The sequence below is a fragment of the Anolis carolinensis genome, chromosome 3 (genome assembly GCF_035594765.1).
Source record: "Anolis carolinensis isolate JA03-04 chromosome 3, rAnoCar3.1.pri, whole genome shotgun sequence".
NCBI lineage: Eukaryota > Metazoa > Chordata > Lepidosauria > Squamata > Dactyloidae > Anolis > Anolis carolinensis.
The window spans coordinates 260213344-260353250 of NC_085843.1; the positions used below are offsets into that span (position 1 = coordinate 260213344).

The 139907-nt window shown below is 38.5% G+C and overlaps 2 protein-coding genes across 6 annotated transcripts in view; one reads left to right on the forward strand and one right to left on the reverse strand.

The window, feature by feature from the left end:
* Positions 1–35448: 35448 nt before the first annotated feature.
* mme (membrane metalloendopeptidase) lies at positions 35449–121126 on the forward strand. 5 transcript variants are annotated; one of them, XM_008106135.3, is made up of 23 exons: positions 35449–35590; positions 56541–56710; positions 62533–62568; positions 75232–75393; positions 76390–76470; positions 77785–77880; positions 77972–78090; positions 81339–81404; positions 84198–84332; positions 85973–86074; positions 90724–90860; positions 90956–91049; positions 96310–96438; positions 102649–102747; positions 103840–103920; positions 106665–106768; positions 107748–107806; positions 110453–110572; positions 112085–112218; positions 113710–113775; positions 116279–116374; positions 116778–116854; positions 119170–121126. In XM_008106135.3, the coding sequence occupies exons 2-23, from the start codon at positions 56551–56553 to the stop codon at positions 119267–119269; spliced, it is 2253 nt and encodes a 750-aa protein (XP_008104342.1). In that variant the 5' UTR covers positions 35449–35590; positions 56541–56550; the 3' UTR covers positions 119270–121126. The 5 variants fall into 5 exon arrangements, with proteins under 5 accessions (XP_008104342.1, XP_008104341.1, XP_008104343.1 ...); XM_008106134.3 differs by lacking the exon at positions 35449–35590 and adding an exon at positions 35758–36057; XM_008106136.3 differs by lacking the exon at positions 35449–35590 and adding an exon at positions 36233–36369.
* Positions 121127–132412: 11286 nt separating this feature from the next.
* strit1 (small transmembrane regulator of ion transport 1) overlaps positions 132413–139907 on the reverse strand; it is a 10038-nt gene continuing 2543 nt past the window's right edge. Inside the window, exons 2-3 of the mRNA XM_008106133.3 lie at positions 136219–136319; positions 132413–134461 (exon numbers count right to left, since the gene is read on the reverse strand). Of these exons, the coding sequence (XP_008104340.2) occupies positions 136225–136319 (95 nt within the window). The 3' untranslated portion in view covers positions 132413–134461; positions 136219–136224. The remainder of the gene's footprint in view (positions 134462–136218; positions 136320–139907) is intronic.

The window sequence follows — 139907 nt, forward strand, 5'->3', positions numbered from 1 at the left end:
ACTGGGGACTCACTCTCGGTTAGAAGACAGCCCACAAGACAGCCGATTTGTCCACATCATAGATTTGATTCAATGTGAGCGATTCTGACAGCTCTTATCCCATATGTTGTTGTACTTTTGAAAGGAAATATCCTGATTCCTGAGTCCAGAAGATAATCTCAGACCTTCTCCCCCCCCCCCCCCTTCACCTTTTTTTGGACTGTTTATGACATTTAAATATGAAATCGTGATGGGCACAGACAGGAAGTCCCCCTGCATTGTGAGATGGGCTTAATCCCGTTTCATTCCCTCAATAATTTAGAACTGTTTTAAAATGGGGCAGTGGGGGGGAATAAGATCCTAAGTGTAAGCATCATATTGGGCACTCCTCTATTTCAATAACTGGTTGGACATGAATGTCAGAAAAAACCACTGAAAGCAAGGAGGTATTAAACAATCTCACCTATTCCATAAAGATCAAGGCAACTGATTATCAGGGCAAAACATGAATGGGTTTCCTGCATTCCTTCAATTCTCTGTCCAGAAGGTCAGACCTGCACATCTCTCAATTTTCTAAGACTCCAGATGTAGTTCTCATGATGCCCCGATAAGTGGATATGACTGCGACTCTTTATAAAAGTAGTGAAAACATTGTATTCCTTTATTATAGCTGGATTTGGTACATGTTCACACACAGAATGCTATTTTGGAATTTCTATCATTACACTTTTGGAATGGATCTGAGATTATGTAAGTGTACAGGAAAAATATAACTTGTAACTATAACTAGCAAACTTCCAAGATGAACTTGAGGAGTTTTTGTTTCTCCTTCTCTGATGGCCCTCTTCAAAAGGATAAGAAGAATTACCTTTTCACAGTGAGCAAAATAGCTCTTGTAAGTTCATTCAGGAAATCTTGTTTTCTATTTGTGTGTGAGAATGTCTCTGACTTTTCAGGGGTCCTACAAGGAAGTGGCAAATATTTTATTTGCTCTTGGATTCAGTGTCACTTTAAGAATGTTCCATTTATTTTCAATGCATTTCCCAATAACTGAAGTTTCCCAAACAACGTGAAATGTTATGATCTCTCAAGCCATTTAGCCACAACATTTAAGGATGTTGCTCTCTCAATTACGTCCCAGGAGCCATAAGTTTTTCTTGGGCCTGATGACTGCTGAGCAAATTGGCAAAGGCATAGGGGTTAAACCTACAGCCAAAAATGTTTCTGCACAGAGCAAAAATGTGGTCTTTTCTTCTGAACTGTATGACCATGTTGAACATAGGACAACAGTGAGTCCTTCCCTCTCTCTCAAAAATCTTCAAACTGGGTTGCTGTGAGTCTTTCAGGCTGTATGTCTATGTTCCAGAAGCTTTCACTCCTGATGTTTCACCCACATCTGTGGCAGGTATCCTATCCTGGTCCTTAGTTTTTCCAGTTTCCTTGTATCTTGGAACACTTTCTCCCTGTAGAGATGTTCAATGTATTGTCAAAGGCTTTCATGGTCAGAATCACTGGGTAGCTGTGAGTCCTTTGGGCAATATGGCCATGTTCCAGAAGCTTTCTCTCCTGATGTTTCACTCACATCTGTGGCAGGCATCTTCAGTGAATCCAAGTTATGGTAACCCTGTTATTGGGTTTTGTTGACAAAACTCATTCAGATAAGGTGAGTGTGATTTGCCAGAATCCATGCAGTGGATTTCCATGGCTGAGCAGGTATCTGAACCCTGGTTTCCCAAATTCCTTGCCAATATTCAAAGTACTATACCACACTAGCCCTCTATAACACCAAAAATTCAGAACCAAGGGGAGCACATAGGAGAGAAAGCCACAGTCTACATTCACTTGTCCATTTGGAGAAAGATGGAATGTGGAAGGCCAACATCATGACTCATGAGCTTTCTTTGCATACACCTTGAGGTGGGGGTGACATCTCTGTGGTCCCACACTGAATCTTTGTGGGTAAGCAACAACACAGAGTCTGGGAAAACTCCCATGTGTCAAATATAAGTTCTAGTTATAATGGTGGCAACAACTGCCACTATTGAGTTTTGCTTTCCATAAAGTAAAGGTAAAGTTTTTCCCTTGATATTAAATCTAGTTGTGTCCGATTCTGGGGTTAGTGCTAATCTCCATTTCTAAGCCTAAGAGCTGGCATTGTCCATAGATGCCTCCTAGTTCATGTGGTCGGCATGACTTCATGGAGTGCTGTTACCTTCTCACCAGAGCGGTATCTATTAATCTACTCACATTTGCATGTTTTTGAGCTGCTAGGTTGGCAGAAGCTGGGGCTAACTGCAGGAGTTCACCCTGCTCCCCAGATTTCAGGTTTTTGCCTAGAAATTTCAAGTAATGGTATGTTGCTGACCTGACAACTCTACTTACACATAATATATCTTCAACATGCCATTCAGAGGTATTTGACTTCCAGTCTCTCTCCCTCTCCTTTTTTTAAGCATTCCCTATCAAAGAGATAAGACAAGGTGAGTCTGACAATTCTGATAACATTAGATGAAGAATAGAAATGGAAATGTCAGGAATCAGTTCTATTTATCGAACAACTGATTGCCACTGTCAGAAATAAATAGCATCAGTCATTTATTAGCATCTGTCATACGATCTTCGCTGCAACTTTTCCAGCAGAAAAGGAAGCTTATTTGGGACACATTGCAAAATAACACCATGAAAAATCCTTTGGGAATTGCTAGCCACTGACATTTCCCCTATAACTTCATATTTCCGGATCACTGCAATTACAGGCATCATTTATTGACTTATTCACTCAAATATTTATTATCTACTATAAACTATGGGTTCATCCACAAGGCAGCTGTCAAATATTTAAAATTAAAATACAAAAATATTAAAAATCAAGGCAAATATGTAAGAGCTGCCAATACATTCATCTTACATTCATCACAAGGTAAGTATTACCTTTTTAATCAGGAGAAACAGCAGTATCCGAAAAGATCCCTTGCCCTGCCCAAGAGATCCCTTGCCCTGCCCAAAGCCCCTTATATTAAAGGAGACTGGCACCAGTTTAAAACCACTTCTTTCCATGGGATCCTATGGTTCAGCCCCAAACCCCATAGGGTACAGGAGACAGTGCTCCAAGTTAAAACCATTGCTTTCCATGGGATCCTATTGTTCTGCATCAAACCCCTTAGGATGCAAGAGGCAGTGCTCTAGGTTAAAACCATTTCTTTCCATGTGATCCTATTTTTGCACCAAACTCCATAGGGTACAAGAGGCAGTACTCCAGGTTGAAACCATTTATTTCCATGGGATCATATTGTTGTTCATCAAGCCCCATAGGGTATAAGAGACTGCTGATGGTTTAACAATGAGACAGAATGGGAAAGTTTTGATGGTTCCCATTCCATCTGTTTTTCAGTTGTAAAGATGAAAGTGAAGTGTGATAAGAGGTAGAAGCTCTGAACACGATTGCTGGCCCATGTTCAGAGTTCCCTCCTTTCAGAACATTTCTGCCTCTGTTCAAACCTGCAATATGTGATAAGCTTCATGACTCTCCATGCTTGAAAAGAGGCTGAGGTGTCCTATGAGTAATTTTATTTAATCATTACATTACTGTTTAAAATGGTGTTTTATTCTGTCTAAATTTTCTCGATGATGTTTGTTTTGTTCTGTATGTATTTTATACTGTTTTATTGTGATTATCTGAGCTTGGCCCCATGTTAGCCACCCTGAGTCCCTGCGGGGAGATGGAGACGGGGTATAAAATAAAGTTGTTGTTGTTATTATTATTATTATTATTAAAAGGGGAAAAATTCTCAATGTGATGAAGTCTGGAGTTCCCTCCTTTCAGGACACTTCTGCCTCTTTTCAACCACAGAGGTCTATGCATGACGGCTGGAAGTAGTTTAACACATGTCATGAGCTCAGTGTCTCACCATGCTTGAAAAGAGGTTGAAGTGTCCTATGACTGGGTCATTTCTAAATGCGATAAGGTGGTAATTGACTACCCATGTTGTTAAAAGAGAGCGGGGCTTGGAAAATGATTGACTAGAGACCATACTTGTACAATTACTGGGAAAGTAACACTGGCTACCCAACTTTTTTTTTTTTTTTTTTTTTTGCTTTATATAGCAGCCATCTGGATTCTGACCAAAAAAGTAATTTTCTCAAGCTCTGCTTAGAGCATCATTCAGCATGCATTCCAGGTTTGTCTTCATCATTCAGATGTTGCAATTATCTGTTTTTGTCAATGGATAAAAATTTTAAACCTGGGAGGAAGTAGGAATGCAATTTTGTTGCTTTGGGAATGCCAGGCTAGGGTATTAACTTTTGGGAATACATTACCTGGATTCCTACTAGTATTTTGTTCATGCATACATTCTTCCATGAAAGAACATTGTATTTTTCATCCAATGAGGAATATTCACATTGAATCTATGGTTTTGATAATGTAGAAGTTCTTATGGTACCCTTGTGCATGCACATGAGGTGCATTTGGTTGTGTGTTTGGCTGTGTATTCAGTTGCATGACATTGCTATTCAATACAAGGACTAAGTAATATGATCAGAATGCTGTTCTTTATGCAGAGTTTTTTGCTATCTAACTTTGATGTAGGAACATGGCCCCTGAATTCAATAGGACTTGCATCTGAGAAGTCATGCGAAGGATTATCCTGTGAAAAGCCCTGGAGATCACTGTGTTGTTTTCCCAAATGTATTTCATAATTAAATGTGATTTGTAATCGTTACCTTTCCATATAACTTATGTTCTTGTTTTTGTATGTAATTGGGATCTGTAAAGGAATTCAATAAAATTACAATTATCTCTTGTGGACTTTTGGCCTCACTGTTTCATTTGTTTTCTACATAAATACATCAATTAAATATGAGACTTCATGGATTAAATAAAGTAGGCTGTGGTCAACCAAATCATGCCGCAGTGGATGTGTGAGCCTTTAAGGTGTTCATAAGACTTGTTTTTACTATAATCAAAGAAAACATAATTATCATTATCCTGTGGTTGCAATTATGCTCTTGAAGTCATATTCATTTTGCCCCATTGATGTAATGAGTGACTGCACTGTCCATAATTTGCCATTTTAAGAGGTTGCCAGTTGTAAAGTCAAACTCCATGTAGACTGCAATGCTATATTTCTTCATGATCATTTAATGGCAGATATTTATTTATTTATTTATTTATTTATTTATTTACAGTATTTATATTCCTCCCTTCTCACCCCGAAGGGGACTCAGGGCGGATCACATTACACATATAAGGCAAACATTCAATGCCTTAACATAGAACAAAGACAAGACAAACATGGGGCTCCGAGCTGGCCTCGAACTCATGACCTCCTGGTCAGAGTGATTCATTGCAGCTGGCTCAAGCTGGTTGCTCAACAGCCTGTGCCACAGCCCGGCCCTGTAGCTTACGTGTTTTAAAAAATCCTGTGTGGACACTAAGATATAGTGAAGACATTTAAGCAGGCAACCTAATGATGAGATTCTTGTGACTACGAAGTTATTTATAAGAATACTAATCTGGTTAGATTTCTATGTAGGCATATGCAGCCCTTGTGGTGGAAGCAGACTTGGCCTGTTTTCTCCCTGGCAATTCCTTTAGCTCCTGAAAATTAATATCAACTGTAAGAGTATCCTGATGAACAGCATGGGGAGGAAAAATATCTATTCAGGCTGGGAGGGGGCATTTATATCTATATGATAGTCTATAAAGTATTTTTTTCCATATAAACTGTATAAATCAATATTTGATCAAAAAATTCCTTAACTTTTTATGTTACCGACTGGGACTAAAACAGAATTACAGGAAGCTTTTGGACCCAGTCTATTAGCTATTTGGGGTGCAGCCCCAAACAAACATGCCAGATTTTGATTTATTTATTTATTTTGCTTTATAATGTACATTTATACATTCATACTTGCAGGAGCACCTCAGCAAGCGAGAGTCCAAAAGTCGCAGACTTAAACTCTGAACTTCAATCTATGGCTGATACCCGATGAGAAACTCCCTCCTGGGCACACAGGTGTTGAACAGTCTGTGCTTCTGACACTAGAAGATACAGAGCCAATCTTAGGAAATGGGGCTACAAAGTGAAGTTCATGACATGTGAGTGTAAAGAGCAAACCACAGACCACTTACTACAATGCAACCTGAGCCCTGACACGTGCACAATGCAGGACCTTCTCACAGTGGCACCAGAGGCTCTCCAAGTGGCCAGCTTCCGCTCAAAGGAAATCTAGTATAATGCCAAGTTTTTAACTTTGTGTTTTTAAATACATTATAACTGTATCCTCAATTTGCTTCTGACATGATAAATAAATAAATAATTTTCCATTATGTGCTACATGTAGAATCATAGAATCATAGAATAGTAGAGTTGGAAGAGACCACATGGGCCATCCAGTCCAACCCCCTGCTAAGAAGCAGGAAATCGCATTCAAAGCACCCCCGACAGATGGCCATCCAGCCTCTGCTTAAAAGCCTCCAAAGAAGGAGCCTCCACCACGGCCCCGGGGAGAGAGTTCCACTGTCGAACAGCTCTCACAGTGAGGAAGTTCTTCCTGATGTTCAGGTGGAATCTCCTTTCCTGTAGTTTGAAGCCATTGTTCCGTGTCCTAGTCTGCAGGGCAGCAGAAAACAAGCTTGCTCCCTCCTCCCTATGACTTCCCTTCACGTATTTGTACATGGCTATCATGTCTCCTCTCAGCCTTCTCTTCTGCAGGCTAAACATGCCCAGCTCTTTAAGCCTCTCCTCATAGGGCTTGTTCTCCAGACCCTTAATCATTTTAGTCGCCCTCCTCTGGACGCTTTCCAGCTTGTCAACATCTCCCTTCAACTGTGGTGCCCAAAATTGGACACAGTATTCCAGGTGTGGTCTGACCAAGGCAGAATAGAGGGGGAGCATAACTTCCCTGGATCTAGACGCTATTCCCCTATTGATGCAGGCCAGAATCCCATTGGCTTTTTTAGCAGCCGCATCACATTGTTGGGTCATGTTTAACTTGTTGTCCACGAGGACTCCAAGGTCTTTTTCTCACACACTGCTGTCAAGCCAGTCGTCCCCCATTCTGTATCTTTGCATTCCATTTTTTCTGCCGAAGTGAAGTATCTTGCATTTGTCCCTGTTGAACTTCATTTTGTTAGTTTCAAAATGTTTTCAACTTCTTGTTTTTAGAAGCTGCCTTGGGTCCTCCTCTGGAAGAAAGATGGCATATAAATTAAATACATACAGTCAGTCAATCAATAATACTAAGTGTGATATTTAGTTTTAAGTTGTTATTTTGGTGGAGGCTTGAGACCAAAGTGGCAAACTTCATCTTTTGTTCCCAGAAAATTGAATTTACAAGGTTTTTAGCCTTGAAAATCATATAATACATTTTAATACATCTGCCAAAGAGTGCTGGTGCCTCAGCAAACTACAATTCCCAGCATTCCAAAACATTGAATCAGTGCAGTTAAAGTGGTGTCAAATTACATTAATTCTATAGTGCAGCCATTCCCACTGCCACCACCAAACCACTGATTTTTCCAGAAATTTTGAAATCATTGTGGAAAAAATGCTCTGTGATCTTACAGAACTTATATTATTTCAGAAATATAAAGCTCATGATATGTGTGTGTGTGTGTTTTATAACATTAGCCTGTCTGATATGCAAGTATTAGAATATATTTATCCAAATTATAATTCCAAATTAAGGTCCAGCAGATGTAATTTGTATAAAAATCAATAATAATAATAATAATAATAATAATAATAATAATAATAATAATAATAATAATTTTTTCTCCCTGTGGCTCAAGGTAGGTTACAACACAATTAAAAAACATGAACATTTCAAGTATTCAAGAAATATACATATTGCTATAAAAGATACATATTAAAACCATCTTTCTATAAAATACATATTAAAATACATAAACTAGACATCAAACAAAGGACATGAGTTTAAGATACACAGTTAAAAACTGTCTGGATAGACCTTCCGGAAGAGATTGCCTTTAGCTGATTTACAAGATGGAGGTACAAGGTATTTTAAATTACCTATTAAAAAAAACCTAAAATGTGTGAGGGGAAGAGGGGTTTGCCTGCTTTTCAAACTGGTAAAACCATAGGTACCTTGTCATAAACATATAATTCTTCCGTCTCAAAAACTATTCTCTCCCCCCCCCCCCCTCATTTCCCTGGAAAAAAGTCCTTCAGAAAAGAAAGAAAAATATAACTTCCCCAAGACATTTTTCCAGTTTACAGTTCCACCAGGGCTTCACACTTCTCATTTTGAAGCCAAAATAAATACCATTATCAGAATGCACATGTAACACATTAAGAACAGACTAAACCTTCTTTAGGGAGCCCCGGTAGTGCAGTGGATTAAACCACTGAGCTGCTGAACTTGCTGACCGAAAGACTGGCAGTTTGAATCTGGGGAGTGGGGTGAGCTCTCACTGTTAGCCCCAGCTTCTGACAACCTAGCAGTTCGAAAACATGCAAATGTGAATAGATCAATATATTGATCTTCTGGCGGGAAGGTAACAGTGCTCCAAGCAGTCATGCCGGCCACATGACCTTGGAGACATCTACAGACAACATCGGCTCTTCGACTTCGAAATGGAGATGGGCACCAACTCCCAGAGTCAGACACGACTAGACTTAATGTCAGGAGAAAAACCTTACCTTTACCTTTAAACCTTCTTCCATTTGTACTCAAACCTCCAGTCAACAGTGAGATAATACTGAAGCAATACATAGAGAGACAGAAGAACCTTCCCTCCCTAGCAACAGAACAAGCCAGTAACTAGAGGTGGACAACCACAGTAGCCATAGTCCTGTAGTTTACAGCACTCTAATGCCCAGAAAACTTGCCCATATTTTCACAATGGTAAGCCAGTTCATCTGTATTTGTAAAAACCATGGGCAGATTTTCACTGAGGATTTATTCCAGGGCTGATCTGGAGAGACAAATGGTAGAATGGTTCCAGAATGACTTAGACCATCATCATCATCCTGGATTCGTAGAACTGGCAAGGAGTTCTGATCACCTAGAGCAGTGGTTCCCAGCCTTTGTACCTCAGGGTGTTTTGGACTTCAGCTCCCACAATTCCGAACAGCTGGTAAGCTGGCTGGGATTTCTGGGAGTTGAAGTCCAAAGCAACTGAAGGCCCAAAGGTTGTGAATCACTGACCTAGAGGCACTGGTTGGGTGCTGCTGGACAAACACTCTTACCACCACTCCTTTCTTGTTGTAGCAGTGGCCAGGTGGTGTAACATAGTTTGTGTTGGTTGGTTGTCACCAGGACTGATGTTGGCCAGAGCTCCAGAGTAATGTGGGAGGGAGAGTGGAGAGAGGAGGAATCGTTAGCTCCTCTTTCCCATCTTCTCTAATTGCCTTGACATTCTGACCAGAATAATTTCAGGCGATAAGCAACTGAAATCACCCATGCCGTGACTGCTGACTGCTAGATTAGGAGAATGGAACTGGGGGGTGGGAGAGAGAGTGAATATGGGATGGCCACGTAAACAGTTGCAGCTGGTTCCATATTGGAATCACCTGCTGAAATTCCAATTTCCATGACTGCACTATTAACAAATGTCTTTTATATACTGGTATATTGTATGTGGTTAAACTTTAAGACAAGTGCACTTGTCTGGGCCACATTTCAGACCAAGAGGATTCTACAGATCCTTATTTTATTCTTTTGGTCCAGACTGAATATTCCTTATGTCTAGGCTATAGAGCAGTTTTGGCCATGGGAAATAAGTGTATGTTAACTGTACTTCTATTCTGCTACTGATGTCAAATGCACTGATTCTGATGTCAAATACACCCCTATTCTGTTATTGCCTTGCCTTAACTTTTTCTATGAAATGCAGCCTTTCAGATTGTCAACAACTCTACCAGCTTCCTTTGTGCTGAAATACTTAGAAGTCTACAGTCATTAAACCAAGGGCCTTCGTCCCAAAATAAACAATGTTCTGTTGACACTGTGAAGTTATTTGGGGACACAACTCATCCCAGCACATCCTTAGTCATATAGAAGTAGTTACATTTAAAATATTAATTGGCTACAGATGGGCACAAGCATCCTCAAGTACAAGGAAAGGCATACCACACTCAGTTCAAAGGGAAACCTGATCATTGCAGTTCCAGTACAATTGTGTACCCAGTGTGCATCTTCTTCCAGACCAACTGCCTGGACACAAATCTCCTTTATTTAACAAGAATATTTTCACTAAGCCAGCTAATGATAAGAAAGGCAATATCTGCTAAGCCAAATAAACAGTATCATCTGATCCCTCAGTCTCCCCCGTTTTCCCAGTCTTTGTAAACAGATTAAGCAACCATTGGAGGAACGCCTAAAACCTGAGCTCAAGATTGGTGGAGGGACAGGGGAATAGAAGAATGATATCACAGAACATAGGCTAAAACTAATTTTGGATCAATTCCATTGTCTGGGTAAGCAGGGAATGTCACATTTGTCTTAAAGACCATCATAAGAAGGAGAGTAGGTACTGTCTTAGGTAGTAACCAGGTTGATGACCCACAGTTACTACCTAGACAGTAGACTTTGCAGCAACCACACAGGTCACCTAGACAGTAGTAATTATATATGTGGAAAGGCATGTTTCATTTATTATTACATTATAGTCAGCCAGTGTGACATAGTGGTTTGAGTGTTAGCACCTTGGTGGTCAGACATAAAAACCCACTGAGTGATCTTCACAAGTCTTACTCTCTCAACCTCAGTGAACACAATGGCAAACTTTCTCTGAATGAATCTTGCCACAATTAGTTTCCTTTGTGGTCACTCTCAGTTGGAAATGCCTTCAAAGGCACACAACAACAATTACATTATAGTACTGTTTGCACCTATACATAAACACATGCACCAATAAATGTTATGTAATCCTCTTTTGTATTCTTTCTTCTTTTTGGAGCTGGTGCATTACCCCTTTTTTGTGTTAGTATGTCAATGATCTCTAGTATTGGTTTATAAGACTATATTGATATATAGCTCTTGGTTTGAAATTCAGAAGTCTCATCCTACTGCTACTGTTTCACCTTAATTTCAGCTCTGACAATTTAGTCTTTTACTTATTTATTTATTTATTTACTTACTTACTTCTGTAGTTAACAGTTAACGGAACAGATGTATTCCTGAGTATCTTTAAGTAAGAAGATTTGGTATCAGAAGCAAAAATAGCATAGAGATAGGTTCCTGCACCACAAAAAAGAAAAACCATGCCAACATGTTTCAGCAAACTTTTTATTCCAAACTAAACAATATGCACATGGAAATGAAACAACTAGGTCAGGTAAGTCTTGCATAAGTAATTGAAAACATTTTGAACCTTCCAGAGACTGCCTAAAGACTTCTTCCAAAATGCATCCAGGGATGAAGTTTTCTTTCACTTTTCTTATGATTTTCATATTGTTAGCCAAACTGTTTTTCTTTTGAAAAGTATAAATTGTTTATGCTAGCAGCTGGGGTAGCTCGTAGGTCAAACATATCCTCTGTCCTCTTTTCTGTCAGTTTTGCTATTCATGCATTCTCAATAAGTGGCTCCAGAAGAAGTTGCTGGTTATTGCTGCTGGTGTTGTTTATGTGTGCCTCAAGTAGTTTCCAATCTATGGTAACCCTAAAGTGAACCTATAACTGGCGGAGTTTTTTTGATGAGATTTGTTCAGGAGAGCTTTACCGCTGCTTTCCTCTGAGGCTGAGAACATGTGACATGTCCATATTCAACTAGTGCAGTGGTTCCCAACCTTTAGGCCTCCAGGTGTTTTGGATTTCAACTCCCAGAAACCCCAGCCAGCTTACCAAACATTAGGAACAGTGGGAGCTGAAATCCAATACACCTGGAGGACCAAAGGTTGGGAACTACTGCACTAGTGGGTTTCATGGTTGAGTGGGGATTTAAACCCTAATTTCCTGAATCGTAGTCCAATGCTCAAGCCACTTCAATCTGCTGGCTTCTACTTATAGCTTACATTGCTTATTTTATCCAGGCACATAAGGCTATAGTAGGATCAGCCAGTGTAGAATTAAATTCTTTTCCAGCTCAAGCTTTGTTTATTGTATTGTTTACCAAAAACATGCCATTGAAGACATTGCTTTCAGCAGTGAGTGTCTGGGTTTCTACAGCTTTCCTTTACAATTTTCCAGTGCTGATGCTGTTTAAAAAACCTACTAGCTAGATAGAAGACAAAGAGGAAAAGGAGGCTGAGAAAATGTAAAAAGCTTTTGTAAAAAATAACTTCCCTGTCAAAAGCCTTTTTAACTGAGGATGCTTCTACACAGGCCCGTAAAATGTGGAAAAAACCAGGATAAAAAAGGGAGGGTGGCTAAATGACACTTAAGGAAAATGTGTGCTGATTTTGATTAACAGCTGAAAAATACGTGTTTAAAACGTGCACTTAAAACCCAATATTATATATGATCCAACACATCTTGGAAATTCAATTAAAAATAAATAAAGTAAACTTCTGCCCATTCTCCCCCGTCCATCCTGTGGATTTGTAAAATCTGCTACAAGCAAAGGTGTCAGGGCAGCTGGGGAATATTAACTGGGAATGACAGGTCTATGTCAGGTCCTGCAGTTTTTTGCCCACTTACTTGTCCCGCATTGCCCTGAGGGTGTAATTGCCTGTAATAGTAAAATAGGTTTTATCCAATGAGTGAGCTCTGTGTTTTGTATAACAGGGTCCTTCAGTTCGCAACAAAACTTGGAAAATGGAACGAAATTGCAGGAGAAAATTCTGCTGGCCATTTCTAACCCAATTTGGGTAGTTCCACATATATAGTTTTTATATAATCTTTATTAGAAGACCTTCTAACTTACACAATATAATCAAATCAATGTTCAAAATATGTATAGAGGAACATAGCTGTCATGATTTCATGAGAAATTCTATTTTGAAGATTTCATTTTCATAGGACACTATATTCTTTACATTCACTTGGCAGGATTTTAATACATATTATGGCTAAAAGAAATGAACCTTCTTTTACTACTACTACAAAGTAGGGCCAAACTTCACACAAGATATAATGTGATGGAGTCAAATGTAACTTCCCTATAACGTTTTATAAGAAATGAAAAAAGGTTGTAGAAGGCCACAGTATTATTAAGGGTAAAATTGTGGTAAACATCTAGGATTTTTTTCAGCTTAAACCTTCTTCACACAGTTGGTTATGTGTGTGTCTACCACCTCAACACAAAAGGTGGATTTTGGTGGCATATGCCAGCTCTGCCTACATCACCCATGGACCTGCCAGCTCCCATCAAACAATGCCAGAATGGCTCCATGGGTGATGTAGGGTGGAGCCAGTGTTGTTGTTGTTTGTTTGTTCAGTCACTTCCGACTCTTCGTGACCTCATGGACCAGCCCAGCCATGCCGCCAAAATCCACCTTTTGTGATGAGGCTTTCTGTGTTTCCATTAGAAGCAACTGGGGCAAGCTGTGTGGTCCAGGCTTCCCCCCATTGGATCACCCATAATTGGAGCTGGGCAATGCGGGGTGTGGGGTACCGGGTTCCTCAAGCTTCCCAACAACATAAGGCAATTCCAGTGGCCGTGTGGCAAGGTCGGTATGTGCCTTCAAGTTGTCTGTTGGCTTATAGTGATCACTTGAATTTCACAAGATTTTCTTAGCTAACAAATACTCAGAGATGGTTTTGCAACTTCCCTCCTCTCAAATATAGTTCACAATACTTGACATTCATTGCCAAACTTCCATCCAAACTTTAAAAATCAGGCAGGAGTTATTACCTTTAGACTACTTTGGATTTGTTATATGGAGAAAGAATATTGCTTCTATAGAGAGTAAAGCAGCCAAATTGGGATTTGAGGGATTTGGGCAAAACAGTGGTTTAGGTTTAAACCCCTTTACTCTTCTCCTTGTTCTCCTCTTGGTATGTGAGCCTCCTGTGAATACTTTTTTAGAAAAGCATACAGGAAATTTGACACACAGGTTTAACATGCTGCATTGTTTCTCTTGTATGTAATTTCATTGTGTATGAAAAGCTTAGAGATAGGCTGAGCAACTATTGAAGTTAACCTGATCTTCCAGGATATGTTTCACATTCCAAATCCTTTAAGACATACCTCATCTGGGGACCACACATTAAACACTCTGATAGTCTTTTGTGAGCAATATGCATAACACCTTGTGGATAGAATCACTCCTGTGTATTCAATTTAGTAGCTATAGTAGTTAATACAGGTCCAGCATATGTAATTTTGGCATCTGCTTGTCCAGTTACAATGGGTATGTGTCCATTTTTTCAGCCTGAAGCTTTGGATAGAATCCTTGTATTGATGGAACCCATGTTGAAACAGATGGTACAGATGGGGAAAATTGATCCCGACATACCATACAATTACTCATGTCTTATCTAGATTAATTTCTATCTGGATTCAGGTTTAATTATAAGGCAGAAATTTCCTGGGCCACAGTGGTGGTGAAGAGTGTATTTGCCCAGATTATATATTCACTTAAGAGGAAATACTATGTTTATGAATGCTTATAAACTATATGAATCAAAAAAGTTAGAGTGGTGTACACCAGTAATAAAACTGCTGAAAACTGCTAGACATTTGGTTGAGCATTCTGTTGTTGTGCATGCCAATATGCAGTCATCTACACAATTAAATGCATTCAGCACAAGGTTCATATAACGCAATCTGCATGATGCCACATGTGAAGGTTTAAGATACATAATTCTGATGTGGGATCTCTTTTCATTAATATCCATAATATGCCAATATCCAAAGCAGTAAGATCCCCATGCGGGTAGGTTCCTGGCCCATCGTGCTTACTTGAAACTATGGATATGATAGAACAACATTAAATAGCATGACTACCAGTCTGGCATACCATAGAATTGTGTTGGAGGAACTAGAGATTCTTATATAGGTATCCCTTCTAGGAATTTGCTAGGTCCTCCAACACATATCTATGGGACCTTCCACAGAAACCATACCATAGAATCACCTAGAGAACCTAAAAAATTCCTAGAGATAGCATTTACCCCAGACACAGGTAAAGTGAAACCACGAATATGGATTAGTGGTTAGAGGAGTCTTGCTGTATACAAACTGACAGACAGTATTTATGTAATCAATGAAATACAATTAGAATTTAACTAAACTGGGAGTTTTTTTCATAAATAAATATGATTTCAGCATCTATTATTATATTTATTATGTTTATTTATACCCCACTTTTTCTCTCCACAAGGAGACTCAAAGCGGTTAAACTAAACATTTTTAATTATGTCAAATTCCTGAGAGAAGGACATTTCACATAGTAGTAGGTGCCCAAATTTCTACAATGGCCACTTCCAAACAATTGCAGAGTAGATCTTGGTCCATATAGTACTATGAAGAGGGCACCTCCAGATAACCTTAAGGAATGAATGAGTCTATAATGAGCCTATAATGTCAAAGATGGTATCTCAGAGACAGCTATGGCTATTGTTCCAAATGCGTCCATCCTGCTAATCTCTGATCTGACCACAACAATGCCTCCTTTGCTTGCATCTCATTTGATTTCCAATGACGCACTGACCACTGTAGCCAGAAGTGACTTGGCATAATTACAGAAATCACAGCATTCCCTTGTTAAGGCAGCTTCAATGGTGTTGGCTTCCACCTGCAGAATCTTGTTGGGCTTGGGGCTGGTCTATTTAAAGACTGTTATCCCTTATGAATTTGCTCAGGTTTTAAGATCAGGGGAAATGTTTTCCACCACCATCAAAGGCATGTCTTTTGGAAATTCAAGAGAGGGCTTTCTTTGTAATTATTCCCAGGTTATGGAATCCCTTGCCAAAGTCGACTCTCTGTTGTCTTTCCATTTCATTCACTGATGCTTTTACCCTTTAAGCTGGATCATTATCAAAGAAGTGTTGCTGTTTCTTTCACTGGTTTGTTTTTGTTGTGTTTTAGCCTATATTTATGTTTTGCAATATTTATTTTGAATGGAATTCTATAATTGCTAGCCCATTGACTGTTTTTTTCTGGCAAAATTGCAGAATGTAAATCAAAACAGTTATGGATATAACTGAAAAAATTAATCATTGCAGAAAATAATATTTCACATGTACCAGTTTTTGTATAGTATTTGAACCATGATAGTCATGAATACACGACACGTGACAGCTTTCTCTTTATAAAATTTTGAATCTGAGGAACTACTCAAGAATCACTATAGTTATATTTCACTGCTGCTTATGTATATACAGGCATTATTGTATGTGAGAGCTGTTTATAGCTTGATTTTCCACTATGTTTTGCTTTTATCCTTTTATGACTAATCTAGGATCACAATAAAGATGGTTGCTCAATGTTTTTATATCTTTATCTTTGGGATTTTTTAATAAAAAATTAATCGGCCAAAATCTTTAGATCTATTAGTTTTAAAGACATCTCTAGACTTGGTTAGTATAGTCAAAGAAATTCTGAAAATATTTGTATTTTCTCAAAATATAATTTCCGGACAGAGTATTAAAAATGTTATGTCACTGGATTTGATACTAGCCAAATCTTTTTCTTAAACATTATTTCCCCTAGCTCCCAAATTCATATCTTTTAGACAATTTCTGATAAAAAACTGAGGGAAAGTTACATTTTAACAACTATTATGTATGCAAAGGTTTGAATCTTTAAACTCTTTCCATTACTTCACAATGGTCAAATTCATTTAAAGGCTTACATTCAATTGTTACATCCAACTAGAGTGGCCCAAGGAATCAATGCCATTTGTATAAGTATTGACTTGCCATTCATCAATTGATTCAATGGGTCTACTCCAGTTAGAACTATCAATTTGATTTTAGGCTATAATATTTTGATTGATAATGGCTTGAATCCCAAAATGGAAATCAATAAGCTTAAACTAATATATACTCAAATGACCCAACATGACTAGTGTAAGAATCATAAGTACCGATTTTAAAAAGCACATCTATCAAATTATCAAATGATAAAAACGTATAGATTTCAAATTGGATGAAAAGAGATCAAGGTCATCTACCCCCAATGCATCATACCAATCACTAGCAAAAACAGTCTAAGTATGCTTTTTTATCATGTCATAAGCGACTTGTAAACGTACTGCAAGTGAGAGAATTGGCCATCTACAGAGACGTTTCCCAGGGGATGCCCAGTGGCTTCTCTCATGTCCCCGCAAGCTAGAGCTGACAGAACAGGGGCTCACTCCATAGGAGATTCCACCTGAGCATTAGGAAGAGCTTCCTCACTGCCCCGGAGTGTGGTGGAGGCTCGTTCTTTGGAGGCTTTCAAGCAGAGGCTGGATGGCCATCTGCCAGGGGTGCTTTGAATGATATTTTCCTGCTTCTTGCAGGGGGTTGGACTGAATGGCCTGTGAGGTCTCTTCCAACTCTACGATTCTATGAACTGACAAGCTTCAGGTCAGCAGTTCAGCCAGCACAAGGGTTTAACCCATTGCGCCACCGCAAGTATGCGGAAACAGATAAACAAGGCCACTGAAATTTCAATTAAAAGATCTTTAAACCAGATATATATTGAAAAAGAAACAAATATAAACAATTTCTAAACTGGGGAGCGAGTGGCTTTATTATTCTGTTGCAACAAAAACAAGCAAAAAGTCTTAAAGGCTGACAAAATTCATTTGGCACTGCCTTTTCTGAACCACAGAGTGTTGTCTCAATTGCTGTTCATTATATACAAGCCTGAATGGATAATGTAGGTGAATGGAATAGGGATTATATGATTGAATCAGTGTGGTCAGAGGGAAAAAGATATAATGCAAAAACAAGAAATTAATATCCAACATGAACCCTTAAGAAACAACAGAATGAAAGATGTGTGGATATTTTACAACCAACTATTTTTGCAGGAGCGTGAATGAACCCCTAAGAGATTTCACTCCTCTTTCCTTCTAACTTGTGTTCAGAGAAACACAATGCAGTACCTTCACGGTTGCCAGAGAGACACAGCCAAGGCAGGTCAATCATGTTTTGTTATCTAATCCTACCTTCCCATCACTTCTGTTTAGGTCAAGTCTTTGATGAATGTGAAAAACTTTGATCTTTTCTCTATAAACAAGAGCTACCCACAGTGGTGGCTGAAGGTCACACTGTTAGTGGGACGATGAATCTTTTCTGGGTTTTAGTCCAATGGTTAAAGGAACTGTTCACGGTGCTGAACCTATAGGTCCTTTAAACATTTGGACTACAAAGCTGGAAGTAGACCTGTCAGCTGCCACTGCTACCCATATATCTTCACTATTTCAGCATTTATCACAGCACAGTTGTTCCACTTTTACTTTATGGCACTTTTGCACTGATCTGTCCCCTTGGAGGATGATCATTAGTTGTTCAGCAGGAATATCTATAAATCTTTCATGGGTACTGATGGACTTCTTCCATAATATACTCCCTGGGTTCCTCTTGATTGTTATCCATACTTAATTGTTTTAATCTCTGGCAGTGAAACTGGCCAGTTTGATTTCTTAGTCACTTTCTCTTTCCTAAAAACAAACCCGTGAGCAATTCAAAGTCTGGCTTTGACCTAGAAATCTGTCTATAGCATAGGTCTGGGTTTTCTGACAGACTACATTTTCCATGTGAGTTTGCTGAGTACCTGATATCAGAAGAGCTTCTTCTTTCATTCCTACTACCTTCCCCTTTTTGTATATTTTAATTAATGTTGTAATTGTTCAAATTTGTAAGCTTTCTTGAGTCCTGGTTATGGGGGTAAAGGGCATGAAAGCCGGTGTGGTGCAGTTGTTTGAACATTGGACTCTGGCGAACAGGGGCTGAATTCCTGCTTGGCCACAAAACCCACTGTGTGACCCTGGGCAAACTGCACTCAGCCACAGAGGAAGGCAATGGCAAACCTCTTCTAAACAAGTCTTGCCAATCCCATAATAGAGCAAGATGCCTTAGGGCATCATAGATTGGAAATGACTTGAAGACAAACAGCAGCAGCAACAGCCACAGGTGGTGGTAATTGCCTTTACCCAGCAGGCCCCAAAAAAGCAAAGGCAGTTGGTGAATATCTCTTCCAGGGCTCAAGGATGCCACAGGATTCAAGAACAGGTTAAGAACCAAAATATAGACAATTCAGTATTGTTTGGGACAAAAAAAGAAGGATCAAAACTAGAGTTTAGGGTGAGGAACTTGGAAATCAAACTTAGGTGTGGTTCTTTGTCTGTAAATCAAACTAGATTAGCATTAACAGGAAGTGCAGAAATTACTAGAAATTGTGTTTTCAGACATAAAATAATTTAGAGCCAGATTAGAGATGGCATTAGTCATGTATTTAGTTCTTGTGCAGTTAACAATTAACCATTCCAGCCTGAGACCATTCATACTTGAGGAAAATGGTCTTGACTATTCCTTTACTCATGTGAGTCTTCTTCGACCAGCAACAGTTTTACTGGGCAATGGTGACTATAGACTGCTATATTAGGAAGCACAGCGATTTCACTCCACATTTTAGCCCAAACTTTAACAGTACTACCCATTCAAGATGTTGAATCTATTTTCAGGACATTTGAAATTTCCATTATGCTTGATCTAAAACTCAGAGCATCCCAATGATATGGAATCCCAATGATATGGAATCCACCATTTGGTTTGCTTCCTAGTAACTATAAAAAAATTATCAAAATTTGACACTAAGACAGACCTGGAAAAACATCTCCATGTAAAATGTGTTGTCTACCACTGAGTTATGCTTGACCACTCTTACCATGCCCAACCATCTCCTCTGCAACCAAAGATCACTGAAGTGGTTGATTATATTTAGTCCTTGGTTCTAAAGTTGGGACATTGCAATTTTTAATCAAATAGAAAAATAACCCTGCATGGCTGATATTATGGTTTTCATAGAATCTACCATAAAAAGCATCTGTACATATGAACATTCCTAAGAATTCCTTTTAACAGTACTATGCCCAGTTATGGTACTATGATTCTATTTTAACTGTCATAGAACTGTTCTACAGAATTCTGAGATCTGTAGTTTTGGGAGGGCTCTTTAGAATTCTCAGTAAGTGAGGTCTAGGTTCTGATCAAATGTAAGCATTCTATATGAAGGATCCATGGCAGTTTAATGGTAAACGTAATACTTTAATAGTGTAGTATGAAAGTGCCTCAGATGTCTACATTCAAGGCATGGATTGTTGGATGAGAGGGCAACAAGCAGTGTTGAATGAGTGGTGGCCCTCCAGTGAACCCTTAGATGTATATAGAAAAGATGTTCTAAATAGCCACTATTCTGGATGGATCCTAGCATGCGAGTCCAGTGTTAAGAGCAGTGGAAAGTAATAGTAAGCCAGTTTTTAGTCCCCACTTAGCCATGAAACTCACTCAGATCCCTTCTCCACTGCCACATAAATTCCAAATTATCTGCTTTGAACTGTATTATATGGCAGTGTAGACTCATATAACCCAGTTCAAAGCAGATAATGTGGATTGTCTGCCTTGATAATCTGGATTATAAGGCAGTGTAGAAGGGGCCTAAGTGACCTAGAAATAATCAGTATCTCTCTCATCCCACCTCACAAGATAAAAGTTCAAAGAAGAGCCCTATGTGATTTCTTTGAATTCATTGGCAAAAAGATGAGATGATATGTAATAAATAAATCATATTCCAATAAAAATATGAAGGAAATTGAAGTCACCATGCTCTTGTCACCAATATATTTGAGTGCCATCCTTTGGGGGTCACCATGACATAGTGTATCATTATTTTTGGACCAGAAGAATAGCATAAATGCAAGTTGATCTTCTGTCACTGTCAACTCATAATTGAGATTGCTGCATTCAAATGAGATGCAAGATGCCAGCATAACTTTCAACTGCTTGCCCAGCCAGCTTCTGTATGTGGTTTTCTTTCTTTGCTTCAAAAACCACAAAATGTATAGGGCTGGCTCAGAAAAAGAAACACAAATGAAAGTATAGTATCCCTTAGTTAACAAAGCCTATGAGAGTAAAAATACTTTTTATAAAGGCTTTTTTTGCCACCCACTCCCCTTTTCTTCCTTATCTTCTGTCTTGCTGGAAGGTTTTCTAGTCGCTTTGGCGCTGGAGGATTGTGAGAGGAGGCAGGAGAAACGTTCAGTATCAGATTGCAACAACATTTCTTCAGTAAACAACACAGTAACAAGGCTTGAGTTGCATTTTGCTCTAGCCAGTTCTACAGTACTTGCCTATCACCTATAGCAAGCAAGATAAATAGCTGCTGCTTCCAGAATGCCTTCCAGAAAGAAGGCAAGCTAGAGAAAAAGGGGAGAGCAAATAAGCCTGCATCGCCAGATACACCAGTCATGTCAAAAATCATATGTCTAGAGTTTAGGCACCAAAATGTGAACCATAAGAAAAGAACAAGCTTTTGAAAGAAAACATATCCCTGGATGCATTTCGTGGGCAGGTGGAGAGCTTTCCATTGACCTTTTGTTTACTTATGCTAAATTTTTCTGATCTGAAAATATTGAGCTGCTCTTTTTTGTGGTGTAAGAACCCATCACGATTTCTTCCATGTTGTACAGTGGGCCCTTGTTATCCACTGGGATTTGATTTCAGAATCTCCATATATACTAAAATCTGTGAATGATCAAGTCCCATTATATATAATGGAGTGTAAAAATGGTGTCCCTGAAATAAAATGGCAAAATCAATGTTTGCTAATTTTGGTGGTGATGGACAGGGGAGGGGGTAATTTCAAATTGCGGATGGCAGAATCTGTGAATATGAAGGGCAAACTGTATCTGCCTCATGTACCAAATTTTTGTTAATATTGTTGTAGTTATTACATTTCATTAGAACTTGCATTTTCTCCAATAATATCCAGAAACATATGTACTTCATTAACGGAGGTATTTGCAGACTACAACAGAATTGATTGACTGCTTCAAATGGTAGATTAGGAAGTCACACTTGATTGTGTGGTTGTGTACATGAGTAAAACAGGGAGTGCAATACACAATTGATAGGCCATATCTGTCTTTGCCTGTGTTCTGATTTCTATGAAGAAAATATACTTGTTTAAAACAGAAAATTATACTCCAGTAAGCACAATTCACCACTGAAACAAGGTTAATTTCCTCCTTGTTTTAATCTGTCTGATTTTAATGAAAATACATTTCTCAAAATTGAAACCAGAAATGAATTTCTGTCACATTAATGAAGGGAACGTTGCTGCCTACAGAGGGGTTACCCGGGGCAAACAATGGTCCCTGCAAAAGGTACCCACCCCTGGAGCAAAATATTTCTGGTAAACAGAAAAGTAGCGCAGCAGCAGGAAGCAGGCTGACTTTTTCAATAATCAGCTTTTTTCCCCTACTTACGGTGCATTTTTGTGATCAAAGATGACATCTCCCACTGATGGCCTGGTGTTATCCTTTCCATCACCAAATCTTTCTAGTGCGTATGTTGCATATAGACAGCAGGCCTGAACAGAAACAGATCCGATGCAGCAAAAAAAGTCCTAAGTCTCAGTTAAGTTTTAAAACTGTAGAAGCAGTTTTCTTTTGTAGAAGAACATTTCCCTCAAGTCAGACATTAGAGGGCCTTTCACACAACAGTCAACTCTCCTCATCTTCTGTGGTTAGGTACAGGACTCCAACAAAAGTGGGAAAACCACAAATTAAACAAAAACATTTAATTTTAATTACCAAGAGAACACCTCTCTTGGTAATTCTAGGGGGGACATCTATGCTGTCGAATGGCTCAATGCTATAGAATCATAGGAATTACAGTTTTAACAACATATTTAGCCTTCTCTGCCAAAGAGTGCTAGTTCCTCATCAGACTACAACTCCCATGATTCCATAGCGTTAAGCCATGGCAGTTCATGTGGTGTCAAACTGCATTAATTCTATAGAGCAGTGGTTCTCAACCTGTGGGTCCCCAGATTTTTTGGCCTACAGCTCCCAGAAATCCCAGCCAGTTTACCAGCTGTTAGGATTTCTGGGAGCTGAAGGCCAAAACATCTGGTGACCCATAGGGTGAGAATCACTGCTATAGAGTAAATGCACCTTAGGTCCTCTAATGCAACTCTCTGGTCAGCATCTACTGGAGGTTGTACTAGAAGACCTAGGTATTTCTAGAGAGTCCATATTAATCAAATCCATGAAAAATGAAATCTGTAAAAGTTAAACCCACAAATGTTTCCACAACTATGTTACAGAACTATCATTCTACTTTTTTATTTATTTATTTATTTATTTTTCAAACTTATATGCCACCACTCCCCTAGGGCTCGGGGCGGCTCACAAGAACCGGCTAAAACAACAATTTAAAAACATCTTAAAAACATCTTTAAAACATCTTTAACAAAACATCTTAAAAACATCCTAAAAGCACCTTTTAAAACATCAATAACAGAACTCAAAAGCCTGCCAGAATAGATGTGTCTTACATGCCCTGCGGAAGGCCGACAAGTCCCGCAAGGCACGAACTTCAGGTGGCAAGGTGTTCCAGAGAGATGGCGCCACTACTGAAAAGGCTCTGCGTCTAGTTGCCATTAGACGCAAGGTCTTAAAACTGGGGACCTCCAACAGGTCTTGGTCCTCAGAACAGAGGGATCTCTGGGGTTTGTAGGGAGCTAGGCGATCCCTCAGGTACATCGGCCCTAGATCATGCAAGGCCTTAAAGGTAAGTACCATCACTTTGAAAGTGATCCGGTGCTCAATTGGTAACCAGTGCAGCTGCCGTAAGATTGGTGTTATGTGGCATCTCATTGGGACACCCGCAAGGAGCCGGGCCGCTGCATTTTGCACCAATTTGAGCTTCCGGATCACCGAGACAGGTAGGCCAGTGTAAAGGGCATTACAGTAGTCCAGTCTCGAGATGACCGTAGCCTGGATCACTTTAACTGAAATCCTATGAAATTTTTAGGTTGTAGTTTGGCAAGGCACTAGAGGTCTCATGCTGAGGATAAGGAATACTCCTCACTAAACTGCAAATCCCAAGATTCCCTAGAATCACTGAAAGTGGGACATAGCACTTTAATCATGTAATTTGAAAGGATGCTAGAGATCTTCAACCAGAAACCTACACCTGTCCCTCAAGCTATATACTCTGTTGGCAGAATTGCCATCCAAGAAATGAAATAGATATGAAGATTTGTCAGTGGCAAAGGGCTTGGTAGTAGGCTGTTTTAGACACAAAGCTGAGTCCTCACATTTTTGTAAGGTAAAGGGGGAGAAATCATACCTCGTCTACCCCCAAGAAGGGGGGAAATGCAAAATTCCTCTCCTGCACTTTTATGCTGTTATTTTCAGACAAATTTCTTCCCCCTGGATCTAGGCTACATTTTAAATGCAAGTCTTTATTAATGGGAGACTTTCAGAATTTATCAAAATGGCTTTTTTCCATTAAAGTTTCTGTAACTTAGTATAATTTAGAGAACTAAGCATGATAATGGGATACAGCTCAGAGTTTGGTTTTAAAGTAGAATTAAATAGGACATTAGGATGTGCCTGTTAAAAAGATGGGTTGCTGTAATAACTAAAGTGCTGAATGTAAGAATCATGTGGAAAAAGTCAAAACTGCAATGACTTGATTGATCTGGGTACAAGAAGAAGAAGAAGAAGAGGAAGAAGAAGGGGAGGAGAAGGAGGGGGGAATCATTCCAGTTATAAGACTTCATTTATAATTTTATTAGTGAAAAATGAAATATCCATGCTCATTTTTTGTCGTTAGTTTTTCTTTCTCCTGTTCAGTATATGAAAACATTTTGTCACTTCTTACTCTGCAGGAAACTCCATTATTTCAGCTTAATCATTCTCCATCTGTCTTTGTTTTACGGAAGTCCATTCAGCATCATTTGCTGATCTCATCATGACAAGTAGGATGTCTCAAGACGTTCTGCTGCCTGAAGGACTACAGCAATTGAACACTCACCCCAATATCAGGTGCAGAATACTTATAGCCAACAATGTTATTATTATGGAATATGAGGCAGAAAATTCCACAACTGCATCTTACTCTCTCTGGCAGGAAAAAAATACAATAACAAATTAAATAACCATCCATTTGCTGCCCTTTCCTTTCATCTCCAAAGCCATTTTCTCAGATGGTAACTCCATTCTGCCTAACAGTAAAGCTGGTCATCAAAATTTCCTAACCTCCAGATTGCATTTCTAAGGAAGCAAATACAGTTAGCCCTCTCCATTCACTGGGTCTAGGACCATGAAAGCTGAAAAATTAAATAAAAATATTTTTATCTGAGATAATATCTTTTTAGGAATCTCTAGTCCCTCCAATGCAACTCTGTGTTCAACTTCCATCTGAGCTGACCATGGAAACTCACCAGAAGACAAAATGCCTAAAGAAAGATACGATCTATAAATCTCTTGGTCTCCCAGTGCAACTTCTGGTGGAAGTGGACCATAGAGTGGTGCTGGAGACCTAGAGATTCCTGGGATAACATGTTAATTAAATCTGCAAATAATCAAATTCACAAAGTCGAATTTGCAAACGTGCTATCTGAGACTTTTGTCCAATTGCATCACTGCTAGTTCATGTTTTTCTCTTTTGTAATAACACTAAATTTTAGTAAGTTATGAGGTGCAGAGGCTGATTGTGGGACTACTGTATATGTAATGCCATATAGGGGGACATAGAATAATACACATTTATTAGAATCAGCATGCCCTGTAATTCTGTGTGCAGTTATCAGGAAGGAAACCCCATGGAACTCAGTAGTGCTATCATTTCACTGCATGTGTTTGGCTTGTTAAAAAACGCACCAAGCTTTAACAATGGAACTACAGCCCACTAAAATGCACCATTTAGCTTTTAATTAGAAATGAACAAAAAACACTTTGCAAAATGTTCCTATTTAAATAATTAGTGTGCAATTGTTCTGTCAAAGGAAAGACAGCTCCTATTGCCACTTGATTCTTTTACTTTCTCTGATCTCCTTCAGGTTAATGTGCCACCAAAAATGGTAAAACTTGAAATTCTTGTTATCACTTCATTTACTTTCTAAAGAAAACAAATTTTCTGGAGTTTTGGCTCTGCCTTTCACTAACCTACTTAGCTATTTCCCATGCACTGTCCTGCATGTTTTGTTAGAGCAAGAGATGCTATTCTGACACACCCATGACTTCAGACCTTGCATTTGTGTACTTATTTTATTTTGTTCAATCATACTTACAGTCCCAATTGAGGCTTTGAGTCCCATTCTAGAGAGAAAGTGATAAGCACTAGGAGCTTTCAGCATCAGAGGTTTCAACTCAAAACATCCACATACTTTCAAAATGATAAATATTGGTTCTCCTAGAGGTGAGAGTTCAAAACTAATTGACTGAATTTCTAGAGATGTGTGGTCACATCAGTAACCATATATTCAACCATATATTGAACCACACAACCAATCAAGTATCAAATAATGTAAGTGTCGACTTCGTATGCATGAGGAGTGTGTGTACCTAAATAGCACCGTTTGTGCCATTAGGCTTTGTGATGGAGAACAGACCTGCAGAGAAAGGTTCCTCCAGTATTTGGAAAAATTTAGACCAAGATGCTAAAAGTTGGTCCCCTCTTTGATTAACTCCCATCCCTTTTCTGGTCTATAGTATCTTTATTCTTAATCAGCTGAAAAAAGGGGGTAAGGACATCATTATCATATTTTATTTGTTACACAATCAAAACACATCACCATAAAATACATACCATAAAATACATAAATTAAAACATATCATCACAAAATACATTTATTGAAATACATATAGTGCAAGGATTACAATTCAATACATATACATATACAGGCAGTCCCTGAGTTACAACATCTCACTTACAAATGACTAATAATTAAGAACAGGGATGAAGCAACAGGAAGAAATCTACCCCTAGGAAGGGAAATTCATTCCTGGAAGAGTTATCAGTGGGAGAAGGTGTCTCTATTGACACTTTTATCACAGATCCTTGTTTTCACAACAAGCCATTTTTTCAAAATCCAATTATCACAGGGACAGAAAATTAGGTGAAATCTTCTGCACAGACAGCAAAACAAACACCGCAAGGGTGTTCGCCTTCCCTATACTATCTAAAGCTAATAAATATAGATTTTGGCTGGAGTTACATTTCAAAAATGTATCTGTTCTGACTTGCATCCAAATTTGACTTAAGAACAAACCTACAGAATCTATCTTGTTCATAACTTGGGAACTGCCTGTATTGATATGCAAATAGAATGTAAATTTAAAATCCCCCATTCAAAATTGACTGTGGTTAGGCTTGCCAGAAGGGATATGTCTTCAGTCCTGTCCTGACTGCTGACAGATCATTTAGCTGTTGAATCTCTTCCAACAGGTCATTCCACTGTCTAGAGGCAGCTGATGAAAAAGTCCTCTGGGTGACAGTTGCCAGTTGAGTTCTGGCTGGTTGGAGTAAGCATCCCGCAGATGACCTAAGTGTATGGGGTGGATGATACATGAGAACGCAATCCTGTAGGTAACTTGGATGCAAACCTGGTAGCGCTTTAAAGGTTATAACCAGCACTTTGTCCAGAAACTAAGTGGCAACCAGTGAAGTGACTGTAGTATAGGTGTAATATGCTCACTCCTAGATGTTTCCGTAGCCAATCCAGCTGCCATGATTCGAACTAATTGGAGTTTCTGAACATAACGTATTCATCTGCTGATTTATAGCTATAGATGCAAATTGAAAAACATTATCAGTAATTTGAGTTTCAGTACCAGTAGACCTGTCTGTGTGGTTAGTCATCAGGTGTTGCCAGTTGATGGACATCTTTTTCATTGTTCTTTTACTTTAAACTGAGGGGTTGGACAAGACCTTCAAACAGAGAATGCCTTCAGAGGTCTATCTTTCATACACCTCTGGTCATGATACTATATCTTCACTTACTCAATCCCTCTGGGTCCTATCTATATAGACTTGAAAGAGAGAGGGGGAGATGAACAGCCATTTATCCTTGGTCCTATTACTGACTAAGAGCTTTCTCATAAAGGTGAACAAACATCACAAGGAAGCAGAGGGGAACAGTAGAAGGAGAAGAGTTTGTAACTTCAGTGTAGGCTGTGTAGTTTGTATGGGCAAAATTCCGGTTTGACTCATCATGGACAGAAACTTGACAGGCCTATGCTTGTTTGGATGCTAGTAATCAAAATAAAGATTTTAGTCAAGAAATCCGAAGAAGAATAAGACTTGGAAAGACAGCAATAAATGAAGTAGTGTAAAATATATCCTTAAATATCAAGTCATTCATGCCATAGTATTTCCAATTTCTATATATGGTTTTGAAAGCCGGACAGTGAATAAAGTTGACAGGAAGATAAACACATTTGAAATGTATGATGAAGATTCTGCAGATATCATGGACCACTAAAAATACAAATGAATGGATTCTAGAACAAATCAAGCCTGAATTCTCACTAGAAGTGAAGAAGACTACATTGAGACTATTGTATTTTGGACATATAATGATATGATATAAATTACTGGATAATCCTGCTATGCAAAGTAGAAAGAAGTGGGAAAAGAGGGAAAACATGTGGCTTGGTTCAATTGAGGAAGTCATGGCTCCAAGTTTGCAAGACTTGAGGTGTCTTGTAGGTAATTGGTCTCTTGCAGATCTATCATTTATAGGATTGCCATAAATTGAGGTTTACTTGATGGCCAAAAAGAACAACAGCAAGATTACTACACTCTTCAATATCTTATCTTACCCTGGATGATGACTCTCAGAGCCTACAGCTGCCAAGGTCTAAAGACTAGTCAAGTAGAAATTAGATTGTTCATCTCTTTAACTTATTATTGTTTAACACAGCTGTGTGATAAGCTGGGAACATGATGCCCAGGGGTAGAATATTTAAGTTTTTCCCATGCAGTGCTTTCCCACCAGTTATTATTTATCACAATGGGGACAGCTTGGAGACACATGATAGAAAAAAAAATGATGTGTTTGAGTGTATGCATATGCGCATTCAATGGCATCACGAGGGTTAGTATAAACCAATGTGGTAACAAGTGGTTTCACCCCATGGACCTCCTGCCATACCAGGGCATACCACAATATAACAGCTAAAATCCCAGAAAATTTGACAAAAACCTGCAACCATTAAAAAAACACAGCAGCAATGAAAACAGTATGTGCTTAGTACATGCAGTCTAAACCACGTAATTGGAAGCGTCACTGTAATTGGGTAATAATGAGAGCTCTGTCTGGTGCAAATACGCATTCAAAGGTTCAAAAGTAAATTAGTGCTTTATAGAAGTATTAATACAGTACATGTGAGCTGGGCTTATGAAAATTGTTTTTGTGATCATATTTAACTTCAAGAATTTTTTTCTAAGCAATAATATATTTCTGCTGAAACTGCAGAAAAATTTAATATATATTATATAATATATTTTTGTGTCACCCACTCTGCTGGTGTCCCCTGATGTAGTTTGCACTGCCTATGATGCCACTGTGTGTGTATCATGTGTTGACTTATGGCAACTTCATGAATTTCATAAGCCAGAGTATCTAAGTGAGGGTAGTAGAGGAGTATCAAAACATACATACATATATATATACATATATATATATATATATATATATATATATATATATATATATATATACATACATATATATACATATATATATATATATAGATAGATAGATAGATAGATAAAAAAAAACATAAAATCCCACCAGAGAAGCTACTGCACAGATTAGTTTTTAATGCTTTTAAGATCAAGTCAGTGGGTGATGTGGTTTTTAGCTTGAATATGTTTTTATGGATTTTAACTGTCAATTTTTAATACCATTGATGTTTAATTCTGTTTTAATATTTGTATATTTGTAGATCTTAAATTGTATTGAAATGCTTTTAATGTAAGCAACTTTGAGTCTCCTTGTGGAGAGAAAAAAAGTGGGGTATAAATAAATAAATAATTTCCATGTCTCAGAATGTATTTTCTCAAGGAAAATGGTCTTACCTAAATGTCATTGGTAAAAGTTGCTCCAGAAGAAGAGAGAAAAAAATGTTGCATGGTGTAGCTAACACAATCTATTTAAGCCAACTCGGTTCAATGGGAATTATGCCCTAATGCATCCTAGGAAGTAAGCATCAATGAACTCAATGGAACGTAAGGCTTGAATAAATGCATTTGCAACTGGGCTTTTGCACACACAACTTAAGCAGCTCAGCCTAGAATTGCCAGCATTTTAACTGAAGCACAATAGCTCTGCCTCAGAAGCCTGATAAACAGCAATTAGCAAGTGGGGAAATCTAGAGTTTGGAGATGTGTCATGTTCTCAGCTATAGATCAAGACTATATAACCATGTGAGCCTGAGCAAGTTTTAAGACCTTCGGCAGAGGGCTTTCTCTAGCCTCCACCACTTCCACAGGTATGTTCGCTAAGGACACAGGGGAAAGCCTTGTTGGTGGCTGTTCCTAGATGGTGGAATTCTTTCCCATGGGAAATTAGGTTGATTCACTCCCTTCTCTCTTAACCAGCAGGTAAAAAAAAAATCTTTATTTACACAGGAATTTGGTGACTGGCTATGCAGTAAGGTGTTTTAATGAGTGCTTTGTACTATATCTGAGTCTCCTTTGGGAGCGAAGGCGGGTTAAAAATAAAGTTTATTTATTTATATTTTAGAGTTATTTTCATTTTTTTAAAAATATTTTACATTGTTATAAAATATTAATGTTTTAATATTGTTTTTATTGTGTATCTTCAAGTTGTTTCTGATCTATTACAACCTTAAGGTGACCCTATCACAGGTTTGTTATTGCCATCCTCTGGGGCTGGGACAATGTGACTTACCCAAAGTCACCCAGTGGTTTTTTTCCAGAATCATGGCCCAATGCTGAAACTATATACCATGCTGGCTCCTATTAATATTATAGCTTATTTGTGTTTAATGTTTGCACCATTATGGGTTTTAAAGATGATTTTAATTCCTGATGTGAGCCATCTTGGATCTCTTGTCAAGACCAAGACAAATATCTTAATAATATGTGTGGAAGGGGGGGGGGTGTCAGAAAAAGTCGAAAAGTTGATAATTCTAAATCAGGCCATATTTGGGCTATGTTTGAGTTAGAATTTCAGACTAGGTTCTGGATAGCTCATATACTCACTACGTTATCAACATTTTAGGATAAAGTTCCAGATTCAGTTGAACACTTTTCCAAGATTGATCTATAATCTTAGTCCAAGAGAAACACCCTAATAATATGGCTTTTAATGTGGCTTATTCTGTAGGCAGGGACCAAAAGGTAGAACCTTGAGACTGAAAAGGTGTGAGTAGAGAAACTTGGAAACACATAGGAATGGATTCAAAGTAGAGGAAAAGACTTTTCACCTAAACTTTAGGAAGAACCTCTTGATAGAAATAACTGTTAGATACCATAGTGGGATTGGCTGCCTTGGAGTGTAGTGGAGTCTCCTTCTCTGGAAATTTTTAAAAACAGAGGCTGGACAGCATCTGTCCTGTGTACTTTGAAATGTGCATGGCAGAATGTGAATGGATTGGATAGTCCTTGCTGTCTCTTCCAATTCTATCATTCTAGGAACAGAGGCATGAAGGGAAATATGGTAGCGAGAGATTAATCTGATGATTTCTCTGAGGATGGTGGGTGTACCAAAGCAGTCACAAAAAGAGCATGCTTAACTTATTTAGCCTTGAGAAGGAACATGCACAAATAGGGAAAGAACAGTGTACACTTTCCCATAGACTTGGTTTCAATGAAGGGTCTCCTCCAAGTTTCAGCTCATCACAGGTGCCTCTTTTATGACCTACAACTCCCTTGATTTCCATATCTTGGTCATGTGAAGTGTTCCACTTATATTGACAATAGGTAAAAGTGATGTCATTCACGTACTTGCATGATGTTTTCCATATAACCTCTGAAGAGTATCTGAGGCAGCAGTTTTGGAGTTGGAGTCTTTGCAGCTAGGTTTTGTGGCTTGATTTCACATTAAGGGCTGTTCTGTTAATCTCTGACTACAGCAAAAGTTCACCTTTTCCCTCCTTTTGGTCAATTAGCTCTTTCTCTCTCCATGTCATATGTCCATCCCTTAAGTACGCACAAACATCCTCACACAACCCCACAGACGTAATGTTTAGCCTTAGGCTTCTGCTAATTCAGGGCGTTTACCTCCTGTTAAGACATTCTCCCAGGCAATTTTGTCGTACATAAAGCATTTATCATGGCAACCAGCATCACATACCCCAAGGATTACAAATTACAAATATTCTAGTGTGTTATATTTGATGCATTGTTTATCTTATGTGTTTGTCTTATTTATTTAATCACAATGCTAAAAAAAGGAACAAATTTTAGAAATGCAACAAATGCTTAAGATTGTATGAGGACAGCAACTTCTTTGACCAATAGCTGAGTCCATGAAGCTTAGTGGGTGACTTTAAGTGAGTTTCTTTATTTATTTACTTCATTTGTATGCTGCTTTTCTCCCCCAACGGGGACTCAAAGTAGTTTCCAACATAACTATGGCCAGGCTTGTAGCCGGGGGGAGGGGGGCTTGAGGGGCTTCAGCCCCCCCCCCCCCCTGAAATTCTCAGGATGGTCTGCGAGAAGGCCTTACATTTATTATTTAAATTGTTATGTTTATTCATATCAGATCACCATGCTCAATATATCCCATATGCATGGGGGTATTGGGATAACGATACAAACGGTTTGCTAGGGTAGATCCTCCCACACTCAGACTCAGCTCCCCCCCCCCCCCCCCCCCACGCAAACCAAAATCCTGGCTACAGGCCTGACTATGGCAAAATTAAATGCCTTACATACAAAGACCTAACACAATAATAGTAACATAAAATAATCAATTAAATCATAAAACAACATCATTTAACATTAAAATGTAGAATTAAAAATATATCAATATAACATTTAAATCACATAATCCAGCAATCTTGGTCCAGGCCATTCCAAATGTCCTATCCATTGCACATAATCCTTGATCATTCATTGTATTGCTTACTGCCCAAAAGCTTGGTCCCATAACCAGATTTTTACTTTTTTCTAAAAGCCAGGAGGGAAGGGGCTGATCTAATTTCATTGGGGAGTTCCATGGCTGAGGAGCCACCACTGAGAAGGCCCCATCTCTCGTCCCCATCAGTCATGCTTGCGAAGGGGGCGGGACTGAGAGCAGGGCCTCTCCAGACAATTGTAAAGTTTTGCATGTCTTCTATCTTAATCTAACCTATCTCCCAGGGTTGTTCTGGAGTGGAGAGAGAGATATTCTTAACTTTCAACTCCTTGGTGGATAGGTGAAATATAAACAAAATAAACAATAAAATAGTGGAAACGTTGGGAGCTCCATTTTCAAGATCTTTTATTTCTAAGTGACTGATTACATTTACAGAGAGCTGCATGTGATTATGGGGAAAGGAAGATATTAAGAGGGGAGCAAAAAGCAAATGAATTGTAAGAGCTGTTGACTAACTTAATTGGATCTGTCTTCTTGTAATCAATGAGACTTCAGTCAATCACAATTCGCTTTTCACATTGAGTGCAAATAACCTACTCAGTCCAATGGATCCAACTCATAGATGGCAGGTTCCAAATTCACAGAAATACACACATATTGCAGGTCTCACAACAAACTCTGGGTGCATCTACAATGTAAAATTAATGCAGTCTGACACCTCTTTAACTGCAATGGTTCAATGTTATGGAATCATGAGAGTGGTAATGTTACGAAGACTTTAGCCTTTACTGAGGAAGAATGCTGGTGTTTCACCAAACTTCAAACGCCAGGATTCTGTGGCATTTAGCCTTAGCAGTTAAACTGGTGTCGAACTGCATTAGTTCTACAGTGTACACCAATGTACACTCCCACAATTCCAAGCCTGAGTCCCCTTCCTTTTTCCCCTCAGCTTAATTGGCTGAAGGGAAAAAGGAAAGTGTCTGAGGCCAGGAATTGTGGGAGTTGAAGTCCAGAACACCTGGAGGGCCAAAGTTTGCCCATGCCTGGTGTAGATGCACCTCAAGTCACCTGAAATGTGCCACCTATGGTTCTTCTTGGATTCCTCAAATAACTTCGAAATCACTAGGAATTGAAAAAAAAGTGTCTCTATAGATTCAACTTCTCTATGGACCTCATGTCTACACGGCTGGGCTTCTGTGGAAGATGCCTTTTTCACCTGAAGGTAACCAAATCAGAGTTGTGCAGATAGAAGGTACATGACTCCAGAGGTTATGTCCACAGGTTCATTGGAACATTCAAGCCTCTCTCAATGGATTGTCACCTTGTCGTGGTGAGGGGGCTTGTGTGGTCCAATGAACCTGCGGACGTAACCGTTGGAGTCATGTACTCCCAGAAGGGACTGCAGGGGAGGTTCCAGACCAAGCACAATCCGAAGACCTGAAGACCTCAACGGTGGATCAAGCGGAAGACAACATGGCACATGTTGCAATGACTGTGAAGGCGGAAGAAGGCTGTAACGGATTGAGAAGCCACAGTTGTCAGATTAACCATGCCACTGGTTGGAGACCTCACTCTGTGAAGGCTGTGTGTTGATTGGCTGTGCACCAACCTACACACATTAAACAAACTCATACACAGGCGCAAGGCCATAGCTAGAAAAAAATGGGGGGGGGGGGGAGTTTGAAACTTTTTAAAAGGGAATCATGAAGAGTAGTTCCATGGAGCCTCTGGTGGGCTAGGGGATAAAAGCCTTGTGACTTGAAGGTTGGGTTGCTGACCTGAAGACTGCCTGGTTCTAATCCCACCCGGGGAGAGCACTAATGAGCTCCCTCTATCAGCTCCAGCTCCATGTGGGGACAGGAGAGAAGCCTCCCACAAGGATGGTAAAAACATCAAAACATCTGGGCATCCCCTGGGCAACGTCCTTGCAGACGGCAAATTCTCTCACTCCAGAAGCAACTCCGGTTGCTCCTGACACGAAAAAAAAAACTAATTTAGAAATCAGGCTCCAGCGATAAACTTCAGTGGACACTCAAGACAGATACACTTCAGTGGAGACTCATGGGGATTTGATTAATCAGTTAAAATTCATGAGTAAATCAGTTTTTTTTAAAATCTGAAAAATTTCGGTGGTGGCGTTGAACCCCCTAACCCCCTCCCCCTTGGCTACAGCACAGGCATCTTCCAAGAAAAATAATTTGGACAATGAAGGATCACCCAAGTAAGTATGTAAGTAAGATAGAAGGTAAATCGCGATCCAACCAGAGACAGATCAGCAACAATTTTTGAACCTTCCAACTGTTTTTCAAAAATGAAGAAAGCTGTGGAGGGGATTGTGAGGCGAGGGGTGCAGAAGCAGGGCTGTGAGTGGGGTCTAGTTCTGGGACTGCGTTGGGATTGAAACGTACCCACGCGAGCCCAAAACGAGGCCATCTCCCATCCCGAGCCGGATCTGTGAAGAAGGCTCTTATGAAGGAAGGGGTCCCACGTCCACAGAGGGAAGGGTGGGAATAACGGGGAGGGCAAAGGGGTTTCCCAGAGAGTATATTTGGGTATTTTTGAGGAGTGGGAAGCAGACGGAGAAAGGGATGAGGAGGAGGAGGCGTTTCTCTCTTTTGTCCACCTTGAATCCACCCAAGACCCGAGAGAAAGAGGAGCGGGGGCTCCGAAGTCCAGGAGAGTGGCGGAAGAGGAGCCCCGGTATGTATGTCTGTATGTGTGTGTGTATCTCTGGGAGTGAATGTACTTGCGGAGGGAGGAGAGACCGGGATTGCGTCCAAGCCGTTCGGCGTCTCTGCTGGCAAGGAAACCCCGCTTCTCCCCTCCTTCTCGGGGGCTGAGGCTCGGGGTGGGGGGGGGGGGGGAGAGACAGACCGACCGACCGACCGACCTCCGTTGGGTTGGCGATGCCTCTCCTCCGGGCAAGGAAGGCAGCCTGAGCCCCGGGGGAGGAAGAGAGAGAAAGACACACAGAGAGAGCGCGCCGCCTCCCCTTCGCCTTGCCTTGCCTTGCTCTGCCCCCCATATCTCCCCCCCCCCCTCCCGGTGACTTCTCTCGCCTCCCACCTCCGCCCCTTTTTCGCCTTTTCTCTCCCCCCTCCAAAAAAAAAATTGGCCGGGGATGCGTCTGTTCTTATCTGGCTCGAACTTCTCCCAGGAGCAGCGGGGTAAGTCGAGAGAGGGGCTGGCTGGGGATCGGGTTGGTTTGCTTGTTTGTTTTGGGGTGGGCACAGAAACTGGACCCAGGTTAAGGATGGAAGGAGGGGGGGGGGGTTAAAAAGCAAAGGAAAAACCGAGGGGGTTTATTCAAGGGAGCGAAGGCCGGAGTCCAAAGCGAAGGAGAGGGGAAACTTTACCTGGAGGGGAAGGAGGAAGGGAGAGAAGTTGGGCAGCTCTTGGGAAGGAGCATTGGAACCATTTGGTCCCCGAAGCATCACTTGGCTGCTTGGAAGGGAGGAGAGGCGTACTTCTGAGCATAGGTAGAGTGCATCCCTTGCTCTGTCTCTCACACACACTCATTGCAATTTGCTTTCGACTATGCCGGGTTTTTTGGGGGGAAGGAAGAGGCATGAAAGAGGGGAAAGGCAATGAACTTTGGAGCAGGGTTTCTGCCCACTCTTTCTCTCCCTGGCTACTCAGTTGTGTGTGTGAAAGAGGCAACAAAATACACTCCTTGGGCTTTGGGCAGTGAAGTCCTAACTGTAGATAATATCCAGGAAGAGCACATCTTCTGTTTTAAACTTCCTTCCTTGTGTTTAGTTCACAAAGTGAACTGAAACTAAACCCAACACAAAGAAAAGCTAGACGTTATTAGTTCACTTGGTATATTTCCATTCTTCTTCATGATGGTATTAAGAAATCAATAGCAACAGGCATGTGAATGTTACCCCTTGTGTTTCAGATCACCTCAATATGAAACAGAGATGCACTACAGTGATGATTGCTTGCTTTATATGCTCGTCTTCTCTTATTATTTTCTTCTGTGGGCATTAAGATTTGGCTGACCAGTGCCTATTGTCTCCTGGCTGCAAGTCAGGGAAGAGTTCTGGGAGAGTAGAACTGCTGTTAGAGAGGAGATACAAATTAAGAAGCACTCTCCTTCCAATGCAGTCACTTGTCAGAGTAAAACACTTCCCTTTCCTCTTTAAGTTGGTCCTTGTGTTCAAACACAGTTTGGTGAGAGTCTTATAAAAGGTATGAATGACCCCCTCATAGCACCTAAAGGCACCCTAGCCAGCCAGATAGCTAATCCATTTATGTAAAGAAGAATTCAATCATGCACTTGTGTATCACCCTGCAAAATGAAAGACTGAGGGATTTTTGAAGTCAAGTGGAGGCAAACATGGAGTCAGATGCACTGTTTGTCCAACTTAGCTTTTGAAATTATGTATCATATAAGCCATTCTTTCTCAAACAACTGGGACTTTTTCCCAGTTGTTCGAAAATAGTTTTGACGATATTTCTACCTACAGTAAATGTTCTCCCCTTATTATGAGTGTTTTTTTAAAAAAATGGATATGTATCAAAAGAGCACATTAATATACATAATTCCTGGGTATTTCATAGTTGCAGAGATATAGCAAGTTCAGATTGGGTCCATCTTTTTAAAACACCTTTTTGTGTTTTAAAATTGTTACACAAATTCAGTTCAACTTTCCTTTTCTCCCTCCCCCTCTTTTTACCATGTGCTGCTCAGCATCATATTTTTCTACTCTTCCAGAAGTAAATGTTGGCATTTTGTGTGCCCTTACTTGTTGCAAATGCTTATTACATTTCAGTCACAGAGGAAACTGTTCTTGTTGATTAATTTAAAGAAGCATTTAAACCGTCACAGTTTCAACCTTTGGCTTCAGGCAGACATGTAATGAGTTCAGTCACAGTTGTTTACAAAAGGAACATTGGAATAGATTTCTTGGGGTTCTTGCTGTCTCCGATAGCGTGTTTTCAGAATGATTTCTCAATTTCTTTGCCCCAGAAGTGCTTCTTGCCAGAAGCTGGACTGTCCTTCTGTCTCATTCACAGACATGTCCAGATGATGTCTTTATAAGCCTTCCGTGTTCTTTGCTCTGTTTAGCCCATTTCTTTTCTTGCTGGAGAATATTTGAGGGATGAATGGAATAGCTATAGAATGCCTTTGACCTGAAAATACTAAGTGCTCTTCCTAGTTGTGAAGTGCCTTCAAGTTGATTTCAACTTGCTTAGGCAACCTTCTCATAGCATTTTCTTGCCAGGATTTATTCAGGGGAAGTTTCTTATTGCCTTCCTGTAAGAATGAGAATGTGTGGCTTGTCCAGGATCACCCACTGGGTTTCCATGGCTGAGTGGAATATCATCCCTGGTTCCCAGAGTCGTAACCCAACATTCAAACCACTACATTACACTGGATTAATTATTTCTAGCTGTTTAAATCTGTCAAGCAGGGCACAGCTCTGTGTTCAAAATACCAACGCGTTAAGAAATCATGAAGATCTATGTTTGACAGGATATCTCGCTACAATCACCACTTGTTCTAATTGTCACACAATATTGATACTTTCCTCAATAGAGGACATATGTGCATTTATGGAGAAGTGCATGAATCTGTGTGTGTGTGTGCGTGTGTAAGAATTCTGCTTTCTGTTGAAGCAGTAAGGACTGGCCCCTAGTAACCCAACATCTTTGGACCTGGTCTAGCCAGTTAGGAAACAAGATCTGAAATTCAAGGGTGGAGGGAACTTCAGTGAGCACATTATCTCTATTCATCAGTCACAAATTCAAACCTGTTCTTGTAGTGCACTCCAGAAAAGAGGAGGTATGTGAAGTGACTTTTGCTTCTTTGAAAGATTTTTTTTTCTAAAAAGAGTCGCTTTGTACTCCAGAAGATTGCTGATCTCTTTGAATACATCATGATTTTCTTATTAATGAATAACACAGGCCAAGAGATTAAACAAAAATAGCCTTCACTGTGTTAAAAGAGAAAGCAATCTATTTACAGAACGAATATAGTAGTTGCCTTTGCAGAGGTGTCACACTTCGCAGGTCTCATCACAGAGCTTGTTACTTTCAGTCAGCGTTTGCACCTTAAACACAAGGCATGCTCTCATGCATTTAAATTGGAAGGTGAGAAGTAGCCTATGGTTACCATAGCTTCCTGTTTGTCGAATCAATTAAGGGCCATAAACAGCAATCCAAATTTGTTATAGTGTCGACTCACGTCACAGCTATATTCCACTTCTCTTTTTGAAGCTCTTTCTGCCTATTGTTTCTTTAAATTCATAACTTCTGCTTTGGGGAAAGATAAGTCAATTTTATGTCAATTTCACCTGGGAGGCACTGTTTTCTTGCCAAAGCCTTATTTCCGAAACTGACACAGCCAACCCGTCATGCTGCCACTATGGAATGCTTCTTATGTCTGCCAATGTAGGTCAAGGAACAGTGAGAAATATTCCTCCTTGAAAGTTGGAAAATGTATATCCTAGACACATCTTGAACAGGCTCACCAGAGCTGGTCAATGAAGTTGGATTTTCCTATAAATAGATGCCATCATTCAAGTTACAAAGTTGTAAACATTCCTATTGTTTTTTATGGTTGGTTCCACTGCCCCGTGTCTTGTCATTGCTACACAAATGTGTCATCTGCCCAGGTTTAACATATGCTAAAATATGCATAGATTTTATGCGTATTTTACAGTTCAGTAATTTCTTGTATTTGAGTAATGACATGGTGTGAAAGTTTGTGCAATGTACCATGAGTCTGGAGACAAGGGTTCAAATTTCCACTTGGTCATGGAAACCCATTTCGACACCTTGGACAAGTTGCATTCTCAGCTGCAGATGAAGTCAAAGGCCTTGAACAAATTTTACCAAGAAAAAACCATGATAGGTCCACTTTAGGTTTTTTGTGTGATAGCACACAAAAGCAGCAGCAATGGAGGCATGCTCCAATCAAAAGTGATACTGGTTCCTGCTTTCATCCACATACCATTCTGGATGGGACTTTATTGAGACTGAGGCATATTTCAATAAATGTATTAAGATAAAGTAAAGGTTTCCCCTTGACATTAAGTCTAGTCGTGTCCGACTCTGAGGGGTGGTGCTCATCTCCATTTCTAAACCAAAGAGCTGGTGGTGTTCATAGACGCCTCCTAGGTTTTATGGCCAGCATGACTGCATGTAGCACTGTTACCTTCCCACCAAAGCAGTACCTATTGATTTACGCACATTTGCATGTTTTCGAACTGCTAGATTGGCAGAAGCTGAGACTAACAGTGGAAGCTCACCTTGCTCCCTGATTCAAACCGCCAACCTTTTGGTCAGCAAGTTCATCAGCTCAGTGGTTTAATCCGCTGCACCATCAGGGGCTCCTAATAAATGTATTTTAAAAGCTGAAGGTTTCCCCTAATGTTAAGTCCAGTCATGTCTGACTCTGGGGGTTGGTGCTCATCTCCATTTCTAAGCCGAAGAGCCAGCGTTGTCCGTAGACACCTCCAAGGTCATGTGGCTGGCATGACTGCATGGAGCACCGTGACCTTCCTGCCGGAGCGGTACCTATTGATCTACTCACATTGGCTGCTAACAGCAGCCGCTCCTGCCGCTCCTGGGGTTTGATCCTGGGACCTTTCAGTCTGAAAGTTCAGCAGCTCAGTGCTTTAACACAGTTCGCCACCGGGGCTCCTAATAAATGTATTAGACACTACTTATTGAACAGAAAGTTTGGTACAGGGGCAGAAATAACATGAAAAGAGTAAGGATAGATTCCTGGGTCAAAAGAAAGTGCAGTTCAGCATATTTTGGCTGACATTTTGTTCAAAATTAAGCACAAGTGCAATAGAACAACCAGATCATGTAAACTTTGCAGAAGGAAATGAAATATTCTGAACCTTCTATAGATCACTGGAAAACTCCTTCCACAAAGAACAGAGCTATTTCCCCCCTCTTACTAGCCTTCTTTTTAATTCTGATTTCTATTTTGAGTTCTATGCTTAACATGTTGAGGGTAACTGACACAAGCAGGCTCCTCTGCTCTTCTTTTTCATACATGATCATTAAGGGATTATGGAGGCAACTAACGTTTGCCTTGCCTATTGTAGGAAGGTAAATATGCTTCCAGTAAAATGGGCTGATTAGAAACTCACTTGTTTCTAGCTCAAACTTGCTTTATTGAAGTGTGTCCTGCCAACACATTTCTGCAACCCAACACTGAATATCATTCCTGCTCCAGACTCCTTTCATCAAATTCCTAATGCTGGCGCTTCTTTTAAAAAAACAGTCCAGTTGGACAAGGGAGGAAAAAGAGTGCTGGGCAACCATAAAAACCCTATGCAAAAAGAAGTTTCACTGCCAAATGATTTGATAACTGAGATATACCTGAACTTTTAAAAGACTACAGCTCCTTGACATTTTAATCCATAAATTAACTTTTCCAGGCACTAGTTTTAGGGCACTATAAGAAATAATATACTATTGATAAGAGTTTATTCTTTGTTTATTAGCCCATATTATAATTCGAGGGAACAAAGATATGCAAAGTTTTCTGTATGCATCTAGGTATCTAACTGAATAAGAAACCAGAGCTGGATCTACACTGCCCTATACCCCAGGATCTGATCCCAGATTATCTGCTTATCCCAGTGTAGACTCATACTCATATAATCCAGTTCAAAGCATAATCTAGGATCAGGTCCTGGGATATAGGGCAGTGTAGATTCAGCCTAACAGCAGTAGTCACATCTACTAATACTTGATTATTTCATCCTTACATGCAAAGACGAAGCATTATTAACGTTCTATGCCCTTTCAGGAGAAAATAAATATTTGTCACAATATTCTTCTCCTTTTAGAGCTTCCCAACATTTGTGTAGAAATGCATAATATTTTTTTCTGCACATCAAATTCCTCCAAAACACTTTGGAACATTCAAATACTGGAAGAAAACTGTGAAAGCCTCATGACTTTGTTATCTTTCCCAGTGGGTTTCCAAGCTGTCATGAAACCTATTTTCTGACTGGGAAATAAATAGTTGGGAATATTCTTTCCTCCTTTTGTCATCCATTCTCAAGGATATGAATTTCCAATAGCATGAGCCCACATAAGTCTACTCATAAATCCATTTATTAAGTCAGTGGGATACCTTCTCCTCCTTCTCTTCCCCAATCTGGGGTTCAAGGTGGTTTCAACCAATAAAACAAACATAGCTATTAATTCACATAATGAATACTGGTTTAATGATAGTTTACTGATAGTTGTTATTCAGAAATAGAGTTATGGGGGAAGGAAAATGTGAGAATTGTCCCCTAGTATCCATTTTACTTTCTGCCAACTTAGCAGTTTGAAAACATGCAAATGTGAGTAGATCATTAGATACCACTCCGGCGGGAAGGTAATGGCGCTCCATGTAGTCATGCCGGCCACATGACCTTGGAGGTGTCTACAGACAATGCCGACTCTTCGGCTTAGAAATGGAGATAAGCACCAACCCCCAGCGTCGGACACAATAGACTTCATGTCAGGGGAAAACCTTTACCTATCTATTTTACCATCCTCAAATGCAGAATTTTTCTTCAGTTCCCAAATTTCTTGTATTGCAAACAAGGCACTGAAAATTGTTCACACCTAGAACTTTTATGTTTGTTATGTTCACATTCCCTTGGTATCTTTTCCTGCCCCTTTTCTTTGGATGCCTGAAATATCTTTCCAAATGCCCCAAAACTTTTAAGTAGCTGCAGTGCTAGAAATTTGAGAACTGAAGGGGGGGAGGCAGAATTCTTATTTGTGAGTCAATGTCCCCATTTTTGTATGCCCCCTTCAGATGAGCTACACTCATCTGAAACATTTTAAAGAAGATTGTGCAATAGGTATAGTCCAACCTTCAGAAATTTTAACTTTCAATGAGAGAAATGAAAACAAAAAAAACCACAAATGTCTTAATTACCGTTTCTGCCACCATGGCTCATAACCAGTCGAAGTCCTTGTAATTTTCCTGTTTTGTCTGTGCTTCAGGGGGCAAGTGGGGGTGGAACACAGAAACCCTTGGTGAAGTAGAATGGCACTACAATACCTGAGCTCATATCTACTTTAATTATTCTCAAGCCTTTGTGATGCACACAATTAAGACATAAAGGGATCCTGACTGGGTGGCCTGTAAAGCGGTTTTCTGGTTTAATAAAAAAGCTACAGGTAAGAACAGTTCAGTGGGGTGCCTTTAAATAATAGAAACACTCTGGCTGCAGTATAAAAACTAACTCTCTTGTGGGAGGGGAAGTTGTGCTGACTTCACAAAGCATATTTGCATGTCAAAGCTGGTCACTCTTGGTGTGCTAATAAATTGCCTTGTAGGCAGCACTGATGTAGTCACCAAATTAAAGAAACAGTCATTTTCTAATTTGAACTTCATGCATCTACAAAGTTTGAGAAGTGTTTAGTCTCAAAGAGCTAACTTTCTGCTTAGCAGCATGAGTGTGGTTATTTTTGAATGCTTGCATCACAATTATTATTACCTCTCTGTCCCATGGGGTTTACTCCCTGCGAAGCATTATATGGCATTGCTATCCTTTCAGGAATCAGATTGTACTGCAAATATTAGTTTAGATCTGTTAATGCTAGTTTACATCTCTACAAGCCAATAATGTGTACTCCACATCTGTATGCATTTAACTGGTCAATAAATCAACTAAATGTTCTCCAATTTGTCAATGTGATAAAATGTAGCAGTATGTGTGTGCTGTGCTTCCCTCATTGTATTTTCAGTGCTTTAAATCTTTTTAAATTAGTGGTGTTTTAAAGGGATAGTTTGATTAATTGTGTTTTTTTTAAAAAAATAATTGTTGTGTTTTAACTATAGTGTGTTTTAATATATTCTGTTAGCTGTGTTAGGTCTAATTTTGGGAGAAAAGTGGGGTCGTAATTGAATAAATAAATGTTTGGGGAAAGTTCTTTGCTGTGTAGAAACTGAAGAACACTGTTATTTTACCTCTGTATTTTAATGGAAAACAGGGAAAATAACCAAAAAGGGGGAATTTGATCATTTCTTCTAGCAAAACCTGCTATCTTTTGATCATTAAACTGTCATAATTAGTTTCCTCACTGAGGTATCCCAATTGCAAATTTAGCTGAGGTTGACTATTAGCAAGATGCAACAATATTAAGGATTTATGTAGTTCTTTCTAGGATATTCAGCACATTCTTTCAGTAATTCCTACAGCAAACCTATAGAGCAGGTTATGGATATTCCTACATTGGATGTTAGAATGGTAAGAGCTGTCCTGGATTATATGTTTGGCCTTTACATTGTCACCAGAGTTTGATTATTTAGAATTCCTTTTAGTGCTATCTGTCATGGATCTTGCTTTCTGTCACTAGGGGAGAAAAGGTGTGTTTGTTTCTTCCCAATTTTCCTAACATAGCATTTTAGCTGTTGAGGACCTGGAAATCTTAATAAACAGATTTGTTATGGTTATGGTGTGCAGATGCAGCATGGTGAAGTGGTTTGAGCACTGAACTATGTGTGCATCTACAGTGTAGAACTAAAGCCATGGCTCAATTATATGAAATCCTGGGAGTTGTAGTTGAATGAGGCATCATCACTCTTTGACAGAGAAGGCTAAAGACCCTGTTAAATGACAACTCCCAGGAAGCCCTTGGCAGCTAAAGTCGTGCCAAACTGTATTAATTCTACCATGTAGATGGACTTACGACTCTGGAGTCCAAATTCAACTCCTCACTAAGCTATTGAAACCCACTATGTGATCTTGGACAAGTCACATGCTCTCAGCCCCAGAAAACCATGTAATAAATCCCTCTTAGGGCCATCATAAGTCATAAATGACTTGGAGACACACAAGAACAACAAACAGATGCAGAAGGAAGGTATAATTGTAAGCATGGTTGGTAAGTTGCTTGTATAGAGCTTATTCCGAGTGGTTTGATTCTTCTAGGCCAAATCTTTGCCATTCACTGCTGACTTGTGGTTGTCTTCAGAGACATTTCTCATAATGCCACTTTTTGCAGTTGTTAAACAGGAAGGGTGTCCTCTTTGGTGATTCACACTTTTGAATCTCCTAAAACTAGTATGTGCTAGTTTTGATGTAGCTTCAACATCTGTTGAAAACTTTCTCATTTGCCTTTGTAGTTACTTAGTAGTTACTTGTGACATTTGCTATCTCCTGAAGTTTCATGGTCTTTCTCCATGTTTGTTATTTGGAATGAGTCAGATTCCAAGGATAAGTATTGCCACAGTGCTCTTCACTTCAGATTTGGTTTTATCCCAGAGATCCATTCCTGGCTCTGGAGGGCTCTATTTATACATACATACATACATACATACATACATACATACATACATCAGTTTAGAAAGACTGGCAGACTTCGGATGTATCGATAGAAAATTCCCACACAGACACCTTTCCTTTCACCTCCTTCACTGTCCAGACCCTTTTCCTTGCCTTCTTCACCACCCAGATCCTTTCCCCCTCCTTTTCTTTCCTCCCAAAGCCTTAGTTTCCTCCCACCACTCAAGCGATGTTTTGATTGTGCATTTCCTGCATGGCAGAAGGAAGTTGAACTGGATGGCACCTGGGGTTTCCGGTGTTGTTGTTACAAAGGCTGGGTGGCCATCTGTTGGGGGTGCTTTGATCGTGCTTTTCCAACCCATCTGTCAAATTTTAAAAACCAGTATGGCCCGTGTCAAAAAGTTTGGCCATTCCTGGGCTGGAAGTAGCTGTGCAGTGGTGAGAGTAGAGAATGTTGCTACTTCTTTTGAGTTCTTATAGAATAGACTAAACTCTTATAGAATAGACTAAACTCTTGCCCTTCATCACTCTACTCAGAGAAGGGGATGATTACTTTTTAAGAAGAGTTGAGACTCAGTATTCACATTGACTCGTGGATAAATTGACCCAAGTTTTGACTAAAATATCTAGATTTATAAATGAATAGATCCTGTTGGTATCAACTTTCTATCAGCACACAAACAGAACCACACTCTATTGACTTGCAAATCCAAATGTAAGATTCCATGCTTAGGCTCCATGAGAAGTATCTAATCTCACATTAGAATGACTCTGTAGACAAAATAATGTCTTTGATTTGGAATGGCACAGGAACAACAAGCCATTAGACAAAACATGAGGCTTTTAGTTAACATTGGAAACGCGCAAACAAATCATGGAGCCAGTTTGAATGAGCTTTCCAACCGTAAACTTTTCACACAGTGTGAAAGTAGCTATCCTATGTGAGGAGAATTAGGGAGTTGGCCAGTTGTTATACATATTTATTACTTACTTACTTTTGCCAAAGTACTACATTGCATAGCTGAACATCACAGTTCCACAAGCCAGACTATACTATCTATGTATTCTTAGCATTCACTGTACTCGCCATTTAGCTGCTACAATATCCCTTTATAGCTGTTCTACTAGAGACCTATTATGGATCCACATGGTCTTTCACAATGAGGACATAGATTTCCAGGTAGGCAATTAGAGAAGCTTCTGTCCCCATAGCAAGCTGTAGAGCAGTGGTTCTCAACCTGTGACTCCCCAGATGATTTTGGCCTTCAACTCCCAGAAGTCCCAACAGCTGGTAAACTGGCTGAGATTCCTGGGAGTTGTAGGCCCACAGGTTGAGAACCACTGCTGTAGAGTATCATCCACTAAGATCCAGAGATCTCATCAGATGACATGATAATTTTGCATCTATCTTCAAGGCCGTAGCCAGACACTTTCATTTCCTCCATGCTCCACCAGTATAGGGGGTGGATGCATAGTGACTATATGGTGGTGGCGGAGGGTGGGGGTGGGGGCTCTGGCCATTATGAAGGAACAAATATCTTCAACAGCCATAGATAGGTACATATGAACTTAACCTGCATATGCCATTAATAGAATATCAACCATTATATCCCTCCTTCTCTTTCAGGAGCTTGGCAAAACTTTCCTTCTCCTCACTTTTATCTACACTAATACCCTTGGAGGTAGGTCAGGCTAAGATAAAGTGACTGAAGTTTTGCTTATGAATCCTTAACCATATCCTTCCCTTCACACATTCCTGTTTTTCCCCAAGCATTAATTTCAGAATAGTCTGATTCACTTTGTCTCTTCATGTGCATGAAAAATAGTCCTTAAGATGAAATAAGAAACCAACCAAAAACGAGATTTAAAAAGAAAGAAATCACCCACAAAGCTTGGTATGTATATGCATCAGATATTTTCTATCACTTAATAGCATGGAGGTGGAAATATGATATTATAGAATATGAAGCCAAAATATGAGACTTTATTAGGGAGGGCAGAGGCCAAAAAGGAGGCTAGAAGGTTTCATACACTGTCAGAAAGCTTATTAAACTTACAGCACAGTTAAACAAATCCCCAGGCCTTAACTACAATCATGGACCATTAAAGCTAAGCCATGCATGTACAAATCATGAAGTGAAAATAAACTAAGATGTAGCGCTGGGCTTGTACATAAAATGAAGGTGTTTTCAGAAATGCTAAATGAGGCTGATCTTGGGGTCAGCAGAACTGATTGGCCAGCTTCCAAGTTGAAGGGAGCACCAAGTGGGATTTTGATCCATCATTTCCCTCATCTCCTTTTTGGAAATGTATCTTCATTTGAAAGACACAAATTTGCATTTCTATGCACATTCCAAACATACAGCATCACAGAAGTCCCTTGGATGAGGTGGTCATCCAAGGCTATTGATTTATAAGTTTGAATGTTCTGCTCTGGAAGGCACCCCTCCCCATGTACCCTGTTTCTCCCAAAATAAGACAGGGTCTTATATTAATTTTTGCTCTGAAAGATGCTTTAGAGCAGTGGTCCTCAATCTGGGGTCCCCAGATGTTTTTGGCTGACAACTCCCAGAAATCCCAGCCAGTTACCAGCTGTTGGGATTTTTGGGAGTTGAAGGCCAAAAACATCTGGGGACCTCAGGTTGAGAACCACTACTTTAGAGCTTGTTTTCAGAGGCGGTCTTACTTTTTAAAGATGACTTTTAAAATTAACATATTTAGGGCTTATTTTTAAAATATTATATCTCAAGCATCCTCAGAAATGCTGAAAAATCATGACAGGTCGTATTTTTGGGGTAGCTCTTATTTTGGGGAAAATAGGATATCAGTGATTTTAAAAGAAATTTGCTTTGTCTCCATGTGGTGAGAGAGGAGGTAAGAAGGGGGAGTTGCAGAGGGATGTCATGTATGGAATGAGGCTATATACCCAGAAGCCACTGGGTCCTGTCTGACCTTGGAAGCTGAGCAGGGTCAGCCCTGGTTAGTGATTGCACAGAAAGTGTGAGACCACTAATAAATAAATGCTGTAAGCTGTCTTCCGGTGGAAGGAACTGGCAAAACCACCTCTATTCCATGCCTAAGAACACCCTAAGGACTTGTGTGTCAACTTCAAGGCCCATATTCACACACATTGCACATAGAAGTACTACTGACCCTCTAAAGCAATTGCTTCCTACACTATGGATCCTGACCCCAAATGCGGTCCCCTTAGCTTAATGTTGGGGTCACAAAACATTTGACAATAGTAAAATGTTTCTGAACACCATTTAGACATTTGCACAAATCTGTTAGCAATAGTGTGCAGTGTTTCATTTATAGTGGACTCTGCAGAAATTGCTTCAGCTTTATTTCATAAAAAGGAAAATCGACATGTTTAGCAAACCTTGCAAATGCTGATTTATTATCAGCAAATGTTTGATCTTTGTGCCTATTTTATATACTTATATACTCAGGATCATGTAAAAATTATTGGATGGAAAGGGATCATGAAAATATTTTTTGAGCTGAAAGTGGTTGTGAGTGGGAAAAGTTTAAGAAGCTCCTGCTCTGAACAATGAACATTTCAGGAAGCCTCTAGCTTCATCTGTATAGAAAGTTACTGACCTTTGCCACCTAGTGACTAAAGATGTTATGATAGACAACAGATAAATTTTACTTAATACAAATGAATTAGTCCATTTTAAAAAACAAAATCATTTGAAACTGTGGATTCACAATACTTCCCTTAGTGCTGCCAAGTTCTAGGTGTCTAGATTTTATAGTTAGAGCTATGGCTACACATTTTCTTTATGAGTATAATTTACAAGCTGGTCCAATCATTAGTCTTGCCAGTTTGTGCGTCCATAAAAGTTCAAGAGAACCAGAGTTGACACACAGGATCCCCTTCCACTAGAAAAATGGCTTTTAAGAAGTCAACCCACTGGATTTGAATCAAAAGAATCAAAGTACAAGAAATGGGATTAAGACTAGACATTAGAAAGAACCTCCTGATTATACACACTCTTTGATCATAAGGGACACAGTTAAACGATGGTTATGTTAAGAGATTTTAAGTTGAGGGGGGATGCAATAACAATGGATTTCAAGGGCTGGTGTGCATAATTTTCAGTCACCCTTCCAACTGCATAATTCTATGGATTACATGGCTGAAAACAGATCTCCGGGGTTTCAGATAGGAGCCTTCATCAATCCTAACTAGAGAGGGTTCAGGCTGAACCTATAGTGTGTGCCTGCCTACTACTGAACCATAGCCTTTCTCTTCTGCTCAAAAAAGCCATAAAGTTTCATAGTTTCAGCCAGCATGGTGCAGACAAATTGAAGTTACCCAAGTCTCTGTCTAATTTACATATGAGTGTTTTGTAGCAATTTGTTAGTTATGTACACCAAGTGATTGATGATAGAAAAACCAGGTTTTTCCACTGTGGTTTCCCATTCCAAATCATCTGCCTTTCGTCCAACTTTGTAGCAAGAAAATAGAACTCTGAGATTTTCTTACATTTTTACAAGTCATTCCTCCGCTGCCAATAAAAAAAATCAGAAGAAGGTAGTGACTAAACATAGGGAGTGTCCTTAATAAACATCTGAACTTGTAGATGTTACTTTTTTGTATCACAACATTTTTTATTTCCCAGCAAGCATAGTCAGCCACCATGGTCCATAATCATCTGCTAAAGTCTTCTGGTTTGTGTGAGCTGTAATCTGAAATAACATTTCCAGGCTCTGGGAAAATAAGATAAATCAGCTTGTGCATTCTGGTACTACTGTCATTTTTTTTAAAGTTTCTAAGTGTTATGCAAATGTTTATTTATGAATATATTATATATTATTTATGAATATTTGCAGGCTACTGCTCTCGGAGGACCTTAACAATAAAACAAGAGAATAACATAGGCATTTACATAATACATATTTTACAGAAGAAGAAAAAATGTGTTCTTTGCATCATATTTTAGGATTTGGTTGTATTATTGAAATGGAAGCTAATACTAGGGTGAACTTAGAGATCTCTTTTTGATTGATAGCAATGGTACTAATTGCCACCCCCCTTTTAAAAAAAGAATAATTTGTTTCCTCTAAGCCTCCTTCAAGTCTTATCTAGGAGGGGATGGGATGGAAATGAAGATGCACGTTACCAGCAACATATTATTGTTCAGAGCTAACCCTGTAGCATTTTGGATGGTTTTGTTTTGAATGGGCAGTGAAACCTGCTCCTAAAAAGAGACAAAAATGATGAGAACTGCTTTATTGATATGATATGCTGCTACTGTTTGCCTCTTTAGGATTCCTCTTGTGATCAGTTCCAGTGTAACAGGGGACTATTATAATGCCGTGGGGATATTTGGGAACTAGCTAGGAAAAGCTAGGGGTAGACATGTGGAGTTAAGCTAGTCATGGGCAAATGCCAGCCCTCCAGGTGTTTTGGACTGTTAGAAATTGTGGGAGTTGAAGTCTGAAAAACACCTGGAGGGCCAACGTTTGTCCATGCCTGAGTTAAGCTTCTGAAAAACTTATAAGAGGGTTAGGAATATTGGTACTGATTTTTTGTCAAATAAATAAAGAAGACATTGTGTAAAATAAATTTCCTCAGACAGGAAACAATCAGGGCCAGCTAACACCTACCAACAAAGGATTCCCCCAAGCAGGACGCAGCCAGGCTTTGAAGCTAAAAAACCATTCAATGCTAATCAAGGTGGCCAATTGCAACATTCACACTTGCCTCAAACAGACAAGAGTTCTTTCCCCCACTCTGGACATCCCACAGATATATACACCCCACTTGCCCAGTTTCCAACAGACCTCACAACCTCTGAGGATGCCTGCCATAGATGTGGGTGAAACGTCAGGAGTGAATGCTTCTGGAACATGGCCATACAGCCCGGAAAACTCACAGCAACCCATCTCCACATATAGTTATGCGCTAATTATGCTACACCACCTCTAGGTTGAATGTCAATGTTATATAAGTGAACAAAACTACTAAATATATGACCAAATGCACATCTGAATGCAATGTACATGTACATCCATACACACCTTATGCACAATGGCACAACATGTGCAATTCCTTTCCCACAACTTTGAACTAGTGAATATGGTACATATGTTCCATGCTGGGCAAAAAATGTAGAACGGTTTCTGTAGAATAGTGCTACTCAAAATGGTGGTCCATGGACCAATGCCGATTTGTGAACGGTCAGCTGTTAGTCCACAGCAAGCTTCTAGGAAGCAATGACCAAACAGTAATAATATGGCACAAATGGTATCAGTTTCTGACATGCCATGCCAGTAATTTATCTTGAGAAGAACTGCCGTAGGAAAACTATACATGCATAAGACCCCAAGAAGATTCTGACCAATATATATTTTCCTTGAAATTGATTTTATTTAGAGCCAAGTGAAGACTGAAAACCGAAAATCAAGACAGGCAGTCCACCTAAATTAGCAAAACTGATCATGTTGCTACTTCCCATTCAACAAAAGGGGGCTTATGAATGACAAAGGATAGAGTTAGAAATAGTATCCAGTTCACTAATGAAAGCTATAACCACAATCATATTGAAATATTCTTTCTAACATTGCTTCGAGTTGTGATCATCTCTGCAAACTATCCTGTGGTCTTCGTTCGCAACAGGGAGACTAAAAAATTGGTGGAGATATTTAGCTTACTTTTTATTGGAAGCGGCATATCTTCAACAAATGTAATTGAAGCAACAACCACACATAATAAGATGCACATTGAAAAGAACATGCACTCTCCTCTATGCTGCTGTTTTACTTGTGGATAGACATACTGCTGCCCAATCCCTTATGTTAAAACCTTAGATTTATTCCCCTGCCCCCCTGTTCTCCATAGGCACTTCTCCAAGGAGCAGGGTGGAGGTGATTGTGTGGTACTGGAAGGATATTGTCAAAATGAGTCAGGGAAATTCCATCTCTAGTCATTTGAATTATGCTTGGATATTTTAAACTTCCTTCTTTGTCAGAGTGTTGCAGTGTTTTTTTGTTGGCACTCTCCTACATTTTTTCCAGTACTACAGTATTTGATTCTGATACAGTATCCACAAGTCTACAGAGACCTAGCTATGGTGGCACATATAAAAGTGCTCAAATGTTAGCAGTTTATCTTCTGTCCCTTTCCTAGTGATCCTCAAGGTGAAGTTCATTTTTTCATTCTTGCTTTCAACTGTGTGAATTTTTATCAACTCCGAGATCCCATTAGTGATAGGTAAATAAAATGAATTGTGATGGGAAATGAGAAGAGAATCTCCAAAATCAGATAAATCCACCTTTTAGGAGTGGACACATTCATTCCTCGGTAGGAAGATCCTGGAGTTAACTCACTGACTAGGTCAATGGAAGCAAGAGTATTGTACTTCTCATTACACAAGTACATAACTTGTCTCTAGTTTCCCAATGACCGGAGAACTAAGTCCTCAGAATATGCATATCACTATGTGCAAATCATATATTTTCCTCTATCATTCCCAGACATGCGGAAGTCAGTTTCACCTTTGCATGTCTAGAATAGTGGGTGCCTAAGTCCCATGCATGGGGATCCAATTTTGTCAAGATTCCTGCTCATGATAATCATATCATGTTCCAACGAATGTGAGTAGGAATAACTCACATCGGGGCAGGACTGTAGTTATATGCCACCCATTTATCTGTCCCCAGTTTTAACTATACTATGTCCGGGATCCCTTTCACATTACAGAATTGTAGTACCAAAATCCCATCATGGTTCTTTCCTATTGAATCCTACAATTTCCAGTTTAGGGAGAGACTTTTGGGTTTCTTAGCCAGAGATTTCTAGTATCTCATCAGACTACAAATGCCAGGCTTTCATAGGATTTAGCCACAACACTTACCATAAAATTGAATCATACTGCTATAAGGGACTAAATACTTTAAAAGGCACCAGATCCCATCTGATCCTGAAAGATAAGCATGGACAGTTCTGGTTACAGCTTTAATAGGACACCATCAATGAACACAGAGTGCCGTAGGCTGTATTTCAGATGAAGGAACTGGCAAAACCACTTCTGAGTCTTCATTGCATTAAAAAAAACCTATGAAATTCATGGGATTGCGACTTCAAGGCACACATACATGCAGCTATAGATTTCTAGTGTTAAACTGTGAAATGAAATGGAGACAAGCTCCATGTGATAATAGATATCCAATTCTTTATTCCTTTCAAATGCCTTAGCATGTGAAGCTTGTCACCTTTTTGTTTCCTGCTTATATGTGTGCTTTTCAGTATTATGATGATGCGAAAGTGTCCCAGGAGAATGCATAAGCAGACTTTACTGTTAAGAAAATCTGGAAATCCAAATGTCCAAATGTATAGAAATATCTAGAACCTGAGCAAAATTAACTACACAGACTCACTACACTAGCACTACATGTTTATATGTTTACATAACTGAAAACATATAAAGATTTTCCAAGGGCCTTCCTGTGTATACTCTTGTAACTGGAGTCTATGGGTGCATTTGTGCTGTAGAATTAATGCAGTTTGACACCACTACTATGTCTCAATGCGGCATTGAATTATTACCAATTTGGAAGCCGCTCTGAGTCCCCTTTGGGGTTGAGATAGAGCAGGGTAAAAATACAGTACATAAATAAAATGCTATGGAATCTTGGGAGCTGTAGTTTGGTGAGGCCCTGGTACTCTTTGATGGGAAGGATGAAGACTTCATAAAACTACAAGTCCCATGATTCCATAGCATTGAGCTTTGACAGTTAAAGTGGTTCTAGGCTAGGAACCAAGCAGTGTAGAACCTTATAAAAATAAAGCACCATAGAATTGAAAGGTTTGGGATGTAATTTAAGCTAAACCCCCCATTCAATGGGAGTTCCTTAGTGCAGGACACAACTAAAGCATTTGGACAAGTGGTTGTCCAGCCTTTGTTCAAATGACTCCAGTGAAGGAGAGCCCAGTAGCCCCTTGTGGAATTTGGCTAATGCAGTTTGATGCCTATTTAACTAACATGGCTCAATGTTATTGAATCGCAGGAGTTGTAATTTGCCATTCTTTGCCATAAAATGCTTGTGCATCACCAAACAATTACATCCTATAATTCTATAGCATTGGGCCATGGCATTTAAAGTAGTGTCAAATTGCATTAATTCTACAGTGTAAATCAGGCATGGGCAAACTTGGGTCCTCCAGGTGTTTTGGACTTCAACTCCCACCATTCCTAACAGCCTACCGGCTGTTAGGAATAGTGAGAGTTGAAGTCCACAACAACTGGAGGGCCCAAGTTTGCCCACGCCTGGTGTAGATGCAACCACAGTTGAAGAACAACTCTTACCACTAGGAATGTCTTCTCATGTTTAACTGAAAACAACTTCCCTGCAGTTTTTCCCAAGTCTAATGTTGCCCTCTGGAGCAGCAGAGAAAAAGTATTCAAAAGTCATGTGTTTCCTCTGAATCTTTTATTCTTCAGGCAAAACCTATCCATGTCTTTCACTGGTTATGAGGCTATTCCTCACTGTCTTGTTCATCTTCCTTTAAATATGCTCAGTTTCTTATAATGTCAAGCTTGGAAGTGGGCAAAGTGTCTCACCCAGAGCTGGCCCTAGGTATTTTTCAAGTGTAGGCAAACAGAATTTTGGTGCCCCCCCCAAAAAAAACCCAATCACTGAAAAATAAAAGCGTTTGATAAGCAAAAATGTTGGATAATAAGGAGGGATTAAGGAAAAGCCTATTAAACATCAAATTACATTAAGATTTTACAAATTAAGCACCAAAACATCATGTTTTACAAGAAATCAACAGAATTTTGATTCTGTTGAATTTTGATTCTCGACTGCGCCCCCATATGTTTTGCACCCGAAGCGACCGCTTAATTCACCTCATTGTTGGACCGGCGCTGGTCTCACCATGCTTTCCCACAGTATTACCACATGTATAGAATCAGCCCTCATAAACAGAGATTCGTTGCTGCCAAAAAAAAAAAAAAGGCCTGTCTTACCCTTTCATCTTGCTCTGTTCCTTAGTTTGGCTGAGAATTACGTGATTTTATTTCTCTATTCCATTTATACTTTGCCTTTCTTCCATTGAACTCAAGGCAATGTAGACAGATCTATCCATTTTTTTAACCTTATAACAGCACTATGAGGTAGGTAGGTCATGGTGAAAGTGATTAACTGGCCTGATGCCATCCAATGAGCATCTTTACTCAGGAGATACTAGATCCTAAACACCAGTACAATACCCTAACCAACCACTGTATCACATGTACCAAAGCAAAACAAAAACATGCAATCTCAGGTCTTGCCAGAAGTGACAGGATTTATCTATATTTCGTCTTTCCCATCAAAACATTCACTCACTAACTCCTACCTCTCTTTCATTTATTGAGAAAGCCCTAAACAGTAAAAGATCACATCCTCCCAGCCACCTCACTTTTTTACACATATTCAAATTACTTTTTGTGTGTTTCTGTAAATGATTTTTCCCTATAAGTCCCAGAATACAAGCAGTGCTTGGAAAATACATACTAACCTTCATATTATTGTAGAATGAGGAGAAAATTGCTAATATTTTTTGTTCTTCTATGTGAGAATGAAATAAAAGAAGTTCTAGATCTTGAATTCTCTGAATTATAGCACCAGAGCTGTCTGTCTACCAGAGAATACTACATTCCACAATATACTACAAATCCCAAGCTTCCATAGGAGAGGGGCATGGGATTTAAAGGGATAACAAATCTCTTGTAAATACAGTTGAACCTTTTATGCTGAGTCAGATCTGTGGGCTATGTAAATTCACAATGTATTTCTTTAGCAGATCCTGGCAGTGCTTTGATTTGTAAATCTGGGGTCAAATTAAAACAAAACAAACCCAAAAAGCTCAGAGGGACACATAGAAGACTCGAGGTTGTACTGAAACCATAAATACAAGACTTTAGTCGCTAATAGTTAGACTGATTCAGAAAATGCCACAGAGGCCAAATTTTAATAAATCAACAACTCCAAAACCAAGTGCATTTGACTATTGGCAAATGATCAAAGACTGAAAGGTTAAGTTAATTTTTATTCAAACAGTAACAGCTGAATTTCACTCACTTGTGAACTCTGGTACCACAGGAGTGCAATTAAAATAGATATGCTAGCAATAAAACCAACATTATTACTATGTTTTCCTTCCTTTTTAGCAGCTTTGTGCCCAGAACAACATTTTCCAGTGGATTGTAAGTGGCAAAATGCTATGTGAATTTACTGTTGTGACTAAGTTTTGTGCTGTAACCGCTAATATTTCCTCTTCTTCAATTGGAAACAGTGCCTCAGCTAGGTAGGAGGAATGTGAGAATTTCCAGTCTTGCAGACTTATTTTTTTTAACTGTGCTTTATTTCCTTTTTTTTCTTTCCAGACTCTAGGTTATGGGCAAGTCAGAAAGTCAGATGGATATAACTGAAATGAACTCTCCAAAACAAAAGAAAAAACAGCGATGGAGCGCTCTGGAAATAGGGCTAACTGTTGTAGTGATTCTCCTTGCAATTGTGGCTATCACAATGATCGTTCTGTATGCTACCTATGACGGTAAGTAGATGCTCATTAAACTATAAATTCCATGGGAAAAATTCATTCAGTAACTCAAAGAGAGAGTTGGAAATGCTAGCACAAAATATCATTGCACTAAAAGGGGACTGGTCACTATACTTTCGTAAAATATTTTGGAGCCTTCTAACTTGTTAGCCACAACTATTGTGGAAATTTTAGCTAATAAACTAGAAAGCGATCCACATTTCCTTTGGAAGGACATGCTTTTAATTAACTTGTCTTTCAAGTTATAATGACAGTATGTGTTGGACCTTCTGACTGTCAGATGTTTGAAACTGACTTCCTTAAGATATGCTATTACAAAGCCACTCGTAACAAGGATGTTAAAAGCAACAAATTATTTATACTTCCCTGTAGTTTGTATTATCTTTTGGGAGCAGATTATTGGAGGTTTGAACAAAATTTTTTGCAATATTTTAATTTATTTCAATAAGTTCATGGTACATATAGATGAAAATAATGACTAGTTTCAAAGACCTATTGAATCAGTGGGATTTATGTAAGTGTTGACTCACCAAGTTCCTATTCACTCATTGAGTTGTGTCTACTAAGAATTAACAGTTAAAATTCGGCCTCAACCAACAACTCCCCACATAATCTGAAGAATGGGTTGGTGATCCTGTAGCTATCCAGATGTTGCTGGACCACATTTCCCAGCAGTCTTCAGTATTGGCTAGATAAGACTTGCTGCCCAACAGCATCCTGGATGTCCATAAAATTAATGCAGGAAGGTTTCCAAAATGTATATTCTGGATTTTCCTTTCTTCTTGCCCATCCTCTACACTCATTGACTGGACTCATTCTCTCCAAATATGTTCTAGTATTTTGCACATACACATAACTAGTACTTCCGTTTGAATTGAGAAGGGAAACACTGATATTTTCCAAACATTTCACCAACTCTTTGGGGCCATTTTTTGTAATTTCCACTAACAATACCTCCAGGCAACTTTTGTTCTTGGTGTTGTATGCTTTCAAGTTTTTTCAACGTATAATGACCCTAGAATTGTTATAAATCATAAGATGTTCTTGCCAAGATATATTTAGAGGGCTTTACCATTGCCTTCTTCTGAGGCTGGGTCAGTATCTAGCCAGTAGCCGGGGGTGTTACAAGTTCAATCTCCTTCCCCCCAAATCACCTGTTTCCTTGCCTGCCCCACACACTTGTTTGCTCCCTACTCACCCACCCCCAGCTCATTTCACACACACCAGTATGTTTCAACAGTTAAACAGGGGCTGAAAAAACCAGGTCTCCAGAACTGTACAGTCAGCTGTACAAATTTGACCGTAGAATCATGCTGGGGGACCAATAAATTCCTAGATATGTGTTTTCAAATTACTATACCACACCAGATCTCCTCAGAAGAGATTACTACTGACTTTTTAATAATATTTCACAAATTCTGGCCTCAGTGACATTTTTATACACATGCAGTAGTCTCTCACTTATCCAACATAAACGGGCCGGCAGAATGTTGGATAAGTGAATATATTGGATAATAAGGAGGCATTAAGGAAAAGCCTATTAAACATCAAATCAGGTTATGATTTTACAAATTAAGCACCAAAACATCTGGTTATACAACAAATTTGGCAGAAGAAGTAGTTCAATATGCAGTAATGTTATGTTGTAATTACTGTATTTACGAATTTAGCACTAAAATATCACGATGTACTGAAAACATTGACTACAAAAATGCATTGGATAATCCAGAACGTTGGATAAGCGAGTGTTGGATAAGTGAGACTCTACTGTACTTAGGAACAGTTTATTTTGCATTTTCCAACCAGATTTTTACATACAACCATAAGAAAGACAGAAATCTTATATTCTCACATGATTAAGAAATTCATCACACTGAGGTTCTGAAGCCGGGCAACAGCAGGAGGGATTTGCCGTGCTGTTGCCCTGGGCTCTGCACCACCTGCTATGCCACTTTCCCCATCATCTAATTCTATCTAATGAAAACATGGGAAACCAGTCTACTTGTCTGAACGTATCTCCACCTATGAGCTAGCAAGATCACTGAGATCATCTGGAGAGGCCCTGCTCTCGGTCCCACCTGCCTCAGAGGCGCGGTAGGTGGGAGCAAGGGACAGGGCCTTCTTGGTGGTGGCTCCCCGTCTGTGGAACACCTTCCCAAGAGAGATGCATCAAATTCCAACCCTGTTGGGCTTCAGAAAAGCCCTAAAAACATGGCTGTGTGCCCAGGCTTTTAATCAATAAATGGTGAAGATGACACGGACTGAACTATGGACAAAGCATGAGGAAGAACGGATCTGATTTTATGTTTGAAATATATATTTTTAATTCATAATGTATTTTAATAGTTTTAACTGTTTTATGTTGGTTTGTATAGGCATCTAATTGTTGCCACTGTTGTAAGCCTTTGGGTGAGAAGGGTGGGATATAAATGTGAGAAATGAAATAAATAAACCTCCCGTGTTCTCTGGGGAGCATCATAGCATGCTGCCAGGATACTTCGTTTACAGAGCCCCACCGGAAATAACCTTACATTGTATGATGGGCTCCATCGGGCTCCATCAGGGAAGTGTCCTGGAGGCATCATAGGATGCTTCCCAAAGTCAATGTGATGAGGTGGTAAGATGAAATTGTTGAATTGGTAATTATCCAAAATGTTTGGAATTAATTTCATTAGATTTTGGAATATTCGTGTGTGTGTGTGTGTGTGTGTGTGTGTGTGTATATATATATATATATATATATATATATATATATATATATATATATATATATATATAAAAATGGGTCCCATTTCTAAATACAAAATTAATTTGTTAATAATAATAATAATTTTATTCTTATATCCTGCCCCATCTCCCCAAAGAGACTCAGGGCAGCTTACATGGTGACCAAGCCCAGTAAAACAAAATTAAAATATAACACCATAAAATACTTTGCATGACAATAATTAAAAGTGTATAAAACATCATAAAAAGATCAACCATCAACAACAACAACTAATAGCCGAGCACAGTGGGCATGTTCAGAACTGAGCAGGCGGAGCAAGGGTTTGTGCAATATACTGCAAGGACAGGACTGGTAGTAAAGTGCAAGAACCAGATATTAGGTTAGGGCTAGAAGGGCCAAGACAATTGTTGAACCAATTATTCAAAGGCACATTGGAACAACCAAGTTTTCTCTGGGGAGGGAGTTCCAGAGCCGGAACTTACACACATAACCTTACACGCATAGCCTCAAGTTATTTTATACAATATTTTACATATTTTTTGGGCATGAAAAACATTTGTGTGCACCGAGCTATCAAAAATGTGTTACAATCTCACCCACCAATTTGGACAGTTTTGAGTTTGGAATATTTCAGATGTAGAAATTCAAATAAAAAATTTTCAACATGTACTAATTTTTTTAAAAAAATTGGTTGAAATAGGTCTAATGTTATCTTGTTACAAGACAGGTTAGAAGTTTCCCTTTTTGTGAAAGCTAGTTAAATGTACTTGCCCATTCAATAGGACACACAGAAGATAGTTTCTCAACTTCTCTATTTCTCAGATAAATTCTTCCTACTCTAGATCTCTTTTCTCACTAGAGGTAACATTTTTGCTCTCAATGATGCAAATTAACAGGTTAAAATATTCAAATGTACTAGAGTAATGAAACTGATACAGTTTTACCTAGTAATTTCCTCTTTACCATTATAGAAACATTTCCCTATTTTGCAGTTTCTGTTCAATTCTCAGCTTTAAAGACATACGGCAATCTTATAATAGCACAATAATTCTTTCAGGTTTTAATGTTTTTTTCTTGAGTCCTCACAAACATAAGTTTGATTTCTTCCTCTTCAAACAAAATAGTTTACCAATTCCCACACCTTCGCCATTTCTTGGGAGTATGAATCACTCTAACATAGTTACACAGTGGTGAGGAGAAATGTTCTGCTCTATATCATTAGAACATCATTCCAAAAAGAGATATTCACCTAAGACATTTTCAATTTCCCTTTCTTTGTAAATTTGTTGTATTAGTTCAGCATAGTCTCCAGCATTATTTCTTGCCATCCCAAAATCCCCACCCACAAATTCCCAGCACTTGACAAATCACATTTTCTCTGCTTATCCTAAACATCCTTGACCCACTTCAGTAGAGAAGTTTTTGGATTAATCCTCCCTTTATGAATAAACAAATCTGAAAAATGAAGAAATAGTTCTAAAGATATGTGCGCACGGATTCCCAAAGGATATAATTTTGAGTGTGGCTCCTTACCTTGGGGGGGGGGGGGGTACATGATGATACATATCTGGGGTGATTTCTGATGCTAGGCACCACCCTCTCCAGTCACAAGTCTATGAAAACCAAGAGCCTTTTCAAAATACAGAATTATAGCACTATGATTCCACTCAACTGTCATAGTTCTGTCCTATGGAATCTTGGAATTGTTGAGTGAGAGGCATTTAGAATTCTTAGCCAGAGAGCTCTAGTACCTCACCAATCTACAATTCCCAGGATTAAATAGCATGCAGTTATGACAGTTAAAGTGGAAATCATGGTGCTATTAGGGCCCTGAGTAAAATATCCAATCACATCTCTCAATGGAAAGTGACAGATTTCTTTTATTTCTATGGAATCCATTCCCCTATCAACCCAATCCACTTTCTCATCCAAACTTGTATCTACAAGTTTTTCTGTGGGATCATGAATTCATGACTGTTGGCTAAGATGGTTAGGGATTATGAGGGATGAAGTTCCAAATACCCAGAGTATAGTGTTACACTCTGCTAGTGTAACACTAGTATGATTTATTACTGTATATATTCATGTATAAATATAGAAATTGTAGTAGAAAAATTGTTCCCCAAAACCTGGGTTGACTTATCCATGGGTCATATCAAAATCTATAATTTTGGCCCCCAAACCTGCCCCTGATATGAGGTCGACTAATACATGAGTATTTTTAACAATCTTATGTAACAGAAGCAGTATTTCCATGTGCTTTTTTGCCAGGATGAACTATTTTTGCTGGAAAACACTAGGGAACAGGTCTATCCCTAGCATGTCATTACTGACTACGCAGGTGTGCCAGGAAAATTCTCTTAGACCCCTTCTACATTGTCATATGAAACCCAGATTATCTGTTTTGAACTGGATTATATGGCAGTGTAGATCCAACCTTAGACCACTACTTAGCTGGTTATTTTAACCTTCCTACACCTTTAAATCTTACATAATCAGAACTATTGGGACTTTGTCTGCCCTATTGGTAGCAAGATCCTGCTCTGTGCTCACTTTCCCTCTTGTTTGTATAACATATGTCCCCAAACTGAACCAAATAATTTTCCCAGTTTCTTTTTTATCTCCATACCACAAAGATTTATTTTCCATCTTCTCAGCCTGCTTCTGGCATGTTCCAATTCTAGGGGAATGTGCTAGAGATATAAAGATTATTAGCTAATTCCTCCCTCGAGGAAGGTATGTCTCACTAACCACCATGACTTTTTTTCAGGCCTATGCCAGAATGCAATGAGAAATACTTTGTTCATCTACTTTCTTACATTGTGTGCAAAAACTCATCGTGAAGAACTACCCAATTTGAATAATTTATTGCGATTAACAGATCAAACAAATTCTTTTCATGTATTGCTCCCCAAAATGATTACTAGACAGACAAAGCTTCCCGACCTTTGTAAGGTGTATGTTGATGGTGGTCTTCACTGAAATTACCTGTGCTATCAGAAAGACTTAAAATTTCAAGATGCACAGGATGCTGATCTATTTGGAAAATGCTTGACAATATAAATATGTAATATAATCTTTTTTTCAGACGGTATCTGTAAAACATCTGATTGCATAAAATCAGGTAAGATGTTATACTATTTTTATTTACTGTAATACATTTATATGGATTTTTTGTGTGTAATGTTCCTCAAAGATCCATGCATACCAACAAGGGGACTTTGACTTTGTGTTCTTGTATAGTCAATTATTTTATTTCATTTGGCAAATTAGATGCAGGAAAGAGAATGCAGACAATGAAATCTGAGCTTCTGATGGGTTGCTTTCTTATAACTCAGATATTTCTCACTAGTCAGTGTTTCTAATTTTAAAAATGAATGGTAGAATCTCAACTTGGCAGAATACATGTGTTTGGTTGGCATATAGTGTTAATATTATGTTCCTGCAAAAACAAAAGCCTTGTCATGAAATATTAATATGTTTCCCACAAACAATCTGTCTCAATCCATGAAATATAGCTGCAAAACATCTAATGCAACAGGAAGTGGTGTTGGTGATTCATAACGTGCCTTTTTAGTTACTGGCATTAAGAATCTGAATCCCTTTTGCTGCAATATACCCTGACTAGACAGAATGACATGTTATGCAATACATAAATAAGACTTTGAATCTCCATGCTCATTGTTCTCCCATCTTGAAATGGCAGTGGCAGTGAGTCAGCAATTACTTACAGGAAGATTCTCACCTAAGAAAGGATTGTTTGGCCTATAGTCCCAGGGATGGTCGGCCTCTTAACACAATGCCATGCTTAGGAGAACCTTTCTCCTTGTCCTTCCATGATCAGAGGAACATTTGATGGAGATGCAAGAGTAGGCATTTTTCGTGGCCACACCCAGACTTTCCCTGCCAAGCTCTCTCTCTCTCAACAAAGATATTTTTAAAATATGGCAGTTGATTTTTTAAACTTAGTGTGCCAAGGACTAGGCACCATATTTGTATCCATTAGGTACGTTTTTTCTTTCTTTCCTGGAAACTTATGAAGGATTACTAGAACTAAGCAGAGCTTGTGGAAATCACTTTTCTGGACTTGAGTCTTCCAGGATTCCCAAGCAGGTAGCATTTAGTACATGCTCTGATCCTAAAGTAGCACGACAGAGATGAAAAAGGGACTCGTTCAACCAAAGTTTTGTGAAAAGTACTGAAGCTTTTGAAGATTTGTCAAGGAGGGAGGTTTCAGCAAAAGTTGGCAAATACATTTTCCTATTGTCCATCACTCTGGATGGGTGTCAGAAGTGCCAAAATATTTCTCCCCTTTACCAAAGCAACCAAGGCAGTAAACACTGTGATACGGTGATAAGAAAGGAAAAGTGTGGACACTGCTTCATTGTAGCAAAGGATATCTGAGCATGGGCATTTTGTTTTTAAAAATAATTTGTTTCAGTTCCACATTAAAAGTGTAGGGTCCTTTGCCATGTACAGTAGAGTCTCACTTATCCAAGCCTCGCTTATCCAAGCTTCTGGATTATCAAAGCCATTTTTGTAGTCAGTTTTTTCAATATATCATGATATTTTGGTGCTAAATTCGTAAATACAGTTATTACAACATAACATTACTGCGTATTAAACTACCTTTTCTGTTACATTTGTTGAATAACATGATGTTTTGGTGCTTAATTTGTAAAATCATAACCTAATTTGATGTTTAATAGGCTTTTCCTTAATCCCTCCTTATTATCCAAAATATTCACTTATCCAAGCTTCTGTTGGCCCGTTTAGCTTGGATAAGTGAGACTCTATTGTACTTGGTTTTTTTGTCAACAGGGACACGGTCCCTCTTCACCCGCTTTCAAGATGAAGGAAATGCAAGTGGATTTGTTTGTCTCAATTTCATCTAAAATCTGCTATTGTGTCATGTCCATTACATTGGTCCCTAATGGGTTGGGACTGAGTAGAACATGAAAAAGAAATGGAGACAAAGCAACAGTGATGGTTACAAACAGATGTGAAAGAATTCAGACAAGCAAAAAGATAGATGGTTTTCTGAGAATTCCCCACCTCGTTAAAATGGAAAACATTCTCCCAGAAAAAGATGTCATTTTGTTTGTTGTTTTTAAAGATGTATTAACTGATTTTTTACCCAAAAATATCACTCAAGGCAGGCTATAAAACTTAAATCACAAGCACCAAAATACTATGATAAAAACAGCATTAAAACTGTGGTAAAATTAGACCAGTTTTGAATCTGACTAGTCATTTGTCCTACCATCAGTTCAGCTGTTCAGAGGTTTCCCCCATCACTCTTATAACGGGTATTTAAAAATTGCATAAACATCTTAAATTTTTTATGGAATTTGAAAAGCTTTCTTTCATCTGTACAATGAAATATTTTTCTCCTGTGGTTTATTTCTTTCATTTGTTGACAAAGAGGAGAAAAAGCACACCAGGACAATGCACAAAACCTTTTGAGATAGCTAAAAGTGAATTATACAATGTTGTCAAAATTCATGGCATGGTATCAACTGCATGCAGCAGGAGGATTGGCAAAAGAGATTTTCTGCATCCTGATGTGTACACGGCTCCCTTTCTCTCTGCTTTCGTATTGAACAAAAGTTTTCTATCCATAATTGGTCTGCTGGAGCAGAAAGAGGTGATGGTGAAAGTGAATTCTAATACAGCTGAACATAGACGGCACCAAGGATAAATCTTGGGGGTCACAGGTTAAATGCTTAGCTGATTTCAATGAATCATTGAGAAGTCACTGTCTCCCATAGTGATTTAAAAAGAATATATTTATTATATTCTTATCAAGACTGTTAATTATCTGGTAAAGTGGGCTACTATTCAGTGTAATTGATCATGGCTGCAACTATTTTAGAAGTGTAATGCTATAACACTTTTGTTCAGAAGTAAGGGTGCATCCAAGCCGTCTAAAACTCGTGCCTTCCTGCATTTTTACATTGGGTGACCAAACTACGTAAAAACACATTAATTCAGGACAAAGCAGGAAAACCCTGCTTTGTCCCAAATTAATTAGATACCCTATGAGACCCGGGCCTTCCTGAATGGTCTAATGGGGTATAGGGCCTATCTGGACTGCCCCTGGACTCCATCAGTATATGTGGTAGGAGAATGTTCACATTGGTAAGAATTACATCAGACCCCATTGTGATCATTCTATTATGGAATCTTACCTTTGAGACATCTTGCTCTTTGGCAAGGGTATGCTGCTCCTAAGACCAAGTGCTAGATCTGCCCTCCTCAAGTTCTGGTTAAAGTTCTTCTTTGTTATGGTTTAATCTCTAACTGGAGTACTGACACAATGATCAGATGGAAGTAGGTGTGACTATGTTGAACAAACCATGAAGTTTATTTAAAACATTTTGATATGTTTATTTATATTATTTTAATAACTATAAAGCAAGTAGTCTTAATGTGTTACATAATTTTTCCTTGCATAATCACATTCTTCAGCACTCAGACCCCTGAGCTCTCTAGGCCTGTTCAGACATTTGATTATAGATGAGTAAGGCTACATAAAATATATGTAAGCCCCTCATCCCCAATATCCTTGAATACCTGCAAGTAAATTAGACTTTTTTGCTTTGGTCATGAACCCGCCAAAAGGCTTTTGTAACTGTTGAGTACAAAGCAACTCTGAGAACTGACATAAGGTAATACTTCTGATCATGAGAGGTTTATAACGGCACTCAAATGAACATGGCAATAGAGTCATCTTCAGAATTTCCTGCTCAGTATACCCTATTTCCCCTAAAATAAGACATCCCCAGAAAATAAGACCTAGTAGAGGTTTTGCTGAATTGCTAAATATAAGGCCTCCCCCAAAAGTAAGACCTAGCAAAGTTTTTGTTTGGAAGCATGCCCTTCGAACAGAACACCAGAGCATGCAGGATCGGTAAATGTATGTACCATAGAGTGTTGTACATGGAAATAATGGTAGTAACAAGAAATTCTTGATAGGATTCACAGTTTATCTGGTTATGCTGGTTTGTGGTGACAACTACTGTACATTATATAATAAATATTCATTTTTTTGTTCAACAATAAATGTGAATTCTTCTTCATGGAAAAATAAGACATCCCCTAAAAATAAGACCTAGAGCATCTTTGGGAGCAAAAATTAATATAAGACACTGTCTTATTTTTGGGGAAACACGGTATCTTATTATTGGGCGCTCACAGATATAGGATGTGATGCTGATCCATGTATAAATAGGATTTCTGTCTTCATCAAGATCTTGATCCTACAAACTCTCGTGCTCAGTCATCATTCATGCAACTTCAACCCTCTCCCTCTCTCAGCCAGTCATCAAACATATGCAGATTTATCCAGCAGCCTACTCTTGTCACTCTGTCTTCATATGGTCTCCTAAACTTTACTAATCATCTAACAGTGTAATTATGAAAATTCAAATTAGTTTTATAGATTATGTAATTTCATGATTGTACTCTGTCCTTGGTTCTGTCTGATATCCTTATCTCATGCCCCTACAGCCATTCTCAAATTGGAATTTGGCCCTTGCAATGAAAAGGTTTCTTTATTCCTGCTGTAAAGGGGCAAGACACATATCATTTGTAGTTTTTTTAAATCAATTCCTGCAAAAATCTAAAAAATATTTTTTAAATGTTTGACTGAGGCTAGATCTATACTGCCATATAATCCAGTTTCTGAATCAAGATTACCTGCTTTGAACTGGATTATATGAGTCTACATTGCCATATAATCCAGTTTCTGAATCCAGATTACCTGCTTTGAACTGAATTATACGAGTCTACACTGCCATGTAATCCAGTTCAAAGCAGATAATCTGGATTCAGAAATTGGATTATATGGCAGTGTAGTCGAGGCCTAAAAGATCAGCATTCTCTCTGATATTGAAGGCAGCACTTATGAAAAGTTTTTATGAAATAAAAGCATTCCCCATATATGCATGTATAAGTCAGGAACGGTTATTGGTCCAAAATTTTGAATTTTTATATGGCCTGTATATAGGTCAAGTGCCACTCTACAGAGAGAAGATAGCTTCCTTTGGACGTTGCCATTTTCCTATGTTTGAGGATTTACAAAACACTAATGGAAAAGAGCCTTAAGGATTTTTAAAAAAACAAAAATCCTAGAGTAACCCACTTGATTATTCCTGCCCATTTATCTGGGGAAGACACTTTGCTGGTAAAATTCTGGATTTCTCAATTTCCTCTAACCCTATGGGATACTTCCATTCGGTCCAAAGAGAAAGTGAGAAAGGCCCAAGTTTGCATTGTTGTGCATACTTCTGAATAATAACAATTGAACATGGTAGGATTTTGTCCTGAGTGAGCATGTGTATTGCTGGAGAATAAAATAACTGGAAGTTGGGCAAACACAACAACTCTAGCAGTTGGGTCTACAGTTTGAAAGCAACAGGGACAGGTGAACCATGTAGTAAAGGATGTCATTTCAAAAGGAGACAAAAATGGAGGACAAGCAAAAAATGGAAATTTGATTCCTCAACCCGTAATGTCTGTTACAGTTGTTCTCAACCTGTGGATTCCCAGATGTTTTGGCCTTCAACTCCCAGAAATCCTAACAGCTGGTAAACTGACTGGGATTTCTGGGAGTTATAGGCCAAAACACCTGGGGACCCACAGGTTGAGAACCACTGGTCTATTACTTTGGAGGGTCAGAGAGGATTAAAATAGTGTCTATATGTGAAATAAGGTTTAGGAATTCTTGTGCCCCTCCCCACACATTTTTCAGGGATATTTCAAAAGAGCAAAAAGGAAAAAGTAAATCCTTTCGTCTCTCGTGCTATCCAGAATTAAATTTTCCTTCCTTCCTATACATTCTACACCACTGTAAAATGTCCTGGTTTGGATCAGCAGGTATTTAGCATTGCAAAACACAGCAAGTGAAGCCTGGATGGAAGTAAGAAATAATATTTAACTTTTAAACATTCTTAATAGTCCTAATAATCTATTCCTAGGTCTCCTGTTCCAACTTTCTGGAGTCCTGAGTAGAACTTGAAAATATCCCATAATCATCCAATCTATATTCACAGTGGGGTTTCAGTTTTATTGTCCAAAAAGTCAGTTGTCCTAAGCAATGTGGAAGGTATTGTTGAATCAACATGGCAATAGCAAGATCTCCAGGTTTTCTGATTATTCAAAAGAAGAAATGCCTGATGCCAAGTGTTTCCAGGTGTGCTTTTCATCTCACTAGTTGAAACTGCAAAGGCTCAAAGCAACATGGGACAGATTTCCTGAGAAGAAAAAAGAAACAAGGCAGAGCAATTAGACATTGGGTTTATCCAAAAACGATCACTGCTCTTCTGGCTGTTATTGTGTAATTTTTTTTTTAAAAAATGCTTTACTATTTTAAAATAAGCTAAAAATATTGTTCAGTGTAGATGATGTGAAACCTGCAACCTCATCACATGCACCAATTTTAGCCCAGGTCACCCATGGAGCTAACCACCTCCCATTACATGATGCTGGCTCCATGGGTGAAGGAGGGCGAAGCCGGTGCATACCACCGGCAGGGCAACATGGGAAAGCTCCCGTATTGCCATACAGTCTATGGGGGGATGCTGTGCACACCATATGTGCTTATGCTTCCCCCCATGTGATCACCCTCCCTTGGATCCGGGTGATGCGGGGCATGGGGCACTGGATTCCCCACGCCCCGCAGTGAATCCACTGCCACTAGAGGTATGATGAAGTCGTGAGAGACAGCTTAGAAAGTAGCCAAGAACTTTCTAGAAACATGAACGTTAGTTGGATGGAGAAATCTGGAAGTAAACTGACCACTTAGGTGTTGCCAAAAAAAGAGGACAAATGTTTCCATAAAGGGTGCTTAGGAAAAAGCGATTATAGGAAAAACAATGCATTTTATCTCAGCAGAGGACACTGTGGGTGAGCAACCTGGGAATGTGCTCAGTCTTCTAACATAAGGTAACGACTACTCAATTCTCATTACTCAATTATAGCATTATAATTCCATTTTAACAACAGTGGTGAATCCTAGGAATCCTGGGGTTTTTAGATTGATGAGGCACCAAATTGAAAAAAGTTCCGCTCTCTAAACTGCAAATCCTGGGTTTGCATAGAATGGAACTATGGCAATTAAAATGGGATCGTAGTGCTATAAATAGTGTAATGTGAAAATCATAGGTACCTGTAAGGCTGCTACCACTCTTCCCCCTGGGGTTCTTTATCTTTCAACTAGACCTACTTCTGAATAGCTTTTCAAAGAGAGCACTTTTTCCTCTAAGAACATGTGGCCGTCCTATTAGGAAGGCATGTTCCACTCCCAGAAGGCATGCTCTGCCCCCACAGATAGCAATCCCCCAAACCTGAAAAGACTCCTCTGAATTTAAAGTTGCTTCCTTCTATCTCAAGTTTTGTAATGGCTATTATTTCCATCCATTTTTGCCACTGTGTACCTCCTGTTTTTTGCTACTCTCCCTTTTCCAGTTTATGTCATTTGCTCTTCTTTCAAACCCTGTAACATAAAGTCTCATCCTTTAAAAAAATCCCCTTATCCCATTTATCTTATTTGTAAAAGCATAGCTATCATGAGAAAATGTGAGGCAATTCTCCAAGGCAGTAGCTTAAGAGTGATATGTATGAGCATGGAGTTGTCCATTCTTTAATTTCGTTATTTTGTATTTTTACTGGCAGTCAGACAGAGAGAATATGCTTCCAGCTTCCAGTGGCAAAATAACATGACCATTCTTGGTTACTGTGCACCTCTTTTGAGGGGTAAAGGGTGCTGTTTGCAGTTCAACATCGGGCAGCAAATTGTCTTCAAGCAACCCTGTCTCTTTAGGCCTAGGTCTCTGTGACATTGCAAAAGGTTCATAGAAGTTGTGCCAAATTGCAGACAACAGCATAGATGAAAAATTGTCAACTCTCAGCCTTTCTCTCCCTCTATTTCTCTCTCACACATAATGCTGTATTGAGAGAATTCACATGACAGGACAAAGTCTAGAATCTTAGCCCTTGAGATCTGGTTATCTAAGTGGAGCACGTTTTCTTTTTTAAAAATATGAAAGAACATTCAAATGCATGAGCTGCATCCTAAAGAGGCACTGCCTAAATTCATTAAAAACCAAACCAAATCATAGATTTTGGTCCCATCTTCTTCTTTCCATTTCCTTCCAATCCATACAAATCCGTGTGGTAGCAATCTAAATCTCTCAGGGAGGGAATACTGAGTACTACAGAGGACCAGTGGTCTCTCCTGGAACCAGTCCAAGGATAGGGTAAGTCCACTACCTGGTATGCCATTTGGAAATGTGGTAGAACCTTCTAACATCGCAGCTATTCCTCACATGATGCTCCAATGGCAAGGACTCCAGAGACATGATTATTTTGAGGTTTGTTCGTTCCTAGACTCCAAGGTACCTATGCTTCCTTTTACCCTAGACATTAATTTCGGCATCTAAAATTACATAAGCCATGGAGTAGTGTTGTTTATATTCTCTTCCCTTCAATTGAAGTGGAAGAGAAGTACAAATAAGGGGGAAACTAAGAAAAAAACTAATCATCTAACTTCACAGTTGGGTTTGGAATCTGATGGTATATCTAATAGAAAACCCATTCACACCACACAAATATATTGTCTTTTTTTTTTAATTTGATACATTCCAACAATTAACATTTTTTTTGTGATGCATGTCTTATTTCAATATATATAATACCAAAAGTAACTAATGATTAAATGACATTTTAAACAATCCTTTGTAATGTATCACCCACCCCCTCCCCTCCCCCCATTCCCCCTCCCCCCAGGAACAGCAATTCAATATATTTTCATTGTATCATTTTAACCATGTGGAACGCCTGGTTCAAGGTGGTGTATCTTTCGTCTCCATCTATTTTGTCAATTAGGACTGACCATTTCCTGAACCAGTCTTGTTCTTTTAGGCTATTTGTATATTTTCTTTTCCTTTGTTTAATGAAATCATTAATTATATATTATGATATATAAGACCACCAAGTTTCTACGTCCCATTTTGTCTCATCCCTCCATCCTCGGGCTATCATGGCTTGTATTGCGGCTGTCATATATTTTAGAATCTCGGTCCAATTATTGTTATCGTCCCTTACCTTTATTTTGAGAGACATAAATCTGGCTTTGTCCCATATTAATTCTTTCCCTATTATTTCTTCCATTTCTTTTCTTATTTTACTATAAAAGATTTGAATTTTTCTGCAGTCCCACCACATGTGGGAGAATGAACCTATTCCCCCACATTTGTGCCAACATTTGTTCGAGGTATTTCTCGTTATATGAGCTAATTGGAGGGGGGTTCTATACCACTTAGAGATTATTTTCCTTTGTGTTTCTTTGATCCTTATATGATTAATTTTATGAATATTATCGATCCAAGACCCGATTAGTTTCTCATCAACACACAAATATGATGTCTACCTCATTCTACATTATTGCTTTTTAAAAGATCTCTTGTCACTATCTGGGCTCTTTCTCCCTACATTTTCATACATTAAAATTTAGTGAAAGTGTCCTCCCCACCCTCACCCACTTGAGATTTTAAAATCCCTTTTCTCCAACTTCTTTCCTCTTGCCCAGTTTGTCACCTTTGACATGTCCCAAAATGTCATTCTTTGACTCACATCCTTTTTGTGCCAGCTGGAACAATTATTTGGAGCAGATCTAGGTCTGTTACAGAAATTAAAAGGCAGGAGAATCTCCCCTCACCCCACCTGCCTTAAAATGCCAACCTTAGTATTTATGTTGTGGTTTCACAGAAATATTTCTTGGCAACCTTAACGGACATGCTCATAAGCCATCTGTTTGCAGCTGTCTCACAGTTATGACACCACTGCAGGATTTATTTGTAAGATAGCAGAAGTCTTTATAAATTGGAGGGAACAGAAGATCTTGTCCATCATATGTAGATACTATTGAACTGGCTATGTCTATGAAAAGCTTAGAATATGTGAATGCAAAAACTGTTCAATAATGGCTCATTTTCTACAACACGTTCTGTAGGGATATTTGCTTCTTATGCTCAATAATTATGAGAATGACTTGTATGGATGTAGCTAACTGTAATTCAGTTTTTAAGTTTTTTGCTTTCTTTTTCTTTAGTTTCCACATTTAAAGAGGCCTCTATTTTCTTGCTTCTCAACACTCAGATTTGTTAAAAACATAAATAAAAAATACTGATTTTCTTTTGTTTCTTCTCAATATAACCAGTAAGCCAAACCACAATGTAAACTGTCTCTTATTAGCTTTTGTAGTTACTCTTAACTGATTATATTATCTCAACTCTTGAGAGCAATGTCTTGGACTTGCCTAGCCACAATGTCTAAATATTATCATATGAATCAGCCTTGAGAATTTAGGCTGCAATCCTATATGCCAGCATCTGGAGGGAGGTTCCACTGGAATTAATGGGATTACTTTTGAATAGACATGTGTAAGATTGCACCATTGAGCATTTAGCCATATGCGGGGGGTGGAGGGGGAGATAAACAAAATGTCACCACTACTCTGGTGCCAACTATTTTTAACTAGTTTCGGGATCTATATTTAGAATCAGCTGTTTTTCATTTCTAAATACCTCCTATCCTCCTATTTAACAGAAAAGAACTTACCACCTCATGCAATATCTTTTTAAAAAATAGGATGAAGTTAATAGATTTAATACTAGTATCATTATTTTTGTCATTGTTGTTATTCTGCTTTTTTTCCAGAGTAGTACACAAAGTTGCTCGCAAGATTAAAAAACAGGCAAGAGTAAATATTAAAATAGAATCAAATGAATTACAGTGTTCAAACAATTCAGTTAAAATAAATTTTAAAAACAAACAAAACTATTGAAAACAGTTCAAATAAAACTATACAGCATCCCCTAATACAATATGTTCATCATCCTGCCTTTCCCCCCAGTCCATGATTGATTCACCATTTCATCACACTTAGAAAAATCAGTGTCCTATTATACTGCCAGGACGGTTCCTCCTTGGCTCGCCAGACGGCATCACATTACATAAGTCTACTTCCAGTGGGTCTCTGTGAGGAAGCATCCTGGTAGCATGGTAGAACGCTTCCCTGGGAACACATAAGGTATATTTTATTACATGATAGTTCTATAGATGGACAACCCATTGGTATTAAGGATATGTTCTCCTGAGATGTATTTTTTGTAAAAAAAAAAAATCAGAGGGACAACTGCTACTCCTTGGACAGCTAACAAATCAGCAGAACAATTAACACCATAAGATCATTAAACCCATTTTTTGAAACAGAAACACATAAAAATGGCTGGGTAGTATCATAGACACACAGCCGCAAAATAAAACCTGTGAAACAACTCCAGATTCTGTAAACAGAACTGGGAGAGGGAAACATCCTACAACTTTTTGTGCACCCTCAAAATCTGCTTTAAGAATGGAAAACAAACACATGAAGTGAACTATCAGGTAGCACGGAGACCTACAGAAAGGACAGAAAGAAAGAAGGTCCCATGTTCTGACAAGCACCTGTTGTGACTTTGAACTTCCCTAGAAGACAGGATTCTAGCTTGTATAATCAGCCGCACTTTCAATGACCTGAGAAAATAACAGGGTTTTGTGCCCTCTACACATATACATTGACTAATGAGCTGGTTTTCTTCCTTCTCCAAACCTGGAAAGAAAGGTGGCTACCTCTCAGAAAGACCTTACCAGCATCACTCCTTCACCTTTGAGGGCATCCAGGGAAGAACCTGGGATCATCTAAGGAAAAACCTCTGAAATGTATTTCATGTGCAGCAAAGTTCATGTGAGAAATCTGACTCCTGCATGAAATGTCAGCAGTCATTAGCACCATTCAGAAGCAATCTTAAATGTCTATGTGCTTCCTGTTGGTATTTCGGATATTTTCATCGCTTATTGGCCTTTATAGTCTTTCCGATTATCCTGTGGGGAAAAGTGTGGGTAGGTGGTTTATAGCTTAAATATAGACAAGTCATCATTTACTGGTCAGCCTACTTCTTTTAGCTGTCTTATTCAACTGCCAGGATGACCAACCTCTTTCCTTGTGAATTCTAATGTCCATCATAATGTATAGGGAGGGTTCATATAGAAGAAGACAGTACTCCTACTGGTAGGCTGCCATAGAATGTTTACAGGGTTTGGAAAAGTTAATTTCATATTGAGCTTTACACTATAACTTTCTTCTCTGGAATCTATATTAAAGATATGGGGCCCTTGTCCTTTATTCAGTCTGATAAACTTCATTTTGAAGGATAGTGAATCCACCAAGGGTTTGTGAAATGATTTCTGCAAACTGATGATACTGATCATGCTGGAAAGATGTAAATATGTTTAATTCTATTAACTACTATGTTGTTATAAGTTTATTGCAGTTTTCTATGTGCCCCGATCCTATACATCTTTGCTTGGAAGTCAAGGTTGCACTGATTTTAGTGGGACTAAAGCCCCTTCCACACAGCTGAATAAAATCCCACATTTTCTGTTTTGAAATGAAATATATGGCTGTGTGGACTCAGGAAACCCAATTAAATGCAGATGTTGTGGGATTTTCTATGTGGAAGGGCCCTTAGTCCCAATAAATTGTGCATTTCTAACTCCCAGTATAGCAAAATGTGTATTAAAATTACTATCTGAGAACAAGGAGGCTACATTTCATTCCTTTTATATCAGCAATTCAGACTTGGGTTTTTTCCTTTTTTAAAATACTGTTTTAATAGTTTGTTTTGTATCTCTCTCCCTTCACTTTCTTTCTTTCTATGTCATTATTTCTCCCTTCCAACAGCTGCCCGAATAATTGCTGACATGGATCCAACAGCAGAACCTTGTGAAAATTTCTATCAGTTTGCTTGCGGAGGATGGTTAAAGAAGAACATCATCCCAGAAACAAGTTCCCGTTATAGTAACTTTGACATTTTAAGAGATGAGCTAGAAGTTGTTTTGAAAGGTCAGTTGGAATATATATTTGTGAACTAAAAGTTTGGAAGATTTCTGACTTGTCTACTTCTTCTCCAGCCTGGTATCAGAAGAGAAAAAAATTACTCTTTTGTTCTTTGTTTCTCCCTTTCTAAAACCAACCCATGAACATAACTTATGAATTAATCTGTTGTGTCTGGTGAAAAGCATTCAGAAACTGTTTTCCGGCTGGGGTGGATCTGGTCCCACTGGGGAATGAGCTTGACATTGCATTCCAGCTCTTTCAACAGCTGAAAGCAGTGCCCTCTTGACCCTTTAAGAGTGGGCAGCTGTCCTAGGTGTGAGAAAAAGGAGTTCCCAACAAGCCAACTCAGCTGGTAATGCTGCTAAAAACATTCACAGCCACTGTTGACCAAGCTTATAGCCTGTACCTAAATAAATACAGCCAAGTACGCCTTTTCTAAACATAGGCATATCGCAGCTATACCATGTTATGTTTCTTTGCAGACCATCAGAAGATATGTCTAACAATAGGAGATAAAATAGGAATATCTTGTAGAGACATGCACTGAAGTTGTGAAAACAGATGAAGTCATTGGATATAGAATGTTTTCTAAAAGCCAGCTTGGTGTTTGAATGTTGCATTAAGACTCTAATGTGAATTCCTGCTCAGTCATGAAAACCCATTAGGCAAGTTACACCCTCTCAGCCTCAGAGAAAGGCAATAGCAAATCTTTCTCTGAACAAATCTTGTCAAGAAAACTCCATGATAAGTTAACCTAAGAATTGCCATAAATCAGAGATGGCTTGAAGGCAAGCAACAACAAACAACAACCCAGTGTGGTGGAGGGAGTGGGATTGGTATCAGCAGACAGTGTTCTTCTGAAGAACACAAGTTTATTCAAGATGTTTTGAAACTGTACTGTCTAATTGCTTACTGTTTTGTATGTTGAGGTAAATGGGCATTTATGACATACTGTAACTCTTCAGTCTATAACATTTGAATAAATATATCTCTTATTTTCAGACGTCCTCGACAAGGAAAACAATGATGATATAGAAGCTGTTAAGAAAGCAAAAATGCTCTACAGATCTTGCATAAATGAGAGTAAGTTTCCTTGTATGTTGTTACATGTAAGATTTTGTTACATGTAAGGGTGGCCAGCTAAAGGTGATGTGAGATGTAGTCTAGCATATTTGGAGACCGCCAGTTGGTGGAAAGATGCCGTCTTCCAGTCTTCAACCTAAGAGCAAGCATGGTAAGATCAACTATGCTTCATACACATAAATACAGCAATGTTTAAAATGAAACTTTTAATAAATTGCTCCTAATAACTAATAATACATAGCACCAATATTTAAATGTTTGGAGTGTGGAAGAAGTTTCATACTGAAAAGAACTCTTCATCTTCATCAAGCTATACACCCAGGCGAAAGAACAATTAATTGCATGGAGAGTGGAAAGAACTTTTGCTAGAGGAAACACCTCCTTTATTTTCCCTCATCCAAACTAAGAGGAGACTGAATGTAGTAATATATATTATAAATAAGCATATTGGTTTATCCCATTCTCTCCATACATCTTTTCATGCACTTATAGAATGAATATAAAGGTTGGCCCTCCATTATCTGACAACCTCAAATTTGGGACACTTAAAACCCAAAGCTTTTTGCCAACAGCCACCCACTTTTGCCTGTAGAGAAAGGGGCTAGTCACACATCCAGTGGCCAGCAATGGTGGCACGCAGTCAGGTGGATGCCCTGGAAATGTGTAGCAAAGACAAACACATAATGGCTCCAGTTGACTGAAGTCCAGAGAGAATTAAAAAGTCTCACTGGGATTGGGCGGTGGTGCAGGATGAGGGGAGGATCTCCCCCTTCCTTCCCAGTTTCCCATTGGATAACTCTGGGGATTATTTTATGAGGGGACTGATGATTCTGTACTAGAAATGACATTGTCATCACTTTTTTCAAAGTCGCAGTACTTGCACAGCTAAAAAAATACATCATACAAAAGCTAAGTATGTTATTAAGTTATCACTAAGACTCAAAACAGCTTAAAGCAAAACAAAGATGGCAAACAAAAAACACATGGAAGCCCCTTTCCCACTGAACAGCTAGCCCTCAAACATATGCTGGAACAAAACCTCATCCTCTGCTTATGAAAAGCTAGCATGAAGGGCACTGGTAGAGAAGGGAGTATCAGACATTGAAAGAAGCCTCTGGGAAGACCCTCTCCTTAACTCCCATCAGATATACTTATGAAGCTATAAGACAGAGAAAAGGTGTGCCCAGAAGATCTCAGGACATAAGCAGACCCAGTTGGGGATCTATGTAGTACCATTCTCCAGTATCAAAGTAATAATTTGGTCCTTTTACGAATGCATACTTTAAACTTATGAACAATGTTTGTTTTCACAAGCAACTATTGATAGCAGAGGAGGGAAACCACTCATCAACATAATGAGAACTTTTTCGGACTGGCCTGTGGCATTGGATACCTGGGACCGTGATTATGGTAGGAGAATTTTTATTATTTTCCAAAAACCAGCTGGGAAAGTGTCTTCATTAAAATGCTCAGAGTATTTATTTTTCTTAAACTGTTTTAGGTGCCTCGTGGACAGCTGAAAAATCAATTGCAGAGCTAAACTATCAGTATGGGAAAAGGGTCATCATTAATGTCTTTGTTGGTACAGATGATAAGAATTCTACGCAACATATAATTCATGTAAGTTCAAAATTCTTGGAAAGTCTTGAACATATGTACATGTTTCAAGATACCAAAATCATCGAACTTGTGAATGTTATGAATCACTAGAGATGGCCCAAGACATTTACTGTCTTATGTGAAGGGAAAGATGCAGTCTCCTCTCTCCGGCACATGTACAGAATTTACTTCAGGACTAATAAAGTGACAACGCCTTCCATGAGTTGATGGACAAACCCTGAAAACTGCTCACCAATGGATCCTCTTCATCCTGGGGAGAAGTCATTTAGAACCATGAGGTTCTGTCTTAGGGCCCCTTCTACCCAGCCAATCCTACAATATCTGCTTTGAACTGGGTTATCTGAGTCCATACTCAGATAACATGGGATTTTCTGCCTTGATATTCTGGGATACAGGGCTGTGTGGAAGGGCCCTTAGTGTGATGGAACTTCTTTAGAGGATGAGATAAAAGTTATGTTTATTAAATTTGCTAATTGTATCAAATTGGGAAAGGTAGCTAATACTCTATAAGTCAGGAACTGAATTAAAAATTAACTTGGCAGTTTGAAATGCTGGGCCAAAACTAACAAGATGAATTTCAACAGTGATAAATGTAAGGTAGTACATTTAAGGTATGAAAAATGAAATTGAGAAATATAGATCAGTGGTACCTAGCTTGACAGCAATACAGAGGGAAAGGATCTCAAAGTCCAAAAAGCTCAATATGACCAAAATAGACCAAAAGCTCAATATGAGTAACAGTGAGCATCACTATTCAGTAAGTGTATAGATAAGCTGAAATGTGTCTAGATGAGAATAAATAACCTCATAAAAGGTTTGGAAAATAGACCCTATGAGGAACAATCTAGGGGTTTGTGTACATTCAGCTTGGAAACAGAAGGTTGAGAGATGAGGTTTTTTTGTTTGTTTTTTCGTGTAAGGAGCGAATTGAGAAACTGCAAGTCACTTCTGGTGTGAGAGAATTGGACATTGCCCAGGGGATACCTGTATGTTTTACTATCCTATGGGAGGCTTCTCTCAAGTTCCCACATGGGAAGCTGGAGCTGACAGACAGAAGCTCACCCCACTCCCCTGATTCGGACCACCAGCCTTTCTGTCAGCAGTCCTGCTGGCACAAGGATTTAACCCAAAGACTTATTGTTATAGCTGTACGAGAGTGGAATATGCTGCCTCAGAAACAGTCTCCTTTTTTGGAAGATTTTTAAATGAGGTTTTAATGGTTACATCTCTGAAACACATTAGTTGTGTATTCCTGCATGGCAGGGGGTTGGACTAAGTGAATCTTGTATTGAATTCTATGATCTAAGGTCCGGGGCAGATTGCATGGCAAACAGAATTCGGTCCTTCCAACTTCTGGATCTGCTATTGCTGATTTCTGAAGTGGATGCTTCACTCTCTCTGATGGGAGCAGTATTCATGCCTTACGACAAAGCGAAGCTATGTCATAGGTACAGCCGGGGCCGTAGCCAGAAAAAAAATTCAGTAGGGGTTTTGAAAATTTCGGGGGGGGGGGGGTTGAACCCCTAGCACATACCCCTCCTCACTACAAACCTGTCAATATCTGCTTGAGATAGTGCCTGGAGGGACTCTTAATGTTTTGCATCTCATAGACTTAGCATGGGGATTTGGTTAACCAGTTAAAATTCATGAGTAAACGAGATTTTTTTTATAACTTGAAAAATTTCGGGGGGGGGGGGGGAGGTTTGAACCCCTAACCCCCCCCCCCCCCCTCGCTACAGGCCTGGGTACAGCTAAAGGAAAAACACAGGATTGATGCAATGTTTTAATGTTTTAATGTTTTATGGTTATGTCTGATGGTTTGTATAGTTTTAATTTATCTTAATTTTATAGTTATATATTATTGTTTTTAGATATGTAATGTATTGTTTTGTATGGATGTGAGGCATTGAATTTTTGCCATTTATTATGTCGTACACCGCTTTGAGTCCCCCTAGGGGTGAGAAAAGCGGTACAGAAATACAATAATTAAATAAACAAACAAATAAAAGCATCACTTCCATATAACACTAAAAAGCTGCAGTTCAGTTGGCACATTGGTAACATATTCTCAGATAAAAATTAGCAAACCACCTAAACTCCTATAGACATATAAGTCACATTACCCAGTAAAAATGTTTCATTTCTACTTCTCAACTAATTCTCAAATTCTTGCAAATTTTATAGTTTGTCAGATATCCACACCTCTCTTGTTATAGAGTGGGCCCATCATCTCCCCTAGGATTTGGTTCCAGGCTCTCCATGTGTACCAAAATCTGTACATTTCATGAGGTTCCTATGCCCCTAACTCCAGCAAATGTGGAGCACTGTTTGGCCATGCTCCAATGCAATACAATCTTAGAGCCTGATCATTACCCTCACATCATGTGTCAACATTTGAGTGACAAGTGTAAAGTTTAAGTGGAGTTAGTATCACCTCCAGAGAGTTTTGAGACTGAGTATCAGGATTCATAAGTGACTGACTGTATCCCCCTGCCCTGTTTCTTCTTTCTTTTTTCCTGTTTCTTCTTTCTTTCTTTCTTTCTTTCTTTCTTTCTTTCTTTCTTTCTTTCTTTCTTTCTTTCTTTCTTTCTTTCTTTCTTTCTTTCTTTCCCATTTCTGACAACAGTCTTGATTTCTTCTTTTCTGTTGTTTGGATGACTTTATTGCTTTGTCATTATTCCATTTTTTTTCTTTGAGAACCTCATCCCATGAGCAGTGGAAAAGCAGGTGAAAATAGAGGCAATCATCTTACCCATTCCCTTCCATCTTTCCTTGTCTTTTGGAATGGCCAGCCATCCCACGTCGTTTCCAAAACAAGGTCTATCTTTCCATCAGACTCCTGAAGACAGCTTTAGGGCTCAATTTCCATGTGTTGTGGAAATAGAGCCCCACCAGAAGTGCACTTACAACATGTGATGGACTCCACGAGACTCTGTTTCCGAAGTACATGGAAACAGAGCCCTAAGGCCATAGGATGAAGTCCTAGGTCCAGGTCCTTTCTCATTCTCTCCTCTCTTTTTCCCCTCTCTTGATTTATTTAAATACAGGAGTTTCCTCAAATCTTCTGTTTTCAACATAGAACTTAAGTGTAGAATTATGTTTTAGTGGTCATATATTTTACTTCAGATGTATTTTCAAAGAAACAGCTATTTAAAAGTAGAGATCGTTAGTTGCAAACTTTTATCTTTCCATTGAATTCTTATTGTCCATCTAGCCTGATTATTTTTTTTCAAATATTTGCTTTACAGATAGATCAACCTTCGCTTGGACTCCCTTCCCGTGATTACTATGAATGCACTGGAGTTTACAAGGAGGTATGCTCTCAGATCAGCAACTATACTTCTATGTTAATTCTATATAAAAGGAATAAGCTTCCAAATTACTCATTTTCTAACTAATTTAGAAATCTCAATGAGAGGACTAGAAGTGTAGTGGTTATAAAAATATGGTGGCTGGTATCACTATTGTCCCCTCTCCAAAAAATTAAAACATGTGAACTTATAATTGGGTCTTGTGCTGTTTATATCTCTATTCCCAAAGGAAAGAAAGAATAACTTTTCCTCAGTTTAATGTGAGTTTAAATCATCTGTAAATTATCACCAAGATTTGCCATTGTCAGACGCAGCTACAAGATTGGAGTTAGATCTTGTAGCTACTTCTGCCAATGCTAACCCCCACCCCTCTGCAAGAAAAACCCCTATGTCTTAAGGAAAATAGTGCCTCAATTGAAAGGTTTCCAAGGCACTGCTGATCAGGGTGCAAGGAAGTTATGGATGCCTTACTGTCCTGGTTACAGGGCATGGTAAGTCAAGCATCTGGAGAGATCCTGGGGGGTCCTGCTGCAACTACTTATCTCAGATCACTGAAACTGGGATAATGTTGCAGTCATCATTTTCCTGCCCCCTGATCCACCCCACCACAAAAGCCCTTTGGTTGGGGCGGGGGAGTTGGTCACATTCAAGCATTAATCCCATGAATCTCAAAAGTTATGAGATCATAAATAGATACTGAACAGGATGCCAATCAATGATTTTAAGTATTGCATGTATGCATTTTTTGCATATCTATATCTGAAAAACCCAACAAGCCTCCACAATACCTACACAGTGCTATTGGTCCATTAGCATTACACTATTTCATGGGGCCAGACACATTGATATGTGCAGAAAGTGCCCATTATTATTTCATCTTCCTTTTCTTGCACTCTGATCCTTAAAATCTGTTGCCTAAGATAACCACTCCAGTGGATTGGTGGTAGTCTCCTTCTGGACATACAAGTGTAGAACTCTGCTTATCATGTGCACACATGGGGGTGAATTTTGATTGGCTGAAGCTTCCCTAATGAATTTGTACAGATTTCCTGAATGAAAGTTGGAATCCGTCTAGGACATTGTTATACATGAAGTCAGCCTGAGCAGGGATGCTAATGGACAGCTGCCAGTGTATTAAGGAGAGAATAAAATATCTAACAAGTAACAAAACGTCCATAACGGGACCTCCTACAGACACCCAGAGAAACTGTCAACACTGAATCATTGTTCCTCTAATGAGTATCTCCTCCCAACTAATCTGTTTATTACCACAGTCTGGAAGCCACATTTGCTGAAACTGTAATTAAGTAAGCTTGTTAGCAAAGCTGTAATCCATGTCTTAGCTTTCAAATGCACACTAATAAATATATAACTACACTCGTATTATGATTGGCCTTGGTTTAGACAGGTATGCAATTGGCTATAACCAAATCCCTAAAATAAATATGGGATTTGCTATTTGTGTTAATAGCATTTCATCGTATTGCTACAGCCAATTACAGCCAATTGTCTCAACTTTACTTATCAATAGTAATAATTTAATAATGTTTCAAGGTAATATATAAAAGCTGGAAGAGCTTCTAGTACAGGGATGAGGAACATGTTGTCCTGAAATTTTTGGACTGCAAATTCTGCTAGTATAAATTGATCAATTTTTAAAATATAGAGGATCAGGGGCCATGAGGAGGTGTAGTGAGGGACTCGAAAGACTGGAAAAATAGTAAAAGTTGGGACCATATATAGTTTTAGGATTCACTTTTTCTGCAATGATGTAAAAAAAAATTGTTTAGAGCACTGCTTCTTAAATTGTGGGTCTTGGCTCCAAGTGGGGTCCCTTTAGGTCAGTGTTGGGGTCACAAAAATGTAGTAACAGTAAAAGGTTTCTGAATGCCCTCCTCCCCATTTACACAAATTTGTTAGCAGCAACATGCAGTGTTTACAGTGAACTCTGGAGAAAATATTTCATCTGTACTCCACAAAAAGGAAAATCAGTCTGTTAATAAGACTCAGCAAAATGTTTAATTTTTATACCTATTTTATATTTTCAGAGTCATATAAAAATTATCAGGTGGAAAAGGATCATGAGCAGAAAAAGTTTTTTAAAGCCCTGGTGTAGAGGCAGAGGAAGCAAATGGAACATTGCAGGAGAGATGCATACTCAGGCCCTGTTCTTTCCCTTCCACTTTCATATGTAGGATAACTTAGCCAATATTGTGGCATTGTGGGTTTTATTGCCCTGCTTCATGAAATTAACTACCATTATTCCAGAAAGAGAACAAACACCACATAATATAGGAAAAACAATTTCATAGCAAGTGGAGATAACAGCATGCCATGTCTAATGGCTGCACTATGTCAAGTGTGAATTGGTTGATTGATAGAAAGTGTTTGTACTTTAGATCTGAGGTAGCACTCTGCAGTAATAAAGGGATTCAAAAGCAAAATTGGAGAAACAAAATCACATCTGGATTAAATTCAAACATTTGAAAAGCCTAATGTAGCAGCATTGTCTTAATCATTTAGTTAAAGGACACTAGGGAAACATCCACTCTAACATCTCTTTTGAAAGAGTTTACTGCCCCTATCTCATTTTCTCATCATACAACCTATTTCAATGTTAGAATGCAGAACAGCCTTGGAAGATGACCGGCCAATGTGCAGGTTTATGTGGAATAGTCTTTCGAATTGTCCAGTGACTAGAAAAAGTAGTGCATGCATGACTCAGCCATCTAATGGCTGTTCTGTACAATGTTCAAACATGTATTTGCAAAATATGTATATATTTTTTTCTTACAGGCATGCTCAGCCTATGTTGATTTTATGATTTCCGTAGCAAAGCTGATCCGCCAAGAAAGAAACCTTACCATCAACGAGCCAGAAATTGCTGCAGAAATGAGAAGAGTAATGGCTCTGGAGACAGAGATTGCAAATGTAAGTCTGTTTTCTAAGTTTTATGCACAGAACTGAGTGTATGATGTTAAGATTAAAATGATCAGGATCTTGGGCAAAGATACAATACAATATGTATGGTGACATATGAATCTAAATTGATGCATTTGATTTGATAACATATTTTTTTCATACTAAACATAAACAACTATAGCACTATGAGTCCACTTTAATGCCATTGCTGCCTTCCATGGAATCCTGGGATTTATAGTATGGAGAGGCACTAAATCTTTTCCACAGAGAATTCTAAATACTCCTAGGATTCCACAAGACAGAACCATGGCAGTTAGAATATTGTCATAATGCTATAAATGTGTAGTATGAAATGAAACAACCAGGTCAGATAAGTCATACATAAATAAACAATTGGAAACTTCCAGAAATGTTTCCCAAATCCCAGGATTATTTTACTTTCAATCGCTCAACTCTTCTTTTGAGCGCCATTTTGTTGGCAAAATTTATACATCTTTTTCTTTCCAATATACCAGCATATCTTATGGAAGCAGACTAATCTAGTATCCCCTTTTCTTTCTGTGTTGTCTTCACACATGCTTCGTAAGGCGGCTACCACACATAAGTATAAAATCCACATTGAACTGGATTATATGGCAGTGTGGACTCAGATAATCCAGTTCAAAGTAGATATTGTGGATTATCTGCCTTGATATTATGAGTAATATGGCTGTGTGGAAGGGCTCTAAGTGTTTCTGGAGACAACTGTTTCCCTTGCCTGTTGTACATAAGCACAACCAGCTGCAATGGGAATTACCTAGAATAGGATCCCTTTCTTCTCCATGTCAAGCATTATTGTATTGTTTTCAGAAGACAAACTAATGCAACTGTTGCTGGAAGTCTGTCTTTTCCCACCCTCCTTCACCTGCCATTCAGTGGGATCAGGGAGACCTTCGCTGTGTTCTCTGGAGGCCCTTCCACACTGCCCTATAGCCCAGAATATCAAGGCAGAAAATCCTACATTATCTGAGTGTGGACTCTGATAACCCAGTTCAAATCAGATATTGTGGGACTTTCTGCTTTGATATTCTGGGATATAGCGCTGTGTGGAAGGGCCCTAGGTTTATGGAGGCAACATGTTCTTGATCTGTTAATGTAATGCATAGCTGAAAGAGCTGATAAAAAGAAGATGAGATGGATATTTCTATTACAAATATAGTTGATTATGATGCATCACACCATTGATATTTTTATAGATAGCATATTTTCATTTTCATTTTTACATTTCATTACATTATTATATTTCATTGGTACATACACTAGGGCTAATATTCAATATAAGGGAATGCTTCTGGTAGAACAGATATAATAGAAGAATAAGAAAGGTTAATAATAATAATAATAATAATAATAATAATAATAATAATAATAATAATAATAATAATAAATGATGTGTTGTGATCATGAGCAAATACTGCCCGCCTGAAAATAAACATATCTAATATCCGGCAACATAGTCTATCTGTCTATATTTTGCATTCAAACATTCGTACATGAAAGAGATGAGATGATATCCATACAGCTTTTCTACATCTGTTGTTTGTCTTGCTGTTTCTTCAAAAGAGCCCCTTCATGTGTTGTAAATCTCTTTGTGTGTGTGTGTTTCCCAGGCTACCACCAAAGCTGATGACAGAACCGACCCCCTTTTACTGTATAACAAAATGACACTCGAGGATATCCAGAAGAATTTCTCTTTGGAATTCGATCACAAGGTAAAAACAATCAATGATGCATTGTTTTCAGCTTCTACTGCTGATTGATCCGTGCAGTAATCTAATATATTTTGCTTTTGTAAAAGCTTAATTCAGAAGATAATTTGAACTTTAGAACTGCTCATGTTAAAGTGAATTTGTCACCCCGTTGTATTCTGATCTGATGGCAGGAAAAGGACAATAAGGCCACAAGGTAATTGAACACATGTAGTAGCCCATTAACAGCCATAGTAGAGGGCTAGTGCAGAAGAGACAGAACTGACATGTCCTGTGAATATCTACTCAGAGGTAAATCCCATGTAGTTCAGTAGCACATACTCTCAGGAAGATGTTTACAGCATTGCAATAAAAAATCTCTTGCCTTCCTTGCAGGAAGCAATTGCTAATATGTCAAAACAGCATGTAACATGGTAACGTTGCTTTTTTATAGTATAGCTATGATAATTCCCCCTCAAAGAAGCATGATTACTGCCTGTGCTAACTTGAAGAATTATGGAAGTTGTAAGCCAAAAAGTAAATCTCCAGTTTCTGAGGTCCATTCTAGACTGACCATATAATGCAGTTTCCAACTGCATTATATGGCAGTGTAGATGGGTGTGAGACAAAAAGTAACTTTTCTAATATAGTCCAATAGGTATTTCCCCAAAAAGAAGATTCAGTCAAATTCCAAGTCCTGAGTTGTTGAACGAAGCCTTGAAATAGGGCTTAGTAGGAATCAACCATGCAGACAGTAGCTTTCAAAACATGTCATTCTTTATCTAGTCAGAAGAATATGTACCAAAGTCTGCTTTTACATGGGTGCCTTGCTTAGGACAGGAGGTTAAATTGTCATTAATAGTTCTAAAGCAAATATCTGACAAGTGGACAAAGTTCAATTAAATCATTCATTTTTCCATCATAAAGAGCTGAAGTCTAAACATAAAGTTTTATCATACATTTACTTTCTCTGATACTGAATAAGGAACACTTGTATGAACCTTCAACAGGACTTCGGTTCAAAGACTGAGTTCTTTGGCACCTTATTTACAATGGCATAAATATAAAAAATTGTGCTTGGTTTTTTTGTCATGGGAAGTTATCACATAAAATAAGCAAACTGCAATTGCAGAAAAACATCAAGGTGGTAGGCCTAGGAGAAGGGCTTCTCCAGATAATCTTAGAGGTATACTGGGCTCATACAGGGAGACACAGTCCTTCAAATAACCATATTAGATCACAGTGCCCACCACGTATTGTACCTAATTGATGTTTCTCCTGCAGCCGTAGCCTATGAAATGCTGAGCAACCAAAACAAACTTACGCAATTTGTGATTTGTGACTGATTGAGATGGAAGGCAAAAGCAGTTAGCAAAGTTTGCCGTCTTGGAAAGAAGTATAACTATAAATGTCAACACAGCTACTATGTTGTAGAGATGATAAACGTTTTCCTTTCTAAAGCAGCACAAAGAAAGCCTTAAAACACGTTGAAAAGTTACTTTTTTGGATTATAATTTGCTGTAATCATTGTGGCTGGGAGTACTGGGAAGTGTAATTCCCAAAAATAAAAAATTCAAATGTTGAACTTTAAAGAATATGGCAGGATTCCCAGGACAATTTTGCATAGTAGTCATTTATGGATCTAAGGAATCATCTACACTTACTCTTAGTGAAGAAAAAGGTTTTTCTGTGTACATGATTACATAGGAAATCTGGAACCATTTTGAGGCCCAGGAGATAATTATACAAACCACAGAACATTAGTGTACATTAAGGATTTTCTTTTGTGCTTTTTTTATGGGAATTCATTGTCTGACTGCTGAATTTTGAATCTAGCTTCAAACTGCAGTATATGGTCAATGTATATGGGGCCCATGAGAGCCTGGCCACTTGAGTGTGGTGCCCAAATGCCAGTTAGGGATTAAGACAAAGGATTTGTCTGCCAGAGAGACAGCATTACTTTTCCACCTCCAGTTTAAGATAAGATTAAATTGCACTGGCAAAAGTTCCAATGTAGATTCATAGCATCAGTTAGAGGTAAAAGCAGTCCGCTGTCCCAAATATTCTTCAAACAGGATACTCTAACATAGTACATATTCTGATTCTTCTTGATTATTCTGCAGTAAATAGTCTGCAGAATAAAACAGCCTCTGACAGCTGACACATAGCAGTATATAGCAGTCAACATCCAATGGATAAACTGCTATAGGATTTAGGAAGTTTAATTTATCATCCACCCATTCATTTAGCAGTTAGGAAGCATTCTTTGAATGGATGGAGAATTCAGAGTCAAATGTGGGAGTCTCATGCCAAATTCCATGAATTTTGATATCAGGTTTCTCAATCCACATTTTATAGATTCTTTGTTTTCAATTTGTTTTAAATTAGTGCTTTAAAGGTAATTGATTAATTTTTTATTAGTAAGTATTTAGATAATTTTTTTAATCAACGTAGAAAGCCATAAGGGCTATAAATACAAGAATGACATACAAAATTGTATCCTTCTGAACATTTAAAACCCACTGAAATTGGCTGGATCGTGTCCAGCATGTAGAAGTAGAACTTCCTTTTCAGTGCAAGAAGTACAGTTATGTAAAGTAGTTGGAATCATAGCTTTTTATTGTTTTACAGCTCATTAACCTTCAATTGCAGATAATTCAGCTCAACTTAATTGCCTCTTAGCCAAGATTTTCTGAGATAAATGTGAAATTGCTTAACATAATTTATTACTAACTGAGCACTTTTCCCATTGCTGCTTATGAAGATTTCTTTCCAGTAGCAATCTGGCTACTCAAATCAAAACACAGAAGGCAAACCACAATGACTTCTTTTTTATAACTTACATGAATACTTGTTGATCTCGATTTTTATGTTTATATAAGTCCAAATGAATATATATCATTCAGAAAGTTGTGCAGACAGCCATGTTAGCTATAAGAAAAAATGAAAAATAATTCCTTTATAAGATCAGCTTAAAGATCACAAAAATGTGTATGTTTCATGATCTCTGGTCATACAGCCACCAAGACTTTCTCCTCCAACTCTATTTGCCCATTCCATTGTCTTCTTCCTATAACATCTTGTGTGGAGAGTTTTTGTGACTTCCCAGTTATGCAAAACACTAAGGAAGTTATTCAATTAATGAAGATACATACTTGCATCTGTTCCTATGTGGGTCATATATGCTTGATTCCTGCATTAGATCATCTTGTATTTTATTTATTAAAATATGTAAATCCTTTCATAGATCTAACAAAGTCAGGGAAGTGAATCATAAAAACAATGTAAAACATGAGGATCTGAGAAAATTGTACAGTGCTAAACATATTGTGATACTTAATAATTTTGTAGACATTCCACTTTAATATTGAGCTTTTTACCCATTGCCTTGAAAGCCACAGCATTTGATGGATTTAGATGGGGAATCAAATATATGTATTATTTTTCTACTGTACAATGTAATATGTGTTTTGCAGGACATAAAATGTTCACTCATATCTTTTTTAAAGACTATGGTATTTGTATGATAGAATACATTGTATTAGAAGACCAGTCTAAAGTGTGCATACAGCATCCCTAGCCAAAGTGCAATATTTTTAATTTCTAAAATGGGAGTCAGTCAGTAGATCTCAAGTGAATCAGGAAGCTCTTATCCATAATCTAAATGTGTCAAAACTGCTTATCTTCTGTTATTGCTTGACATCTAGTTTTATCTTGAAAAACAGTGGCATCGTTTTAAAAAACCCTGACACAAATGAAGCCATGTTTTAGTAATGGACCAGTACTGATGGATTTAAAAAGCTTAACTGATTGAGATTTTAAAATAATTTTCTTTTTGAATGATATAATCTTGATTTTTTTTCTAAATCAAGTTGGAGGGATTTTTTTTTCAAGGTTGGGGGCTTATAATTGTACAAATTTTGGTTGGTTTTTCAAGAGCTTTCCTGAAGGCATAGCCAATGAAGTTGTCAGAATGTAAATCTAATATATAAACAGAGGTTACTATGCAACAGAGCTATTTAATCCCAACCATAAGTCTTCTCAAAATATTCAAAACACTCAATACAAGAAACCATAAGGGACTAAAGCAGTGGTTCTCAACCTCTGGGCCGTGGCCCAGCAGTGGGCCACAAGAATGAAAATCCAGTCTGTGAACCTCCTTCCTCTATATCAGAAACTAGAGCTGGTGTGTTCTATCCAATGCAATTTTCTGAATCAGCACCCTAGTTAACCAAACCAAATCTAAAGTTGACCAAAAACTGGTTCATAACCCTTTTGGTACTAATGTTGGAAAGTGGTCCCTGGTCAAAGTGATCCCTTGTCAAGTGGTACCTGGTCAAAGTGGTTCCTGGTCAAAAAAGGTTGAGAACCACTGGACTAAAGGCTACAGAGCCCTTCTGATCTTAGAAGCTAAGCAGAGTCAGCAATTGGATGGGAGACCACCAGTAAATGGGTAGGATACTACTAGTGAATATCAGGTGCTCTAGGCTATATCTCAGAGGAAACCATCTTTAAATATTCCTTTCCTAAGGAAACTATGAAATTGATGGATTCATCATAAATTGACAGGCAACATGAAAGCACTGACATACACACAGAGTGATTAAAAATGAAACTTTCTTATATTGAACTAATGGAATATAACTAAAGTGCCTATCTTTTTGCCTCCACAGCAATTCAGCTGGCCAATATTCTTCAATAATATTATGTCAGTAGTGAAAATTGACATTGAAAATACAGAAAATGTGATTGTTTGTGCTCCAGAATATCTAATCAAGCTAGAATCTATCCTTAATAAATACACAGCCAGGTAGGTGTGCTATATACATTTCTTAAATATCAATATCCATCTGTTCTATGGTTCTAGAAACATCACCAGTATTTTCCTTTTGTATTACTATGCAGAGACATTCAAAACTACATGAGCTGGCGATACATAATGGAAATGGTAAACAGTCTGAGCCGTGAATACAAGGACACAAGGAATAATTTCCGTAAGGTGCAGAAACCGTTATTTTCTTTTATATTTACTATTCACAATTTGTCATGTCTACATAATTGTTTTTCAATGTCAGCTCTGCCATACATATTTATTCAAAATTTAGAACACAAAAAGCTACAACTTTTTGTTAAAGCTGTAGATAGCATTTTGTGCCATGATTCCATATTGCAAAAGGCCATAGGTTCAGTATCCATTATTTCTAATGAAAGGATCTCAGATAGCAATCTTGTACCTGGAGCATTAGGGAGCCAGTGCCAGTTTAAATAATACCAGGTTAGATAGATGAATGGTCTCAATCAGATTGCTAATACGTATCCATGTAGAGACCAAGACCTGTTTGTTGAAGTAGATGGTGTTTAGGGTCAATTTTCTACTCAGCCATGAAGCTCAATGGACCATTTTAAGCCCTCACTATCTCTCCACATATGCAACCTTGAATTGCTTTTTGAAGAGGAGGTGAGATATAAACTACAACAATTTACTGAATAATAAAGTGTTTAATGTCCATTTGCTGATTAGGAATTACAAACATAAGTCAAATGCCTTGCAAGGCATGTTCAAGTCCAAATGCTGTTTCTCTGTTTTGCTTTGTTAGTAGGATATGCCTTTGAAGTGCTTTCAGAGATATCCCCATCCATGCCTTGGCACATAAAAACAACTTTTGTCAAGTACTATTAGGCCTCAGTCAACACAGGGACACAGGATTGGTTGTACAGTATTTAGAAACCTGCTTTGAAAACTGGCTTGATCTGATGTGAAACCTGCCCATTATTTAAGCCTTGTAGGGCACATGTCTGTTTTTGAGATCCTTGTCATACTCTCAAAAACCCGTTAAACCTTTCTTTGATCTCGCTTAGTGGCAAAAGGGTAGTTATTTATTATCCTACCTTTCCTTAAAGAAGTTCAAGAGAAGTTCACAGAGCACAAGGTTAAAAGTGGCTTAGTATTTCTTGTCCTATCTCTCAAAAACAGCCTTGCTTAAAAACAAAAGGGAAACATTATTGAAAAAGACAGTAAAGCACTACACATCCATATTGTCAGGACTAAAGGAAATAGGTTTCAGAGTCTAGCAAGAATGGGCAACTTGCAGTCCTCTAGAGATTATTGGGCTTCAGTCTCCCAGATATATCAGGAGAGAAGCAAACATGGAATGCACTTCGGAGTATCACAAAGATACAAGATAGATAGAAACTGTGGAAAGTAAGGCTCTAGACTCTTAGGCTGGAGCTACACTGACCCATATCCCAGGATCTAATCCCAGATTATCTGCTTTGAACTGGATTATATGAGTCTACACTGCCAGAAAATCTGGGATAAACAGATAATCTGGGATCAGATCCTGTGATATAAAAGTGTAGATCCAGCCTTACTGGATCACAATGGATGGGAGACATGTTCTCGGGCAACTCCATCTCTCACAAGGGGCAAAGAGATGTGTAACTGTCAAAAGTAGAACAAGTAAGGGTCTATGTACTCTTTATCTCTTGAAATGTACTGACAGCCTAACTGGATCATAAAAGTTCAAGCACAACAGACAGCATGATGAAGTGTATTAGTTTGCTTTCCTGACAACATGTTTTTTGTACTTAGAAGGAAACTGCATTCAGAAGACTGCTAGGGTGGCGGGGGGGGGGGGGGGGGAGGTTTGGTGGCCCAACCACAAATTAGCCATCAATAGAGATGGAAATAATATTTGATATTATTTTTAAATGGTTTAAATGTATTTCCCAAGTGTCAGGAAATTCTGGTGAGAAGAATCTTGGATTGATCTGAATCCTCACAATAAGATACTTCTTTTGTGAAAAAAATGCATATGATTTTTGGTACTGCAGACAGCATTTTCTGTGCTGGAAACAACATTGGGGGCATCTTATTTACTGAGCATAAGATAAAGTTCTTAGCTCATAAAATGCTGTTTTCAGTGAAAACTTTGAGCAGATTAAGTCCTGAACTACAAAAAAAAAAAAAACCATACTGTTCCCAGTAGGAAATAACAACAACAACAACTTTATTTTTGTACCCTGCTTCCATCTCCCCGAAGGGATTTGGGGTGGCTTACATGGGGATGAGCCTAATCAACATAGTTAAAATATAAACATACTAAGTACACACATGGTACATAGAAGTGCATAAACAATAACATGAAACAGAGAAACAGGAACATTATAACAAAAATAATTCAACAATCAAACCAACCAATAAAGTTGAAATAACTGTTAGTTCCTAGGTGTGGGTGGGCAGGCTAGTGCAAATCAATTTTGAAGGTAAGCCTGACAGATAAAGTGCATAATCAGACTGCAGAGATTAGCGGTGGAGAACAATGTAAAGTGGAGCATGCTATCTTTGAGTAGAGAATAATAGTAAAGTGCAAGAATGAGATTTTATGTCCCAGTTGGGGTCGAGTGATCTGGGGGAATTGTCTGAAATTAGCAAAGACTTAGATTGCTACTCACTGAAAGTTAATGCTACATATACTATACATACAGTAGAATTTTATTTTTAGGTCTTTCCACTCCAGCTTCCCTTTTAAATAAAAAGGTATGCAAGTCAACTGAAAAAAGCATAAATACACCAGAGTGTAATAAAACAATTCCAAATCTGACATAATAATAGTAATCCCATGAATTTAATATTCCCCGGCAATGTAGGCTGGATAGCAACTTACATTGTCTTTGATTCAAGGCAGGGCCAATAGCTGTACTTGTGGGGATAAGAAAGCAAATCCAGGAGTCAAAAGTTGGCTCTGTTCCACACAGATATTCCTTTGCAGCACTAAACCAGAGAAATGTAGCGGGGGTGGGGGGGGGGGGGGAGCCTGAAACAAAACAATCTTCAGTGGAGCTAGTCTAGCAGCAGACTGTTCTTTTCTAACTTTCCTGATAACATTCCTCATAGACCTTTCCCCTCTTCCTCATTCTCTATGCACTTATTAGGATTGGAAACAACCTGTTATTTTTCAGTGCCTTTCATTCTGTCCAAAGGGTGGAATTCTATAAATGATTAGTTAGACAACTTTAGACACTAGGTTAAGATAACTGAGAATTGTAAAGAAAGACACACAAGTGTATTTCAGTCAAAGACTAAGAAGGTTCAGGGAACAACAACATTTCTTCATACTTGCTAGCACACTCTTCTAAATCACCACCTGAAGAGAAGGCTGTAAGCTTTGAGTTACAACAGCTCAGTGTTTACATAGCTGCATAACCATGAGAATTCTTTCCTGAGTATTTGGTTACAGGATATAAATGTTTTAATTAATAAATTAATAAAGATGACACAGCGTCTGACATTTATTACATTGTAAGAGCCGATGTGCACGCTGTGACAGTAATTTTCAGAATATGCAGAAGGTCACCAAAAAAATTAATAAAGGCCTCATATATTTAAAGCATACTGCAGTATCACACACATAATGTGATTCAATCCAGTTGCAAAGGACTATAACTCACATCATCCCTGGTCAGAAGTACCATCCTGGGATCATGGAAGTTGTAGTCTAACACATCTGGATGGCATTAAGGAAACATGCAAACTACATAATTATAGGGTTGTTGTGAGTTTTCCTACATAATTATAGTTGTTTTATTCCCCTTTAGCTGCTAGGGTTCCAACCTATGGAATCTTGAAGTTTGCAGTCCATTGAGGCGCGAGATCTCTCTGGCTGAAAATCCTCAGTGCTCCTCCTTGTACCGCCAATCCTATGAGTCCAAAGGATGGAACCATGGCAGTTAAAGTGGAGTCATAGCACTGTAATCATGTAATGTGAATGGGCCTCAGGTTAAAGAAGGTATTTTCAGCCTAACCACTTTCCAGAGGATAAAAGAGCCATTACATCTCTACATACTTTGATTTGCTTTGGCGTAGTCTCCTTGCAACCAAATCATCATACATAAATAATGTAAAAGGAAAGTGTAAAGTAGGTGAAATTTTGAGCTATATCCCTTAGTCTAAAACAACACATCAGAAAAGATTTAGCTTTTCTACCTGACGTGTTAATATAGTATAGTAGTGCATCCATTTGTAGCAGTCTGAGCCAAGGACAAAAGAGCAAGCCTGTCTAGATCTTAGAAAGCTGACATTTTGATAGGGAGGTCAGAGTTGTTTTAAAGATGCATTTGGGGGGGGGCAACACTGCTGTGTATAATGTTACTCATTTTAAGTGGGGAGGGTGCATTGCTTTTCTCATCCATTATTATTTAAACATCCTTAAACCTGAAGACAGTGTGTTCTTAAAAGTGCCTTCCATGTGTTCAGTGGAACTTGCTCTGAAATAAATGTGTACAAGATAGATTGCATACAAGTCTTTTATTCCTGAAAATGCTCAACAATATTCACTGCCTTAATATTTCTTAGTACACTTCTTTTTGATGATTCCTGAGCAGGCTCAATGTTGCAGGCAGGCCTGTAGCGAGGGGGTGGTTTTAGGGGTTCAACCCCCCCCCCCCGAAATTTTTCAGGTTATAAAAAAAATCTGGTTTACTCATGAATTTTAACTGGTTAACCAAATCCCCATGCTAAGTCTATGAGATGCAAAACATTAAGAGTCCCTCCAGGCACTATCTCAAGCAGATATTGACAGGTTTGTAGCGGGGAGGGGTGCGTGCTAGGGGTTCAACCCCCCCCCCCCCCCAAATTTTCAAAACCCCTCCCGAAATTCCTAGGCTTTTACAGTGGTTTATATCAGTGCCAAAGTGTTTGTCCAATCTCCAGGAAAATGCAGTACCTTGTGTAACAGCAGTAGGCCACTGTAAAGCTGCATTGCTTGTTCAGACTTTTATACTGTATAAAACAGCAACAGGAGTATAAAAAGATCTCAGGCAGCATCGGTTCTTCTGTCAAGGCATTGGATCACTTTGATATTTATGGGGTTATTTCTTCCCTTACAAGGAGTGCTCCTATTAGCTGGGATGGGTAAGTTACAGCTTAGAATGAATGATGACCTCTGGGCATTTATGTGTTCTCCTGAAACTCTGCTTTGACAAGAAAAACATAGATGCTTATCTTCACCATGCTGAGCCATATACACTGTGCTTCATAGTTTCAGATTATTAAAACAATGAGTATTTGAAAAATATAAAGAGGAATGGGAAAGAGGTTCACATGTGCTCACTTATCAAATGTTCTGACTATAGCTCATAAAATATCTCTGCTAGTGGATGACCCCTAGGCCATGTCAGCTGAGACTTCTGGAAAAAGTTCCTCATTTCCAATCCCAGTAAAATGTGTCCTTAATTTCTCTAATCTTCATGTTTATCAGGTGCTGTATGGTACAACATCAGACACTGCTGTTTGGCGACGTTGTGCAAATTACGTCAATGGCAATCTGGAAAATGCTGTGGGGAGACTGTATGTAACAGAAGCATTTGCTGGAGAAAGTAAGAAAATGGTAAGATTCTCATATAATCATGCAAGCTGATTATATTTGAGTAGATGTTAGCTTGAGAATTTTCAATGCCCAATGACTGCTTTGAAAAGAAAACATACAGATTTACTTTATACCATCCAGCATTATCCAGAATGATTAGAAGCAGAAAGGCAGAAATGCCAAGACATTGAATAATCCCAGGTTAGCCTTGTTCCTTTTCCCTGTGGTCTATTGTAGCCTTCAGCTCCAGTGTAAGATAGACCAGTAATAGTCAACAGGAAGAGATGTGGATCTGAAAAGAGTTCACGAATATACACATTTTATCATATCTCAGTTCTAGATATAATTCTACCTTTGCTTGCAGACAATTGAGCAGATTTCTTCTCATGCTGCAGGATTCCTCCCAACCCAGATCTGCTCTCAGAGGATGGAGGAAACTGTGGACCAGATTTTAGGAATATGTCAGGAATTATGAAGGAAAGGAAATCCCTGGAAGTTTTCTTTGTGAGGGAAGTCTAGGTATATAACACTGCATATAACAGCATTCTTCGAGAAGGAAGTGTATGCTCATTCATCTATATTTCCTGGTGCTCGAATTCCATTGAAGATGCCTCCATTTACACAGTAGATGTGTTCCTGGGCATTACTGCCCTTGATTTATAGTTTTTTTGTTTTTGTTTTTTTCTTGATTTCTTGATGTTCTGTTTATTATTATTTATTGTATTTTAAATGGTGTTATGATATGTTGTTCTTATATTTTATTATGTTGTATTGCTCTGGGCATGGCCCCATGTTAGCCGCCCCGAGTCCCCATTGGGGAGATGGTGGCGGGGTATAAATAAAGTTTTATTATTATTATTATTATTATTATTATTATTATTATTATTATTATTACTGCTTTAACAGCAGACTGAAATAAAACTGAAGAATAGAAATAGGCTCATGCAACACAAACAAAGAAGAGCAATTCAATAGGTTACAAGAAACCTTTCATTGTAAATTAATAATATCAACACATGAAATGAAGCAACCAGGTTGTGTAAACCTTTCATAAATGAGAAAAGCATTTTGAATCCACACGAAGATATCTTCCAAAATGCATCCAGGGATTAATTCCTTTGGTTAGCCTTCAGTTTCCATAATGATTTTCATTTTGATGGTCAAATGTATCAATTTGTGCTTCTTTTACTATGCTGACAAGCTTCTCGGCTCTCCACTTTTCATTCTGTTTTCTGTTCACACCATCTCAGTAAGAGGTTCAAGAAGGAGCTACTGTTTGGAATGAGTGTAGCAGGAAGGCACTCATGGGACTCATCTATCCTAACTATTGAAAGCAATTTGAAGCTAATTCCAAACTGCAACAGCCAGACAGCAAACTCCCACAGAAGCACATGGGGGGAAAGCCCTTAACGTGCACCAATGCTTTGTGGTTTATGTAATCACCATTTGGGACTCAAACTTGTTCTAGGATTTCCTGTGTAAGCATCTGCACAGTGAAATCACTTTCTCCAATACTGGTTTGAAACTTCATTAAATGGTGAATGTAGGTGAGGCCATGGTTAACATTAAATCACCTAGAACAGACATGGACAAACTTTTTTGTCTTGAGGCCACATTGTGGGCCCAGCTGGGAAGGTTGGGTCAGGTGTGTGTGTAGGGGGGGGGGGGCACACAATGGGTGGGGAGGGCCCAGGAAAGGACAGAGCCAGGAGGGCAGGGCAGGGCCTGGGTCATCCTCAGGTTGACCTCCCAGCATAAGGATGGGGCTGCTCACCCCATCCTTATGCTGGGAAGAAGATGGGACATGTGGCGACTTCTCCGATCCTCCTTCCTATCCTCCTCCCTGATCCTTGGAATGTCCTCTTGGCATTATGCTGGGAGAAGGGCAAGGCAGCGGCTGAGTGTGCACTGGAGGGCTCTCAGCCACTGCATGCCTTCCTCGAGCTGTTCTCCTAGCATAAGGATGGGATCCTTATGTTAGGAAGAGGTTGAGACACACACGGTGGCTGAGAGTGCTCCAGAAGGCTCTCAGCTGCTACGTGCCTTCCTTCCCCATCTGTTTGGCATAAGGATGAGGTGTGCCACCGTATCCTTATGCCAAGAGGACAGGGAAAATGAAGAGGGTCTTAGCTTGCCCATGCTTGACCTAGAATATATCCTGCTCAAAGTGTTGTCAAAGGCTTTCATGGCCGGGATCACAGGGTTGTTGTATGTCTTTCGGGCTGTGTGGCCATGTTCCAGAAGTATTCTCTCCTGACATTTCACCCACATCTATGGCAGGCATCCTCAGAGGTTGTGAGGTATCCTGCTCAAACTTTGTTCATTGTATCATTTACTGTGAACATACTGCTGCAAACTCTTAATGAAAGTCTGTAGTATTTTGATATTGACAAACGGGATTGTGTCCAGAGAAGTGTGATTCAATACATTATTAAATCCATTGGTTCAATGTGTCTGCTCTGGTGGGAACTAAACACAGAATTCAGGCCGAGGTTCTCAAGAGGCATGTTATTGAGGTATATATTTTATTCTAAATAAATACTTTTTAAAGATGTTGGATTTTTTTGTAAAACTACTAACTCACCTCTGGTGATAACAATGACAAAGGCTGTTGCAATGGCAACTACACACATTGCTAGTCTGGTGCAATGTCATGGTTCTGTTTACAAGTGATATGTAGCTGTTATCCAATACATCATACTGTTTTGCTATTGGAATGGTTGGCCAGAAGAAATGAAGTTTTTGGGAGGGAAATACTGGTTATTTGGCATGTATTAATAGTAAAAAAAATGAGTTCCTGTTTTTTTAAAAGGGAGAGGAGAGGAGGAGTAGAAAAACCTTATACAGTGGAATTTTGAAAAGTAGATTTAAGAGACTGGAAGAAATGAACTCCTTTTGGCTGCCAGACTGGGGATAAGATTATGTAGCTCTTCCAGGACAATAAGCCAAGTTATTAGCTAATGATGAAGATTAGAAGTCCTTGTATGTTGTAGAATGAAGGTGCTGAAGAACAGGAGATTATAGAAGAAGAACTCAATTTCATTAACATTGCTAATCTGTGGAGAAAAAAAGTGCAATATGTGAATCAACATAAACAGTTTCCTGCATCATCAGTTTTTTTTTTAAGTGGCTTGTCCATTGCTTATTTTATTGTTGTTTGGCATTAAGCTATGAAACAAACATTGTAGTTTTCAGTTCTTTTGATGTGACCAAGCCTGTTTCAATAAGGAAATGTACAAATAAGAATAACGTACTCTTACTATAACTGTACATCAGCAGCTAAGCATCACTATTCTGAATCTGCATATCTGTGAAAAACACAGTTCTGTCTTCTTCCTGCTGAACAAATGGATAATCACAGATGAGATGTTATTTACTCCCACAAGCAGGAGTGGGTTTCAATAAACAGAATAGCCCCTTTGGTCTGCACCAATAAATCCATTTTGTAAGAATAAGCCCTGTTTCGATAAAGAAATATCCAAACAGGAATAAGCATTTGTGCTGGATCTGCAGATCCATGAAAGAACTGGTGTTGGTTATGTGCCCAGAGACACTGTCTTCTTCTTGCTGACAGATGGACAACGGGAAGTGGGATATTTACAGAAGGGTCTCCATTAACAGAGTGGTAGATGTGCCCATCTGGCGCTACATCTGTAAATCCACAGTTGAATGGATTATGAGTGGACTATTGGATGCAAGCAGTTTCTCTTCCATAAAGCATCTGTTACCTTCATCTGCATTCAGGTTGCTCCTTGCTATTAGGTGTTAAGTTACATCTGCAATGCCCCCATATACCACTCAATCAAGAGTGTTGGGCCCAATTTATATTTTGTCCTAGGTTCACACTGAGGGTCAAATTGGAGACTGGGGAGAATAGGAAGTCCCAAAGATCAATTAATTTTCTTCCTCAAATAGGATTTCATCTGAGATTTGTCCTATAGCAAGTAGATGTGCAGATTAATCCAGTGTTTTCCTTCCAGTGACTGATCATACAAAGCACACTAAATACACTGGTGAGTCCAGCTTCTATAACACAGAGACGAATATCACTAGATAGGGAAGCATCTTTTCCAAAATGCTTTAAAGATATCATCTGTTTTGATCCCCAGTCTGCCCTTTAGTATGATTAATGGTTTCTTTGATAGAAGGTTTACTCCCCCTTCACTGGATTTCGCAAGACAGACAGCTTAAATGTCAATTTTTGCCATCGAAAACCCCACCCCCTGTATATTTAACCTTAAATGTAACTACCACAGGCCCAATGCAGAAGAAATACACATATTCATGTGGGGCAGGCAAACTTCTTTCCCAAAATATTCACTTTTCTCAGAAGACATCTTTTGCTGAAAAACATCTCTTTAACAAAGCAGGGCACTTGTCTGCCAGAACCACAAAAATTGTGTCCAGCAGTCCTACCAGTTCCTCTCCAAATCCCAGTCTTAGGGCCAAAAATGACAAATCCATAAGTGATCTCTGAAAGGTCACTGTGACAAACTCTAAACCACATTAATCCTACCAAGCACTTGGTCAGTTAGATGTAGAATCAGAGATTAAATTTTCTATGTGGGCACATATTCACTCCTTGTATGTCCAGCCACAAATAATATCATCTTCATTTGCTAGCACATAGTATTTTCAGCTTCATGTGTGCATTCAGTTGCATACAAAGCTCATGATCATATGGAAGATTCCTTTGTTGTCTGTTCAGACGTCTGCAGTGTTCCCTAGTCTACTTTCTGATGAAAAATGAAGCCACTTCAGAAGACTGACTTTTTTTTCTCAAAAAATACTTGCAAGGCAGTGGAGGGCTGTGATGCTGATTCTATGAATCCTTTTTCTGGTTGTTCTGTTACACAAATATGGCCACAGGAAGCCTGGGCAGTTTCAAAAACTGGATCAATGAGAGACTGTCTTGAAATAAGCTAGTGAGGCTTCCCTAGGAGTTCCATTTGCATAACCAAAAGGATGCCCATTACATTCTTTGAATCAATATCAGGTCTTGACTCCTAAACTACATACCCAGTATTGCCTTCCTGCCAGAAGCTGTTAGGTGGAAGGTAAAGATTGGGTCCACATCAGTAACCTCACAATGTTTCCATGCTCAGGATTCTTTGATGGAACTCATAATATTTACATTGGCATGAAATTCAGAATAAGGCGGTAGCATATACATGTCCCTCAGGACATGGAAAATTTAGTGAGGTGTTTTATTTTCCTTTTTTGGATTCTGACTCCCAGAATTCCAAGCTCAGAGGTGTCAAACGTATGGTTGTCCAGATGTTTGGGCCTCCAAATACCAGAAGCCCAAGCCAGCTAGTCCAGTGGCCTGAAATTCTGGGAGCCGAAGTCCAAACCACCAGGAGGGTCACAGGTTTGACACCATTGATCTAGCCAATGTGGCCAGACTTGAGGATGCATTTTTCTCACACACCAGAAGCAACATGCAGTATGTTCTCAAATTGCTTCTAACACGATTTTTTTTAAAGTCAAAAAAGTAAATTTTCCCAAGCTTTGATGCACTATCACCATTATTTTGATTTGATGCTACAAAAGTATTTCCAGTAGCAAGGATAATTATTGGTAGAATCTGATATACTTAGTAACGTTGGTCCTTCAATGACTTGAACGTGCACTTTTGAAAAAATTGTAATAAATATGCCTGTTCAAGAACTGAAGCTCCAAATGTTGTGGTAATATGAGTGAGAAGACATAGCAGAGGACTTTTCCCATCATGGCACCCCAGTTGTGGAGTGCCCCCCCCCCCCAAATCAGGAGGTTTGACTAGTGCCAACGTGGCTTTCTTTTTTGGGTCAGGAAAAAGCATGGCTTTTTATTAAAGCCTTGAAGGACTAATTTACTTTACATTGTATTTATACCATACATTACTGTTAATGTTTTAACATTAAACTGTAGTTTGTTTAATATTTTAAAATCTTGTTTAAATTATGGTTTTAATCTGAAATGATTGCATTGTGTACCACCCTAAATCTCATAATCAAGTGTGGGATAAAAATAGTTAACAACACAACAGCAATATAATCTAGAGTAAATATTAGGTTATCGCATGTCAAGAAATCTAGATATTTAACTAGGCAGTTCGGTGTGTATGTGGGCATATGGAAATAACTTAGTACTCAAAAGTAAGTCCTCGTTAATTCAGTGGGATTTACTTCCCAGAAAAGGACGTATTGTCTCACTGATTTAACCCTGTTGTATTTTGCCTATCCCTAGGTTCAAGATATGATTACACAAATCCGTGAAGTTTTTATACATACACTGGAAGAACTCACTTGGATGGATGCAGAAACCAAAAAGAAAGCAGAAGAAAAGGCAAGTATTTTAAAGGGGTATTTCTGCATTTTGGAGATAAGCAAGAGTCTAGTACTCCCTTAATCTGAAATCTGGATGAGAAGCACATAATTGCAGAAAGAAATTATTACAAAGGACAACTTATGAGGTGGAAACAAATACAGCATTCTTCAGAGAACATCTGGGATTGTTCATGGTGATCAACTTTTTTCTACCTGACTGAAACTGGTAAACATTTATTGCTGAATAACTGAACGCAGTCAACAGTTGAGTGCTTACTTTTCTCAGTGTACAAATGCCATTGCCTTGAAGCTTTTTATTTGGCTAGTCAAGAAGGTTTTTTTAATTAAAGAGATTCCTTTAAAACTTAAACAAAAAGCCACTCTATGCATGGTGATTAGTGTATTGTAGTGATCCAAAGATTGGATATTTACTTGCGATGCCCAAGTTCAAATCCCCTCAGAGTTAAACACACACACACACACACACACACAAGTTAACTGTGAGTGAATTACTCTCTATCAGCATGACTTGTCTCATGAGGCTGCAGAGAAGATTAAAGTGGGAAGTACTATTCATGCTGCTTTGAGTTCCCTGGAAGAAAGGCAAAATATAAATGTAGCTTACGGACTAACGGGAATTCTCACCTATTAGATTACTTATTTTGGAAACCAGCGTGGCTAGTTCTTATTGTTGAGTGCCTTCAGGTCAATTCTCACTTATCAGTGATACTTAAGAGCTTAATTTTTGCCTGGATTTTGTTAAATGTGTGTGTTGAAGCAGGGGAGGGGAAGAGAGAAAGCAAGTCAGGAGGAGAGTCACAAATGTTAACTGAATTGGCAGTGCTGTTAAATTTGTTGTGGCATTTATATATTGGACATGTCAAAAGGGATTTTCAAGGAGTCTGTGATTTCTTACTGCTTTGAAAAAACCATTAAACTGGCATCACATAGGAAATATCTGTTACTCTGAAGCCTAACTGCTAGACGTAAAATCTAGATTGAAACAGATTGAAAAAGAAATTCTGTAAATGTGTGAATGATTTTTGACCAACTTCATAATGTTCAGATTTACAATGCAAGTACAGTTCATGTCATACTTCTTTTTTCCTAGGCTCTAGCAATTAAAGAAAGAATTGGCTATCCTAATGAGATCATAATAGACACTGCAAAGCTGAATGCAGAATACAAAGATGTAAGTACATCTAAAAACATATTGTAATCAACAGCAAAATATAAGATTGAAGTCAGCATCTCCCATCTTAACAGTTGTGTTGAATTTTCAAACTCGTCATCCCCAGATATTACCTGGGATAGTGAGCACTGTAGTCCCAACATGTTTGGTATGCGGAGGATGGGATGAAGAACTCTATCCCAACCTTTGAGGGCATGTGCCTACATTAGGGTCCAATCCATCATAGTTTTTCATTGCCATTGTTATTTCCATTTCCCCAAAACACTGAAGAAGAAATATGCCAATCTCAGGTTCTTTTCAAATTACATTATAAAATGAGAACATTACATTTCATAAGGCATCTGCAGGCAGCTATTTCTACCTTTTTTATCCCCAAATTATTGTTACTGTTCCTTGCACACTGACAATGCCAGTTTGTCTAGAACTTATAGGGGTAACCCAAACTCAATTAAGTAACACCAGTAAATGAGTGATAGCTTGTTACATTCAGATGGGATTATTGCAATGTACTCTATGTGGGGCTGCTTTTGAAGATAGTCCAGAAAATGAAACTGGTGCAAAGGTCGGCAGCCAGGCTTCTAACAAGCTAATTATAAGGTGTGCATGATGCCCCTATTAAAGCAGGTACACTGGTTGCCCATAAATTTCAAGTCCTAATTCAAGGCGCAGGTTATGACCTACAAAGCCCTAAACAGTTCGTGCCCTACCTATCTCCATGAGTGCATCCTCCCCTATGAACCGGCACAGGCTCTAAGATCTGCCGGGGAGGCCTTCCTTTAGCTTCCACCACCGTCACAAGCATGGCTGGTGGGGACGAGGGAGAGGGCCTTCTCGGTGGTGCCCCCCCCCCGACTTTGGGACTCCCTTCTCAGGAAGATTAGGCAAGCCTCCACACTGTCATCCTTTCGCAGGGATTTGAAAACATGGATGTTCCAGCAGGCATTCGAAATTGACTAGTCCCTAGTTATATAGTCTAAGTCTCTAGTTCACCAGCAAGTACTCTGTTTTGCATGCCATTTGCACTATCCCTTGCCCAGCATTTTTATAACTCGGTCATACCCATTTTAGAATTTTGGTTTTTATTTTTTGTGGAACCTGGTCTGATGGAGCTCCAGTGTAAACTGTATTACTCTGTAATGTTTAGCCTGTTTTATTTTGGTTGTCATATTTTATGATGCTCCTTTTTAATGTGTTTTGTTTTATCGATTGTGTTTGCTTTTATGTCTTATGGACATTTGTTCCATTTGTAAGCCACCACGAGTCCCTTCGGTGAGATGATGATGGGGTATAAGAATAAAGTTGTTGTTATTATTATTATTATTATTATTATTATTATTATTATTATTATTGCTTTTGAAGTCTACCACACAAGTGGTATTTTAGTGATATGTCTAGGAGTAAAATATTCCATTAATAGGTGAGGAATATGTTCTTAGACTTCACGTGGATAAATGTAACTGAAGTTAAAAGCAATTGCTATGGAAACCTTTCAACATGAGGCAACAGTATTTTTTGGGTCAAAGGGCCAAATGTATTTATTTATTTATTTAAATATTGGAAATAAATAAATAAATGAATTAATTAATGCCCTTTGACCCAAAAATACTGTTGCCTCTTGTTGAAAGGTCTAGAAAATATCTAAAGAGGACATATTTTGTCAAATGTGGATAAATGAAATTGTGAATATCAGTCGAATGGATATGGGGTTCATACTGTATAAATAAAATGACAATGACCTCATACTGTACATTTTTTTTTCTGTTAAATTATTAACTACTGGTGATTTACAAATTTACCGGGTAACTTAATCCCGAATGCCCTGTTCAGCTGAATGGTTACCATTCCTTTTAAATTAGCCAGTGCTTATCGCATTATCTCATGTTGTCCTTCATTTGTTAACTGGTTTAACATAAGCAGATCCAAAGTAATCGTTTCTCCCTGAATTACTGTGAGAACTGAGGAAAGATTTTGACAGTCACAGAAGAGACTAGCTAGATATATGTAGAGAGAAGTCATGAGCACAGTCTCCAGCATGCAAAATATAGTAACTACGGTGATTTAATTATTAATTGACAGTCTTTCAAATCTAGTCCATCTGAGTCCCAGCAATCTTATTGAATGCCCTGAAAATCTGATGTCACATCATCTTATCTTGTCTTACTAGCAAGAAGTAAAAACCTTTGTGATATATAAATTAAAGATAGCCATTTATAGGTGAGAGCATTTAAGCTCTATAAAAGCAATCAACACATTAGGACAAAGGTGTTTAAAATGTTATAGTCCAAAATCAGTTCCACCTCTATGGCAATTTAGGCTACATCTATCATTGAAAATAAGTTATCAGCAATTACGTCTTCAGCAAACCCAAAGCAATTTGGAAGTGAACAGTCACTGAAAAATATGCAAGAACTCTCATAATCCTGCCCAGTGGGGGAAAAGGTTTTGATTTTTTTTCTTCTCACGTGTGAGAAAGAAATAAACAAAATTTTAGCTTCCTCTCAGGCATGTAGGTCACCCACCCATAGTGATCCCCACTATTGTGAGATATATTTATATTTCAGAAATATATTCTGTCTATATCACAATCTGTATATAAAAATGCCACATGCATTTTTCAAATCTTTTTGACTAAGCAAATAAGGTTACACATTCTGCCATCTGAGTGATTTTTGCACAAGCTCACTCTGTTCTTTACACAATTTCTTGCACAAACTGTACTGTGATTTCTCTGTCTTTTTTAAAAGTTGAACTACAAAGAAGAAGAATATTTTGAAAATATGGTGGAGAACTTAAAGTTTGCCCAAAAGGAAAGGCTGAAGAAGCTCAGAGAAAAAGTCGACAAGGAAGAGTATGTACTTAAGTTCTGGATATTGTGTTCTTTTATTGGTTGTTGATACAGTTGAGTCTCGCTTATCCAACATAAATGGTCCAGCAGAACATTGGATAAATGAATGTGTTGGATAATAAGGAGAGATTAAGAAAAAGCCTATTAAACATTAAATTGGGTTATGATTTTACAAATTAAGCACCAAAACATCATGTTATACAACAAATTTGACAGAAAAAGTAGTTCAATACATAGTAATGCTATGTCGTAATTACTGTATTGTTTGTAAAAAATAAAAAAAATTCCTCAAAGATTAGTGGATGGGTGTAATGTTCTGAAACTTGGTGGGCTAACAGTGGAAAAGGTGTGGTACAATTCTACAATAACGCTAAACATGAAGGAGAAATGACCCCCTGAATTTTTCTCACTTGCTCAATTACTTAATGAAAAAAGTAACGAAATTTAGTTACTCTTGTTATCGTTTACTAAATGTGAGATTCAACAATCTCTTTCAGAGATTACCAGACATGACAGCTAAATGCAACTGCCATGTTCTGAGGCAATAGATCTCTAATAGCCAAATGTAGTGAACAAGCATTGGGAAATACTTATCACAATCCTGCTCTCTTTGTGGTGTACCAAAAGGCATCTGATCATCCAGGCTACAAAGCTGGACTAGATAGACCATTTGTTCTTAAGAGGTTCCTAAAATGACCTGTAAACATGATGGTTCCATACTACTTGACCCCCATAATGAATGAGATATGACACTGACATATAAACAGGGAACCCAGATGGTTTTGTGTGTACTTGTTCACTTCATTTTTCATTTCAGTGCTTCTTGTACACAAGATTTGTGCTGGTACATGGGATTCATTATAACATGTATTTAGAATGCTGCTTTGGCTGTCTAGTATCTAGAGTGATTCAAAGTCATTAAATTTTCTCATCCCACTGATAATTTTATTAACACTTTAATGTGTTTCTCAATTTTCTGTAGGTGGATAAGTGGAGCAGCTGTAGTGAATGCCTTTTATTCAGCAAACAGAAATCAGATTGGTAAGCAGAACTCATTTATCAAGAACTATAATTATTTGGGAATCATAAAATCATAGCATTAGATGAGACCACATGGACCAACCAGGCCAACCCCTGCCATGCAGGAAAACCACAATCAGTACCCCCAGCAAGAAATAAATCATTCCCTCACCCCTGTGCATCTCGACTATCAGAAGAATGGCAAACAATTTTAAGTATAATGTACTTTTTGTTATTTGTTTATTTTATTTATCATCCATATTTGTGCCTTCATTGAGCTCAAGGTAATGTACATGCCTGTCCTCACATCCATAATCCCACAGCATAGTTTAGACTGAGAAGAAGTGACTAGTTCAAGGATAGTATTTGTGGGAAACGAAACTTGGTTCTCCCCAGTCACAGAATCATAAAGTTGGAAGAAACCCAAGGGCTGTCCAGTTCAACCCCCTGCAATGAAGTTCTAGTCTAACATTAAGCCCCTATACCACACTGGCTTGCTATATATTTTACATGAGAGAGCCATGGTTAGGGAATTGTAGGAATTTTAGTCCAAACAAATTATATGTTTCTGAGGACCAGATCAGATCAACACAGAACAGATTGGCTGAACATAAACAAATATTTTTATATAAACCTATCAAACTATGCATGTAGGAAAACGAAGCAGAATTTTGTTCTTGCAGTCCTGGCTAACTGAAAACAAACTCAGCAGAAATATGACAAAATCATACTAACTGTAGTCCCTGTGAGGAAGGATTACATTTGGAGAGGGAAGCTGCACCAGTTAATCATACAACAGAAGCCATTAATTACATATTTGAGTTTCAAATGAGAATACAATCCCTAGGTTACAAAATACGATAAAAGTTTTTGTGACAAAAAAGAAAAATAAGCAAGATCTTGTGCTATGCAAAAGCAAGACAAAATGAAGAAACACATTAGTGGGGACTGTTTGTTAGTTTACTAAACAAAAGGCCGATTCCAGTGTGCTTGCATTCAGTGTGTAAACATATAATGGCACAAATCTTTGTGGTTAGGCTCAAGGGATAAAGAATTTAGGATTCTTTCCTAACAGTCTTTGAGCAGGCAGTCAGGGAAAGAGTTGCAATTTCCTGGCCACGAGTGTATTTATTTCTATGTTGATATGGGCAAGTGTTTTGCTATTTGAGAAAAGCCTCCAATGAATAATTATCTTCTCCCCCATAGCGAAAGATTGCTCAATTTTCACAAAAAATCTAAGTGAGCATTGGTTTGTTATGAGGTAGCTTAGAATAAACATTCCATCGATTAAAGTAGTACTTCTTTAAAACTCAGCTGGCATCAAAACATTTCAATGCATTGAACTGCTGTGATGCAAAGCAAAACAATTCATCAAATGGTAATTCAGGCATAGCTAACATGTGTGTGTGGATTAGTATATTTACTTTTGTTTGTACTTCTATTCTCCAAAATCACATGTGGTGGAGACAGGATGAAATTTCACTGAAATCAATGTAGTTTGATTATTCCCTGAGGTGATGATCTTCTCCTGTTTTATTTTCCTCAGTGAGCTGGGTGTGCCAATTATAGCATATTTTTGGTTAAACAATGAGAAAAGAGATAATGCAATATGGAGGCATTCCAAGGGCCTTAACTAAAAAAATCTCTGCATGTGGGTGTATTGTCCTGTGTTATCAAAGCAGCCAGCTAGGACAATGTTCTGGTGTTTGCAAAGCTGCAATACCACAGACAGTTAAAAAAATATTCAAAGTTTGGACATACTAACTGTTGGCTGTAACATCTGGATCAGTTATTCCCATTATTGGGTGATTATAGGAAAAACATGTTCAGTTTATCAGAGCTTGAAAAGTCCATCTTAAGCTTTAGGAAAAAACATTTGAGAGTGAAGGGGAGGATCAGTTCCAGAAAGATGGATGGCAGAAGATGACAGAAAAAATAGTTAATGGTTTAAGACAGGCATAGGCAAACTTTGGCCCTCCAGGTTTTGAACTTCTACAGTTACTAAAAGCTGGAAGGCTGTTAGGAATTGTGGGAGTTGAAGTCCAAAACACCTGGAGGGCTGAAGTTTGCCCATTCATTGGTTAAGAGGTCAAGAGACCTATGAAGTGGAAGATGAAAGAAAAAGGAGAGTTGTTGGTGGAAAGACAATCAGGAAAAAAGGTCTAGGAGACATCACTGGAACACTAGACACCTCTATTCCTCTGGGCAGATACCAAAGTGAATTTGGAAGCTAAAATGCCCTTGATCTGCACGTCCAGCAACATGGCATCTGATTCAGCTTAGTATAATCTCTATCTGCTGAGACACAACTTTTATTAATATGACCAGATGTATTTCTTTCTTCATAGAACTCAGCTTCAGTTCCAATAGAAGAGATTTACACAATTAGCCCATCTCATATAGGAATGGCATTCACAAAATTTATTTTGCAGTAAGCATGGTGTTATGAATAAATGGTTCCCTTTCAGCAAGTATCTCTGTAAAAGGAAATCTTCAAAATGGTAGCTCAAGAAGAAAAACTTGAGTGCGGTGAATGGTTACATACTGAACTGAACAAATCAACATAGTCTTTCACAAAAAATGGTCGGTGCTGTTGTTTGTTTTCTTCACTTTGCAAGTATACACAGTTTTGAAATGCCATCCATTGTGTCATTTCTCTTCTTCCAGTTTTTCCTGCAGGAATTTTGCAACCGCCTTTCTTTAGTGCAGCCCAGCCTAAATCTTTGAATTTTGGTGGCATCGGCATGGTCATTGGCCATGAAATCACACACGGCTTTGATGACAATGGTAAGACACAAAACAAATATTTAATCAAAAGAATTGTTATGATTATTCTGTATAGAACACAAAGGGAAGCTATCTTGGTTATGATATTTACAGTCACATCTTTCTTTCTTTTTTACATACAGATATTATGTCCTTTGAATTAGATAAATTCCCCAGAGACTGAAAAAGCATTCTCTGTTATTGAAAATGCCAAAATGTGTGTTCCTCTTTCTCATATTATCTGGTAGTACGAGACAAAAGTGACTATTTATTTGATTTATTTGACACCATTGCATTTAGGGAGGCTAACAACATTACAGAAAAGCATATGATTGAACTCACAAATTACCAAGACCCAAATCACTGATAAACATAAATTACAAGTGTCTAAAACAACAAATATCTGAAATTACAAATATATAATACAAAACAGTACAAGGAGTACAAACAAGCATCAAAAACAAATTACATATTTGCTTGTTCTTTTAACATCTGTAGAAACAGAAACAAATTTAAATGATAGTTGAAAGACCACTTTTGAGGATGAGTGGATCTCTGATAAAAAGGAGGTTCTATCAAGAAATCCTGTTAGATGTGGTAGCCCAGATGCCACACTATTCCATGGCTCTTGAATTACATTAAACCATCCATGAACTACAATGAATGGAACATAACATTTCCTTACATGCAAAGAATATCTAGCAAACCTGTTTAGTCCAGAGAGCTACATGTGATCTTGGATGAATGTTGAGAGCCCTGCAAAATTATTCAAGAAATTTTCTTTCCTTGGAGATGCTACTGACTGAAAGACTATGTCTATATTGGATGGCAATACAGATAAAGGGAGAACAGCTCACAAAGAATAAATTTCTCCCATAGCTTGAGATTGCTTAGTTTTCTAAATGTTATAAGTATTGATTTATTATGAAGTATAGTAGAGTCTCTTTTATCCAACATAAACGGGTCAGCAGAACATTGGATAAGTGAAAATGTTGGAGAATAAGGAGGGATTAAGGAAAAGCCTATTAAACATCAAATTACGTTATGATTTTACAAATTAAGCACCCAAACAAATCAATAGAAAAAGCAGTTCAATACACAGTAATGTTATGTAGTAAGTACTGTATTTATGAATTTAGTACCAAAACATTGCAATGTTTTGAAAACATTGACTACAAAAACATTGACTACTAAAAGGCAAACGGCGTTGGATAATACAGAACGTTGGAGAAGCAAAGGTTGGATAAACGAGACTACTTATTTTAGAATAAACATCTGTTCTGATATATTGGTGCATGGTTTGTTGGGAATTATGTACAATAGGTGCAAAATTACTTCTTTTTAATGTAAAGAAGGGCAGAGTTTGAAGATGAGCCCATACTTTGCATTTCTAAACATGAAAAGGATCTTAGAGAGCAAATCTTGGGAGACTGTGATCTTGCTAGAAAGCATTAAACCAGTTTTGCTGCAATACAGAGGCAATTTCCTATTTCCAATGTTTTCCTGACCATCCATGCATATTCCTTATTTCAGGTAGAAATTTTAATGCAGATGGAGACCTAGTAGACTGGTGGAGTCAAGAATCTGCAAACAATTTTAAGAAACAGTCCGAGTGTGTGGTATACCAATACGGAAATTTCTCGTGGGATCTGGCTGGTGGACAACACGTATGTCCTATGTTTCTTACTGACTTGATCATTATATGCTTCCTTGTATTTCATTATGTACCCCACCAAAAAAAGTTAACAGAAGTAGATATTGGAGGACTGCATGGTGTCTCTCAAAATATCTGCACATGTATAGAGACAACTCCTGAAGACCAAATTTATTTCTGTTTGTAAAAATATGCTTATCAGTTTAAACTATGGTTTATTAACAAAGCAAAATTAAAAATGGGTTGATTTTGGTTTGTTCCTCTACATTCAGGTATAACTAAGAAATCTGTTTAGTATTTAAATAGAAAGTGGAATTATTTGATCTTTCTTATGGTTACAGTGGTTGGAGAAGGAAGGGACAAGGAAGAGAATATGAAAAGAGCCCAAAACCCACTCCTGTTCATGCACATAGTACTCACTAAGCTAAAATAATCAGTCAAATCCAAATAGTAGCAATCTTTATGCCTAATATCTTAGACACAATACTTAAAATGGAAAGAAACAGAAAGATCAGCAACTCATCAGGAATTAATGGATTTAAGCTAAACTGGATTTCTGATAAATTTAGTTTGTTTGCCTGAAAACTGTCTTCTCCAATGAGCTCTGTCACTAGCACACAGATGGTTAGCATATGGCTTATGGCAGTATTTAATTGAAGTTTTCACCTTGAGATCAGAATTCCTTCACTGTGGTTGCACAGCAAATTATGTCATTATTTATGTTTCTGTCAATAGAACTAGCTCAAGAAGAGTAGTGCTTATTTCCACAGTTTAAAAAGCTGAATCAAATGTATCTGCACAATGGTATAATGGGTGCATTAGATTTAGCCCTAGCTCATTGTAATATTGCTTGCTGGTTTTATATTATCAAAATGCTAAATGCTGTTAATGATGTATACAGTTATGTGGAAGGGACTATATATTAAACTGCTGAGCTGCTGAACTTGCTGACTGAAAGGTTGGCGGTTCGAATCCGGGGAGTGGAGTGAGCTCCCGCTGTTGGCCCCAGCTTCTGCCAACCTAGCAGTTCAAAAACATGCAAATGTGAGTAGATTAATAGGTACTGCTCTGGTGGGAAGGTAACGGTGCTCCATGCAGTCATGACGGCCACATGACCTTGGTGGTGTCTACAGACAACGCTGGTTCTTCGGCTTAGAAATGGAGATGAGCAGCAACCCCCAGAGTCGGACACGACTAGACTTAATGTCAGGGGAAGACCTTAAGGCTGTAGGTATAATGCATAACATTCCACACTGAGCTTCAAGTTTTTCATAACCAGCTATTGGCAACTGTTCAGCATTTTTGCCCCTGCTGAGTCTAGTTGTGATTTTCTTCTACTCTGAAAGTAGTTACAGAGTATTCATCCTCTCCCTTCCATGGTTAGATTATCTCAGTTCTCTATTTTGACCTTCTAGCCATGTTTTGTTCTTCTTCCTGCTACCAATCATATCATATTCTTCAGAAAAGTCAACAATATGTATATTTCTTCCCTTTTTCTTTCCAGCTCAGTGGAGTCAATACTCTTGGGGAAAACATCGCCGATAATGGTGGCATTAGACAAGCATACAGGGTGAGAAATGTCTTTGTCTTCACAGTTGAGAAGACTATTTGTTAGAAGAAATTCAATAACAAAGCAAGTTCAACAAAACAAAATTATAGGTGACATGTGTTAGTGTTGCTTTTTCACACAGTGGGCTTACTAAAACCCCAAAGTTCTGGATTCTGGGAAACTCACATTCCTCCTACTACATTTCATTAAAAGAATACATGAAAGGGGTCACAGCTAGGAATATGAAAATCTTGATTGTAATTTTTTCTCTCAATCCCATATGTATTTTACCATGCTTTTCCTACTACATTATGGGACTTTTTCTTCTTGAATTGAAACTATTCTTCCTGATTTCTGCATTTAACCTATTATATGTGTTTACCCCTCTTTTCTAAATCATGTTGATGCATTCTTTTTCACTTGGGCTCACATTGAGCTTCTTGCATTGTTTTGTGAGTACTTTATTTCTGAAAAAATGAAAGGCCCCCAACAAATTTGTGAATACTCAAGATAAGGAGTATTTCTTCTATCAGCATGTCTGGAAAAAACTACTTTCATCAAGACCTAATTTAATTATTTTTTTTATCCATCTACTTGTCCTGCCTCTAAAGTCTGTGGTAGCCACATCTTCAACCGTATATGCATTTGGAAATTTGGGGGAAAGGTGGTCCATGTATATGTGCATTAAGAAGCAACAGAACTTCATTTCTTTCTGATGGCAAGCAAGGGTTGTGGCAGCATAGTTTTGGGGAAACAAACAGCATGGGAAAAAATAAGATACAATTAAGATATAATTTTGTTGAACTATTAACTGAAGTTTTTTCGCATGTGGTCATGGAAAAAAATGGTCACTGCCTTATATTTTCTTTATCTTAAGTACAGAACACACAGTCAAATTAACTGAATGTTCAGGACAAAGTGCATTCCAATAAGGATCATCCAGTATTTGCTTGTCTATGGAGACATTACAACTCTCTTATCTTTCACTTACAATAGTCAAGGATATTCCCACAAGTGTAACCAAAATAAACTGGGAAGAACTATAGCAGTGTAAGATCCATCCGAGATGCTCTCATTTATTGTGCCTGGTTATGCTTTTAATACTAGACTGAAGAGATTGCAGTGGGCATGAAAAACATTTTTTTACTAATTTTTACTAATGGGTCCGAGTGCATTCTGGGCTATGTAAGCTCTTTCAAAAGGGAAAATAGACTACTTTTTATATTTAATATTACACTGTCTTGGAGAAATTAGCTGAGGTCCTACATCATGCTGGTAAACACAAGTTTATACCAGTGTACTTATGGCAGGGGGCCTGGAATGCAACAACATTTAGGAGGCTACTTGGCCAGTAGCTCCAACTCCCTGGTCCCTGATTAACTCTGGGGTTAACTCAGGCTCCTTCTTACTGCTATTGACCATTTAAGGAAGAATAAGCAGCCTAGGGCTCTTCCTTCCTCTCTTGCTGCTGAAGTACAGGCAGAATGGGCCAAAAATGCAGCCCTGTAGCCAAGCCCTTTATTGCTATAGCTTGCCAGGCTAAGGACTTTGTCAATGAAGTTACTGAAAACCTGATGCATGGTCTGAAGATGTTCATATTTGGGGTCACCAGCAGGATTCCAGCCATCATATCTAATTCATAACCTACAATTCTATATGACATTATTCTGCCTTCATACTCATTTTGTGATCCTTGGTTGGCTAGGATCATGTATTGGATGCTGAAGAAGATGCTAGTATTGAAGACCCGCTGGGTTTGGAAAATCACCAAATTTTCCAGAAAAAGTCACCTCTGCCAAATCTGAAAAACTTGCCAAATTTTCATTTTTCTGACCCGCCGGGTCTGGAAAATCACCAAATTTTCCAGAAAAAGTCACCTCTGCCAAATCTGAAAAACTTGCTAAATTTTCATTTTTCTGACCCGCCGGGTTTGGAAAATCACCAAATTTTCCAGAAAAAGTCACCTCTGCCAAATACAGAATCATCTCAAAGACATAAAGTTGCAAGAGTGTGGTTGTTATTTTTGCAGGGATTCACACCCTGTCAAAGCTCTACCTTTCATTCCCATAGTTTTTGTGTGAAACACTCAATGAAGCACATCAGAAACCATAGCAGACAAGAAGACATTTTATTCATGTTTGCTTCAAATATTATGTCAGCATAAATAAAGCAAAGCAGGAGATGGTCCAGAATGGAATCTGCGCATTTCCTCCCACTTATCAAATCAGGATTTGTTCAGTTTTTTCTTACAAAAATGGAAAGCAAACCATGTTTTATTCTATATTGATTTAGTGATGGTACCGATTACTACCATATTTTCACATTAAGTTTTTATAACTGATGAGTTGGTAGGTTAACAGCCCATACTCTCACAATGTAACTCTTAGGGTGTGAACCAGAGGAAATCCTATTGAACTCAATGGGATTTCCTTCAAAATAACAATGTATATAGCATTGCATCATTTGGAAAAGATGATATATTTCCTACTGTATTCTCTCTGCCTTTGCTCCTGCCCTTTTGTAGGCTTATGAGAACTTTGCCAAAAAGAATGGGAAAGAGAAACTCCTTCCTGGGCTTGACTTCAACCATAAGCAGCTGTTCTTCCTGAACTTTGCACAGGTATTATGCTTGCCTTGATTGAAAGCTTTGAAAATTATTTTGAGTTGCAATTTCACAGCTATGTTGGAAACAGCAGGCTGGCTTTTCTCCTTTTAATGTGAACTGGCAGAATTGCCAAGTCGAACAGCCTTCATGGCAGCAGGGCCAAGAGGAGAGTGGCCTGTCAGATTACATTAATCATAGCTAAATGCATGAATGCATTCAGAAGGTGAGTCTGGAGAGGCCCGTTGCGTGTGGCCACAGCCACATTCATAAATACTTAGTAATGGGCAGGAGTTTAGATGTGTTCACTGTCACAGTTTTAAACCTTCTCTCATAACCTCAAATAGACTATTGCAAAATAAAAACATAACTGCTGTGATACAAACCTTTCCCCCTCAATCTTTTGTTGTTGCTTTTAAAGATATGGTGTGGAACATACAGACCGGAATATGCTGTCAACTCTATTAAAACAGATTCCCACAGTCCTGGCAAGTTCAGGTCAGTGTTTAAAAGTTCAGTTTCTTTATTTGATCACAAAAGTGGCCTCTTGGCATCCAGAAGTTTGTATTTCCAAAATAAATGTTTTTGAAATACCACAGCATGATTTGCCAAGTTGTTGTTGTTGTTGTTGTTTTATGAAACATATGTAGCTCTTCATTTTTGGTTTCATCAGAAGATCTATGCTAAAACTTAGAAATATTGCCTTTTCTGGATTACAACTCTCAGAAATTCTCATCCTGACATAGTCACTCCTTAGCATCCATTACCTTCCCAATATTTTAGTTGGTGATGATGAGAGTGGGGACTTACAGAAGACTGGAGTAGGACATGTGAGACGAGTCCACATGGTCCCTTTTTTGGTCCAGCAGATCTTTGGGGAAGTTGAAAACTGCTAGAACAAAGCTAATAGTATGTCTCAAGGCAACTGGTTGTATTTTGGAAGATGTCACTTGATGTTCAGTTATAAGAGTTATCATAATGAATGTTTGCACAACAAAATTAATCAACACACCACTGGGAAGGTTTGTCATACCCCTGTTCTTTACCTACACACAGTATTTGTTGGTGCCATTAAACAAGTTGGGCAAGATCAACGCTGGGGGGAAAGTTTTAATCTAATACTGGTAAAGCTGGCAGGGAGATCCTTGGAGTTATAATCTTAAAAAGTATCATTTTCAAGTTCCCTGCTATGTTGATGTAAGTATAATAATGGTATAGCCCTTTAAGGTATTCAGCAAAATGGACTTTGCAACACATGCATTGAAATGCTAATGGGAAGTTTTTTGCAGTTGTGTTGCTCACCAAGATTTATACAAAAATCTAGCATGTTTGCAATAACATACCCGGGAGGTGAGACAAAGATGAGTGTTTGTAATATGTATATTGAATGCATTTGGAAGACAGTTTGTACAGTTGTCTGCAATCAGTTATAAATTTCAGAGATGATTCAGTTAGAGAATTTTCAAAATAGTTTTTCTTTTTAATTCAATAATAATAACAACAACAACAACAACAACAACAACAACAACACTTTATTTGTATCCCACCCTATCTCTTCTGGGGAACTCATGGTGGTTTCCAGTAAAAAAAAAAAAGGCAAACATTCAATGCCTTTTTATTCAAAATAGAGTAATAATAGAAAATAATAATGGAAAAAATTAAACCATTGCAATGTGTGTTCTAAGCACCAGCACTCATAACACCGTGGACCTTTATTTTATACCTGCTTGGTCAAATACTGTTTTGTACCCATTTTGAAAGAGATAATTTTATGCTCAGACCCAGTTTTTTAAATAGCCATTTGTTGTATTTTCTCAAAGCAGCCACTGTCCCTGGCTCTGGCATCACAATGGCATTTTCATGTGGGTGTTTTCTTTACTGTTTTTCCAGGAAATCTAAAGCTTTCTTCCTGAGACAATTATGTTCAAACTCCTGCGCAAAGCTTAATTTCAGCTACAATGTTTGCTTTGATCAGTTGCAGTTCCCAGGACCTTTGCCTAATGGATACTTTTGTCAGTCACATTGTTTTTTCATTCCTCACATTCATTTCTTGCATTTGACATAATTTAGTGTTCTATAAAATAAGCTATGTTTAATTCTTGACTGGGCATCTTTGGTATATGTTACATGCCCACTCAAGACAACTCATATGGTTGGAAGACATTGCCAGTACCACTCTAGCTACTTAAGAGATTCCCACCACAATCCCTGTTCATCAGACAACAGTCACTGCAATTGACAGCAGTCCATTCCGCTGTCACTCTTGAAGCAGTTGACTGATGTTGCCATCACCTCCTCCGAACAGTCTCCATTTCAACAGAGAGAAGGTCAGGTCTTGCCATAATTCCTTCTTGCACCAGAAATCACTCACAGGAGGACAAATGGGGACTTCAGTCAGTTATTTTTTCATCGACAGAAAAACACACTACACACACACATGTTGATTGCATTATCTCCTGCCTGCTAAGTGGGGATTGAGGCACATTTACAGTCCCTCTATATCCCTAAATTAGGTAAATACAGGCGAGATCATGAATACCAAACAGTTATGAATGTGTAACAACTCTAGATTATACATTTATTTTATTTATTTATTTGCCCCATTTATATCTCGCCTTTCTCACCCCAAAGGGGACTCATTCATAACTGCCCAGTAAAATTCCAGTCAATAGCAAAAGGTAAATCTGTTTGGAAAGCCCTAGCCTTTTGGAACTGTAGGTAAGAAAAGATGGACCTTGTGCTTTGTTAAATGCTTATCTATAATGTGGAATCAATGGTGCTAAAGTGTTGTTTTGTTTTGTTTTGTTTTACAGGGTTCTGGGAACATTACAAAACACGGCAGAGTTTTCCGAGGCCTTCAAATGTGCCAACACGCAATACATGGATCCTGCAAAAAAGTGCCGAGTTTGGTGACAGGGTTACCAAGAAAAAAGAAATTTCCAGGAATCTGGTGTGGTTTGAAAGCTGCCAGGAGATTTGCTGCAAAAGGAACAATAACAGAAACTGATCAAATGCACTAAAGCAATGCAGTCTCCAAAAGAAAAAGAAAAAAAAGAACTAAATACCTTGCTAAGGCAGTCACTGCCAACCATTACATGGACTCAACTTGGGAAATGCTAAAAGGCTGAATACCTAAAGTCTCTTCATTTTTAAAAAATAATGAAACAATTTATTTCTGATTTTCACTCAGTCTGCTGATTTTATTTAATATTTCAACCAGATCACCCAGACATTAGCTTGAAAACATATTGAACCATTAGAAGTGTGCTTAGACTTAACAATCTGCTGTCCTATAAATTTTGTTTATTTATAGTCAGATGATAGAGGGGGGTTTCAAGTAACACAGTAGCTTGGATGTGAAATATTGTGATGAGTTAAGGAGGCCATGACTGAGTAGGTGGGGTTCTTTAATATCTCCCATTTATGGCTCCCAAAAGCTTTTCCAATATCTTGTTTTTCAGAGGTGGACTTAGGAAAAAGAAAAATTTAGGAGCCCTATGACAAGACTGATCAAGCTTAACCAACTTAGAAACCTATTTGCATCCAGACATTTTCATACAGTAACACCGATGACATTAGCTGCAGTAAGAAGTAGCTAGTCCTGAATAAAAACTGGTGACTCCATTTGCCATGACCATCCCTGTTCTCAACAGAAGATGTGCAAGATCAGTAGTACATGATGGAGTAGTACAATAACGATGGAGGTGTGCAACCAGATACAATTCAGTTTTTTGCAGGATTTGGTGTATGTATAATTGGCTCTGGCCCAGTTTTGGCTGAAGTATTGCCACCCAACAGGCCTTGATTTCCCCCATTTCTGCTGCTTTTTATCTTACAGGGGAACAGCTTCACAGGACAGACTTTCTCCCTCTGCCTCCATGAAATATTGCATATGGGAGTCTAGTCTGTGCAAAACACCTACCCCACATCCTGTGCACTGTCTCTTAAGGCTTTCCCTGTTTCATTTTTATTTGAAGTCATTTTTTAAAGAACAATCCAAAGACGAATTGTAACCTACTTAAGAGATTAATGATTGACCAAAATTACTATGTGCTGCTTTCCAGTCAAAATGATACTGTAGATAATTTATTACTGTTTTTAGCATATGTTGTATTCAATCCAGATGTAATCAAAAATTCATGTTTTTTTCTAGGATTATCCTGCTTTATTTCAAATCTTGTGCTTTTTTTTAAAGGAAAAATTTGTAATAATATATAAGATTATAAGATCATACTTTTTATATTTAATTCTGAGCTATACCAGACATGAACTGTTATATATTATTACAATTGGTATATATCATTGGTGTGTCAGGATCATTCTGAACACAGAAGTCTCTATCAATTGGAGGTACAGACGGGTGAAATGATTTTGAAATAAACTGCTAGAAGGCCAGTTCTACAACTACTGGGACCTACGCACCTAATGTGAATGATGTTTATAATTCCTCTGAATCAGCAAGACCTTTTGCTTCAGTAATAATATTACTATCGTAGTGTTTGCATATCTGGACTCTTAGTAGTATGAAGTCTTTTGAAATCTGCTATAATAATTTTAAGTGCTCTCCCACAGGTGGCCTAGGAACATATTGCTTCTGGTATTGAAGCACAGAGAAATTTCCAAATAAAATAAATAAATACCAGATACCTCGGATGACTTAGATGGGTCTATTTCTGTGCATTTAAAGAATCTATGTGCATTTTACTTTACAAATTTGTCATTGGATGAAGCATTTTATAATTAAATGGAATCCACATTTCTTATTGTCTACAGCTGTTGCAGTGTGTGTTTCCTGGCAGGAGGGGTACCATGTATTCATTAGTATAGTGATTAAGTTGGATATTCATGGCTCTTGGATCATGTAGTGACATTGCCACTACATGAGATTGTTCAGCATCTATGCAGTGAAAGAGCCATCTGATTTGTTGCCATAAGATTTTGAAGCTGAAATTCTGTCTGTTATCATCAATCTTCATGTTTATGATTTGGAAATCATAGTAGCTGTAGTTGCCTGCCTGTTTTCTCAAATTCAAGCCTAAGGACCACATCCTACTAAAGGGGGCAGAGCATTCATCCCATCAAATTCAGTTGTGTAAATAGTTTTGTATTCGGATGGAATTAATACTCGTGTTCCTGCCCATCTTGAATTTAAGAACATGTGTCTCCCATCATCACTCATGTAATGTCTTATTCTGATTTTGTTGGGGGGGGGGTGTTCTGGAACATTGTGCAAGAACAAAAGATCATAAGACTAGAAAGAGCATTGAAAGGAAAGTGAGACCCTGCCCATGATGCACATCCACCACACGCATCATTGGGGAAATGGATGAACCGCAGGTGGGTGTAAATGACAGAATCCATCCCATGCAAAACAGCATAATCATGATCCACTAAAAGCACTGAAGAAAATTCCTGCTGATCTTTCAAAACAGACAGGAAGCAGATGGATTGGATATTCTACAACATCAAATGAAATACATACCAAAGAGGATAAACATCATGGGATGGCAACTGTGGGATCCTAATAGAAACACTTCAAAAATGTGCATTCTAAATCCATGGGATGAAGTCCTAAGTCAATGTTTTCTATTTGGACCTCCTGTTTTTTTAGCCATACCTTTACACCAACACTTAGGCATCCATAGATCTGAAATAGCCTACTCTCCAAGAGCACTGCCTTGCATGTACCGTGTTTCCCCAAAAATAAGCATCATATTAATTTTTGCTCCCAAAGATGTGCTAGGTCTTATTTTCAGGGGATGTCTTTTTTTTCCATGAAGAATTCACATTTGTTGAACCATAAATGAACATTTATTTTATACTGTACAGTAGTTTTCATCACAAACCAGCATAACCACACAAACTCTGAATCCTATCAAGAATGTCTTGTTACTACCATTATTTCCATGTACAACAATCTATGGTATACATTTTGCATGCTCTGTTCTGTTTGGTGGGCATGTTTCCAAACAAAAACTTTGCTAGGTCTTACTTTCAGGGGAGGCCTTATATTTAGCAATTCATTAAAACCTCTACTAGTTCTTATTTTCAGGGGATGTCTTATTTTCAGGGAAACAGGGTAGTACACAATCATTCCTCTGCAAGTGCAACATCATTGCTCATAATTATATGGAAGCAATGGATATTGGCCACTATTGAACTCTACTTCTTATCTGCTCTTGCTAGTCTGGAATAGTTGGAACAAGGGTGAGGGATGATGGGATGAGCAATTCATCAGCTTCTGTAGGACCACAGGTTCTTTATTTCTGTCTTAGATGGTTATAACACCAATTCTACTAAACAACTGAATTATTCTTTGGGGTATGTTAGATAATTCCTCAGAATACTTAAGCATCTGTCAATTCCTATTTCACTTATGTACACTCAGGATTTTGTTTCTGTCTTGAAAATGTCTGATGAAGAACCATCTTTAATTAAGAGATTAGTGACCCTGCCAGAATCATTTAGAGTACAAGCAATTAAAGTAATCAGACCACTTGGTTACATCTTTCGCTTTCCTTTTCCAAGCACTTCAAATGAAAACATATGCCATAAAATATGTAAATGTTATTGCTGCGTATGATACTCCTTCATTTGCTCACTATGTTTTCACCTTCGTGAACACCAAGCAATGACATTCTTCTCCCTTGCTCTATATCCTGGCCAATGACAAATTGTTATTCTTGTTCCTGTCCTATGTCAATCCTTGGCAGGGATTTCTTAGCAGGATTGGTTCAAAAGAGAGTTCCCATTATTTATTCAAAATTTGTTCAATAGAGATTATGAGTTTCATGGCCGAGCAGGAATTTAAACTGATGTCCGGAGTCATAATCCAACACTCAAATCACTACATCACATTGGCACCCACAACAAATCCCAAGACTTATATAATTTTCTTCAGCATGGGGATGAACTGAATGGCTCATTTTTAAGGATTTGCTTCCAAATGCTTTTGCATGTTTTGCTCACACCTTCTAAAATAGAAGTACAAGCAATGTTCCTATTAGAGGAAACAAACCTTTGAGGGCAGACCATAGAAGGAATATGCTCTTTACCTCATGACCTGGACATTTTGACAAACGTGTTCATGCTGACCTTCAAACCCCAAGGTTGATAGCTGGAATGAGAAAACATACTACTGTATTTACTCAAGTTCTAGTGCACATCTTTTTTGACTAAAAAACACGGCCAAAATTAGGGTGTGCATTAGTATTGAATATTACAGAAATCTACTGTAAGTGCTTAGGCAAAGTCAAAAAGGAAGTTGTTTCAAAAGTGCCATGAGGTTTGTGAACATGCAGCAGCTATTGGGAAAAGAAGAAGAAACAAGAGAAGGAAACTACTTGCTTTAAAAAGGTTAGACTGCTTCTGAAGCCTGGCCAAGAAGGGAGGGGAGGGAGGGAGGAAGAAAGAGAGAGAGAGGCAGAAGCTGAAGCCATAGGGAGGACTTGGAGAGACTTTGGAAGCCCAGCCTTCTTCCCAAGCTGGGAGGGAAAGAGACAGAGAGAGAGAGAGGAGAGGAGAAGCTAAAGCCAAAGGGAAGACTTGGGGAGACTTCCAATCCCAGCCTTCTTCCCCAGCTGGGAGGGAAAGAGGCAGAGAGGAGAGGCAGAAGCGGTTCCCCAAGGGGACCCCACAAAGTGATTTTTTCCAATTTCTTCCCCTGAAATATAACCTACCATTGAGGGTCTCCCTTTCAAACATTAACTAACACTGACCTTGCTTAGTTTCCAAAATCAGATAGGACTTTCCTGTCCCACTTGAAGACCTGCAAACTTCTGGGGCTTGTAGTTCAGTGAGCCCAGAGCTTCTCTTTCTGAGAATGGGAAACCTCCTCCCTAAACTACAAGCCTGAGAATCCTGCAGGCACAGACTCTAAATCCTATTTTGGGGGTAATTGCCTTTGGAATATTTAGTCCCCATGGTTCCTTCCAGTAAGTCAGGGGAATTTTCCATGAGATTTGCTTGTGATTCCTTTTGACAGCTATAAGGAGATTTGGGGGCTAAAGTCTAGGACCCCAGCATAGCCTCCTAGGATGCATCTTCACTGCAGAATTAATGAAGTTTGACACCACTTTTAATTGTCATGGCTCAGTACTATGCAATCCTGGGAGTTATAGTTTGGTGAGGCACAAGCATTCTTTGACAGAGAAGCCTGAAGACCTTGTAAAATATTGCCCCCATGATTCCATAGCATTGAACGATAGCAGTGAAAGAGGTGTCAGACTGCATTAATTCCAGTGCAGGAAAAGGACTTTGGAATCACCTATATTGTAAGACTAAGCATGCATGCTGTCTGATATCACATAATAGCATTATTCAGTGTATGGAATCCTGGGATTTGTAGTTTGGAGAAGCACCAGCCCTCTTTTGCAGAGAAGGTTAAAGAGCTTATAGAACTACAACTCCCAAGATTCCATAGCATTCAGCCAGGACAATTCAAGTGATGGCAAGCTGCATTCATTCTACAGCGTAAGAAAGCTGAGGCAGGATAAACAGAAGAGGCTTCTTGGGAGAAGGCTTACCAATTTCTCTGGTTTTCTTTTCAATTGCTGGAAGATTTGGTGTCCTAATATTTGGTTTTTAAAGAAGCATCTCTAAGCAGGTAGCAACTGTAATGCACATCTTGGCCAAATTTCAAAAAGTACACTTTTTACAGCTGCGCATTACATTTGGCAGCAAATGTGTTTTTTGGTTTCAAGGTTTTGAAAATTGAGGTGCAGATTACATTCAATTGTGCACTAGATTTGAGTAAAAATGATAATTTCTCCACACACTTCATGTACCCTATAGTCACACAATCTTTGCAACTATGCTGGTCTGAGTAAGATACACGAGAGAGTGCACAACCATTCTTGGAATTTGTTGTTGTAATTACTTCAAGTAATTTTTGACTTACAACAACTCGAAGCCAAACCTATCATAGGGTTTTTCAGGACAATTTTCACAAAGGAGAATTGCCATTGCTTTCCACTTTGAAATTTCATTTTTCCAAACTCTCCACATTAATGCCATAAGATTTTCTACAAACAATTGTGTACTCACCTACAAGACAATATTTACATACACACAAACAAACACAAATGCCATTTAATAAATTAAAGACTAAAATTTCCCTACTAATGTTAGATTTACTGACATTTCATGATTTAAGGAAACATGCTCTGGGGAACACTGTAGTACCTCAAGCTTCATGAGACAACTACAGGCAAATACAGAAAAGGCAATCTCAGAATTTAAGCCCCGTTGTCAAGGAACTTAAACCTTGCACATGTTGTGTTGAATATTCAGTCTCAGAATTTCCTGGAAAAGGAAAGGCTTCAATGATGGCATTCATTTCAGTAAAATGCAATATGTCGATCAAGATAAGTATTTACACTTTCATTTCCTGATTTTGTAAATGACTTTGTGGAAAGGTCACAGACAGCAACACAGAATGTTTACGTATTGCATGGTAATAAATTTACAAGGACACAAACTCACTGCTGGACCAGGAAAACAGGTAAGCCATGATTGGTTTCTCCTATCCAGTCTCTTCCTTCCAAGACTGTTCTTGATGTTGTGTCTGACAGTTGTGATGGACTGGATGAGGGCCAACAAGCTGAAGCTTGATCCAGACAAGACAGAGGTCCTCCTGGTCAGTCGTGGAGCTGAGCGGGGTATAGGGCGGCAACCTGTGCTCGATGGGGTCACACTCCCCCTGAAGGCACAGGTCTTCAGGGGTCTTGGGGTCCTCCTGGACTCAGCACTGATGCTTGATGCTCAGGTGTCGGCGGTGGCTGGGAGGGTCTTTGCATAATTAAAACTTGTGTGCCAGCTGCGACCGTACCTCAAAAAACATGACATGGCCACGGTGGTCCACGCCTTAGTTACATCTAGACTGGGCTACTGCAATGCATTCTACTTGGGGCTGCCTTTGAAAATGGGTCAGAAACTGCAGTTAGTGCAAAGGTCGGTGGTCAGATTACTAACTCGAGCTGGTTATAGGGAGCACACCATGCCCCTATTAAAGCAGTTCCACTGGCTGCCAATGGGTTTCTAGACCCAATTCAAAGTGCAAGTTATTACCTATAAAGCCCTGTACACATTGGGTACAACCTATCTTTCTAAGAACTGGCATGGGCTTTAAGATCCACTGGGGAGGCCCTCCTCTCGGTCCCCCTTCCATCTCAGGTGTAGTTGGTGAACATGTTTAGACTCTCCAGTAATGCATATGAGGACCTTTATATTCTTTATTTGCACTTCACAATTCTGAGATCAAATACTGCTGTTTTGTGTACACTAATTGCTGTATTTTATTGTTTTTACCAGGGTACTGTGAATGTATGATGTTGTGTTTGACTGTTCATTGTCAATGTTTTGTTTTGCACTTGTTGTATTGTGTATGTCACACCTTGAGTGTTCTGTGAGCCGCCTCGAGTCCCTCTGGGAGATGGTGGCAGAATATAAATAATAATAATAATAATAATAATAATAATAATAATAATAATAATAATTATTATTATTATTATTATTATTATTATTATTATTATTATTATTATGTCCTAGCAAACAAGATAGATATGCTGGATTTCATATCACAAAATCACAAGTCGAACACTTCCCAAGTGTCTAGGACTGTGTGATGTATTTTCAGATGATGCGTGCAGATCCCAGTAGGGTGGCCTTTTGCAGTTGGCAGATCGTAATTTTGTCAATGTCTATTGTTTCCAAATGCCGGCTGAGGTCTTTTGGCACGGCACCCAATTATTATTATTATTATTATTATTATTATTATTATTATTATTATTATTATTATTCAAGTCCTTTCAGTCCTATGTGGACCCAAAGGCTAACCTGTAACAGGTGTATCTTGGCAAGATTTATACAGAGGGATTTTTACTTTTTTCTCCCTCTGAGATGAAAAGTATGACTTGCTCAGGGCCACCCAGTGGGTTTCCATGGCTGAGCAGGGATTCAAACCCTTTTTTCCAGAGTCATAGTCCAACACTCACACTACTACAAGTGAGGCAGATGCACAAACGTTGCATGCTTTCAACCCTAGTATGAGTAATACTCAAGGGTTGCCAAGTAATCTTGGCTCTTGGTCCAGAAAATCTTAGAAATACCTCTCCCAAGGATTGAACATGAAAGAATAAAACTTAAAACTGCCACATCATTATGCCCAACTAAAGGATCACCCCTGGGTTTTTGTTATACCTTTCCCAGTCTGTTGCATGGCACAATGTCTGCCATTTTTACAATAAAAAAGAAAGGAGAATGGTTTAAAGGACCATTTATTATATTTTAATTTTATTCATTCTTCCACAGATCTAAATGAGATTGTGGAAGTGAGCATGTCTGTTTATTGGTATAATAAAAGGATGTTGGTCATATGAAATTCAGAGTTAGTTTTTCTTTGTAATTCTCATATTTGTCAGGTATGTTTTTCCATTAAAACCAAGGACAATAACCTTTGTTTCTGTCTGAACAATGATAAATTGTTTGCTGCTTTCTAGTCTTTGTGTATGCAGCTAGGCACTAGAAACTGATGAGGTTTTTTGCATGACAAATGTTGGTTTTCAAAACACACAAACACACAACTTCACAATAAACTCAGTTCTGGAGACATTCTATCCTGTGATTACACCAATCTCATGCATGGGAAATTAGCCAGAAAATATAAGCTCATCATAACAATATGATTCAATGCCATGACAAGCATGCAATCAAGAGTTAGATTTGTTTTTAAATAAATGTGTAAAATGTAGAGGTGTAAAATATTTTTTTAATTTGTAATTGATTTTTTTAAATGAATGAAAACATATTAACTGAGGACTCCTTCCATTACTAAATCTATTAGTAATGTTTTAGGAGTACTGATAAGTAAACATTACACTAAACATTTGCTTAACAAAAGCAGTTTTATTCTAGGATTTTTTAAAAAAAGTATTAGCATTTCTATGATTGTTAAACTAAAAGTAGAAATTTGCAAACAACCACCTAAATACAATAGCAATTACCACATGCATATTGATTCATTATTCTGCAATTGCTTCATCTGATGTGGACCATGTCTATATACGATTATAGCTCAAATAACATGGACTCACTTCTCAGCTGATTCTAGTAGTTAATTTGGCCCAAACAGTGGAACAGGATTTAGCCCAGAAATTCCAGGAAGTTCTGTAGTGGAGTTCTGAAGGCATGAGCAGCTGGATTGGGCTGGATCCAACCTGATCTACTGCCCACATGTATATCACTGCATCACCACCACAAGGAATTTTATTTCAAAATCTTGTGGGGGGCATTGCTTCTGGTGAGGTAACTCCAGTGGACCCAACCATATGTTCAGGAAAAGTGACATTGACAACAAGCCCCTGTGAGGGAGATGACCACGGCCAACAACACAGCGGCCCCGGTATGCCCTTGGCATGGCTGGCCATTTGGATGACCAAAGGTCATCCAAAAGGGAGGCTTCTGGGCTGCATCAGGGAAGCTCTGGGGCGGTTTATCCCACAGTCATTGGATGAGTGTAGAGACAATCCTGTTCGAATTAGGCTAAGCAATTAGATTCAGGCCAATAACAATACTTGTACTTCCAATCTCATAAGCATTAGGTAGAATGTGGATCACAATGTGAAGATAAATTCAAACAGAGGAAGAGGAGAAGGTGCCAAGTGTTCCATGCGATGGGCGCTGCACTATTTTCAATGCAGCAAAGGTCTGTGAGTCCTCATTAAACCTCATTAAAAGTTTTCTATGCAGTTACTATTAACAAGTGATGAGCAACCAGTATCATGAAGAATAAAAAAGAAAAATCCACAGTGGCTTGGTTCATCACTTGTCATCACATGGGACTATATAAAGCCTTCAATATGGCATGGTCATACATATAAACTTACTCTTGGATAAGAGTAAAAGAGACAGATGATCTGCAAAGATCAACAGGGGAAGCATCTCTGCTTTAAATACTCTTTGGAAATAAGCCATGCAATTCTACGGAAACTAAAAATAGAGGGCAAGTTCTAATCCTATCACCTGTGCCAAACTTTCAAATCAGCCACTTCAGCATGGTTTACTTAAACCTAAGTCCTTAAGCTGAACTTCACAATATGATAAAGTCACTTTCATTTCACTCTGTCTCATCCCTGGAGCTTTCTTCTATTTACCTGGAGAATATACAGTCAAGGTGATTCCCCACAACCACCATGTCCTTCAATTGAAAGTATCGCGTGGCAATAACTTTATTAGCAAAACTGCAAAGCAAGAAATAGTTCTGAGAGCCAGGAATCATAGAATCATAGATTAATGGAGTTGGAAGAGACCACATGGGCCATCTAGTCCAACCCCATGCCAAGCAGCCAAGATATCATTACTTACTAGCACAATTATCAAGTGAGTAAATAGCAACAACAACAACGACTACTACTACTACTACTACTACTTTATTTTTATACCTCGCCACCATCTCCCTGAAGTGACTCAGGGTGGCTTACATGCGGGACCAAGCCCAAAGCATACAACAAGATTACCAACTAAAATGCAATTAAAATATAGTAACATATAACAGACTAATTAAACAATTAAAACAGCAGGGTATAAAACATCATTAAAATGTATCAAAAACAAACTTCAAGAACCAGTAACTAAGAATATGGTGGGGATAATCAGAGTTAGAGAGGGCTGGGCATGGACTTGTGCAAAAAAACAGATTATAGGGCCAGGGCTGGGGGTAAAGAGCTAAGTATAATCTATCAGTCAGTTAGGGCTGGGCGTTTCTTTAATATTGTTTTTAGACATTGTAATCCATGTGGATAAGGGTGGTAAAATTTTGCTAGTTTTTAGAATCAACATTTTGTTAAAGATACTTTATAATAAACTATATATTCACAGACATTTCCTGGGTAATTATTATGTATGGCTCATTTGTACAAATTGGCATAGAGAAACCAGAAGAAACATCAAACTTGCATCTTTCTCTGTCCAGTTATACCTCAAGAGATCAAATCTGAGAATTTTTTAAATTAAATTTACTAATGCATGTGTAGAAGAAAAGCTGAATTGATTCCAAAGAGGATGAAACTATGGTGTTAAGTTATTCTCGTAGCTTAACAAAATGGCCTTTAATGTATAATGGTGCACAATTTGGATGAATACAACATAACCCATAGTTTCATTACAGGATATAGGAGGTAGGAGGATTTAATTGATGATGAGAGTTATGCAGCTACATTAGTCTTGTAAAATTGGGGGGGGGGGGCACCAGAAGCAGATCAAAATCTGAATGCTAAGGTCAAGGCAGGCAAGGTCAGAAATTATAAGCAACTATTACATCAAGTGAAGTCTGCTGGAGAATGCAGACTGCAGGCACCAGTCATTGTTTTGCTATTAATGGATAAACATGTGGTTTATTCTGAGAAAGGAGCTGGCACAACAAGGACTGACTGGAAATTTGCTCAGCAATCAGGTGAGTGGGTGGCAGAAAAAATATGGCTTGTTGTGAAAACTGTGGGCATTAATAGCTGCGAATCGTCGAAGTGGATAGCACTGGTCTTCCATTTATTTCATTTGTAATTCTGAATAGGCCTTGTGTTATTTTTAAAGCTACAATTCCCAGAATTCTCTCAACCTGGGAAGTATTGGATTGAAAGAGTAAACTGTATTCCTGCCAGGGTCTGCTTCTAAAAGGCAGAAAGGTATAGCTCATGCCATGTGTGTTTGGTAGCAGCAAATGCATGATGATGAGCAGCAGCAGGTGGGCGAAACAGCTCCCGAGCTGCGCAGGTCAGCTTCAGCAAGTGTGAAAAGTTCCTTTGCTTTGTCCCAACATGATGGGAAGAAACTTTATACTCATTTAACCTTGAAATAGAAAGACGGTAAAGTTATCCAATTGCTGGATAGTTCAACTAATTCAATTGGCTTCATAGTAGACCAACACAAGTGTTGTTTACTAATTAGTATGTTGGACCTAAATTACTCAAGTCTCAATCCAAATCTTCACTCAGCTTTGAAATTCACCAGGTGACCTTGTGTCATTTACTCTCTCTAAAGTATTTCATAGGATTGCAATAAAGACAGAAGCAGGGAGAGGGAAAGTCACGTGTACACATCAGAGATCAGACAGGATGTACATATAACTAATAAACAATAATATAAAAAACTTTAGTTGAAAGCGTTCTTATTCATCTATATCAGTATGGTCATAACATCACATTTAAAGGACTGGTAGTGGACAGTCATCCAGAATCTTGCTGGTGAATTGCAATGACATAAATAAGATTTACAAGGAATTTTACCAATATGAAATGACTAAAATGTCCCATCTCCGTAAAGTGGACTTTCAAGTCAGATAGCCTTTACAATAGAACCAGTCTCATGTTCATAAAACTCTCAAAAGCGTTCTAGTCCTTCAAATGTACTTTGATTGCTCTTTTCCTGCTTGTGAGAGGGTTGGACTAGATGGCCCATGTGGTCCCTTCAAACTCTATTATTCTATGATTCTCTGATTCTGTCCATAAAGTACAGTTCATAGAAAGAGGGACTTCCAAAATAATGGCAGAAAGATATCCATTTTGTTTGAAGGGGACCAAATGTGAAGAAGGAATCAAGCACTGTGAATGTCTTCAACGTGCTTTATGAAAACATGGAATTCTAAAGCGTGTGGAGTTCCCTTTGGAAAACATATGGCACTGTAATTGTTTGCATTTGTTTGGGATTTGGGTTACATCTTTTTTCTGAATCTCTGTGAAATTTTCTGTGCAATAAACAGGACTTTAGGGAACACAAACCTATTTCATAACAGTAAAATATTAGAATCACACTTCTAATTCAGGTTCCAAGAATTTTAATTAAGTCCTCTACTTTCAATTCAGATTTAGAAATGAAACATTTTGTCACATTTTGTCAATGTTGTTGTGAAAACAGCATCTGTACCCATGCAAAGGCAATGCCATCTACAGGTTATGTACGAAATGTGCTACTTTAAAATGTCATTTCAGAAACATATAGCCCCACCATGTGGTGGCAAATATGATAAAGGAGATTACTAAAAAGTCATATAATTGCAATGAAGTCTCAATTGCTTTCAGGTTTTATTAAACACAGTCCAAAAATAGACACAGTTGTAGGTTTGAGACAGTTTGGTTTACATTTTTTTTCACTGAAATCATAACTTACATTGAAATAAACTGGTGTGATAGAATATATTAATAAAAGGGCATGTAGTCTGGAATGCTGGGATGGACATCACAGATTATATAGCATTGATAATATTGGAGTGAAGCATTCATCCTAAACAAGCTTCTTATAGAGCAAGAGAAAAGGTTGGGTTGCTAGAGTGAAAATTTCTGTACCTTTCATAAATATGGAAAACAGGAATTTTCAGCAGACATTGCTTGTTACCTGGTTGCATGATATTCAACATTTGCTGAAATTCCATCCTGTACACAGCCATGAAAGGTACATGGGTCACTGTCAGTTTTCTGTCTGGAAGCCATAATTGTAGAATATATGCTTGAGCTGCCGAATATTTTGTATTGAATTCTTGCTTTCAAAACATCCCATTAGATTTTAGGAAAAAAACTCTGGAGTCAGCAGCAGCAGCAGCAGCAACCTCTAGTGGCTGAGTATGATTGTCTTCCAGAAGTAGAAGCTTAGCAGTGGATCCTTAAGTAACTGGAGAGACCTATCCTGGATCCGCATGGTCTAACCTCCAGTTAGAGAGCTCAAGTACCAGGGCTTCTCAGTTATTGGTTTTCATACCACATTTTTAAAAGTTAGTTTTAAGCCTATCTTTAAATATCTTCCACTGTCCACCACTCTTGAGCTGAGGGTAAAGTAACTGCTTTGGGAGACAGTGATCGGGCATTCAGATAACATGGCCAGTCCAGCAAAGCTAATGGCGGAGGAGCATTACATCAGTGCTGGTAGTCTTCGCTTCTTCCAGAATGTTGACATTTGTCTGCTTGTTTTCCCAAGAGAGTCGCTGATGGAGTCTTTTCAGAAGTGATGTTTGTAGACAGTCCGTGTTTTACAGGTGTACAATAGAGTTGGAAAGACAATAGCTTTATAAACAAGCATCTTGGTATCCCTATGGATGTCTTGATCCTCAAACACTCTCTGCTTCATTTTTAAAAATGCTGCACTCGCAGAGCTCAGACTGTCAGCTTTTGTGTATCATAGATGGATCCCCATAACTCACATAAACTGTAGGAAGCCATTGTGGTCCATTAGTGGGGAAACAAAATCGAAACAAAATGTTTATACCAATTATAGCATAATAAAGTTGTGAACAAGTGTGGCTTCTCCAGAATATATTACTTTGTTGGTGGTTATGCAAATCAAAAACTAAACAAAACCTGGAGAAGAGAATAAGCAAAGGAGGATGAAAAAGGTCAAAAGACAGTTTTCTGTAACAGTCTTAAAATGGAGTATAAGGGCCTGAAATCTCTATCCACTCAAAACTAGAGATGTTTAAATGAACAAAACATGCCCTCATTGTGATTCTCTGATTTCCATCTTGAAATTCACTCCAACAGGGATTAGTATTAGACTATGTACAATGAATGCATTTTAAATGTATGTGTATATATGCATTTTATTATACATTTTTAGATATGTGCACGGAAGAGTAATAAATAATATTAAAATATATTTAAAATTATGTAGTAAGCAATTATTTGAGAGGACTTTTATAGGAATTCGGGTCATTATTTCTAAATTTTGTGTAATAAAATGAACATTAATGAGGCGACTTGTTGCTTAGAGGCATAGTGCAGGGAAAAATAACTTTCATTCACCAAATGAAAATTAACACAAGAATCAATTTATACCACTAACCAGAGTGACATTTTCAGATTGTCATTAAAAAGGTAAGACACAGAAATTTTGGGAGGGCAGGGGTTGGGTGCCAAAATAAAAAGGTGATGTGCAAACGTTTTTTCTATCATGAAAATTCCATTCAAAATCTCAAAACTGTTTTTGTTGTTGAGTCATTTTTAACGGAGAAATACATCTATTGAAACTTCATTGTAATGTTCTTGGATTATAATTTTCATGGTGTGGTTTCAAAATAAGAAATGGGCATCTTCATTCAGTTCCAAGAGTTTTCCAAAAGGTTCATTCCTGCATAACAAAACAATAATTTAAAAACTGTAGTTATAACATTTATAGTGCACATACAGTGGCAACTTGGAGAAATCAAATACAAATGGGGTACATTTACACTGTAGAAACGGGCAGTTTGGAAGTCTCTGAACAGACTTAGAAGTGGAGTAGACAGATAAAAAAAACAACCTGGCAAAGTGGCACTACCTAAAAGAATCCTCCACCTTGTGCAACTGTGGAGCAGAGCAGACAACTCTGCATCTGTATGCTTGTCTGCAATGTTTGCCTCATGTTCAGAGGAAGAATTGTTTGAGGATACAGACAATGTGGTCACATTTTTTTATTAAAAGAGCCGCTGGTGCTCCTATTTTTATCAGTTTTATATTAATGTATGCAATGCTTTTGATATGAAATAAATAAACTGTAGAACTAATGCAATTTGACACCACTTTAAATGTCATAGTTCAATACCCTGGAATCCTGGGAGTTGTACTTTGGCGAGGCACCATCATTATTTGACAAAGATGGCTAAAGAGCATGTAAACTTCCATGATTTCATAGCATTGAGACATAACAGTTAAAGTGGTGTCAAACTACATTAATTCTACAGTATAGATGCAGTCTAGGACTTGGAAAGGAACAAGAATTAAGGAACAAGTATTAAGAACAATTCTTCTTCTTCTTCCTAGAGTTTGTCCCACAAATTCGCAAAATATATTAATCAATCGCAATGTCAGGATTGTCCAAGCCATCATATTTTCAGTTTCTGTGTATGGTTGTGAAAGCTGGACAGTGAAGAAAGCTGAAGAAAGCACACTCATCTGAAATTTGGTGGTGGTGGGGGGGGGGGGGGGAGTTTCTGCAGATACCATGGACTATCAAAAAGACAAATAAATGGGTCCTAGAGCAAATCAAGCCATGACTTCCTCTAGAAAAAGATCTTGGAGCCTTAGTGGACAACAAGTTGAACATGACCCAACAATATGATGCAGCAACTAAAAAACCAATGGGATTTGAGGCTGCATCAAAAGGAGTATAGTGTCTAGATCGAGAGAAGTCATGGTGCTTCTCTAGTCTGCTTTGGTTAGACCTCACCTGGAATACTGTGTCTAGTTCTGGGCACTGCGATTTAAGAGAGATATTGACAAGCTGAAATGTGTCCAGATGAGGGCTGCTAGAAATGATCAAATGTCTGGAAAGCGTAGCCAAAGAGAACTGGTTTAAAGAACTGGGTTTGTTTTTAGTCTACAGAAGAGAAGGCTGTGAGGAGATATAATAGCCATGTTTAAATATTTGAAAGGATGTCATAAGGAAGCAGGTTTTTTTTGTGCCATGGAGACTAGGACTTGGAGAAACTGGTTCAAATAAGAAGAAGATTCCACCTGAACATTAGGAAGAACTATCTTACTGTAAGAGCTATTCAGTAGTGGAACTCTCTGCCTCAGAGTGTGGTGGAAACTCCTTCTTTGGAGGCCTTTAAACAGAGGCTGGATGGCCAACTGTCGGGGGTACTTTGATTACGTTATGTTTCTATGATTTTACTTCAGGCATATAATGATATGAGATGGTTCACTAGAGAAGATTATTATGCTTGATAAAGTCGGAGGCAAAATAAAAGAGAATAACCACATTACAGGTGGATAGACTAAATCAAGGAAGTTAAAGCCCCAGGCTGTTGATGATAGAGTGTTTTTGTGTTTTTTCATTCATAGGACACCATAAATCAAAGTTGACTTAACAGGGATTAGCAACAATAAAAATAGCAAATCACTTACCCTCTTTTATGAAAAGACAAAATAAACCGTCAGGACACAACCTACAATCCAGGCAATCAAAAGAAGAAGGGGTACAAGATACTGGGAATATGGAACTGTCACTGAAGAGAGAAAATAAAAAAATGTATTTTAGATAATGGAATTTTTAAATCAAGGCAAAGACTGAGGGTCTTTAAAAGAGACATTCTTGTTAAAACAATCATTCGATCCATGGTTTAGGAAAAGGATAGGCCATCCAGATGTTGATAGGTTGCAATCCCTTTCTGCCCTAATCCATATAGCTAATCACAAGAGAGTATGGAGACTGAAGTCCAACAACCACTGGAAGACCACACGTTATTCAACTTGACTGAGAAAATGAATTTTTCCTGTCATCATTCCCCATCTATTCTAACAGTCTTTCTGCCCTTACTTGGATAACTTGAAAATAATTACCGTATTTTTCGCTTTATAAGACGCACTTTTTTTCCCCCAAAATAGAGGGGAAAAGTCAGTGCATCTTATAAACGCAATATGACCTCACGTGGGCGGAGCTAGAGGGGTTGTGTGGTTACCTGGGTGACCTGGGGAGCGCGATCTCGCTGCTGCCGATGACAGTGTTGAAGAGCAGCAGCAGTAGCAGCAGCGCGATCCTGCTCCCCGGCCACCACTGTCACCACACGCCAACCTCTCCCCGCAGAACAAAACAGCAGGTCCGCAATGCCGCCGCGCCTCACGAACACTACAGGAGGGGCAGCTGCCGCTCCATGGCTGCTTCCAGGAGGGAGGAGGGCTTCTGGGCCGCCCCCTCCCCTCTCCCCATCCCGGCCAATCTTCCTCCTCCTCCCCAGTGACCTCATTGCTTCCTCGGGTCGCCTCCCTGGAAAAGCCTTGGCTGCCTTCCCTGCGGCCTGGACCGCATCCCTCCAGATGGGAAAGAGATCTATAGATTTCCTCTCCTCCTCCTCTTCTGCTTCCTCTTTTTCTTCTCCTTCTACTTTTTCATCTGCCTTCTTCTTTCCCTCCTTCCTCTTCCTCTCCTTCATCTCTTCCCGTTCTTCCTCTCCTTCTCGTCACCTCCTCCTCATTCTTCTTTTCCTCCTCCTCCCTCTTCTCCTCATTCTTCCTCTTCTCCTTCCACTTATCTTTTCTTGTTTCCTCCTCTCCTCCTCCTTCTTTATCTCCTCCTCTTCTTCTCCTTTATCCCCACCTTCTTCCTCTTCTTCATCGCCTCCTCCTTCTCTTCTCCCCATTCTTCCTCTTATCCTGCCTCTTCTTCATCGCCTCCTCCTCCTCTCATTCTTCTTCTTCCTCTTCTCCTTTGCCTCCTTCTCCTTTTCTTATTCTCTTCCCTCTTCTTCTTCTCCTTATCTTTCCTCTTCTTGTTTCCTCCTCCTTTTGTCTCCTCTTCCTCCCCTCCTCCTTCTTTTCTTACTCTCCTTCCTCTTCTTCATCGCCTTTCTCATCTTCTCCTTCTTTCTCTACTCCTTTGTCTCCTCCTCTGAAAACTAGGTGTGTCTTATCATCAGGTGCGTCTTATAAAGCGAAAAATACGGTAGTTACAAATAATTTGCTACACATAATACATTTCATAGAACCATAGAGTTCAAAGAGAACTCGTGGGCCATGCAGTCCAACCCCCTCCCAAGAAGCAGGAAATCGCATTCAAAGCACCCCCAACAGATGGCCATCCAGCCTTTGCTTAAAAGCCTCCAAAGAAGGAGCCTCCACCACACTCCAGGGCAGAGAGTTCCACTGCCGAACAGCCCTCACTGTGAGGAAGTTCTTCCTGATGTTCAGGTAGAATCTCCTTTCCTGTAGTTTGAAGCCATTGTTCCGTGTTCCTAGTCTCCAGGGCAGCAGAAAACAAGCTTGCTCCCTCCTCCCTATGACTTCCCCTCACATATTTATACATGGCTATTTTGTCTCCTCTCAGCCATCTCTTCTGCAGGCCAATTTCTTTCCAAAATAGTTTACATATGCGCATAGCCAGGAAGATAGTTCAATCTTGTCTCCTGTGCCATAGCAACATGCTATGATAATTTTATATACATATATATATATATATATATATATACATACATACATACAATAATTTATAAATATATAATATATTGTATATACATATAATATTGATAATAATATTATAATGTAATACAATATTATACTAATAAGACAATATAATAATATTAATTATATATTAAATGTAATATTACTAATAATATTACCATATAATGATATAGTACAATATAGTAATTTAATGCTTATATTGTGCTATGCTAATAATATATTGTATGTACATTTGATTTATAAGCCGCTCTGAGTCCCCTTTGGGGTGAAAAGAGCAGGATATAAATGTCAGAAATAAATAATATTCTGCAGCCATAGATTCAACCACCCATAGCTTGAAAGTCTGCCAACTGTACTCAAAAAGCATCTAAAAGACCAAAGTTTGGGAATCATGGTTTAAAGTGAACATCTAGCACTGCAGTCTTCCCAGACTTGAAACCTTAGCCTTTGTTCCAAGACAGAAAACTAGCAGACATTGTTACTGATCTTATGCTCTATGTTCTACAGTCTATATGTTTTGTCAGCTTATATGCCCTTTTTGATGTTATATGAATAGGCAGAGGAACATTTGTCAGACCTGTAACAGTCTGCCCCATGAGCTTTATGGATCCAATAGATTGTTGATGGCTCTCAGGGAGTTCCCTGCTGTCTTCATTGGTTCTGGGAATATGGAAATTGCAAGGCTCCTAAGCATGTCCTCCCATGAAGTATGAAAAGTGAGCCCCTAGTGACCCAAGGGGTTCACCTTTTCATGGGTCAACAGGGAACTGGTGAGATAGCGACTACAGCATTGGTAGCAGAAAACTTGAAGAAAGTTTGATAAAACATGAGAGTGACTCTGATCCAACTAGAACACACTATGAAGTCTATTCTCTGTCACTAATGATATCAAAGACATCATTATTCTCTGCTGCACTTGCATCTGAACAGTCATCTGCAGCAGAGTTATCTAGAGTACCCAATGACTTTTATGTTCTATGCCACAGAAGCATCATGTAGACCACTCATGACACTTTGTAGGTAAAAGCAATTTGAGCCTCTCCAACCTATGTGGTATAATAGGTCCAGTGGATATCAGTTTGTGCTGCCTGATGATATGGGCAGCATAACAGAAGATATGAGAGGTCAGACTGCAGGTAGGAGATGGAGAGGCATAGAGGAGGCCAAAGTGATGGTCCAGTGGGTCTGATGTACCACATGGACCACATGGATGCCAAAGCAGTACCAAATCAGCACATGGTGTGGGTTCAACAAGATGAGTCTACTCTAACAACCTCCAGAATCTGGATTTAACAGCCAGTGTAGATTTGCCCCATATGGACTTCTCAGAGTTCAAAGGTCTACAGATGAGGGCTTAGTATCAGTCCTGCCACCATCACTAACTCACCTGGTAACTACATGAGAAACAGCCTTCTCAGTGGCCGCTCCCACCCTCTGCAACCTTTTTCTGTGGGAGGATAGACTGGCACCTTCCCTGCTTTCCTTTCATTGGCAGGTGGACATTTCTATTCAAGCAGACTTTTCATATGTAATTACTCTCAGGAAGGAAATAGGGGTCTGTGTTCCATTTTTTATATTTTTCACTTTTGTATCTCTTTAAAATAATTGTGTCCTGTTTTAAATTATTTTTTAAAATTATA

What these genes read in the sequence shown, in the direction of transcription:
- mme (XM_008106135.3), top strand. Translation starts at nt 56,551, where the DNA reads ATGGGCAAGTCAGAAAGTCAGATGGATATAACTGAAATGAACTCTCCA. An exon ending in ATCTGATTGCATAAAATCAG is followed by an intron (nt 62,569 to 75,231) that starts GTAAGATGTTAT and finishes CCCTTCCAACAG; the next exon opens with CTGCCCGAATAATTGCTGAC. An exon ending in TGGAGACAGAGATTGCAAAT is followed by an intron (nt 84,333 to 85,972) that starts GTAAGTCTGTTT and finishes TGTGTTTCCCAG; the next exon opens with GCTACCACCAAAGCTGATGA.